Here is a 135,000-nt window from a genome sequence, read left to right as displayed (position 1 = left end):
TACGGCCGTAGGACCCGTATTCTCGCCATTAACGTTAAGGAGACTCCCTAGCACGTCTTCCTTGGCGATTTATTTTTGGATACGGCGAGTTAATAATATAATTTTTCAAGTTGTCTATGCATCTACGCAGAGTACGGCGACAGTGGAATGATTTAAGTAACAAGACGGTGTAATAAGCAAAATAAGCCGCTTACGAAGAGATGTTAGGGAGCTTCCTTTACCAGTACAAGCCTATACATCACCCCTCCAGTTGAAGAGCCTCCCATAAGCTGAGTAAAGTTGTCTGGATACAGAAAAATATATATAATGTAAATGCTGGCCTAGGGGGTTGTCTCCCCTAAAATAAATACTTAAGTTGGTTTGTAAATAGCCCTCCACTAGAACCTCATCTGGCGGTGTTTTTTGTGTTGTCGGGATGGCTCAGTATGCTGGTGTGGGCGTGGGAAATGAATAAACGATGCTGGGTGGATTGACGGGTGTGGGGGGGCGGGAGTGGGTAATGAATAAACGAGGCAGGGTGGACAGTGATACCCCTCAGCCGTTCCCGCAACACACAAACCATCGGGTGGAGTGTAGGAGGAGCGCTATATATGAACTACCCTAGCTAACACTCCCTCTTCTACTCTGCCTGGTGATTTCTCGTGTGTTGCGGGTACGGCTGTTGTGTCTACCCAGCATTTACCTCCCACCCCCACTTAGCATCATTTATTCATTTCCCAGTCCCACGCCCACACCAGCAGACTGTGCCGTTTCATAGTGGAGCGCTATTCTTGGATCACCCTAAATAATGGGGTTAATGGGGAAAAGTGGCAAAGGTTGAAGTCTAATGGTGAGATAAAATTGGATACCGTTGATGTGAGGTGGGTAGATGGGATGATGATGATGATGATGATGACGATGATGATGATGATGATGATGATGATGATGATGATGATGATGACAACTTTATACGGTAATATATGAGAGTACACGTAAATACTGTTACTTGCTTGGAACTTAATGATATAATGATAGTAATAATAATAAGAAGAAGAAGAAAAAGAAGATGAAGAAGAAGAAGAAGATGAAAAAGAAAAATAATACCATCATCATCATCATTATTATTATTATTATTATTATTATTATTATTATACATCATCATCATCACTATTATATTATTATTATTATTATCATTATTATTATCATTATTATTATCATTATTAAACTACGAATCATCATCATCACCATCATCATCATCATCATCACATCCCGGAACAAGCAGTAAAACTAATATGAGTAATTAGAGAAGCGATATTAAACTTTCAACATAAAAAAAAACCACACACAATATCACTTTAAATTTAGTCACAAATAATACAGATTAATCACCAACCACAAAGGAGAGAGAGAGAGAGAGAGAGAGAGAGAGACCTTGGCCCTGACCAGGTGAGTGAAATGAGTGCAGAACAAGGTAGACTAGCTTACCTTATGGGGCCAACAAGGAACAAACACCCCAATACCCCCCCCCTCTCTCTCTCTCTCTCTCTCACACACACACACACACACACAAAGTTGAAGTAGGCCTGCATATCACGAGAGAGAGAGAGAGAGAGAAACACCTACATCAATAAAACCTTCAATAAACAAGCGCTGGCAACCTACATCATAAACAAACAAATAAGTAAATAAACAAACTCTTTACTTTTTCTCTCCATTCTGAAAGAGACCTTATTTTAGGAGGCAAAGCAGGCTACGCAACGCCTTTTCCTTGGCGACTCATTTGCCTTACACCTTAATATTCTCAGGTATGCTTATAATCGCATTAATATCAACACAGGTTTTATCGGCAACAAGAATGACGATAGTGAGGTGCAATGTGCAGAATAAACAGCTATGGAAAAGGCGCTACGGAATCAGATGGCGATATCATCACACATTCTCCAGGTGATTTGGAGGTGATTTGCTTGTGGCCACTCCTATCGGGATTAAGATGTCCGGGTAAAGATAGATGCAGAGACAGATAGATAAACAGATAACATCGACAGATATTGGCAGATAGACAGAGGAATAGATAGACAAAGATAAGTCGGTAGATAGATAGACAGGTAGATAGATAGAGAGGTATACAGACATACACTGAGATACGTACACATAAATATACATACATACAGGTGGACATACACACACACAAGCAGACATGAAGACAGACAGGTAGACAGACAAATTAACATACACACCTTCATGTTTGTGTATATCTGCAATTCTTATCAACACAGCATAAAGATATACAAAAAATTCTGATATATTTTTGCCCTGGGGGAAAAAAATGCAACTTGGAATATAACTCACTGTGACTCTCGACTGTTTGGGTAAGAATTTTGTGACTAGGTAGGTAAAGGAATGCACACACACACACACACACACACACACACACACACACACACACTGAGAGATTGGTTTTCAGCCTGTCTAGTTCATTCTATCTACTAAGCTATCTATCTATCGACCTGCCTACTCACACACACACACACACATACACACGTCAAGGAGTAAACACACATACACACACGTCAAGAAGTAAACACACACACACACACACACACACACACACACACACACACACACACGTCAGGGAGTAAACACACACACACACGGAAAACGCATACACGCACTCAACATTAGAAAGGTTCCATCTCAAAATATTCTCTCCCTCTCTCTCTCTCATCCAAACATCACTACTCAATTCTCAAGGTCTTAACTGCCAATAAAATCAATGAGAGGATTAGATCTCTCTCTCTCTCTCTCTCTCTCTCTCTCTCTCTCTCTCTCTCATAAGGTGTTTTTTCCCAGCTGTGGTGGTGGTGATGTGGTAGTTGTGGTGGTGTTAAGTGGATGTGGTAGTGGTGTGGTAAGTGGGTGTTGCATGGTACAAGTATGAGGTACGAGAGAGAGAGAGAGAGAGAGAGAGAGAGAGAGAGAGAGAGAGAGAGAGAGAATATACATTACTGTTACATACACAAGGTCACACCCACATAAAATTCCGTTATTCTCTGTCTCTCAAATGTGGACTCTGTGTGTGTGTGTGTGTGTGTGTGTGTGTGTGTGTGTGTGTGTGTGTGTGTGTGTGTGTGTGTGTGCGTGTGTGTGCGTGTGTGTGCGCGTGTGTGTGCGCGTGTGTGCGTGTGTGCGTGCGTGTGTATGTGTGTGTGCGTGTGTGTGTGTACGTGCGTGTGTGTGTGTAATGAGCTACATTTCCTTTCAAACTTACTTCACATCCTTCCGTTTAATAACCATGTATGTATGTCTGTATATATGTGTATGTATATGTATGTATGTATGTGTGTATGTATGTACGTGTATGTATGTATGTATGCATGTATGTTCTTTAGTTGTGTAGGTTTAAGCGCCATGTAAACCGCTGTGCATGCGTCTATATTTTTGTTTACACAGCTGCGAAGTATATCTGAGAGAGAGAGAGAGAGAGAGAGAGAGAGAGAGAGAGAGAGATCCTTAGTCATTTTTGTAACATTTTCCCATCTGTCTGTCTCTCTCTCTCTTATCCAACATCTTGACATTTCAGTGACGGAGTTTTGCGGTATTTTTAGCGTGTGTGTGTGTGTGTGTGTGTGTAATTCACCGGGTCGGTCAGGATCACTTGATGGTCGTGATCGTCAGCTTTTACCCTCCCGGAAGGGAGCTGAGAGCTCATATAGTCCGATCTAAGGGCAAGGCTGTGACCTGCACACACACACACACCCGTCCCCTTGCTCAAGGGGGACAGTAACCGCCCACTTCGTCAGTGAAACTTTTCGCAGCCTGAGCGAGGCGCGAACTCCCGTCTGCCAGATGGCAAACGAGAACGTTACCACTGCGCCAGCGAGCAGTGTGTGTGTGTGTGTGTGTGTGTGTGAGACACATAGAGAGAGAGAGCGAGAGCATGGGGGGAGAGGGGACCGTGGGCGAGGGAGAAATGAATAAATTAAGCTTATAGGGGTCACTATTGTAAAAGATCCATTCTCTTCGATTATGTACCGTATGAATGTATGTATGTATGTATGTACCGTATTTATGGATGTAGGTAGGTATATGTATGAATGAATGTGTAAAGAGGGAGATAAGAAAAGCAAAGAGAAGTTATGAAATTAAGGTTGCCAGTGAATCAAAAGAAAACCCCAAGGGTTTTTATCAAATGTACCGAACGAAAAATAAAGATAGGATAGGACCACTCAGAACAGAATCAGGTGACATTACCAGTGAAGATAAAGAAATGTGCTCCATCCTAAATAATTATTTCATATCAGTATTCACCAAGGAAAATCTAAGCCTGGTCCCTCAAGCAGCAAATATTTACCATGAGAATACGGAAAATATTCTTAGTAAAATAACCATTAGTAAGGAGGACGTATTGAAAGAAATTAATAAGTTAAAACCTCAAAAATCGCCAGGTCCGGACGATATATATGCAAAAATTATAAAGGAAACCAAAGAAGAATTATGTCAGCCACTTTTAACGTTATTTAATGACTCTTTAAGTTCAGGAGAAGTTCCAGAGGCGTGGAAAACCGCAAACGTAGTGCCCATCTTTAAAAAGGGTGATAAATCAGCTGCGTCGAATTATCGTCCGATAAGTCTAACGTCAATAGTAGGAAAAATGTTAGAGTCAATTTTGGCAAATAAGATTAGAGAACACTTAGAAAAATTTAATCTTATAAACGAAAGTCAGCACGGATTCAGGCATGGACGATCCTGCCTCACAAATTTGTTGTCATTCTACTCGGAGGTCTATGAGGCAGTAGATAGCGATAAAGCTTACGATGTTATTTATCTGGACTTTAGTAAAGCTTTTGATAGAGTCCCACACGAAAGGTTAGTTAGAAAGGTTCGAGCACACGGTATAGACGGCGATATCTTAAAATGGATAGAATCCTGGCTGAAAGGACGAAAGCAGAGAGTATTAATAAACGGAACTAAGTCGGACTGGGGATTAGTAACTAGCGGTGTACCACAGGGTTCAGTACTCGGTCCCTTATTATTTATCATATATATAAATGATCTAGACTTAGGAGTCAATAGCAGCATCAGCAAATTTGCCGACGATACAAAAATAGGGCGTATCATTAACTCTACTGACGATTGCCATAACTTACAAAAAGACCTCGATACATTGTCCAAATGGTCTAAAACTTGGCAAATGGAATTTAACGTTGAAAAATGTAAAGTACTTAACGTAGGCAAGACCATTGGAGATACTAAATACAGCTTAGATAACAAAGAAATTAGCAAATCGGAATGCGAGAGAGATCTAGGAGTTATGATTAGTAACGACCTTAAACCAAGGCAACAGTGCATTAATGCGAGGAATAAAGCAAATAGGGTCCTAGGATTTATTTCGAGAAGCGTGAGCAATAGATCATCTAAAGTAATACTAAAACTTTATCTAGCATTAGTAAGGCCACACTTAGACTACGCAGTACAATTCTGGTGTCCTTACTATAGAATGGATATTAATTCGTTAGAAAATGTACAGAGAAGAATGACTAAAATGATACATGACGTCCAGAACCTGTCATATGAAGACAGACTGAAAAGACTAAGTCTGCATTCGCTAGAGAGGCGTAGAGTAAGGGGAGACTTAATTGAGGTGTTTAAGTGGATGAATGGTATAAATAAGGGAGATATTAGCAAGGTACTTAAAGTGAGCATACAGGATAGAACTAGAAATAATGGTTTCAAACTAGAAAAATTCCGTTTCAGTAAGGAAATCGGTAGAAATTGGTTTGGTAATAGAGTAGTAGACGAATGGAATAAGCTACCTAGTAAAGTAGTTGCTGCCTCTTCCATTGAGAGTTTCAAGCATAGGCTAGATAAGCATATGACAAATAAGGGATGGATATAGAATAAAGAAAATCTTATAACCAATACTAATTCAAAAATTTTTTCTTTTCAGGTTACGCTATGATAGTCTCTATTCTCCTTTCACACTTTCCTGTAAAATGTCCACGCCAGTTTTTCTATACGGCGTGGTGTTCTTTCTGACTTTTTCCTGCCGGCTTCGGCTGGAGGGTTTGGAGGGCGGGGGAGAGCCTTCTTCTTTGCTATCCTTATCTCATTCTAGTAGTTCAGTTACTCTTCTAGGAGCTGCCTAGCATGGGCCAACCGGCCTACTGCAGTTATCCTCTCTTCTTATGTTCTTATGTACTGTATTTATGGACGTAGGTAGGTATATGTATGTATGTATGAATGAATGAATGAATGAATGAATGAATGGATGGATGAATGAATGGATGTACCGTATTTATGGATGTAGGTAAGTATATATATGCATGAATGAATGCATTTAAGTATGTAGGTATGCAAGTGTATGAACGAATGAGTGAATGTATAGATGGATGGATGTAGGTAGGTTGGTGTGTGTATTATGTATGTACGAATATATGTATGTATGTAAGCGTACTCGTGGGCAAGCAGACGACAAGGCAGCAAGGCAAGGAATGTCCTCTACCCGCTTTCACTCGCCCAAAAGGAATGTCTGGCAGAGAAAGGGGATGTGGTGGGGTGCGGTAGGGTAGGGTACTGTGGGAGAGGGTAGGGTAGAGTGGGGCAGTGTACAGTGGCGTGGGGTGGGGTAAGGTAGAGTAGGGCAGGGTAGGGTACAGTGGGGTGAGGTAGGGTAGGGTAGAATGGGTGGGATGGGTACGCTGGCGCCGGGAAGTGCTTAACGTGACAAGGGAGACTAAATTAGCGTGTGAAGGTGTTTGTTTTTCTGTGTGACTCACCAGGGGGGCCAAAACACTGACTCACCAGGGGGGCCAGAAACTTTGCTAGAAAACCCCCATCATCACCAAAAGCCACACACAACACAGACGGTTTCCACTGCCTACCGCACGACTGACTCTACCACTACGCTGTTCAGTACACCCACTATAAAATCACTCAGTAGCCAAGGATGGGATGGGTTTTGGACGGGTTCCTGTTTATATGGGTGTCTGGGTGAGTTTGGAATATTTGGTTTCTGTGTCTCATACTGTACCACATCATATGAGTGAAGGGAAATAACGAGTGTACAGAGAGCCAAGGTTGCAAGAACAGTAGCAAAGACACAGACACACACACACACAAACACAATATTTCCGTCAGCCGAACAGAAGCTAGGTGTGTGTGTGTGTGTGTGTGTGTGTGTGTGTGTGTGTGTGTGTGTGTGTGTGTGTGTGTGTGTGAAGCTGAATTTTGCCTTCGTCACACCTGAAGCCTCTCAATGCAACTTTTCCTTTCATACCAGCAGTTCGTGTGCCGCAAGTGACTGCAACAATTCCACAAGGCTAGAGAGAGCAGCGAAAAGATACCACGATTGACTACAACCCTCTGACTGCACTGAACTTCCCTAAAATACATAAAATCGTCTGAAATTATAAAAAAAAAATAAATGGATACGTAAGTGGTAGTGGGGCTTTTAAAATACTGTAGTCATGTCACCTTAACATGGGGAAGATTTTCGTCCTTGTGCATGAAGCTTGTGTTTCGTAGCTTCACCACAGAATTTAAGTAAGAAAGTCAAGCTGTGTGTGTGTGTGTGTGTGTGTGTGTGTGTGTGTGTGTGTGTGTGTGTGTGTGTGTGTGTGTTCGTTTCTTTCACACTACCGGTAATATATATCGACCTAATTCTTTTTGCACCAGGTCGTGTAAGTCCAGGGAATGTTAGAAAAAAAAAAATGGCGATCGCGCACGACTCGACGGCGTGAAATTGTCCGAAATAGCGACACGTGAAAATATGCATTTTTTTTTTTTCGACTTTTTGGTCAGAACTGGTCATTGTGGGCTTAACAACGATATGGAAACAAAGATACTGATATTTGTAAACATTTTGTGATTGAAAGGCTCCCAAAAATTTTTACGGGCAAACACTAGGAAGATGATATTACGGCTCTACATTTCCGTTCCACTTCCTCGTGACTAGCGCTGTTATTGTGTTAGTCTCTCGTTACAACTCAGTATCCAAGGTGGAGGGATGTTAATTTTAGGCAAGGTAGTGACAGTATAGCACGAAAATTCTTCTCTTCAGTAACACACACACACACACACACACACACCCTGTCCTTCATTCACTACTTCAACACCCTATTTCTCTCTCTCTCTCTTTCACACACACACACACACACACACACAAAACCCTGTCCTTCATTCACATACTTCAACACCCTATTCTCTCTCTCTCTCTCTCTCTCTCTCTCTCACACACACACACACACACACACACACACACACATCCAACGAGTTTCTAATCACTCAGCACACACCACAGGCCCCTAATGACAGCAATTATAACACACACACACACACACACACACACACACACACACACACACACACAAAATCCCTTCAGAGCGAGCCTTCATGAGCTACGTAAAATAATCTACAGGTAACACATACAAAAATAACTTTACCTTTCATTCCTATCTTCCTTAACCTGACGAATAATTATCTATCTATCTATTGCCAGACGCTTTAATCCCATACGGGGTGGCCACAAACAAATCGCCTCCACGTCACCCTGTCCCCCACCATTACACTGCCCTGCTCCCAGCTCACACACCCCTTTCATATACTTCTCCACTCCATCCCTCTACCTCATCCATGGCCTCCCCCTCTCCCCCTGCACCTAATTCACATACACTCTCCTCGTCAGTCTATCACTCCCCATCCTCTCCACATGGCCAAACCACCTCAGTGTCTTTCTCCTAACGCTTCCTATCACATCCACACCATAACGCTCCTTCACAGCCTCAAACTCGCACTATACCGCAAACCTTTCCCGTCAGACCGGCCAAGATTTTCGTCCTTTCTCAGTTTATTTCGCGTTCTTCAGAGGCAGAAAAAGGCAATTCTAAGGTTCTACATCCATTCAATCGCACTTCTTCGAGACTGGCACCGTATTCTTGTGCAAATTTCTTGTTTCACCTAAGATGGTAATTTTAGGCCGTTAGGAAATTTTAGGCCAAGTTAGGAGAGAGAGAGAGAGAGAGAGGTGGCATTTCACTTTCACTTAATTTTTTTTTTTTTTTTCACCGAACTTAAAAGATGCTGTTTCTTTTACTGTAGTCATATGCAAAAGTTAGCACATAATCATCTACCAGCACTGTCCTTCCTTCCATACTTCTGTCCTTCCCGCCTTCCATATTTGTCCTGCCCACCTTCCATATTTCTGTCCTTCCCACCTTCCATACTTCTGTCCTTCTCGCCTTCCATATTTGTCCTTCCCACCTTCCATATTTCTGTCCTTCCCACCTTCCATAATTCTTACCTTCCAGCCTTCCATAATTCTTACCTTCCCGCCTTCCATATTTCTGTCCTTCCCGCCTTCCATATTTCTGTCCTTCCAGCCTTCCATATTTCTGTCCTTCCCGCCTTCCATATTTCTGTCCTTCCAGCCTTCCATATTTCTGTCCTTCCTGCCTTCCATATTTCTGTCCTTCCTGCCTTCCATACTTGTCCTTCCCGTCTTCCATACTTTTGTCCTTCCTGCCTTTCACTTTCTGTCCTTCTCGCTTTCCATACATGTACTTCCTCCCTATACAACTCAAAATTCTTCCTTTTCACACTTAAGTTGCGTGTTTCATACTACTGTCTCTTTAAAAATGTTCATGTATGGAAAGGATGTAGAGCCATAGTACTGCCTTTATTCTGCCATTGAGTTACGTAAGCCAGGAAATCATTTACAACGCTGGGTGGTATCCATATAACCAACCCATACGTGTTCCCTACGTGTCAGCAGGTGGGTTGGCAGAGGGTTAGTGCCCCTCCCCGTAAGACAACTAACTAAATACTATGGCCACCCCTTACGGGATTATGGCGTCTGGCAATAGATAGATGGATAGATTGCTACATGAAAAAAGCTGCCAAATGACGAAATTCTGGGCCAAGTTAAGGTGAAAGAAGTATAGGCTAGTTGTGAAATTGATGTCTCTCCACCTTGAATGCTGAACTATAGAAAAATAATACTTTAACATGGTGCTCGTCACGAAGAAGTGCTATGGGAAAGACGTAGACTTTTTTTTCTTAATTCTAACACTGGAAAAGGAGAAATAAGTTGCAAAAGGACAAAAACATTGGCCAAGTATAAATCAATGAATTACATAAATTTCGAGTGACTACCTCCCTTCATAAATCGTTGTATAGGTAGGTAGGTAGGAAGGTTGGTAGGTAAGTACCCTGGAAGGCAGGCAGGTAGGTAGACGAGTAGGTGGACAAGAAGGGACAGAAATAGGTAGGTAGGTAGGTTGGTAGGTAGGTAGGTAAGTAGGTAGGTAGGTTGGTAGGTAGGTAGGTTGGTAGGTTGGTAGGTAGGTAGGTAGGTTGGTAGGTAGGTAGGTTGGTAGGTAGGTAGCAAGGGACGGAAATAGACTGACGGACAGCGAGACAGGTAGGTAGGTGGGTAGGTAGGAAGGATGGAAAGGACGAACGAAAACAGACAGACAGATAGGTGGGTACGGAAGTAGAAAGGGAAGGTAGGCAGACAGGGAGAGAAACAGGTAGGTGGGTAGGCAGTAACAGAAAGAGACAGACAGGAGGGGGAGGCAGACAGACCAGAAAGAAAATACGCAGCTAGCCAGACAGGTGGAGAGATAAGGCAGATAAGAGACCAGACCGGAAGGATCTCTCTCTCTCTCTCTCTCTCCTTCAGACACAAGCAAAATATATGGCAAATCTTATTATCAGTATTACCAGTCAATCATTCAGTAATAAAAATAGTCTCTCTCTCTCTCTCTCTCTCTCTTCTTCAGACACGTGGAAATATACAGCAAATCATGTTATCAGTAGCCTATTACCAGTTAATCACTTAGCAATAAAAATAAGTCTCTTTCTCTCTCTTAAATTTAATCCAAACTTAATAAACCTTCTTTATTTGGATCCAAAAGTTTGACCTTCTCCTCTGACCCATATTTCTGACTGTTCTGAAAATCGATTTATTTCTCCCTTTGCTGACCCTCAACTCACGCACCAAGTTTGGCTTCATTCGGATAAAAACTGCAAGAGATGACCTATTCCCGACCTGTTACCTGGAATATTTTCTGGTCAATATCCCGTCATGGCAGGTGGAGAATGAAAACCCTCTGAAAAAAAAATAAATAAAAAAGAAAGATAATCGGTTGTCATTCTTGAGCTAGACCGTTCAAAGAAAAAAGAGGTGAAGGAAGAAAAACTAAAGATGTGGACGCAAGAAGAAGAAGAAGAAGAGGAAGAGGAAAACAGATGAGACGAGGGAAAGAAGGAAAAAGATGATGAAAACGGCGAAAAATATGAAGACATGGAGATATCAGTGTTTTACCAGACAAAGTTTTATCGTTTGCGTTACATTTACTCTTCTATGGCAGTAGTATTTGGCAAAGAGAAACACATGGATCAAGGCTAAAGCTTATATATAATGAAAACATCTGTATTGGGGAATTACGAAGAATTACATAGGCAGACCCGTAAACAGAGCTCCAGCAGAACCTCAAGTATAGTAGTGTGTGTGTTGCGGAAACGGCCCAGTTACTTAAGGTGAGCGTGGATGTGACAGTGGAAGCAGAAGAATGAATGCTGTATATGATGTATGACACTGATAACATTTACCGAGTCTTCACATCACACGAGAAACCAGCTGGCGGAGTAGAAGAGCAGCGTTATGTATGTACCGTACTACCCTGTATCTGGTGAGGGTTGAGAGCGCGTCGGAGTCACATGGAGTGTATATCTAATGACACACTGATTAAGGGCACGCCACCTGGTACTGTACTGCGACACCTGTGCTTGGAGTATGTTATGTCGGTATCACAAGCACACCACTGAGATGATAAGGACTGTGTATGTGTAATTCTCTCTCTCTCTCTCTCTCTCTCTCTCGTCGGGGTACTGTGGTATCGTACTGAGACACCTGTGCTTACAGTATATCATATCCAGGGCTCTTGTTTGGCGAGCCACAGCTCACAAATGCGAGTATTTTTTCCCTTCGGCGAACACATTTTACATGCAAGTCGCCTCTTGGCGGAGAAAATACATCCACTTCAAAACCCAGTAAACCACAAAATAAGTAAATCTCACGTAATTGAACAAAAAATTATTTCGTGATCGATTATGAAGTCTTTCTTGTCGCCATTGTGAATGTTTTGAACATCATTACATGATTCTAATCATTACAATGTGTAAAAGAATAAATATTTTGACTGCTCGAAAAATATTTCGGCTCGTAGTCAGTTTGACTACTGATAATTTATTTGGCTCGTAAATCTGAAACCTTAGGAGCCAAGTGGCTCGCAACCACCGGCAGTTAGCAAGAGCCCTGATATCGGTATTACACGCACACCAGTGGCATGATAAGGACTGTGTATCTGTGTAATTCTCTCTCTCTCCTGTTTTTAGACAATGTTATAACGGTATTACACGCACACCAGTGAGATGATAAGGACTGTGTATCTGTGTAATTCTCTCTCTCTCTCTCTCTCTCTCTCTCTCATGGGGGTACTGTGGTATCGTACTGAGACACCTGTGCTTGGATTATGTTATATCGATATTACAAGCACACCAGTGAGATGATAAGGACTGTGTATCTGTGTAATTCTCTCTCTCTCTATCTCTCTCTCATACACACACACACACACACACACACACACACACACACACAAACACCACTGAGTAGGAATATTAAGGACTGTGTATCTGTAATTCTCTCTCTCTCTCTCTCTCGTGGGGGCACTGTACTTAGCTAAATGGTGTTGCTACAATTGTAACGTGTAATATCCCAGACTGGTTCACTCCCTCAAAGGTAAACATAATATTTTTCTTCGTATACCGTGAAGAAGTTTGCAAATACTGAAGTGAATGTGAGGGAAAAAAAAGGGGTAACAGGGTAATCATACGTCACCACCACTACCACCATCATCATCACCATCACCACAAGCACTACTACCACCACCATCATCATCATCATCATCACCACCACCACCACCATCATCATCATCACCACCACCACCATCATCATCATCACCACCACCACAAGCACTACTACCACCCCTACCACCACCATCATCATCATCACCACCACCACCACCATTTAAAGTTAATATCAGTCTCGTTTCCAACCTCAAGGGTAACCAGCATGCTTTTCGCGGAATAAGGTAGTGGAGTAGCCTACAGATGTCTGAGTAGCTACGAAGAAATAGTTGAGATATGGTACAATAACTATCATTACCACCATTATTATTATTATTATTATCATTACCACCACCACCATCATCATCACCATCACCGCCGCCACCCTCACCATCATCACCACCACCACCACCACCACCACCACCATCATCATCACCACCACCGCCGCCATCATCACCATCATCATCATCATCACCACCTCCACCATCTCGACTCTAAATCCGGGTTAGGAGAAGAGGGAAGCTAAGATTCATAAAACATCACCATTATTACCACAACCCTCCCGAGTAAGAATTCAGAATCATCATCATCATCATCATCACTTACCATCAATGAGACGTTCACGCTTTCAATGATAACCACAATATCATTTTAGGAATGGAAATGTGGCAAAAAGTCTAATGTATGAAAAATGAAAGTATATCATCATCATCAACACCACCACCATCTCCATCATCATCAACACCACCACCATCTCCATCATCATCAACACCACCACCATCTCCATCATCATTAACATCGTCATCATCAACACTACCACCACCCCCACCACCACCATCAACCCCACCACCACCCCCACCACTACCAACCCCACCACCACCCCCACCATCATCAACCCCACAATATACTGAATATCCACCAACTTTTCGTGTCACCTCAGAAAGAAAGAAAAAAAAAATACAGGGCTTGAAACATTATAATTCTGTTTTGGTCGAGGGTCAAATATATCCGTTATCAATACATCCATGGTCATGGATTCTCTCTCTCTCTCTCTCTCTCTCTCTCTCTCTCGTTAAATCTTCACATGTATCAATAAATTCGCTACAAACGCATGCACGTGTGTGTGTGTGTGTGTGTGTGTGTGTGTGTGTGTGTGTGTGTGTGTGTGTGTGTGTGAGAGAGAGAGAGAGAGAGAGAGAGAGAGAGGTCATGGGGTACACTCCTCCCCATACTGATATCACCATCATCGTCATTAAACATAATAATAATAATAATAATAATAATAACATACCAACCATTTCCCATCCCAAAATTCCTTTCACAAATCGACAATTTCCACAATGAACGAAACAGTAAGACATGCTCCCAATACACGTCAAAACATTTCGCCCTTTCCCACATAATATCGCACTGCAGGGAGAAAAGGTGGTATTCTAGGTGAGCGCTTGAGGGTTAACTGCTTGTGGGAGGTTTGTGAGTTTTTATGAGAACCACTTGAGGGTCTGATTGGTTTACGGCACACACACACACACACCGATAAACACAGGTGTCCTCTTAGTGTGTGTGTGTGTGTGTGTGTGTGTGTGTGTGTGTGTGTGTGTGTGTGTGTGTGTGTGTGTGTGTGTGTGTGTGTACTGTATTGCTGACGTAAGAACACCAATATCTTGCTGAGTGAAGTGCTTTTAAAGGTTTTTCAATACTGACGTAATACCTGCTGAATCAGAGAGAGAGAGAGAGAGAGAGAGAGAGAGAGAGAGAGAATGTACACCTTATTCACTGCCTATACTATTTCTAACTCGGCCTAAAATTACCATCTCTCCATCTTGAGTATATACACTAGAATACGATGCTAGTCACGAAGAAGTGCTAAGAAAATTAAAGAGCCATAACACTATTATCTCTCCATCTTCACTTCCTAATTATCACTAGAATACGATGCCAGTCACGAAGAAGTGCTATGAAAATTAAAGAACCGTAGCACTATTATGCCACCTCTCCATTTTCACTTCCTAATATTCACTAGAATACGATGCTAGTCATGAAGAAGTGCTACGAAAGGATGTAGCCTAGAGCCATAGCGTAGTCTGTCACTGAACTGTACGTGAAAAAATCTCAGAAGTCAAAATAGGCAATATTATGGTAGAAATATTGTAAGAATCTATGGATCTAACGGTGAAAAAAAGGCAGGGATATGGAACGTAACTTTTGTAGAGAAACAAACTCCTACACACTATTTGACTGACCTGTGCACCTGAGATGTATATGCCAGTAGGGTGTGTTTGATTCGCGGCTGCTGATTGGCCGCAGGTGCAGGCATGTACTGGAGTGCAACATGCGGACGTGCGTGTACAACCGTGGGTGGATAATTTACTTCAAAGGTCACTCACCGTTTTATAAAACTAAAATCAACTTTAAGTACCTGTGATAAAGGTAAATTATTAAAGCTACTCGTAGTTTCAACCTCTTTCACCTCGGAAATTACTGCACATTTAAACTGACTGCTTATACCGCTAGGAAATTACAAATATATCTAAATATGTGTTAAAATAAGATGAGCTGTAAATTTACCTCATCGGCGGCCAATCAGCGGTCGAGAATCAAACACACCCTACTCGTCCCATACATCTCAGCTGCTCAGGTCAATCAAACAGGGTATAGGAGAACGTAAGTACTTGGTGAACGTAACTCTTCACGGGGGAGAGACGACAAACAGGAATAAGTTTGCCGGTGGAACGTAACTTTACTACAACGGACTAAACTAGGGGTACATTCCTAGGTGACCGTAACTAACTTTACTAGGGGGACGTAACTTTACTACGGGAACGAACTTTACTAAGGGCAACAGATTTTTCTATTCGATTGCACAGTCGGCAACATATAAACCTGGGACAGCATCAATGTGTGGCAGAGGTCTACAATTTGGTACACTTGTTATATTTGGCCTTCAAGATGGAAAGGTCATTTTGAGGAAATACTCGTATATACACATTTATTAACGAGAATGCGAGACTGACTAGGAGATGTGACTGCAGTGGAGGATGAGATGCAGGGTGAAGATAGAGATGTGTGAGGTGTGAGTTGCAGGACAGCCTGACAGCAAGGAACAGGCTGACATGGCGGCGATTTATTTGTAGCCACCCAATACAGGATTAAGGTGTCCAGCTACTGACAGACAGAGAGACTAGAAAGCATTCAGAGACAGCACAACTCCGCCAATGCCATTAAAAAGAATCCGGCTCCAGATCCGTAGATATTGTATGGAATACACAGGATCTGAACCCCCACCAAAAATAAGATTAAGTGTTCCTCGACCCATGGCCCACTCTTCCACAAAATACTGAAATTCATTGAGAACTCTTGGATATAATACATAGAATCCGGATCCGCCCGTAAATTTAATCATTTCTTTCTTGACCCATGGCCCATCCTTCCACCAAATTTCACTGAGAACTTTTGGATATCGTCCGGACAAACAGGTGAATACATAACCTCCTCCAACTTCGTTCCCGGAGGTAATTAACAGCTAGACAGGGATACCAGTGATTTAGAAGGTACAGTAGGCTGACAGATAGAGAGAGACACACTGTATACAAGGCTCGACAGATGTAAGTAGGTAAACAGGCAAACTATATCAGACAGTGGAAGCACACCTGGATCGATAGATGGACGTCAGATAGATACAAGCAAAATATATCAGAGATGAAACACACCTGCTACGCTGACGAAAATACAGGTTACATTTTAGCCTTCTCTGCTTCAATTCATTTATCTACAGTTCTACACGTATGCGGTGTACACATGTGCACCTCACACGCACACTTATCAGGATGACATGAAAACACACATCTGCCTACACACACACCTGCACACAAACCCACACACCTGCCTACACACACACACACACACACCTGCACACAAACTCACACACACACACACACACACACACCTGCACACAAACCCACACACCTGCCTACACAAACCCACATTCTTACATATATTCATACATACACAATCATTATACCACTGCATAACTCACACACACACACACACACACACACACACACACACACACACACACTCCAAATAAAGTCGAAATATATACGGCACCGTGAAGACCAATCTCTCTCTCTCTCAACGCATGCAAGGTACAGTTGAGTCCCACGTCAGCAACAGCAGGGATGGCACCACACACACACACACACACACACACACACACACACACACACACAAAGTAGGCAGCAATTCTTCCTCCTCGATTTATACTGAATAACACACCTTTTTGTAATTCATCTATATCAATATCGACAATGCATCATCATCATTACAACCACCACCCTCATCACCGTATCACCACCTACCATCATCAATAGAACCACCACTATCATCATTACAACCACCACCATCATCACTACAACAAATACCATCATCATCATTGCAACCACCACCACCATCATATCATCACCACCTACCATCATCATTACAACCACCACCATCATCACTACAACCACTACCATCATCATCAACGTTACAACCACCAACACCATCACTACAACCACTACCATCATCATCAACGTTACAACCACCACCACCATCACTACAACCACTACCATCACCATCATTGCAACCACCACCACCATCACTACAACCACCACCACCACAACCACCACCACCATCATCACTACAACCACCACCACCACATCATCATCATCACCTACCATCATCATTGCAACCACCACCACCATCACTACAACCACAACCACTACCATTATCATCATTGCAACCACCACCACCATCACTACAACCACCACCACCACCATCATATCATCATCACCACCTACCATCATCATTACAACCACCACCACATCATCATCATCATCATCACCACGTGTTTCCCGGTGAACGAAAACAAGACGCAGGATTCAGAAAAGAAAAACAAACAGAGAACAATAATATACGTAACAAAGAAAATCCATATTGTCTAGTAAGGTGCCTAGCAAAAAATAATATACAGATAAAAATAATAAATCGCTGACGAGGAATTGTTACTACAAAAACATCACAAAAAAATCCCACGGGAAATTTCGCAACTATTCTTCCTCAGCGATTTATTTTTTTATCTACAGGTTTGTTTAATATCCACATGCATCAGTTTAAAAAAAAATGGCTGCATAAAAAATAAATAAACTAAATCGCTGAGGAAGATGGGTTACGATGGCCAAAAAAAGAGAATTACACTCCACATAACACTTGAAAGTAGCATGTTACAGAAGCCGGTCTGTTATGTAACGCCTCGCCACACATTAGTCAACAGTAGTATCAAAACTCACTCGTATGACACGGTTAGGGTGTCAAGTAGCCATATGGCACCAAACACTTGTACAATGCCCAGTCTCATAGATAATGGCTGACGTTCTTTCGCGAGACACTTCGAATGACAGTACGACTCTCACACACACCCTCGCGCATCAGTGGCACATCCTACTCTGTGACCCTTTTCTCAGCTCAACGGAGGCACTGTCAAACCAATCCTCCTTCCCCAAGCTATCGTACCGTAAACACGTATTACTAAGATCTCCTCAAACTCTCCTCGTAACTCTACTTACTATCCCTACGTCAAACTGTCCACATAATAAATTACTAGTCATAATTAACACTGGCTTTATCAATTACAGATCATCATTAATTTTTTCACCAGGTACTGTCTTGGTCTTGCGTCTGGCAGGGAGGTAATCAGCTGAGCGAAGTACACCCCCAAAGTCCATCCGAATCAAAGTGTCTCTCACCCCTATTCCCGGACTAATCCCGGAAAAGACGCGTAAAAAACTAAATCCTGCATATATTTCTCGTAAATCCGGAAAACAGGCACCGAAATAGCTGGTAAATCGTAAAAATATGAAAATGAAAAATGGCAATGTCCGGCAGCTGATGGTAACAACGAATGGTGACGTAGCCAAGTTGAGGCAGGAACGGAGTGTATTTATAAACTCTCCTATACTTAAAATTTTGTAAATAACGGTGCTTAAACGATTTTTTTTTTTACTCATCCACATAACAAACATCTCACAATCACATTATCGTTATTAAGACCGATAATATATGAAACGCAAACAGATCCACGACAGCGGTACTTGTTACGGAAATTTCTCGTAAAAACTGGCTACGATTCTTTATAAACTTAGTCCTTATAGGCGGGCGGCCTTGAGTTATCTGCTACCCCCACCCCCAGCGCGGCAACTCAACCACCTCCACGTCTGCAGTTGAACTTTGGCCAGGGAGGGAGGCAAACGTGCTTCCTTGTCACTCCTCGATGCTCTAGCTTTTGAATTCAAATCTAAATCCGTTCCTTTCCAACCGCCTCTTTCAGTAACTGTTTTATTAGGAGACCAGAAGCATTTTAAGTGTCCATTTGTACTACATAAATTATATACACATTAATCCACCTACGAATCTCAACCCATACGTACGATGACGTATTATTATTAGTTATTATTATTATTATTCAGACGAACTTGAGAAACAGCCAATCATCGCATATAATTCTCCTATATAAAACAATAATAATAGTAATAATATTAATACAGACAGACAGGAACAAAAATAAACGTCCTGGAACTGGGACTAAATAATAAATAATAATCTCCCATCATAATATTTCAACGCAGCCTACCTTGTCCAACTGGTTACCATGGCAACGGGAGGTAACGGATAACAGCAACTAAAATTCAAATCCATGCTTGTCTTATTCCACCATCCCTTCCCAACAATTATTATTATCACTTACGGTATTATTATTATTATTATTATTATTATACAGCTCAAGGGATCCTATCGGGGTGAATTTTTAAAAGCGTTATATTACAGAAGATTTTACCAAAAATATTTAACCGCCTCAAGTTTGAAATATCTATTCCAGTTCTCAATAAAGGCGTCTGGTAAAAGCAGAAATAATAATAATAATAATAATAATAATCCGTCATAGACAGGTCATTACTTAGCGGTTCCTATGGCAACAGAGACCACATCATTCCCACGGGTTGCCATGGCGACGGAGGCCCACTGACTAACCTTATCTGTTTTCAAAAGCAAGACATTTTTCCTGTTAGTGTTCAGTTACCATGGGCGCACTCTCCTTAACACCAGTCTCTTTGCGATTTAGTCTACATATATATTACACCTCAATTTTGTTTTATGTACATTTATTTATTACTCACAATTATTAATCAGGAAAAGCCTGTTCTCCCTAGCACCCTTCTCTTAGCGATTTAGTCTACATATATATTACACCTCAATTTTGTTTTGTTTACATTATTATTACTTTTATTAGGCAGGAAAAGCCTATACTCTTTTTACTTTAACTTGGCTCAAAATTGCCAACTCTCCATCTTTGTCTAGTTGTAATAAGAGAAAGATGCTAGTCACGAAGAAGTGCTATGGGCGGAATGTTAAGCCGTATTATTATTATTATTATTATTATTACTACTACTAGTTATTATTATTATTATTATTATTATTATTTCTTGCCTCTGAACTCCGTGAAAACCTGCAAAAGGACGAAAATCTGGGCCAAGTTAAGGTGAAAAGAGTATAGAACTAAACCCCAGCCAAGGCCAGACGATTTTACTCAGCCGTGATAAATAAGCGCCTGATTATTAATGGAGGACGCTAGTAATCTGATGTATGGATTATTTTTTTTGTATTCATTTGTTTTTCCTTCCTCTGCTGTTATTTAAAAAAGAATACGGCTAACTGACTCTGCTAAACTTGTCTTATTGGTTTTATTTCATTTAATAGTGTGAGGTTTTATTGAGGCATTGAAGACAGGTACAGTACCGGTATATATTTATTATTATCATTATTATTATTTACTGCTATTTTACCATTATTATTATTATTATTATTATTATTATTATTATTATTATTATTATTTACTGCTATTTTTACCATTATTATTATTATTATTATTTACTGCTATTTTTACCATTATTATTATTATTATTATTATTTACTGCCCTTTTTATTATTATTATTATTATTATTATCATTATTATTTACTGCTACTTTTATCAGTTACTACTACTACTACTACTACCGGTACTACTACTACTACTACTACTACTACTACCACCACCACCATTATTATTATTTACTACTATTTTCATCATTATTGTTACAACTACTACTACTAGTACTACCACCATTATTATTATTATGATTGTCATTATTATTATAATTATTAATTATTATTATTATTTTCATTAGTTACTACAACATCTACTACCACTATTATTATTACTATTATTTACTAATACTGTTACTACTACTACCACCACTACAAATACTATTTTTTCTATTACTTACTACTACTACTACTACTACTACTTTTTTATTATTATTACTACTACTACTACTACTGTACTATTCGACTAAGCCTGAGCAATGGGGAAAGAACATTCTCCTAAAGGGGAAAACCTCTGACTTTCCTACTGCACACACAACCTTAAGATCAATGCAGAGAGAGAGAGAGAGAGAGAGAAAGGGGATTAATATTAGAATACCTTGCTCTTAATCCCGAGAGAGAGAGAGAGAGAGAGAGAGAGAGAGAGAAAGGGGATTAATATTAGAATACCTTGCTCTTAATCCCGAGAGAGAGAGAGAGAGAGAGAGAGAGAGAGAAAGGGGATTAATATTAGAATACCTTTATCTTAATCCTGAGAGAGAGAGAGAGAGAGAGAGAGAGAGAGAGAGATTCACCATACTTTGACGTCACGTGATAAGAACGGCTAGACAGTGTGTGTGTGTGTGTGTGTGTGTGTGTGTGTGTGTGTGTGTGTGTGTGTGTGTGTGTGTGTGTGTGTGTGTGTGTGTGTGTGTGTGTGTGTGTGTGTGTACCACCTCCACCACACCCACACCACACCGGCCAGACACACCACACCCATACCAGGAAGACAGACATTCCTTACTGGTGTAGCCTCGTAACACCTTTTCCTTTGCGATTTATTCTGCGCATTACACCTCACCTGTATATCGTCTTGTATGTGATTAGTAGCCTCGTAACACCTCCTCCTTAGCGATTTATTCTGCACATTATACCTCACCTGTATTGTGATTAGTAGCCTCGTAACACCTCTTCCTTAGCGATTTATTCTGCACATTACACCTCACCTGTATATCGTCTAGTATGTGATTAACAGCCTCGTAACGCTTCTTCCTTAGAGATTTATTCTGCTAATTACACCTCACCTGAATACCGTATGTGATTAGTAGCCTAGTAACACCTCTTCCGTAGCGATTTAATCTGCAAATTACCTCACCCGTATATCGTCTTGTGATTAGTAACCTCGTAACCACTCTTCCTTGGCGATTTATTCTGCAAATTACACCTCACTCGTATAGTCTTGTATGTGATTAAAGCAAACTACCGTACATCCATATTAATGTGATATAAACTAGAGAAGGGAAAGAAGTTGTATGCGGCTTTCATGGATTTGGAGAAAGCATATGACAGGGTGGATAGACAAGGATTGTGGAAAGTATTAAGAATATATGGAGTAGATGGAAAGTTGTTGATTGATTTGAAGAGTATGTACGATGGTGCTAAGGCTGCAGTGCGTGTGGATGGTGAACTAAGTGAATTTTTCTCTTTGAAAGTTGGGTTGAAACAGGGATGTGTCATGTCTCCATGGTTATTCAATCTGTACATGGATGGGGTAATAAAAGAGGTACAAGGTAGGGTAGTGGATGTTGGAGTGGCCCTGGTGAGAGAGGATAGTGTTTGGAAACTCCCTGTACTGTTGTTTGCAGATGATACTGTGTTGTTGAGTGAAGACGAAGGGGAGCTGCAAGGCTTGGTGGATGAGTCTGGGAGAGTGTGTATGAAACGGAATCTAAAGGTGAATGTAGGGAAGAGTAAAGTGATGGTCTTTGAGAGAGGTGAAGTCAGTGAATGTACAGCGAGGTTGGATGGTGAGGAATTGGAAAATGTGAGTACGTTTAAGTACTTGGGTAGTGTGATGAGTAACGATGGAGGTTTGGTGGGTGAAGTGCTTGAAAGGGTACAGCAGGGAAGAAAGGTTGCTGGTTCTTTGAAAGCAGTGATAAGAAACAGAGAAGTGAGCATGGAAGTGAAAAAGTTACTACATGACAGTATTGTGATACCAACTCTAACGTATGGAAGTGAAGCTTGGACGTTGTTGGAAGGACACAAGTCAAGAGTGAGAGCAGTGGAAATGAGTTATTTAAGAGGAGCCTGTGGAGTCACATGGAGAGAGAGGCTGACGAATGAGGATATAAAGGAGCGTTGTGGTGTGGATGTGGATGTGATAGGAAGCGTTATGAGGAACACACTGAGGTGGTTTGGCCATGTGGAGAGGATGGAGGGTGAAAGACTGACGAAGAGAGTGTATGTGAGTGAGGTGGAGGGGGGAAGAGGGAGGGGGAGGCTGAGGATGAGATGGAGGGATGGGGTGGAGAGGTATATGAGAGAGGGGTGTGTGAATTGGGAGCAGGGCAGTGAAATGGCGGGGGGCAGGGCGACTTGGAGGCGATTTGTTTGTGGCCACCCCAAACGGGACTGAGGCGTCTGGTAATAGATAGATAGATAAACTAAAGAGCACACAGAGAGCGCATACCTCCGCCAACGCCACGAAACTTTACGATTTGCTACTATAATTCCTCCCTTCCTACCCGACTAATAATTTTACGGTCTCACATACTTAATTCTACGGTCTTTGTCTGCCCCGGTTCACAATATCAGAGAGTGCATACCTCCAACAACGCCAATATAATGTAAGACTTATTCCCGCATCCGGATTCACGTAAAAATCAAGCCACCTCTTCCCTGACTCTCTGCCCACCTATGCACAAGATTTCAAAGAGTGCATACCTCCGACCTCTTCCCTGACCCACTACCCACCTATGCACAAGATTTCAAAGAGTGCATACCTCCGACCTCTTCCCTGACCCACTACCCACCTATGCACAAGATTTCAAAGAGTGCATACCTCCGACCTCTTCCCTGACCCACTACCCACCTATGCACAAGATTTCAAAGAGTGCATACCTCCGACCTCTTCCCTGACCCACTACCCACCTATCCAAAAGATTTAAGTACAGTCTGATAGCAACTTTTTGAGGAATTACGTACACGGACAGACAGACATACGTGATTACATAGCCCCTCCGACCACCTCTCTTGCACCCGGAGGTAATAACAGCCTACAAAAGAATGCTAAGGTGTAATATGGAAACTAAACCGCCAAGGGACAGATGCTATGTTGTCTTCAATGCCACTCGCAATAAGACCAATTATACCTTCACACCGATGATCTATTTCTCATTTTTTACTCTTTTTGACTTACACTTGGCTCAGGACACACACACACACACACACACACACACACACACACACACACACACACGCTATATCCACTGACACACATACACGTTATCTCCACTCACCCCCCCCCACACACACACCTTTCTTAGCTACACCGTTATCACAATTACCAGGTAGAAATCCATTACTCATCGCATTTAATACCAGGCAGATTGCATGTCTCTCGGTAATACCAGTCATTCCACACTAATTATACCAGTTTGATTTCACCTGAAGGAACTGGGTCACACAGGTTTAATATTAAGTCGTAGCTGCTAAGAATACGTCTCCTTGGTTACTAGTCAAATCAACCCCTCCAATACAACCACACCAACCAACTAAGCTGAAAGGAGTTGGTGATCTTGGTCAAGGAAAAAAAACTTCAAATATATATAATAATACCCAAAGTGTTTTACCTACACCAGATAATGCCATTCATACCACAAAGTAATACCAGACATACACGTTCGTTTCTTATGCTAAAAAAAAAAACGCAACATTACACAGCTGTCTTCATCATCATCATCATCTATAGCCATCATCATCATCATCACCGTCATCTACAGCTACCATCATTATCTGTACCTACAATCATCACCACCATCATTTATAGGTATAATTCAATCATCATCATCTAAAGCTATCATCATCATCATCATGTAGAGCTATCATCACCACCATCATCATCTAGTCGTCGTCGTCATCATCATCATCATCTGTAGCTGCAATCATCGTCACTACCATCATCATCATCATCATCTGTAGCTGCAATCATCATCACTACCATCATCACCATCATCATCTACATACCATCATCATCACCAATAGCTATCATCATCATCATCTACATACCAGCATCATCATCTACAGCCATCATCATCATCACCATCTATAACTATCATCATCATCATCATCTACAGCCATCATCATCATCATCATCAATACCCATCATCATCATCATCAACAATACCCATCATCATCATCTATATCTATAACTATCATCATCATCATCTGTAGCTAGCATCATCATCAAATAGTTATAATCATCATCATCATCAACACATCATTAGCATCTATATCACCATCAACATCTACAAACCGGTACCATCATCATCATCAACAGCCATCATCAGCATCTTTTTCTCACCTGCAGCCAAGAAAACTACTTAAAACATATTCAAATCAAAGTTCCACCGATACATAATTATTTCCGCATCAACAGCAATTTCAGGGAACACTCTCCACTTTCTTCCCTTCCTATAAAATATCCTTGTGAAAATCTTAAACCATGATGTTCCTATACTTCTTGCACCTTAACCTGGCTCAGATTTTCGTCTTTTTGCAGCTAATTTCACCCAGCTCAAGGACAAAAACAATACCGTGCCTCTACATCCATTCCGCAGCACCTCTTCGTGACCAGCATCGTATTCTCTTCCAGATGAAGAGATGGCAATTTTAGGCCAAAGTGGAGTAACAGAGGTAAATTCTTTTCTTCTCTGACTCATGGGAGGGAGAGGGAAAGAGAGAGAGAGAGAGAGAGAGAGAGAGAGAGAGAGAGAGGGAGAGAGAGAGAGAGAGAGAGAGAGAGGCACCAACCCCTTCAGTTCGATGCCTTCTCACTTTATTTCTATTCCTACCAGACAACTTTATATACTTTCGGGAAGACTACTCGTCCTGAAGGGGTTAAAACTACTCTCTCTCTCTCTCTCTCTCTCTCTCTCAAGATTAAGAGTAAGGTATTCTTCTAACACCAAGGCAGTATCTTAACCCCCCCCTCTCTCTCTCTCTTTCTCAACCTTGGATTAACCTAAACGTGCCTTAAAAGTGGCGAGCCGTGAAAAAGACACAGGGAGACTTGGCACAGGCTAGGGTACACACACACACACACACACACACACACACACACACACACACACATATATACACATACAACCATATAGACAAACACACACTCATACATAGGCTATACACACACACACACACACACTCATACAGAGGCTATATACACATCCAAACACATAAGCACACTCACACACACACTCATACATATACACATACAACCATATAGACACAAACATACATAGGCTATATAACTACTACTACTACTACTACTACTACTATTATTATCATTATTATTATTATTATTATATACTACCACATGCGCCTCAACTTTCTCTCTCTCTCTAACACAATGCAGTGTCACGTAGGCTCCCTCCACTAGTTATTTGTATGCTTGCCGCCACACACACACACACACACCAGGTTTCGAGGTGTAAGAGAGAGAGAGAGAGAGAGAGAGTGTGTAGGGGTCACTATACGCGCGCGCGCGCCTGTGTGTGTATGTGTGTGTGTGTGTGTGTGTGTGTGTGTGTGTGTGTGTGTGTGTGTGTGTGTGTGTGTAATCACGTAAGGCGGCAAGTGTGTCCGTGAGAATGAATGAGTGCTGACTGTATGTACGTGTACCGGTATGTGTGTAAATCTATGTATGCAACCATGTATGTATGTATGGATGGAAGTGTGTATATATGGATGGGTGGATGGATGGATGCAAGTATGTGTATGTATATATGTATTCTCACTTTACCCTGACCCTATACAAACATTAATACTTTTCAAAGCACACACAAAAAAAACCTTGAGAATAGTAACACAACGCAATAAGAACATAAATATACAACAACAATACTTCCAGTCACAAAGCTATGGCTATGAGAAAGATTAATACACAGCCCATCCCTCTCCTGTTTTACGTTCTCACCTCCACCTACAGGAAAAATACACACTACACAGATCTCAGCAACACCCCCTCTTCCTCCACCCAACACTTCATAAAAACATACCTACACACCTGGTCACCGCAGCCATCCAACGCCTTCAGGTAAACAACATCCTTGATCAATCACCACCAAACATCCTTTAGAAACTACCCTTCCCTAAGAGACATAGTACATCAAGCCAGACTATAATGCAGCCACCACCCATCCCCGCAACAGTCTATCCATCTATTGCCAGACGCCTTCATCCTGTAAGGGGTAGCCACAAATATACCGCCTCCATGTCACCCTGTCCCTCACCATTTCATTGCCTTGCTCCCAGCTCACACCCCCTTCTCTCATATACCTCTCCACTCCATCCCTCCATCTCATCCTGGGCCTCCCCATCCCTCCCGCCCCCTCCATCTCACTCACATACACTCTCCTCGTCAGTCTCTCGCTCTCCAACAGGGCCAACACAAAATGCAACTCTTCAACTTTCCCTACATTACAATTCAACCCCCCACACCATAACACACTTAGTCTTCTCGTGTATCCCACTACCACACACAAAACACTACGAACAATCAATCCGCTATGCCCACACAGCAAGGCAACAGTTCCTACACACACACACACACACACACACACACACACACACAAACTCTTACCTCATGCACCACACAATAAATGGAGAATACACACACACACACAGACACACACACACACAAACACAAACTCTTACCTCATGCACCACACTATCATGGAGAAACACACACACACACACACACACACACACACACACACACACACACACACACACACACACACACACACAAACTCTTACCTCACGCACCGCACTATCATGGAGAAACACACACACACACACACACACACACACACACACACACACACACACACACACACACACAAACAAACTCTTACCTCATGCACCACACTATCATGGAGAAACACACACACACACACACACACACACACACACACACACACACACAAACTCTTACCTCATGCACCACACTATCATGGAGAAACACACACACACACACACACACACACACACAAACTCTTACCTCATGCACCGCACTATCATGGAGAAACACACACACACACACACACACACACAAACTCTTACCTCATGCACCACACTATCATGGAGAAACACACACACACACACACACACACACACACACACACACACACACACACACACACACACACACACACACAAACTCTTACCTCACGCACCACACTATCATGGAGAAACACACACACACACACACACACACACACACACACACACACACACACACACACACACACACACACACACACACACACACACACGTCTTACTCATCTCAGACATCATAGTATCATTGGGAAAATTCATTACATCTTCAAATTAATTTAAAAAAAAATAAGAGATCGCCCAGTTGAAGTGTCCAGTTTCTAGCAGTCCACTAAGCTCATGTTAAACTGAGCCCAAGTTACAAAAAACAAATAATAATAATAATAATATAATACGGTAATAACAATAATAAATAATACAATAATAATAATTATAATAATAGTGACAATAACAGCAATAATAATAATAATAATAACAATAATAATAATACGGTAATAATAATAATACCTATCTTTCGCCAGACGCCTTAATCCCGCAAGGGGTGGCCACAAACAAATCGCCTCCATGTCGCTGTCCCCCATTTCACTGCCTCGCTCCCAGCTCACACTCCCTTCTCTCATATACCTCTCCACTCCATCCCTTCATCTCATCCTTGGCCTCTCCTTCCCTCTCCCCCACTTCACCTCACTCACTTATACTCTCCTCGTCAGTCTCTCACTCTCCATCCTCTCCACATGGCCAAACCAATAATAATAATAATAATAATACCAGTAGCTGCTTTATACGCTGAAATACTGCACGAAAAGTCTCAAAACAGTATAACGCTTTGCACATCCTATATAAAAGACAACATATAAACTAAACACATATACTGCCATTGCCTCTTATTACAGTTTATATCACTCACTGAAGTAAAATAGGGTACCAGCTATAACCCACAAATGAGGGGGACAGCTCTGGCATTTTATTTCAATTAACGCTATATTATTTTAGTCAGCTGAGTGAGTCATAGGGGCTTGAGAGTTAATACTATCGTCATTACCCTTTACATGAGCGAGGCAACTCTAGCTGGTTATTCTTACCAAGGTAATGCACTTGTAATAAAATAAAGATGATGATAATAATAATAGCTGGAGGTGGTGGTGGTGGTGGTCGTTGTAACAGCAGTAATAGTTGTAGTAGTAGTAATAATAGTAGTAGTACCGTCTACTTAGTATTATATTTTTTTAAATAACAGAAGAGGAAGGAAAAACAAATGAGTAACAAAATAATCCAAACACCATATTATTGGCGTCCTCCATTCAAAAAATATCTGTAACAGCTGGACTTGAACAGCTGTGGGTTGAAGTTTGGAGGGAAACAACTCTGGGGAAGCGAGTTCCAAAGAGATGCAGTTCGGGGAATAAAAGAATTCTGATAGGCAGAAGTTCTGCAATATGGCTGGGTGACATTCCAGTCATGAGCGCTGCCAGATGCCCGTGTAGCACGAGGGAAGGCATGGAGAGGTGGCACCATGGACGCAACTTCATCTGAGCATTTGCCAAAAAAAAATATCTGTAAAATAATGCAGGGGAGGCAACATTCTTTCTTACTTGTAGGGGAGGTAGTTTATTTGTAATGACAGGGTTACTAATAATTCCAACAGCTTTGTTCTGAGTTTTGTCTAGTTGTTTTAATGCAACCTCTCCACATCCATTCCACAAGGGTGAGCAATATTCAAGCTGTGACTTTAAGAACGCACATGACTTATAAATTATAGCTAACTGCTCCTCAGTGAAGAAGTTACGGACTCTGTACAATAATACAAGTTTCTTTGAGGTGGTTTTAGCAAGTGATCTGACATGAGAGGTCCAGTTGAGGGCATTATTGAGACACCGAGAATTTCAATACCTTTGCAGATAGGAATATTAATAGCACTGAAAGTAATATTCGAATCTGGCAATATCTGTCTATTAGTAAATTGTATATATTTGGTTTTACTAGCATTGAGACAAGGTTATTTCGTCCCCATTCAGTGATCCTTGATAAGTGTTGATTTATGGAGATGGTTGCAGTGAGTTGAGAGTCAGAGATATTAAACTGTGAATGAGTGTTTGAGTGTGAATGAACTGTGAAGTGCCGAGTCATCTGCATATGAATGGATAGGATTGTGGGTGACAGATAAGAGATCTTTAATATGAACTAGGAATAGCGTTGGCGCCAAAACTGACCTTTGTGGCACGCCGGCGTTGAGTGGAAAATGGAATATACATCATCTACTTTTACCGGGTACTCATTTTTCTCGCTGAGATATGAGGAAAGCTGAGGAACAAGACATTAGTCCATAGCAAGGGAGTTTGGATAGCAGGGAACGGTGCCATACACTGTCGTAAGCTTTAGAAATAGCAAGGGCTACTGCATGAGTTTCTCCATGTTGGTCAATTGATTGATGGATGGTATGAGTCAGGAGATTGAGTATGTCAATGGTGGATCTTTTGTGGCGAAAACCATATTGTTTATCACTAATTAAGTTGTTGGATTCAAGGTGTTGAACTATGTGCTTATTAATTACAAATTCAAATACCTTACCAAGAGAAGACGTGATTGCTATTGGTCTGTAATCAGAGGGGTCAGAGGAACTTCCTTTCTTTGGAATTGGGTGGATCTTGGCTTCCTTCCACGAATTAGGGAATGAAGAAAGACCTATGCATAGTTTGAATAATTTAGCTAGAACAGAGGCAAGTTCTGGGGAGTGCTTTTTCAAAACAACTGGCGCAATTCCATCTGGGCCTGGAGCTTTGTTGGTTGGTAAATTGTCTAGGATGGATAATTACGTATCTAGTCTGAATTTTAAATGGAACAATTTCGGGAGAGTCAAGTTCTAGTACAGGAACGTTCTGGCTGACTTCATTTTCTGGCAAATGTACTGGCAAGAATATTCGCTTTACCACGCGAATATACTACTATACTACTAGTGGCAGTAGTAGTAGTAGTAGTTGCAGTAGTAGCAGCAGCGGTGGTGGTGGTGGTGGCGGTAGTCGTAGTAGTAGTAATAATACCAGTGGGTAGTAGTAGTAGTAGTACCGAAGAGAGTAGTAGTAGTAGCAGTGGTTGTAGTAGTAGCAGACGTAGTAGTAGTGGTAGTAGTACCGAAGAGAGTAGTAGCAGTAGAAGTGGTTGTAGTAGTAGTAGTAGTACCAAAGAGAGTAGTAGTAGTAGCAGTGGTTGTAGTAGTAGTAGTAGTCGTAATAGTAGTAGTAGTACCGGAGAGTAGTAGTAGTAGCAGTGGTTGTAGTAGTAGTAGTCGTAGTAGTAGTAGTAGTAGTCGTAGCAGTAGTAGCAGCAGTATCAGTGGTGGTGGTAGTATTAGCTGCAGTGGTCGTAGTGGTAATATCAGTGGTCGTTGAAGTAGTGTTGTAGTAGTAGTAGTAGAATAGTAGTACTGGTAGTAGCAGCAGTGGTCATGTAGCAGTGGTCGTAGTAGTAGTAGTAGTAGTAGTATCAGTGGTCGGAGTGGTAGTATCAGTGGTCGTTGTAGTAGTAGTAGCAGTGGTCGTTGTAGTAGTAGTAGTAGTGGTGGTGGTGGTGGTGGTGGCAGTAGTTGCAGGTAATAATAATAATAATAATAATAATAATAACAAATCGATCTATTTCATCCAATGTCTTACGGTATATTCTACTTTTCTCCATATAGCTTTCTGAAAATTGCACAGCCTACTTACATACCGGGTACTTACATAACTACATATCTACTTACCTACCTACCTACCTACCAATCAACTCTTAAACCACCCACCCACCTACTTACATAAGGGAAATTTTATCTACCAGTCTATCAGTTAACATCCCTATCTACCTACCATCTCTCTCTCTCTCTCTCTTTATTATGGCGTGACAAAAATATTGATGACTAATCATATTGGAGAGAGAGAGAGAGAGAGAGAGAGACAGACAGACAGACAGACAGAGTTACATAACCTACCATTTCCCGTTTAATATATAACTGGAAACTCTACGGTACCTTCAGGCCATATTCTAAGTGCCATGGGAGGCTTCGTAACACCTCTTCCTAAGCGATTTATTTTGCATATTAAACCTTGAACATTCTACTGTATGGTGGTTGTGGTAGTAGTACTGTAGTAGCAGTAGCAGTAGTAGTTGCTAGTGGTGGCAGTAGTAGTAGTAGTAGTAAATAACAATAATAATAATAACAGTAGTACTAGTAGTAGTAGCAGTAGTAGTAGTAATAATAATAATAATAATAATAATAATAATAATAATACAGGGATTGTTTGCATCAATAACATAATGAGGTGTAAGGGGAAGAATAAATCGCTAAGGAAGAGGTGTTACGAAATACCCAAAGCCACTTAGAATACGACTTTATATGGAAAGCTTATAAGAAGTAATTTTTGATGTAATCTAATTCTCTCTCTCTCTCTCTCTCTCTCTCTCTCTCTCTCTCTCTCTCTCTCATACCTTATCTGTTTGCCCTTACTCTGCACGCACACATACATACACAATGACTGCAGTTCTTTGTGGACGTTCGTGTGTTTGTATGCATGTATGTATGTATGTATGTCGTGGTAAAAATGAATGACAACGTATGTGCAAGTATGTGCGTGACGGAACGTGATTGTGTACGCATGACTGTGTGGGTTAAATGTGTATGTAACCTCTGTGTACCTGCCTGTGTGCGTGTACGTGTGGATGCGAGTGTGTGTCTGCATGTGTGTATGTATGTGTGCGTGTCTGCATGTGTGTATGTATGTGTGCGTGTCTGCATGTATGTATGTGTGTGTGCGTGTATGTATGAATATTTATTGACTAGCTTTACTCATATAAATATAAAAACCGTATGTATGCCTCTGTGTGTGTGTGTGTGTGTGTGTGTGTGTGTGTGTGTGTGTGTGTGTGTGTGTGCGCGCAGCCGTTGTCTTTGTAGTAGAAGGACAACTTTAAACGTGTGTGTGTGTGTGTGTGTGTGTGTGTGTGTGTGTGTGTGTGTGTGTGTGTGTGTGTGTGTGTGTGTGTGTGTGTGTGTGTGTGTGTAAACTAATTCACTCTGTACCGTGGACGTTTTACATTTCATTTTTGCTTTTACCAGACGATGTTATTCAGCTTAATTAGAACCACTGCAGACTCACCTGAACACCATTGAAAAAAAATAAATAACTAAATAAATACAAACTCCAGTAAATCCCGCAACCATGAGAGGTGCTATCTTTTAACTCATTTAGGCGACAGGTTTTTCGTATCTTAACTACCTCCTAGTTTATACCGATTTTACTTAAGAATTTGTGGTAGGTGGGGGCGCTCACCATCCACTCAATGCAGTGCTGCTCTCGGGTGTCTGCCCTGTCCTCTCCTCCATCCTTCTTTCCTTCCATCTTCTTGTCTTTCTTTCCTTCATTCTTTCCTCGTCTTTCTGCCTGCGGGGGACTTTACATTCCCTCTTCTGTCTTTCATTCCTTCATTTCCTCTTCCTTCTACCCGTAGGTGACTCTACACTGAGTGACAAGCCATTTACTACGGTGGGTGGTAACCATATAACCAAATTTTGGCGCCTGGTGGTTTAGTGGGTAATTATGGTGCTCCAATCGGACTGAGCCGGTGAAGGTTTATATCCAAGGGGTGGTTGGGGTTTATTGCTCACGTAATGCCACTCAGGGATGAGTGAGGCTGGTCACACTCATCTTAAATGTCAGGACCAACTGCCTAACCCCGGGCTCCTACGCTCCTCATGGGGCAACGTAGGATTGGATGATGAATGGATGGATAATTTTGAAAGCATTTTATTCTATCCTTCGTTAACCCCCTCACTACCATACGACTTTCCTAGAGTAAATAATATCGTCGATAAACATGAACGTAAAAATAGAAGCAGGCGTCATCGTGAAGGGGGTAACTCAGGTCCACCATTATATTAAGCGTTTTGGATTAATTCACAGTGGCTCTTCCCTCTACTCTGCTTCCTTATCCCTAAATGGAGGATGGTGAGCTCCAGTAGACTAACTTGAGCATGCATTCCACAGAGTTCACGTTTCAGGTGACCAGGGGATTACAACTGCTATTACCACTCCCTCCTTTCCAAGTTCTGTGACAGGCTATACCGTACCGATAATACTAATAATACTAATAATAATAATAATAAATAATGATAATGAAAGAAAAGCATTCAGGAGCCGAATGCTAATCGCCTGCCAGAAAATGTTGGCATAGTCCAAGACTTTGGCCATACCTTGATACCCTGAAGGTTTCATGTTGATAGCTCAAGCCGTTCATGATATAATGGGAACACACACACACACACACACACACACACACACACACACACACACACACAGGCAAAAACATTATTATCGCTTCGCCTTGAAAAGGCGGGCGATAAGAACATCACCACCGCTTAGCCTATTCATTTTAACCTGAAAAAGATCCCTAAACTGTGTATCAGCTGATGGCCAGGTGTATTCAGGTTGGAGAATCTATCTGACTACCGTGGAAGTGGTCCCGTTCATAAAACAAAGCGAGTCTTAACACTTCTGTATTCTGATAATCGGTGGTCTGTTATCGCTCTTCTCGACAATTTTCCCGCCATTTTTCTTCGTCAAGGCCACATGTGCCGCCCTGATGTTAGGTAAGATACGGCAGCGACAACAACACGCCTGACGAGCCTCACTCCACTGCCAACAGTATCGATTACGGTGAGGAATGCAGTCACGCTACTGTTACCTCACTGGTCCACACCACTAATCCCTTCAACTTCACTGATCCGGAGCTGACGAAGGGGCTACAAGTGGTGCCGCTGTGCACCCGAGTGGGACAGCTGCGGCGTCCACCCGGGAACCAAATGTCCTCATACTTCCCTGCACCTCGCCCTGGGGAGTATCCTGGTTCAACCCTGGTTAGGCGCTTTCTACCACATGGGGGCGCCTGATCCCTACACGGTGCCACGATGTATATACTGCACCCCACAGAAGCACTTACCTGTGGTCGACGACTCTACTCACCCAGACAAACCGTAAAGCAACCACTCCAGAGATGTATCGCTATCCTGACGCGACTACTACTATCAACCGTAAAAATAAAACAATAAAACGAGATAAAAACCTCTGGGGCTAAGGTAAAACACATTAACCCCTCCCCCTCCATTTCAAAGCAAAGGATTCTAAGTGGTGTGATAAGCAGTACCAAATTATGCTAATTCTTCAATTGGAGTTCTTAAGCTGTTGGAATGTTGAAATCTGTTTGGAATAATAATATGCTTTCAGTACATACTAAAGTGAAAATTTACAAGTCCATGGTTAGACCCATTTTAATTTACGGGCATGAGTCATGGTACAGTACAATTGCAACAGATCAGAAAGTATTAGGATTTGAGAATAAAATACTGAGAAGGATTCTTGGGGTAAAGTGGCAAGACAGAGTTACAAATGAAAGAGTATGGGATATTACGAGAGTGGAACCAGTTAATGAATATGTGAGACTGTCTCGCTGGAAGTGGCTGGGGCACATATACAGAAAAGAAAGCAGTTTAATACAGGATGTGCCAGAGTGGACTGCTAGAGGAAGAAGAGGTAGCGGTAGGCCGAGGGAAACCTGGTTGAGGACAATGAAAAAAGAAGCAGGAGAGGAGTGTTGGTGGGACCTGAAGGAGATGGCAAGAGACAAATATTGGTGGAGAGAGTTCATTGAGGCCCTATGCATCCCGTGGGGTGCCACAGGAAGTGACAGAAGCTGAATGAAATCGTCTGAAAACAGCAAAACTTACACACACACACACACACACACACACACACACACACACACACACACAAAACGATATCACAGCGAATGGATCAATGACTATATTAAATATCGTAGCTACCGGTACTGGATCGTTAGCAGTAAAAAAAAGGTGGAGAGATGGAAGAATCGAACATCATCATTACAATCATCATCATCACAATCATCATAATCATAATTATCATCATCATCAGCATCATCCCTGCACCAAAAGCTAAAACTTCCATTATTAACCTCTTCAGTCTGAGAACGTCATTTTTACTTCTTTCAGGTCACCACCAAGAGGAACATTATCAACTTAGAAATTGTCTCCGGGTAGTCAGACAAGTAATACAGGTTATATTTCATCCATCTGGCAAAAATAAGCTGAGTAAATTCGTTAGGTGAACACACACACACACAATCACTGTCACACCCATCATCCATACTGATATGAACTGCTAACTTAACACTGGGCTACGAGGTGCCCCCCCCCCCTCACCTTTTCTAGCAGGGGGGGGGAAATCAATTACTACTACTATTGCTAACTTAACGATGACTAGTGTCCAATCTTTTTAACGTTACGCAGATTACCGTCTTTTGCAGTTTACCTGACGGAGTTTAACGACAGAAGGCACTACTACGGCTCTACTTCCTTTCCACAGCACTTCTTCGTGACTTGCATCATATTTTAGTGTTAAAATCTTGTTATAGCTAAATATTAAAGATGGAGAGAGAGCATTCTTTCACCTTAAAATGAGTAGTGCAAAAACAATTATCCAATAGTAAACAAGGCACAGCGTAACCTAACTCTTTCAAACATTTCCCGCTAATTATCGTACATGAATCTGCGCTGAGGATCGTATTTACGTGGCTTCGGCGATTCCCAACACATCTTACAGAGCGATTTATTGTGCACACTACATCTCAATATCTGCTCGCTTGTTATTCACCAAACTAGTCATAAACCTGCCGTCTCTCAATCTTCAATGTTGAGCTGTAACAGGAGACTAGAATATGGTGCTAGTCACGAAGAAGTGCTATGGGATTGGATGCAGAGCCGTAGTAGTCTTATTACTGACCTTTGGGAAATAAGCTGCAAGAAGACGAAAATACCACCTAGTTAAATTGAAAAAAAATAAAAAATAAAAAAAAAAACATAGGAACTTGATACTAAACATCTGGAAGTCACAAGAGAATATCAAGATGTAAAATATGCAAACTAAATCGCTAAGGAAAGGGTGCTACGGTACGAAGCCTCCTACGCCATCTACGGCTCTAAATGCGAAAATATTATGTTCCCTTCTGATAAAGCTGCCCTGCTATTCGTTCATCTTATGGTACTTGACACTTCGCCTGTCTTCTGTTACGTAATTTTTAAAGATAGCTCTCTCTCTCTCTCTCACACACACACACACACACACACACATTCGTATTCCTAAAATCTCTCCCATAATCTATAACAAATAATGTTCTTCATATCCAAAAGTATACTTCTCTCTCTCTCTCTCACCATTTGTATTTCAATATTTTCTCCATTAACCTATAACACACATACTGTATAAGATTCTTCCTTCATATCCAAATCTATACTTTCTCTCTCTCTCTCTCTCTCTGCGAGGCTGAGTTCATTTTGAGTTCATTTCTAATCCCAATACTTGTGGATAGGTATGATTACTGGTGAACTAAAGATCGAGAGGGTTCAATATTCTTCATCATCATCATCATCATCATCATCATCACCACCACCACACCACCACTTTTTCTTCACCTCAAGATAGTCAGGCTTGGTCCAAAAAAACAAGGAGAGAAAGCATGTCAGGAAAATAATCACCTGCCTGCCTAGTGAAATGGGCCACACATTCATTCACACACCACTCAAGCCCCTGGAATCCATCTCACAGACCTAACCACTTGCACAATCATTTTTAATCTTTTAATTTTCCTTACCTCTAGATCACCTCACATAATAACATTGCTATATACTGTACAGTGAGAAACAAGCTACAAATTATGAAAACCTGGAGAGAGAGAGAGACTTGCTTACGGTAAGGTACTTGTTCAAGGGTTAATCATTGGCTACTATCAGTGGTTATACCAAGGCTACAGTGAAGGACAAAAGTATGCTTATTAGTCCACCGAGTCTACCTTACACTTTGGGCTTCTCTCTCACTTTTTTTCCTTGTTACATCAAATTAACATGCAGAGAAACATACCTAGCCTCTCACCTCAGGAAAAACCGCCAGCTGAAGAACTCAAGAACCACATGAGGCTAAGTGTTAGATGATTTTTTTGCCTGACTGTACCATCATGAGCAAAAGTCGTCAAAACTCCTTTAACAGCGTCGTGTCCTGTCTTCCATATTTCTTATACCTACCTAAATTTTAAAGAGTCACTCCCTCTCATACTCTTTAGTTGTGTGTTTCAAACTGGCATTCCAAACTCATTCAAATAACACCCTTCATTGCTACAGACGGCAGGGAAGTGGTGGCACAAACTTTTGATTGTAACAGTGCAATAGCTAGCTAACTGTAGGCTGTAACACATAATCCAATAATCTCATTACCATCATCATCCCACCTAATGACAGGGTAAGGATGGGTTCAGAAAACAAGGAAAAGATGAAACATGAAAGACAGAGAACTACCGGGTATCAATAATATGAAGACAAATGAACCAATGCAATGAAAGGCATCACTACCCTCTAGTTAAAATATGAGACTCTTCACCACCACATCTGAAAATAACTCACACTGATAAAATGGAACAAATATACTGTATACAGGTACTCACTCTTTGCTGTCTTCCTTCCCCTCCTCCCTGCTGATCTTCTCTTTCTCCTCCTTGGTGAACTTATCCTCTTCCTTCTTCTTATCTATCAGTTCCTCTTTCTCCATGACACTTTTGGCAATTTTATCAGCCATATTTATAACAGCAGTGTCACTTTCCTTATCAGCTTGCCGTCCTTGCATAATACTATCTATATCTGACTGTTCACTGCCTAAGTCATGTTCTTTATCAATTTCATGTTCTGCCATATCTGTGACTTCCTTTGATTTCACAACACCGTCTACACCACTATGTTCCTTGGCCAAACTGTGCATTTTACCAGTTTCATCTTCTGCTGCATCACTGACTTCCTTTGACTGTTCCAACTCATCCACTTCTTTCGCTGCCTTTGTTTTGGGGGCATCATTAGCTTGACTCACATGTGTATCCACCAACCCACTAGCTTTAACTGTCTGTGTACCTTCCAACCCACCACCTCTATTCATGGTTGTATCTGCCAACTCACTAGCTTTACTCATATATTTATCAGTCAATCCCTTATCGCCATTCTTAATCAACTGCACATCTGGCATGTTCTTTGCCACCCCAAGCTGTTCTTCTGGCCCATCAACTGAAGGCTCCTCATTCTGACTGACCTCCAACCGCCTCAACACTTTGTCATGTAAGGATGGCACACGTTTCTGCTCTATGTTTCCCTCCGCTTCCTGGCTCAACATTGGCTGTGGTTCAGCTTTCTCTGTTTCCTGCAAGGGAGAAAATTCAAATCTAATCAACCGACAACATGCTTTCTCTTACACAATCCCCACAATGAGGCTGGCCATGGGACACCTGATATTTTCTGTTTTCCATGAACTGGGAGCTAAACCAAGTGCCTAAACCAATGGCTAATTTTTACTGCTAGGGAAAAAATATTCATAATTAAAGGTTTAAGAGTAGATGTTTAATTATAAATAACTAAATCTAAAAATTTTCATTTTGGGGAGGATTCAAACTCAAGCATGGAACACAACCTTCAACCTTAATGGATTGCTAGGCCATCAGACCAGACCACCAATCATCATCACAAAAGTGAAAGGCAGTACAGCACACTACCAGTAAGTCATCGTTTCTAGCTACATTTTTTCGTCATAATTTTATGTTAATAATTTCATGGTAAATTGCAGGAAACTGTCCATTAAATTTCTGCTGATATCAATAAAGCTGATTTGCCAGTTCCCCCAATACTGTACAAATAGTCTCTCAACTTCCTCCCTAACCCCTTAATAGAGGATAGTGGGCTGCAGGAGAAGGGAAACTTCACCATGCCATCCACCAGCTTCACATTCAGATGAGCATTAAATTGCACCACCACCAATGAAGGCTGTATGAGAAAATATTTTGAACATATCCCTTACAACGATGACTGACTGGGATGGAATGAAGGGCTGCAGCTGAGCCAGAACATACTTTATGAAGAGTTTTATCCTCATCCATACAATGCATCACATATACAGGACCAATGCTGTCTTTACTACCATTACACAATATTGCTCTAAGAAACTTTTCAAACTGGAGAACATCTTACTTAGCTAAAGATGATTTTCTAAGAATGAACCATCAGTGACCCCTTTAAAGTGAATCCCACACCAAATTGTAGAGTTAAACCCCATTATGCTGATGACATTAAATTCTTGTTATCACCAGCCAATTTTAAATCACTTTGGAAGGCCATTTTCTAATCAGAGTTAGATATAGCCATTATTAACACAGTCACAACTAGATCTACATCTCAACATGAAAAATCCTCTGGAGTTAGCAATACTGTACTAATATAGAAAAAAACATATAACATCAGAATGAAAAGGCTAAGCAGTAAAAAGTTTGGATTACATTTAAAGTGAGGATTACATTTAACCTACTGAATTTTATGAAATTTTTTATACTAACTACCATCACATGATTTTATTCAACTTACGTCTGTCCTCCGCAATTAAAGGGGTTGATGAATGTTAAATCTACTGTGGCACATCCAGTCTCAATAACCTCCAAGATGAGAAAAAAAATTATCCAGAGATAGCAACACTAAAATGAAAAACAGCTGTCACTGGACTGAAGAAATTATGACTGAAGAAATGAAACTGAATGGTCAACTATGGCTGAGGCACATGGGGCAAAAAGATTACAGTTAGCTACCATGGAATGAAATGAATTTAAGTGAGGAAGAACACTGTTGGAGTACCGTATACAGTATGTTAGATGGCAGACTGTGGTAAATGAAGGACTGAACAGCGAGCAGAGGATCAGCTACCTCTCTACAACATTGCCGTTGTAACATGGTGGCAATATTTATGTATGCAAACAATACAGTGGCTGGCTTACACATGAATGACATGGGCAGGTATCGTAGCCATGTCATAAACATATAAGTCATACTTTACTCATCTTGAATGACAACTGATGTACAGGGTTCGGAGATACACTTTTGTCACTGGAAAAATGACCCACCTAGTGATACAAGCATTTTATAAACAAGGAAGGATCTCTGGAGTTCAAGGTGCAAATGTATATTTTTCTCCACTGAAGCTGCAGTGCTTACATTCCAGCAGATCATCAAGGAACCTCAACTGGGTTTAAGTATGCATGTAAGGGCATAAGGTACCATGGCAACCATTTAAATGTCTACCCCCATGTGGACCAAACTCAGGTTTTAATGCACACTTGAACTAAGAAGCTAGCAAGTGAAATATTACACCTATAAAGTATGACTGCAAGTGAAAAATCTATCTATCTATCTATTATACTCACAAATTATAGTACAAAGAGAGAGAGAGAGGTTATATAACCGTACAGCGAGAAAGTTTGAGTGTTATGAGTCTGGTGTGGTGAGAACAAAAGAGTTGTGCTCAGACAATAGAGAAATTTGGTGCAATCACTTTTTGATACACATTCACTTTCCTTTTGACTTATTTTTCACTTAAAATTCTATTAGGTATTATATATATATATATATATATATATATATATATATATATATATATGTGGTAGGTGGGGGCGCTCACCATCCACTTACTCAATGTAGTGCTGCTCTCGGGTGTCTGCCCTGTTCTCTCCTTCAACCTTCTTTCCTTCCATCTTCTTTCTTTCCTTCATTCTTTCCTTGTACTTCTGCCTACGGGTGACTACATTCCCTCTTCTGTCTTTCATTCCTTCATTCTTTCCTCTTCCTTCTGCCTGTGGGTGACTCAACACTGAGTGACAAGACAAATGGTTTCCTGTACACCAAGAAACTTATTTACTACGCTGGGTGGTAACCATATAACCAAATTTTGGCGCCTGGTGGTTTAGTGGGTAATTATTGTGCTCCAATCGGGTTGTGCTGGTGAAGGTTTATATCCAAGGGATGGTTGGGGTTTATTGCTCACGTAATGTCACTCAGGGATGAGTGAGGCTGGTCACTCTCATCTTAAATGTCAGGACCAATTGCCTAGCCCTGGGCTCCTCATGGGGCAATGTAGGATTGGGTGATGGATGGATGAATTATATATATATATATATATATATATATATATATATATATATATATATATATATATATATATAGGGTAATATATAGATAGATAGATAGATATCTGCAGCCTTCATGGATTTGGAGAAAGCATATGATAGGGTGGATAGACAAGGATTGTGGAAAGTATTAAGAATATATGGAGTAAATGGGAAGTTGTTGAATGCCATGAACAGTATGTATAAGGGTGCTAAGGCTGTAGTGCGTGTGGGTAGTGAACTCAGTGAATTTTTCTATTTGAAGGTTGGACTGAAACAAGGATGTGTCATGTCTCCATGGTTGTTCAAAATATATATGCACAGAGTTATAAAAGAGATACAAGGTACGGTAGTGGATGCTGGAGTGGCTCTAGTAAGAGTGGGCAGTGTTTGGAAACTACGGTACCTGTACTGTTGTTTGTAGATGATACTGTGTTGTTAAGTGCAGACGAAGGGGAGCTGCAAGGCTCAGTGGGTGAGTTTGGGAGAATGTCTGAGAAACGGATTCTAAAGGTGAATGTAGGGAAGAGTAAAGTGATGGTCTTTGAGAGAAGTAAAGCCAATGAATGTACAGTGAGGTTGGATGAGTAGGAAATGGAAAATGTGAGTGCATTTAAGTACCTGGGTAATGTGATGAGTAAGGATGGAAGTTTTGAGGGTGAAGTGCTTGAAAGGGTACAACCGGGAAGAAAGGTTGCTGGTTCCTTGAAATCAGTGATAAGAAACAAGGAAGTGAGCATGGAAGTGAAAAAGCTATTACACGACAGTATTGTGATACCAACCCTAACATACGAGTATAGAACTGAAGCTTGGCCCTTGTTGGAGGGACAGAAGTCAAGAGTGAGAGCAGTGAAAATGAGTTATTTGAGAGGAGCTTGTGGAGTCACATGGAGAGACAGGCTGACGAATGAGGATGTGAAGGACTGTTGTGGTGTGGAAATGGATGTGATAGGAAGTATTAGGAGAAACATATTAAGGTGGTTTGGTTATGTGTGTGTGTGTGTGTGTGTGTGTTTTTTTTTTTTTTTTTTTTAAATGCGAGAAAGAAGGAACCAAAGGCCATGAGCCCGCAGTAACAGTTCCCTCCAAGAGAAAAACAAAATACAATAGAGAGCCAAATTCAAGATTCAATCATTTTGAGATGCCTGGACACACTGCGTTTGAAAGACTGGAGATCATAGGCAGCAGGAAATACAGACAGAGGGAGACAGTTCCAGAGTTGACCTGTTGCATAAATGAGGGACTGGGAGTAACGGTTAACTCTTGCATTAGAGAGTTGGACAGAAAAGGGATGAGAGTTTGCTGCCAGACGGGTCCTACGTGTCCGTCGTAGAGGTGGAGGAATGCAAGCAGACAGTTCAGAGGAGCAGTGACCATTAAAGTAGCGATAGAAAAGAGATAAAGATGCAACAGTGCGGCGAAGAGACAGAGGTTGAAGGGAGTCAGTAAGAGGAGGAGAGTTAATGAGATGAAAAGCCTTCGACTTCACCCTATTGAGAAGAGCTGCATGTGGGGAGCCTCCCCACACATGAGAGTTGTACTCCACACAGGGGCGGATAAAACCCCTGTAAAGAGTCAACAATTGTGCAGGGGTAAAGAAAGAGCGGAGTCGGCTTAGCACACCCAATCTCTTGGAAGCAGATTTTACAAGAGATGGAGAGTGAGAGACTGATCAGGAGAGTGTGAGTGAGATGGAGGGGGAGGCCAAGGATCGGATGGAGGGATGGAGTGGAGAGGTATATGAAAAAGGGGTGTGTGAGCTGGAAGCACGGCAATGAAATGGCGGGGGACACTTGAGAACCGGAAGAGGAAGGTTCTGACTCTGGAAAAGAAGCGTGAGATACTATGCAAGGTTGACTCGGGCTGGACCACAGGACACATAATGCGAGAATATGATCTAACCCATTCAACACTGTTAGATATCAAGAAGTCACAGGACAAGCTTTCGCACTGCGGACAGGACTTCAACAAAAACACACATAAGGGCGACATGAAGGTCATGGCCCAGGCCCGTCACGCCATTGACGTGGTTTCGCCAGCAATGTACTGCCTGTGTGCTAGTGCGTGGGACCGAGGTGAAGGCTGCAGCTGAGAAGTTTGCACACCTGCACAACATACACGACTTCATGGTTTCCAAAGGATGGCTCTTTTGCTTCAAGCTTTGCCATGGATTTACTGGCCGTAAGGCACATGGTGAGGCCTTGGACGCAGCAGTGGAGGAAGTAGACCCATTTCGCCAGAAAGTGCAGCGCCTGATCAAGGATAAGGGCCTTGTCCTTGGTCAAGCCTATAACCCTGACAATCTGGTCTACTCTACTGCTCAATGCCCACCAACACCCTGGCAGAGGAGAAGGAGAAGACTGTGCCTGGTCAGAAGTTATTCAAACATGTCTCAGTTTTGTGCTGTGTCAATGCTAATGGGATGCACCGCCTCAAACCCGTTGTTGTTGGGCATGCAAAACAACCACGCTATCTCTGTGGGTTGATGGATAGCCTTCCTGTTGTGTGGTACCATTCTGTGAAGGCCAGGTTTACCGCCAAGATCTTCAGAAACTGGTTCCACAAACATTTCACCAAGGAGGTTATCCATTATCAAATGGACGTCCTTAGTATCGCTCGCAACCAGGTGAAGGCTCTCCAGCTCCTGGACAATGCACCTGTGCATTCATCTGAGAAGGATGTGGTTGCTGATGATGGGCGAATTACGTGCATGTTTCTGCCACCTAATACGACTGCTCTGATTCAACCAATGGACCAGGGTGTTATCATGGCTGTCAAGAGACTGTACCAGCGGAGAGGTTCCTGAACGAGGTGCTGGTGGTGTTGGAGGATGAGGACAAGGCCGAGGACACACGTGGGGAGCAGACCTTGCAGAATCTTCGGCGTTACAACCTGAAGTCTGTAGTGTTCAACTGGGCAAACACATAGAAGGAAGTCCCCATGAAAACCTTTGAAAGCAGTTGGTCTCATCTCCTCCAGGGAATCGAAGCGAAGAACAACTTTGAGGGGCTTGATGTGGATGATTTTCAATGCTGTCTTCCAATAGCAGGAGAGCGGGTGGACGTCGAAGATGTGAGGGATTGGCAGGATGACGACGGTGGCGATCCTGGTTATCAGACCATGCCTATTGAGGAGATCGCTGCTGCTCCCTCTGTGGGCATGAAAGAGGACAGCAAGACTGACAAGGATGAGGATAAGGATCCTGACTAGCAGGCCCCTGCAACTCCTTCACTCCCTCGTCTCAGTGAAGTATGCTGAGCACCTACACTGACAAGAAGCTGGTGCTGCTCAGCCTGGCGATGAAGCTGTGGGCAGTCCAAGATGCTGTCATCCTCCAACAGAATTGGCGGTCCTATCGTCTGACAAGGATCGACTCCTTCTTCAAGCCTGCCATCCCCATGTGTGCCAGCCCACTCTCACCACCATCACCACCACCTTGTTTCCCCCCTTCACCATCGGACCCGCAACCAAGCACATCAACAGCCGTTGATTGCGGCTGTCTTCAGAGTCTCTTGAACCGGCTAGGCCACCATCACCGTGCCACAGGTCACCATTCATTGCCCAGCTCCAGCAGCTACAGGAGGAGGAGGATTTCTCCGACCTTTGCTAAGCGCAAAGGCTAGCCAGTAAACTAAATGGGACAATCATACACCTGCTGGAGGTGTGCGGGTTACGAAGCCTGTTTGCAGTGTACTGAGTGGTAAGTGCCCCAAGCAAATGTTTTTTGGCTGCGAACTTTAGTTTTTTTCATAGTTTCCTTGGTGTTAAAATTTATTTAGGATATTCCCATGTGTGCTTTGATGTCAAAATATGGCAGACTGACCTGAAAATACTGCAGTGCCAAAATTAGGAGGGGTACAATAGTGTTTAGGTAGGGTGTTTTTTTTTTTTTTTTTCTGAATGGTTTTCTTGGTGTTAAAAATTACTTTGGATATCCCTATGCATTCTCTGATGTCAAAATAACCAGAAATAACTGCCAAAATTAGTAGGGGTACTGCACATACAGTAGTGTACAGGTACGGTGTTTTTTGGTTTTCATTTTTCTTTTTTTTTTTTTGCATGGTGTTCTTGGTGTTTAGCATTACTTTGGATACCCTAATGTGTGTTTTGATGTCTAAATATGCCTGAATGACCGGAAAACACTGCCAAAGTAAGAACAGGTACTGTACGAATAGGTTAGGTACCAGTTCGAGGTTGGGTATAGGTGGGGTCTGGGTATAAGGGATTAATCCCCGAGCTAAACCTCATCAGATCATATAGCCCTGCTAGGGTTACAGGAGAATGCTATCCCTCCCAGCACGGCAGCCACCAGGCGGGTCGCGAACTCGCAACCTCACGATTACGAGCCTGACACCCTACCACCGAGCTACCGCACTCCCCGGGGTCTGGGTATAGCCTAGTTGGGGGATATTGTTCACTATTCGGACATGGCCATTACCCCAACATGCCTCTGGCTCCGTTATGTCGGATAACTGAGGGATTACTGTATATAAATAAACTGGTATATTTTTTACAATTCAGCTCCACTAAAGGTTGTTAGCATCAGTCTGAATAAATTTTTTCACTGTTTTACCTGAAATTGGCTTCATACCTGATCATGTTTTTCTTTCCCTAATGTCCAACATTCATTATGTTGTGTCCTGGAGTGCCCCCCCCCTCACTCTCTCTCCCCTTCTCTGTCTCTGTCTCACACACACACACACACACGTATTAATATCAACTTACCTTCACCTCACTCATATCATTCTCAGAAGGGAGTGTCACCACTCCATCTTCCTGCCATGACTGAAGCAGCTCCTCACTGACCATTCGAATCAACTGGTCTCTGCCTTGTCGCTTATCCTCAATGATGGCTTTCCGTTCATGGGCTGGGGATGCACGTTTAACCCCATCTTGTAGCAGACCGCCTTCCTTTGATGGTTTGTGCAGGGGAGCCACAGGTATGACTCCATCTTGTGGCAAAACACCTCTTGATGCTTTGGGTGTGGTGGCAGTGTGTCTGACTCCATCTTGTGACATAACAGTTTCTTTTGACAGTTCAGGTTTGGAGTGAACATCATCTATCTCACTTAGCTTACTTATCTTATCAGCTAAAGGACTCTTTTTATAACTCTGACTAGGATTCATCTCAATATCTAGGGGCTTTGGCACTGACAGTCTTGCAAATTTACTTTTCAAGGAGCTTAGGATCTCCTTTGTATTTGGCGCATCCTCCAGGGGTTCTGACACAACTCTCTCTTCCTGGAACGCCGCTGTGATTCCCAGGATGGCCTTGGCTCGCTCTACACTGTCCTGGGGTATGTGTGGAGGGGGCCTGCTTGGGGATGATGCACTGCCTTTGTCAGCATCCACCTGCTTGCCATCCTCACCCCAGCACATCCTGAAGACAACAGGATAACAGTATATTATTTAGTGCATTATGATAACAGTACATTATTTAGTGCTTTAGGATAACAGCACATTATTTAGTGATTTAATTCTCAATATCCATCACCAACAGTCAGTTTGTGTTCACCTGATGGAACTGGGCTGTTACTACTGCTTGAATAGTAAGTTGGGTTGCACGAAATTCAATGAGGCTTAGTCGTGCAGGAATATGTCTCTCTGGTTATGTAGTGCATCTGTTCTAACCTGACCAAGATCCCCTATCCCTTTTAGTTCAACTGATGGCCGAGTTCAGTTAGGGTGGAGAGTTTATCAGACTAGTCACCAAGAAGACTCAGTCCTACCTTATAACTAGCACTCATCAGTACAATATCTAAGTTGTGAAAGTGACTTAATTACCACATCATGCAAAAACAAGGTTCAATTCCATCACATGAAAACAAACATGCTATAGTGTCTTAAGACATAACATGCATCCCTAACATCCTAATCCAATTATCAAATGACACTGTACCTTATGACTGTTTCAAGTTTCATTATAGGCTATAGGATCATCATCATCATCATCACCCAGTTTAATTAAGGATAACAATTCATCACTACAACTGTAGTTTAAGGTTTATCAGTCCTGAGGCTGGGACAACTCTACAGTGGTGCTGATACGACCAGGAAGCTAGTGGAGCTGCCCGGTTATACAAAAATCCCTTAATTCCCTCCATACCCTTTGAAAGGAGGAGGATGAACTGCAAAATCAGGATAACTCCAGCCTGCAGTCCAGCAAGTTCACACTCAGATGCATCTGGGACCCCAAGAACGGCAACCACCAGTAAAAATTACGGTACTAAACAACACATACGGTACCTCATTAACCCCATGAATCCAATTATATACCAGTATTTTACTCCTGCTACTCACGTAAATGCTTCAAATTTAGGGAGTCCCCAAGTAGCAGTGGGGTTAATCAATTTATTTACCTACCTATAACTAGATACTTTAATCCCATGAGAGGTGGCCAAATATGAATTGCTTCCAAGTATTCCTGTCTTCTGCCATCAAGCTGCCCTTTCTTCTACTCACATCACCCTCTTCACATATACCTTTCCACCCAATCCCTCCATCTCATCCTTAGCCTCCTCTTCCCCCCCTCTACCTCACTCATATACGGGTGTTATTCAGGGCTACTACAGCATAACTTCTCCCGCTCATCTCCCTGAAGCTGAATAAAATAGTTTGGTATAGTAGGTTTGTTTTTGCCCCAGATTAAAAAGAACCCAAACTCCTCCACGGAGTGGAGGAAAAATTGGACTAATAACCAAGGACATTTATTTCTTCCTCATAACTAAGACTCACTGCAATTCATCCAACCACAACTTAGCACTCATGTTGTGGGAGTGACCCAAGTCCATATGGTGCAAACCATCTACATTACCGGGTAGCAACTGCCGACAAATAATGTCCCCAGGCAAATTTTCCATCACAATTTTCCATTGGACATTAATAACCCCTTCAGTCTGATGACACATGGTATTTAGATTACTCTTGCTATCTCCACACAATTTTATTCTGCTTTATGAGGAAGTTAATGAAGGCTGTATTAAACCCCTCATCACCACCACCTCTGAAACCTAGCTCTCTACTCGGAGACCCCGAACGTGGAATGGTCGTGACAGAAATGACTTTAGGTTATCTTATCCTCACATGTCCCTCTCTCACTCTTTCTAACACTTTTTTTCTTCGTCCTTCACCAAAATACAGCTCCTTCCTCGTCTTCTACACACAAGTTTCACATAATACAGTACGGTAAGTCCTCATTATCAGTCATTAAATTTGAGGTTATTTCCTGCTATTCACCACCTCAATCTGATGGCATCATTTTAAGTACAGTATACTCCTGCTACCTTCAGATGCTGATACTTAGCTCAGGAGGGACTTAATGAACTGGAGGGGTTTTTATATACTTATTGCCCTCATGAGAGTGGTATGAGCTGGAGAAAAGGCAGCCTGATGGCAAAGGACATGGAGATAAATCATTTCTGATCATGCTTTCTGCGATCAACGCATATGACTATAGATAGACAAATTAACACCTTTAAAGCAAGACAAGTCCTTTAGGTTGCAACATACCATAGCTATATTCAGCAGCAAAAGTAAAATGAAAAATGCATCACCAGCCTGAAGGGTTACGTCCAAAAACAGATTGTATGCAGCAGGTGTTAAGAGTGTAATGCTGTATGGCAGTGAGACTTTTTACTCTCACTGTTTAAAATTTCCGTATCTTCATCGTGAATGCTGAGTTGTAGCAACAAAACACCATCAGAATATGATGCTAGCCATGAACAAGTGCTATGGAAAAGATGCAAAACCACTTACTTTTTCTGCCAATGAACTGCGAGAAATAAGCTTCAGAAGAATGAAAATCTACGTCAAGATGGTGTAAAAAAACTACGGTACATTCCTTCACTCTTGAGCTCATCAAGCTCTGGGACACCTATTAAATTTCATTCTTGTCATACCATGATTACCAGTACTTTACTTTTGGTCAAACTCTTCAACCTAAAAGAGTTAAATATACCATTAAATAACCCTTCCAATAAGACGGCCTTTCCTATGTTGAAAAAAAGTCAGGTAGCTGCAAGAATTACAATAATAATAATAATATCATCTTAAATGTCGGGACCAACTGCCTAGCCCCGGGCTCCTACGTTCCTCATGGGGCAATGTAGGATTGGATGATGGATGGATGGAAATAATAATATCGCCTGGTGTCACCTGCATCAGGTTTGCCACGAACAAAGCATCCAATTGCCTACTATTTAACAAGTCTCTGGATATATAACATGGTACTAAACAGGTGATTATTTATATACCATATAATACAGACAGAAGGGCAATTTGATTTCTGCAAACTGTCCATCACTGGCATGCAACTAATGTACTGTATTTAGCATTACAGTGCTGTATATATACAGTACATGGAATTAAGAGGTGAGACAAGCCATGGCACAAAAGAAGAAGCATACAGTGAGTGGATGGGAAGCAGGGGCATGGAGGAAGTTGAGAGACGGAAGAGAGTTATAGGTACGTAGACAGCAAAAGAGGTGAAAAGATCAGTAAGAGGGTGAGAAGAGAGTGGATGGGGAATTTGGAAGGAATCTGAGTGTAAAGTGGAGGGAATGTAAGAAAATGTTCTGGAAAGAGGTAGCTATACTGTAGAAGTTGGTCAGGGAGTAAAAGATAAAAATGGTAGATTGCTAATGGAGAAAGGTGAAAAAGTGAGCAGATGGAGAGAACACTTTCAGGAACTGTTGAATACTGAGAATGAAAGAAATGCGAGTAGCCTGTACGTGGCTGGGGAATGGCTGAAAGAAGGAGGGATGTGGGAGGAGAGGAAGAAATCAGTAGGATGGTTGTGCAAGCAATGAATAAAGTCAAAATGGGGAAAACCTCAGGAACGGATGGAGTATGTGGTGAAATGCTGAAGCATGGGGGAGAGATGGTATTTGAATAGGTATGAAAGATGTACAGCTTGGCCTGGGAGGAAGGTAGAGTCCTGAAGGACTGGAAGTTAGGTATAATTATTCCCCTGTACAAAGGAAAAGGGGAAAAAGAAGTGTGTGGTAATCATAGGGGCATTTGTCTTCTTAGTAAAACAGGAAAAGTATATTGTAGGACACTTATTGACAGAGTTAGGGAAAGACCAGAGGAATTACTTGGAGAAGAACAGGAAGGTTTTAGGATAGAAAGAGGTTGTGTAGATCAGATATTCAGTCTTAGGTCTTTAGTGGAAAAGTTTCCAGAGAAGGGAAAGAAGTTGTATGCGGCCTTCTTGGATTTGGAGAAAGCATACGACAGGGTGGATGGAGAAGGAATGTGGAAAATATTAAGAATATAGGAAGTAAATGGGAAGTTGCAGTGTCGTAAACAGTATGTATGAGGGGGCTAAGGCGGCACTGTGCATAGATAGTGAATTGAGTGAATTTTTCTATTTGAATGTTGCATTGAAACAGGGATGTGTCATGTCTCCATAGTTGTTCAATCTGTATATGGATGAGGTTATAAAAGAAATACAAGGTAGGGCAGTGGATGCTGGAGCAGCTTTAGTGTGACACGGCAACGTTTGCAAACTCCCTGTACTGTTGTTTGCAGATGATACTGTATTGTTAAGTGAAGATGAAGGGGAGCTGCAAGGCTTGGTGAATGAGTTTGGAACTGTGTGTAAGAAACAGAATCTAAAAATCTAAAGGCGAATGTAGGGAAGAGTAAAGTTATGGTCTTTGAGAGAAATGACCTTACTGGATGTACAGTCAGGCTGGATGATAAGGAAAGGGATAATGTGAGTGCATCTAAGCACTTGGATAGTGTGATGAGTAAGAATGGAGGTTTGGAGGGTGAAGTGCTTGAAAGGGTACAGCAAGGAAGAAAGGTTGTTGGTTCCTTGAAATCAGAGATAAGAAACACAGAAATGAGAATGGAAGTAAAAAAGTTGCTGCATGACATTGATAACAACTGTAACGTATGGAAGTGAAGCTTGGATCTTGTTGGAAGGGCACAAGTCTAGTGTGAAAGCAGTGGAAATGAGTTATTTGAGAGAAGCATGTGGAGTTTCATGGAGAGACAGACTGACAAATGAGGAAATGAAGGAGAATTGTGGTGTAGATGTAGCAGAAAGTGTTAGGAGAAATACAATGAGGTGGTCTGGCCATGTGGAGAGGATGGAGAGTGACAGCCTAACAAGGAGAGTGTATGTCAGTGAGGTGGAGGGGGAGGCCAAGTATGAGATGGAGGGATGGAGGGGAGAGGTATATAAGAAAGGGGTGTGTGAGCTGAGCAGTGATATGGCAGGGGACCGGACAACATGGAGGCAATTTGTTTGTAGCCACCCCCTACAGGATTAAGGCGTCTAGCAACAGATAGATAGATAAGACTGATGTGATAATTTTCTATGACAGATACTGGTAATGGGGTAATCTGATTTCTATACACTAAGTCCATCATAGGAATACAATTTCTGTACAAAATTCAAGGATGTGGTTTTGTTTACTTTCTTCTCACACAAACCTGGTACTGGTACATGTGACCCAGTACTATAATTATAATACCCTATGCCTATACAATATCCCCAGTCTTTAAGGTATGGCTTACATAATACATGAATGAATGAATGAACTTAATGAATAAAGTAACCCTCACTTTAAATTTCTTAAAACAATGATTTCTGCAAACACATGGGATATAATACTGTATAAGGTACTTTGTGCATGCAGGATCTTGGTGCCCATCAAGAAGTCAAGAGGAAAAATGTAAAAATTGCCCTATGAACCCAAACAGACTCTGGTTTAACAATACAGTAATTCCTTCAGTGAATGGAAGTCTTTTAGCTTATACTAGAGATTGGTAGATATTACAGTTAGCTTATACAAAAACCCCTTGACAACTAGAACTAGGCTACGGTATTATTTCAAACTTACACCCCAACTAACAGACTGAAATTAATACCGTATATTCATCATTTGGCTTACAGGATTTTAAGCAATTTCTCTTCCATACATTTTCTCTGTAAATGCACTTTTTGGAGGAAGCGAGTGGAGGGGGAGGGGAGCGTAGGACTATTCAGCCCCTGGTTCTGTCTGTAACTGCATCTACCAATACATTAAAATTTGATTCAGCTGGGTTTGGTTTGGTAAGGTTAGGTTTGATTTTTATACATTAAGTTAGGTTATGTAGGTGAGGTGGAGGGAGGGAGAGGGAGGGGTAGACCGAGGATGAGGTGGAGGGATGGAGTTGAGAGGTATATGAGGGAGGGGGGGGTGAGTTGGGGGGAGGGGAGTCAAATGGTGGGTGACAGAGTGACCTGAAGGCGTTTTGTCTGCGGCCACCCTTTGCGGGATTAGGGCGTCGGGCTATAGATAGATAGATATAGAAGTTAGGTTATTCAGTTTAACGTAGATTAAACAAATGACTGAGACATGATCTGGATATTCTCCCCCACCCTCCTCATTTCCTTAGCTCATATAAAAGCATTTGTCATGGATGGTTACAGAAGAGAACGTACTTAAAAATGCTGAAATTAAGTAATGGGTATATCAATCTGTGCCCAGTTGTTGGTGTAATTCCGAAATTATAACAAAAGTGCCTTCATGAACAGATTTTTTTTTTTCTTTTTATAGATGTGGAACAGAAAGTAAAAAATTTAATTACAAAAAAATCCATGCCCATCAGATTACAGGGTATTCTTGTCACAAAATACTGGTAAACATACACTTTATTTGAGGTGCAGAAGGACCATACCAAATCAGTTCTTCCTGATACAATAGTCTGCTATATTTTTTAAACATTTCTGGGGTGGTAAGTAAACGTTTCATGTGAAATTTGCTTCCCCCTTTGTTTTTAGCTATATTGTCAACTCATTTGACTGGTCAGCTGTAATGGTGGAAGGACTGTCCTATGTATTTAACCAAGTCTAACTTAACCTAGCTTAACTGTACCTAATGATTAGTCTAACCCAACCTAGCCTAGCATCCAGTTGGGAAACAAAATGCACCTTTCAGTATGCTGAGTAAGATTTCTTCCACTAGGCCGTACACAAACAATCAAAGGTATGGCTTAAGGAATGCGATGATAAAAAGTGAGAAATTTTTCAGCAGGAAAAAGTAATGTAACTTTCTACCCTAAGAAGTCAGAAAAATATAGAAAACAAACTGGAGGAATATAAATGGAACTGGGAAGGTGTTTCTACTGCCTCAAACAAAGCATATGTTTCCCCAAAATCTTTATGTTATATGCATCATGACAGACCCCACTAAAGGTGACATAAAAAAAAATTATCAAATACATAAACATACATACCTACCAGTATGTCTATACAGTAGACATAACTTATGTATTGTTGCTATGATAATACATCCATTTCCAACTTAATCCCTCTCCCCTAAGAAAAAAATATGTATAATACAATCCATTATTTGGCATAATTTGTTAACAACTGCCGTACTTCCATTTACCAATACAAACTAAGTACCGTAACATATGCATAATGAAAAATTACATTCCATTACGAACCACAACAGGAACAACTGAAGTATCATTGCTCTTACAAAAAACGCGGGGGGAAAATTTTTAAATTCTCTCCCACACGATTTCTGCCATAACATGTTCAACGAATATTTCCGTTTCCCCGTCTAGACATTTTTAAACGTTTCCCAGCCTGACCTAGCAGCATCAGGCACGGTGTGGATGTGCTGCTACATTACCAGTGCATGTCAGAATGTATTATCAACTTACCCGTGCTGATGGAAGAGGAGGAGGGCTAAATACAGTAGCCTAACCACCATCCCTCCTGCAGAAGTCGTGCCTCTGGCTGTGATATTCATGGCTATTTTGTGCTTCTCTACGTCACTCTGCCCGACCAATTAAACTCCCGGGAAGTATAACAAATGCTGCTGCTTGGCCTCATGGTGTACGTGTAGATATAAGGGCATGAGGGAGTGTGTGGTGTGTGTAAATAGTGTATTAAGGGCGACCACGAAGCCCCTTGGCCTTCGCGAATCAACAACTGACGTGTTATTGTGTATGTGTGTTGTGGAGATTAGCAAGTCCAGCCGAATCTGCTATATTGTTAAATTGCTACCTTCGTTTATTATTCACACTGTCTATCTTTACCGTATTTCCATACCATAATTTCACAATATATTTACTCAGTACATCGTTTTAGGTATATGGACGTTGTTAGCTATGTTGTATCCTCAACATTTCCAGATTGTTATTCCGCTACAGTTCTTCATTCCAAAATAATGGCACTTTATTTTCAGTATCATGCCCATGTATCATCATCTTTGTCTCTCATTTCAGCTACTTGATATTTGCCTGAGCGATTACAGCCTCAATAATATTGCTTCATTACCGCAATGCTACAATATCCTGTACCGTTATTCAGTGAAATTGCTACATTTCCACGACATTCCTATTTGTTAATACTGTACTGTCATTACCATCTGTAGTACATACAGTATCCTACTGCTATATTCCACCGTTTATGTTATATTACACAAATACGGCAATAATACTCTAGTCTGCTTAACTCGATGCTTCAAATACTCGTTAATACTCTGAACCGTTATACGCGCTACATCCATGCTAACGACAAACTTTTATTAGCATAATGTTTATATATAAGATTTTCATACGTATTGCTGAGCATTCTACTTAGTTTTATACTTTCATTAATAATGTCAGCACCACAAAGCACTAATCACACTGCGCAATACTCCAGTGAGCAACTGAAACATGCCATACTTCGCTACTTTTAGCAACTCTGATATTTCCACTATTTAAAATCAATAACCTACGGTCTGAGTGAAAGAATGCGGATTTATTTATAAATACGTAATGGTTATTACACAAATATCTAACCAAATATGAAACTAATGCAGGCCATATTATGCTAAATTTTAGCAGCCTTCTAGCATAGTTTCGCTAGGTGTTCGTGAACTCAATAACCTCTTGGCGCCAGCCAGACGGCAAGTGTGCCGAAATTACCTGCATAAAAAAAAGCTTTACATATCCAGTATATTTTATCATTTATCTAGTTTCTTACCTTGCCTCTTTCGCTGAAGTTCGTGAAAAAGATACAAGGGTGGGTTTTACTATCTATTGCCAGACGCCTTAATCCCATAAGGGGTGGCCACAAACAAATCGCCTCCACGTCACCCTGTCCCCCGCCACTTCACTGCCCTGCTCCCAGCTCACACCCCCTTCTCTCATATACCTCTCCACTCCCTCCCTCCATATCATCCTTGGCCTCCCTCTCCCTCTCCCCCTTCCACCTTACACACATACACTCTCCTCGTCGGTCTCACTCTCCATCTTCCCCACATGACCAAACCACCTCAGTGTGTTCCTCCTAACGCTTCCTATCACATCCACACCACAACGCTCCTTCACATCCTCATTCGTCAGTCTGTCTCTCCATGTGACTCCACATGCTCCTCTCAAATAACTCATTTCCACTGCTCTCACTCTTGACTTCTGTCCCTCCAGCAAGGTCCAAGCTTCACTTCCATACGTTAGAACTGGTATCACAATACTGTCATGCAGAAACTTTTTCACTTCCATGCTCACTTCCCTGTTTCTTAACACTGATTTCAAGGAACCAGTAACCTTCCTTCCTTGTTGTACCCTTTCAAGCACTTCACCCTCCAAACTTCCATCGTTACTCATCACACTACCCAAGTATTTAAACGCACTCACATTTTCCATTTCCTCCTCATCCAGCCTCACTGTACATTCACTGACTTCGCTTCTCTCGAAGACCATAACTTTACTCTTCCCTACATTCACCTTTAGATTCCGTTTCCTACACACTCCAAAACTCATCCACCAAACCTTGCAGCTCCCCTTCGTCTTCACTCAACAACACAGTATCATCTGCAAACAACAGTATAGGGAGTTTCCAAATACTACCCTCTCTCACCAGGGCCACTCCAACATCCACTGCCCTACCTTGTATCTCTTTTATAACCTCATCCATGTACAGATTGAACAACCATGGAGACATGACACATCCCTGTTTCAATCCAACCTTCAAAGAGAAAAATTCACTCAGTTCACCATCCACACGCACTGCAGCCTTAGCACCCTCATACATATTCATGGCACTGAGTAACTTCCCATCTACTCCATATATTCTTAATACATCCACAATCCTTGTCTATCCACCCTGTCATGTGCTTTCTCCAAATCCATGAAGGCTGCATGGAACTTCTTTCCCTTCTCTAAAAACTTTTCCACTAAAGATCTAATAAAGAATATCTGATCTACACAACCTCTTCACTGTTCACCCTGTCATATGCTTTCTCCAAATCCTTGAAGGCCACACACAACTTTCCCTTCTCTAGAAACTTTTCAACTAAAGACGTATGAATATCTGATCTACATAACCCATTCCCTTCTAAAACTTCCCTGTTCTTCAACTAATTCCTCTGTTATTACCCTAACTCTGTCAATAAGTATTCTACCGAATACTTTTCCTTTTACACGAGGAAGACAAATGCCCCTACGATTACCACACACTTCTTTCTCCCTTTTCCCTTGGTACGGGGGAATAATTATACCTAACTTCCAATCCTCCGGGACTCTACCTTCCAGGTCAATCTCGTTTTACGATAACAGTAATATACTCGTACCACACTATTTTTTTCTTTTTTTACCGTACCCTTGTGCTAAATGAAGGCGATAATCATACACTCTCTTGGTGTGTTGCCGTCAGGTAGATTGGATAAAGAGGTTACGAATGGCTATAGCTTCTTTATTTCATCCCTTTTTAACACTTAATTAGCCTCCTTTGACTTACTCAGCTGAACAGGTTAAAATTGCAGGCTATGGCGTTAGCTAGAATAGATTACTAGATCTAGCATTCTGCCGACCTTGAGATGACTAATGATACCAGTAGTAACACTTGTCTGTATGATTCACTCGGGTACCGATAATAACACTCCCTCTCAGACATCTGTGACTTACTCTCAGCTGAAGTAAATCATCTGCTGTTAGATGGAATGGAATCCTAGAGTTGTGCTGACCATGAGGGGACTACACAAGAAAGTTGCTAATGTGGTCCCAGAATCATTTGAAATAATGGTATCATTGTCATTTTAGTAACTGCCGTAGAGATAAAATAGGACGGCAACAGAATCAGAGTTGACCATACTGGGTTTTACATACTCCCAGTTCAACACCAGAACAGTGTTTGCTGTATTTGCCTGACTCCCTAAAGGGCACGATTAATGTAAATAGAACTGCATACTTCATATATTTGTATGTCATTAATTAGAAGGGGTTAGGGGAAGGAGAGAGGGAGGGCAAGGTGCAGTTAAGATCTCTCCAACCAGTTAACGGGCCACACTGAGAGAGAGAGAGAGAGAGAGAGAGAGAGAGAGAGAGAGAGAGAGGACGGGCACGCTGCATGCACACTTTACACAGCCTGCTATGGGATTCAAGAGGTCTACAGGTTTAAAAATAATTCACCTTTGTTTATGTTCATTTACCTGTCTTCGGTCTGGCTGGCATACGACACATAATAAGGGGCCTAAAAGCGTTACCCCACGGAACTCTTGTTAGCTTTCGGCTGACATTGCCAATCATCCAGTCAGACAGTTAAGATTGCTGGAGCCGCCCTGGGGATGCTGGTATGGCCTAATAATTCTCTCCTGGGTGCAATGATACTCAGTGACTCAAAGATTGTTGCATTCCTAAGGCGGCTCTCTCTCTCTCTCTCTCTCTCTCTCTCTCTCTCTCTCTCTCTCTAGCACTCAAAATACTCCCTATACACCCCTTCAGTAAGCCTCATCACCCAACCGCACTCAGGTTCTTCGGACGGACCCTGCTGTCCCACTGCCCTTTTCAACTGCGTCAGAAGGAGATGACGAAGGCCGGACCGACTCCCCTCCTGCAACAGGCTCTCTAGGACCTCTGCAGGGGACTGACAGGAGCAACTATGGCTGAGCAGAATAATGGCTAAGTGATGCTGCTTTAGTGTTGCGATGTCTTCCTCCAGTTCCTCAGCATCAGCTTCGAGTTTCTCATGCGTTAGTTCTTCTTCGGCTTCCAGCTTCTCGATCTCCTTCCTCTTCACCTCACACGCGGCCAGATCCATCATCTTCAAATTATATTCCTTTTCTTGCGAGTTGTGGCTGGACATTTCGTGCCGGCATCGCTCATACTGGCACAACTTCTTTAGCTTCGCCGGGCAGACACCTTCGTTTTGGGGAGACCTAAAACCTGACTTTGCTCCATAGTACTTAGTGCCATAGTCTGGATATTTAAACCATGACTCCGCACCACAGTACTTGGAACTGTAGTTTGCCCAAGCCCCAGATAGAGTCCTGGTATTATAACATCTCTCCCTCTCAAAGTCATTGGAGAAATTAGAGAAGTATGAAGAGGTTGCTGCTCTTGCGAAAGATAAGACACCCGCCACAACAAGGGATGCAGCTGCGGCCAAAGTAGCACCAATACCACCAGCACCACCAGTTCCATCACCACCATCAGTACCACTACTTTTGTCAGAGAAAGCTGCATCCTTGCAAGGTACTGGACATATATTATCACAGATCTCACACCAGTGGTAGTGCAAGTCATCTGGCAGCTGCGACACTTCATCCTGGATAAAGTGTGCTAGTTTTAACTTCATCTCTTCCAGAAGCTCCTGGTATCTGTTGCTCTTCTTCATGTGATGGATCGTGCTCTCCACATCCTCTCGTATCTTGACTTTGGTTTCTTCAAAGCCTGTAGTTTCTGTCGATAGCTGTCGGATCCGCTTCAACCCGATCTCTGAGGACTGCTGTAGGTGTCTGAAGAACTTTGTCATTACTTCCTCCGTGTGCTCCCATCTCATCCTATTGTACTTCCCTGTGTTTGGCTCACACAGACCTGAGTTGTCAAGAAGGTATGTGTGTACTGGATGGATGTCGGAGTCTGCCAGTAATTTGGCAACCGGCACATCATCGTCCACCGCAAATGTTGCAAGTAAGTTTGTGATGCAGGCAATGTCACTCCCTATAATGGATGTGATGCACTGTAAAACCTGCTTGTAATATGATATTCTGTTTGCATTTGCCTTTGCAGCGACACAAATGCAGTTTATAGCATCAACTTTAAAATCTCTCGTCAAGAACTTTCTCATCCTGTCCTTCGCCTTCTGGTCCATTCCACAGGTGTCGCTGAAGCCTGGAGTGTCCACCAAGAGAACGTTGCAGTCCACAGTCATCCCGGGCTGGTGGTAGATCACAAACACGGTAATATGATCCGTACGACTCCCAGCGCCAGACCTCCGACCGCTGATGGTGAAGTCCTTAAGCTGGAACCTGAAGGCGTCTGTGAAGGTGACTCCATAGAGGTGGTTAATCATGGCACTTATAGCCGTGGTCTTGCCAGCACCGACCTCCCCCAGCATGAGCACTGACCGCCCCTCCACCATCGTGTTTTCCGGACCCACACCCACCACCTGGAGAGAAAATACCGAGGTGTAATGTGCAGAATGAGTCACCAACAAAGAGGTGCTCAAAATCTCCAGTCATTTATGCCTATCGATCACAGGGGGGTCATTGAGGCCTTTGATCTGATGACGTAATTTTTGTTATTTTTGCTGTTTTCAAAGTACTTTTTGTTCAAATCGGGTCGCAAAAATTCATTTTTTTCCCCTTTCATCAGCCATAATTCCTGAACGAATAGGCGTGCATGAGAGTGTGACGCACCAAAACGCTTCATAACAACCGGGGATGTTTGTTTTCACACTGAGAGCAGCAACTGGGCTACAATTCGCGAGTTACAGCCTAAAAACGTTATCTGGCACTGAGACCTTTTCTCAGAATCTATTAAACTCCATGGATGACTGTTCCCTAATTCCAAGGAATCATTTTATATACACTGCATCAGTAGTCGGGGTAGGTGGTTATCTTACAGCTAGTACTATATATATTTGGTAGTTAGCTTCCATAAACTACACAAGTTATTCTAAAATGACTGTTGAGAAGCAGGGATGGAAAAGTGCAGAAACAAGATGAACACACACACACACACACACACACACACAGAAACAAGAGAGCGTCTGGGATGGGAGGAAATTCTGAGCTCTTATCATTCCTTCATTCCACCAACTATGAACGTTATAGTGAGTACAGTGTGGAATGTTGTGTAAAAAATTCTCCTCCCATCCCATGTGTGTGTGTGTGTGTGTGTGTGTGTGTGTGTGTGTGTGTTATCTCCCGTCTCTGCACTTTTTCCAGATCTCACCAATAATTCCAGACCATTTTTGTTTTTCTACAGTACGATACCTGGATGCAATTGCTGACATCTTCCTTTATAAGCGATGTCTTGAGCTGGTATATGGCAACTCCTTTCCACTCGCCAAGACACCTGCTCCACTCATCTTCCTTCATCACCTCCTTCACCGTCTTCTCCTTCGTCGCCTCCTTCACCACGTCCTTCCTCGTCTTCTCCTTCGTCGCCTCCTTTGCCACGTCCTTCATCATCTCCTTTCCCGCCTCCTCCTTCCCCGTCTTCTCCTTCGTCGCCTCCTTCACCACCTCCTTCATCGTCTCCTTCCCCGTCTCCTCCTTCGTCGCCTCCTTCACCACGTCCTTCATCATCTCCTCCTGTATCATCTCTTTCACCACGTCCTTCATCATCTCCTCCTTCATCATCTCTTTCACCACGTCCTTCACCGTCTGCTTCATCATCTCGTCCATCATCATCTCTTTCATGGCCTCCTTCATGGCCTCCTTCATCGCTTCCTTCGTCGCCTCCTTCATCGCCTCCTTCGTCGTCGCCATTGCCACCCACCTCAATCCTTCTCACAGCGATTCTCTCTGGCTCCTATGTCTCACACTCTCCTGAAAAAAAAAAATCATCTGACATTAAATACGACAGGTAGCATATGGGAGGCTCCGTAGCACCTCTTCCTTAGCGATTTTATTTTGCATATTTCGACTTGACATTACCCTGTATGCTATTCATGTTTTTATACTGGCGTGGTGCCGGAGAGAGGCGCCTTCAGGTGGTGGCGCCGACATCACTGGGCGACTCCACTGTCTGGTTATACGAACACCCCTCAGGCCCCTTCCTATCCCCCGAAAGGGGGATGGTTGGCTGCAGGAGGAGGGCAACTTCAGCCAACAGTCCATTGGGTTCACGTTTCAGATGAATACTACTACTAATGCCAGTATTACAGCTACCACTACTACTACTACTACTGGTACAACTACTACTCTACTACTACTACTACTGCTGCTGCTACTACTACTCCCATCTCTACTATTATTACTACTACTACTACTACCACTAATATCACTACTACTGCTACTACTACTACCGGTACTACTACTACCACCACCACCACTAATATCACCACTACTACTACTACTACTATAGTCTGTCTCAGGAAACATGAGGGAGAGAATTTTACAAAGCCTTTGCCAAAATCGGAACACGAGTGACCGTGTGAAGGATTAAGAGGTCCCCTCGGGATTCTGGACCCTCCTCCTTCCCTCTTCCGTTTTCTTTACACACACGACGCTTAAATAATAAAACAATGTGTAGCCTCTGTTTATCTATCAGTGCCCAGATATCGGTCCATATGAGGAGGGATGTAGGATGGGAGTGACCCGGGTCGGAATGTGGGGAGGGTTAGGGTAAGGAAGCCAATGAAATAGCCATGAAAGATGAAGAAAAATTATTTTATTTTATTTTATTGTTATTACTATTCTTTATGAAAAAAATGTTATGAAAAAACATAAACTGATTTACAATAGTTTTATTGATCGAAGGATCAACAGTAGCATTTCCTTAATAAATATTCATTATACTCTAAAATTTACATTGAAAATACAATCTCTCTCTCTCTCTCTCTCTCTCTCTCTCTCTCTCTCGATATTCATGTCTCCCTCATCTAAACCTTCTTCTTCACTGGTGGAATCATTCGCCACGTTAATGACGAATTCTTCAACCATGTGATTGCGCATGTAATGCTGTGTTTTTAAGGCGACTTCTCGTCGTAAAAACACGAGCACTGGGACGGGGTCCTTTGGCTAGACCGGATGTAATGCACTAACAGAGGAACAGGGCATAAAAAGAGACAGTACACCGAATCACATCTATTGCTTAAATTCTATCCCTTACAGTGCTACATACACAATATTTGATACACAATAACACAGAGATACAATAATACACTTATAATTGGATCCAATCTACTTTTGCACAGGGCACAGGGCAGTCAGGGATATGGGTGACTATTATTGAGGAGAGATATCACTTCACTGCGATGGTCAATCGAGAACACTGGTCGTGTCACTGGTGGATAATAATAAACGGAGGAGTCTCACTTATATTCACTGTGATTGGGAGTCTGTGGGGGATATGATACTATAACAAAGGTAGGGTGCGTGTGGCGACATCCGACACCGTCACCTAGTCGCAGGGAAGCACTTTATTAGCCTTTCGGCTCGCTCACACACATACCTTCGACTCAACAGAAAACTCCCCGCTTCCTTTCTGAGAGGGGGAACTGAACTGTTTAATGTTCAAGCACGACTTACTCTGATATCACTGTTTAACATAACTTTTATTGGTCACTGCCACTGTGCATTGGATCACTGTCACTGTATTAGGGGTCACTGTCACTTTCACTGTTCTACCCGTGTTTCCTTGGTAGTTGGGTCACTAGTACTTACTGTCAGGGAGGCTCCCTTGTTTAGGGCCTCGACCTGAGGGGCGGCTCCTTCCTAGGGCCGCGCTGGTGGGGTGCAGGGAGGCCTCGTAGTCTGGGGGCCTCGACCTGATCGGGGGCCCTCGGGACTAGGACCGAACAGGCGGAGGATTCGGGCCTGCTTCTTCTTCTGCCGGGGCGTGAGGGAGCCTAGGTCGCCGTCGTCGGGGACCCTGGGCGTCCGGGGTCTGCAGGTGCTCAGGGGGAGAGGCGCCGTCAGGGCTGGGCTGCGGCAGCGACTCCTGCAGGGCTCCAACAGTGCTAAGGAGCGTCCGGGTGTGGGCGGTAACTCCGCAATCGGGCCTTGCCACCACTCTAACGCCTCCGCTTGGCCAAGAAGCCTGGATGGCGACGAAGGGCTCCCCGGAGGGAAAGAGGCTTGAGGGAGACTCACGCTCTCCGTGGTTCCCTGAGTGTGTTCATTGGGCTGAGGTGGGGCTCCACTTCCCCTAGTATAGACTTTGGCTGGTGCCGTGAACTTGTCCGGCGTGCGAGGGACACCAGTAGGGTGATCGGGGTCGCCCTTTCGCCGAGGCAAGCGGCCGTCAGCGTGGTGTTCCTCCCGCAGTAGGGAACAAGCCGGAGTGAGGGGCACGAGGGCCGCACTCTCTCCAATACGGACAGATCCTACCGTCAGGGAATTCTCCACCCTGGTACGTGCCCCAGTCGTAGCTGAGTGTCTGCCCGTACGGGAAACGACTAGCGGAGAAACGGGATCACCCGTCTGCTCCGGCGAGAGGCCGGCCCCGAGTCGCCGCTTCCGTAATTGGGTAGCGCTACACGTACGGTAGCAGGGTCTCTCTACCCTGGACCGTATTCTGGCCGTAGCCAAAGTACAACTGGAGAGGGATGCACACAGGCAACTCTCTCTCCTCAGCGTGTTAAGGCCGGAGCCTGGGGTCACCTTCCCCTTTACACACTTTTTCAGGCCGTAGCCTGTGTCTATCTCTCTTTTAAGGCCGTAGCCTTGGGCCTCTTCCTGCCCTAGAGGGTGTAGCAAGACCGTCAAGACGGTGTTACTTGGGACTGACCTCTTTTCAGTCCCACCCCTGGTCTGACGGTCACTACCCCGCCCGCACAGTAGTTCAGGTTGTCTGAACGCCTGGGGTTGGGGCACTTGCGAGGAATAGGGGATCAGGGCCGGGATGTCCCGATGACCCTCTTGCCCGAGGTCACTAACCTCACCTGTGTGTCCTCCTGGGGTGGTGGTGGGGTGGCGGCTCGGCGGTGGTGTGGGGGGTGGTGAGGTGGGAGGTCCTGTGGCGGTCTCGGCGGGCATTTTAGCGCACAATGTCATTTCTGATATATTCCTGTTCTAGCTTTCTCGTATGCTCCATACATTTTTGCCAGTTTTCTGGTGTCACTTTCCTCACTGCATTTCTTGTGATTTCCTCCACCACACGCATTGACTAATTATTATTGGAATTCTTTTTTCTTACTTCATCTTTCACTTGAGCTCATATAAGTTCTATTAGATTTAATTCGCAGTGGTAGGGCGGAAGTTGTAAAACCTCATGTCCTTGGTCTTTTGCGATAGTGTCTATTTCATACTCTTGCCTGTCTTTGTTTCTTTCCACCAGATCTAGCAGCTCTAGCTTGGAGTGTTGTGGGTTGTGTTGAACGTTGTTCTCCCTCAGCCATTCTATTATTTCATTTTTACGGGAAGCCTGCGTTGATGCTTTATTGAGGATCTTAGAGTGGTACGAAGCGTTGTCCAGAATGAGCAGTGAATGGGATGGGATGTTTGGGAGTAACTGGTCTTCGAACCATGCTTTGAAAGTGTGGTGATTCATTGATTGGTGGTAATCTCCTCTGTTATCATTCTGAGATTTGAACATGTTCAAACCTCCACGCACGAATCTATCCTCTCCGCCTGCGTGTATAATGATAAATCTGGATCCTCTGCCACTTTTCACCTTCGGGCCCAGTTTTCCATCTGCAGTTGTCAAGCAATTATTGACACTCTCGTTTTGATTAACCCAAGTCTCATCTATGTAAATCTCTTGCCATGGGTTGATTGATTCTCTGTTTTCTTGTATTTTTCTTAGATAAATTGCTCCTACCAAAGCAATATCACGTCGTTCCATCAGAATTTTTCGTCCTTTATCTGATTTCTTGAAAGTATATCCATTCTTTCTCAGGAGTCTGTGAAGGCTTGCTCTTAATCCCTTAAAATTAATCTCCTCCTTTACCTTCGTTAAAATTTGACAACTTTGTCTTGTCATCTCCCAGGAGTCAGTTAGGAGGTGCTGTGACCTGAGATGCCAACTTACAAATTCTTGATGACAGGCGAATCAAGCTCAAAAAAAAAAAAAAAAAAAAAAAAAGTAAAAGGAATAATATGCTATTAAATCTAAATATACAACGAATAACTAGTCCAATATTTTTCGTTTATTTTTAGCGCTTTGTAACAAAAAAAAAAAACAAAAAAGTTGCATCCAAAAACAGGAACCACAGTTCATATTGACCTGTGAGCATAGCGGGTCACTTATACCCATTCATTCATTGGCTGTGTGTGTGTGTGTGTGTGTGTGTGTGTGTGTGTGTGTGTGTGTGCCTCTTGCCCTCAGGCCTTGTCCCTGGCCAGCCTGTATTCCCACAGGTCGTTAAGTCAGGTGCGTTCGGTCTTTGACAGTAACTTTGGAGTAAAATAGACGATATTCTACCCTCAACTTTCCTGAGAAAGACTATAGTAGTAATATCACTACTACTACTACTATTCCCATCTCTACTACTACTACTCCCATCTCTACTGCTACTACTACTACTACTACTCCCATCTCTACTGCTACTACTACTCCCATCTCTACTACTACTACCACTACTACTAACGTGTGGCGTCAGCTGAAATAGGACACAACTCGTTTTCCTGGTCATGAGAGGGTGTTAACATTCCCACGAGGTGACTGCTTTGCTGCCCTTGTCATAGTCTATTAGTTTATGGCTCATTCGCCGTAGACGCAGATTGTCGTCCTTCTGTAGCCTATTTCCCGTAGCTCAGTGGCAGAATAAGACAATACCACGGCTCTACATTCTTTGTGCAGCACTCCTTCTTGACTAGCAATATATTCTACTGTTAATTTCGTGCCGGCATAAATGGACAGGTGGCAACTTTAGGCCTAGTTAAAGTGAACAGGGTGCAGTCACACTCATGTTCTTGAGAAGATAATGAGGTGCAACATGTGGAATAAATCGCGAAGCCGCAGGCGTTACATTACCTCCATAATCGATTCTGAACAATAAAGGGCTGTGTATGTGTGTGTCTGTGCGTTTGTTCGTTTCTTTCACGAGAACGATAGCAGATATTGACCTAATTCATTCTGCATCAGATCGGGGTAAGTCCAGGGGGTGTTTGAAAATTAACAAACAAAAATTTTGATCACAAGACGCGACGGCGCGAAGTTGTCGAAAACAGCGGTAGCCGAAACCAACTTTTTCCTACCTTCTCGCCTGAATTAGTCATTGCTGGCTCGGTGACGCTAGGAGGAAAAGATAGTGGTGTCTGAAAACATTTTGTGATGGGAAGGCTATAGTTAGTCCCTCAAATTTTTGCGGGCAAGCACTAGTCTGAATAAAACCCTGAAAAACATAAACTTTCGTGAAACTAATAAGACTTATTTATTATATGCTACGTTTGTTGTTTCCTTCCTCTGTTCATCGTCTGTAAAATAAATCAATAATAAATAAATCAATAACCAGACATAAATGGGGATATTGGATAACAGGGTAAATAACTGAGCCACAGGTTTACAAAAATAATATCTAAAGTCAATGAGGCAATGAGCGGACAATGCATTTTTCTTAAAAATTATCGAGGAATGGAGATTTCGTAGTACCTCTTCATACAAATTATTCATCTCACACTTGTTTCCTTCTTTTATGCTACTGATAACTCCGTCGTACTAAATATATATAAATAACAAGAAGCAATTAAAAAAAAAAGTAACTACCAAAAAGATGCTACGAAGCCTCCAATGCCACCTACAAACGGCCTTGGACAGTAAATAGAATCAGTGATGCCAGATATGGGGATTTGTCCCTAGATTTGGGGATTTCGGGGCACTGATGGGGACATGGGGACATTCATTCGATTTGGGGACTTTTGAGGCTTCTGAAAAAAATATGTATTTTATCGCTTAAAACAGTATTATTAATATGAAGGTTGAAAGAAAACATGAGGTTAAACCGACGGCTAGGAAGAAGTAAATTTATGAGGACACGGACTGAACGCGAATGAGCCAGAGCTGAAAAAAAAAAAAAAAAATAGACGGTAAAGTTGCCGACTTCGGGTTTTTTCGACGTTCAAAGGTTCAAGAAATCAATGATTACCATGAGTTTTTAGACGATTGTAGAACCTGCATGTATGATACTGTTATTCGTGCTTTATATTCATTACTATCAACACCAAATCTCCGTCAAAATCGCAACAAGCGATTAGTAATTTAACACATAAAGCGGCATCACCGCTGCTGACAACACTCTCCCCTCAGTCCTCAGAGTGACTCAGACTTGCCAGATGCCACGCCGGCTGCACCACGCATGTGACGTGACACCATTGTAAATTTCCAGCCTCCAGCTGGAATAGCTATGTAGCATATATTTCAGCATTTTTATAACAAGTATGGAAATATATGAAATGGGGATTTTGGGGGATTTTTCAACCGAATATTAAGGGATTTTGAGACCAAACTGTCTGGCAACACTGAATAGAATGCATGCCAGGCACTGCTTGCAGATGCTTATTGCCTAGTGCGGTAGAGTACACATTTTCCTTTTTATTACAAACTGGCAATCTCTCCATCTTCAGTGCTGGGTTCTAGTAGCATATTATCACTAGAATATGATACTCGTCACGAAGAAGTGCCATGGAAACGATGCAGAGTCGTAGTTTAGTCTTGTTGTGCCACTCATCTCCGTGAAATAGCTGCAAAAGAACGTCAAATCTGGGCCAAGTTAAGGTGAAAGAATTATAGCCACCGTCGCCTCACTTCCGCTCTTACCTTTCTCTCGGAGAGCAGCAGGAGTCAAGATAAACATTCTCTGGTGTCTGGCCGTTATAAAAGATGACCATAAAATCCTCTGAAACTGGCTAGAAGGTTAGGAGCGACTTAATGCCCGATATCGCTTATCAAGGAAAAACTGCCAACCTTCACCAGACTAATTTTCATCAAAGGCGGTCAACTAAACCCCGTTCATTTTATGTGCCCTCTTTGTCACTAAAAGGAAGGGAGAAATTATAACAACATTATTTTACTCAGTGCTACAAGGAAGACAGGCTGTAATATAGTCAAATAGAATAAAAAATTGGTGGGCTGAGTCTACCATCTCTGTATTGGGACGGCTATTCTCCTTTCCTTCCTTGACTATCGGTAAGCTTTATTTTACATCTATTTCATGTATTTGTCAAACAAAAATAAACTGGGTTACGAGAAACATGTAACTATTCCTCGTTAAGAAATAGTAGCACGACACGACTGAAGATAGTACGTTACGATTATAAAAAATAACAAACTCACGCGTGTCTACTGCCTCGCTGGACCTACGGTAAAAAGATCATGGAAAACCGTTGCATAGAAAAATGGACAGTGCCTAGCCTGAAGTTTTTCCTGAAGTCTAGAGGAATATCCTGTTCAGGGTACACAAAACCCCGGAGGTGCAGCTAGAGACTTGTAAATATGTGACGAATGCAGTCATTCCCAGTGTGCTTTCACGGCTTCTATAGTAACGTTTTCCTGCATTTATCGCACTAAGCATATCTAGGAAACTAGTATAGCTACTAAATAATAATATCATGAAGAGCTTAAGTACGGTACGGTATATCCATAACTATCATGGTTGCGTGGTGTGTCGCCTGGTGACCATTTTCGTTCACTCATACATTGAGCATGGACGCATGGTGCATTTCATTAGTGTGTGTGTGTGTGTGTGTGTGTGTGTGTGCAAATATTTCTAACATACGCTTACATAAGAACTTGTGTTATGTATGCTTTTCTTGTGTATTTGTTTATTTTTATGTAGCACTGGTTCCTTACTGTGTTTGCAATTTTACTCAATATGATAATTTTTATCCATGTATGTGTCATTATATCCCTCTAATGCAAGGAAGAAGTTACCAGGGGTTAGAAACCCACAGGACTACTCTCTCTCCGAGGGGGGGGGGAGAATAACAGCCAATTCAAGATCCGTTAAATTCGAGATACCTGGACACATTACGTTTGAAAGCCTGGAGGTCATAGACAGCACAAAATACATACAGGAAGACAGTTGCAGAGCTGAACAGTTGCATACATGAAGGAGTGGGAGATCCGGACAGAAAAGGAATGAGAGTTTGTTGCAAGATGGGTGCTACGCGCCTGCCGTAGTAGTGGATGGATGCAAGCAGACAGTTCAGAGGAGCAAAGGACAATAATGCAGCAGATGAATAGGTACAAACATGGAACACTGTGGAGAAAAGGCAGAGGAAGCCAGTAAGAGGAGGAGAGTTAATGAGGCGAAAAGCCTTTGACTACTTTGTTGAGAAGAGCTGTATATGGGGAGCCTCCCCACACATGAGAGTTGTACTATACACAGGGGCGAATAAAACTCGTGTATAAAGTCAACAATTGTGCAGGGGTAAAGAAGGTACAGAGTCGGTTTAGCACACCTAATCTCTTGGAAACAGATTTTAGGAGAGGTAATATGATCTTCCGTAGATAATTCCCAAGACAATGAAACTATAAATTAGTTATAATATGATGCAGAATTGAGTTGGATATTGTTAGGAATTAGACGATACTCCTGCGGAAGATTTTGACGGGTTGAAAGATGTAAGAAGTGAGTTTTTGATGCATGAAAAAACAAGGTTACCTTTACCCCAAGCAGAGATTTGATCCATGTCAGACATTAGGTGTGCCATAACCTCATCCCTTATTTATTGAAGTAACTTCTGGGATGGACGCCGCAGAAAGCGGATGGAAAGGCGTAGGGTGGAGTCATCAGCATGAGTGGTTAGGGTTAGACGCACAGCGTAAAAGGTCACTGATGAACAGAGGGATGGGAGTTGGTGTTAGGACAGAGCCCTAAGGAACACCACTTCCAGAAGATCGGTGGGTGCCTACAACAGCAGCTACAGAACGACCAGAAAAGAAGTGAAGTCTGAAATGAAGGCTCATATATCTCCATCCTACATGGATAACGTTCCCAAAAGTGTTAGGGTTTGTACTGAATGGTAAGTAAAGATATACAGTATACGGTACATAAAGTAAAAAGAAGAAAAATCTCAGCAGCCCACTATTGCTCCTGGCCCATTCTCACCATCTTTTCCCGATTCCCTGGCAAATGGACATTGTTTCTTTTTATTTTTCTCTAATAAATTCTTGAACAAATTTTTATGTAAAATAGATGTTTCTGTGCTGTATTTTCTTTCACTTTTAAATTTTCTCATGTGGTGTTACGTCTACTTTACTGTAAGTTCGTTGCTGAAACCAGTACGATAACTTGAGCCTTATATGGGAGCCAAGGGTATTCGGCTTTGTACAGTACCTCGGCTTTGATTGATAACGTGTCCATTCCTCTTTGTACACTAGCTAGGCCCACATTCACGTGTGTATTTCTCTTTGTACACTACCTCAGCCATCACTGACGTCCTACAGAGTGTTTGGGCTTGTACTGAGGTAAAAAATAAATTAAAAAATAAATAAATTGTAAAAACCAGGTGCCGTAAAAAATGGTAACTTAATCGTACCTTGAGAGTCAGTCTGTTTTCGCCTTACTGAACTGGACCACTCCCACAACTTTAGTACTAAGTCGTGATTTCATGGAATTAGATGAGAATTATGAGTCTCCTTGGTTTCTAGTCAAGTCAGGCCTCCAATCTGACTACACTTACCTTCAACCGGTGATCTGAAAGAGTTGGGACCCTCGCCAGGTGAAGGCAGACTACACGCAAGCGCAAGGTGAAAGCACAGAAACTACACGCAAGCGCCAGGTGAAAGCACGCAGACTACACGCAAGCTCCAGGTGAAAGCACGCAGACTACACGCAAGCGCCAGGTGAAAGCACGCAGACTACACGCAAGCACCAGGTGAAAGCAGACTACACGCAAGCACCAGGTGAAAGCATGCAGACTACACGCAAGCGCCAGGTGAAAGCACGCAGACTACACGCAAGCGCCAGGTGAAAGCAGACTACACGCAAGCGCCAGGTGAAAGCACACAAACTACACGCAAGCGCCAGGTGAAGGCACGCAGACTACACGCAAGCGCAGAGAGTAATTTCGGTGGTGGAGAGGGACGCCTTCATGTGGTGGCATTGATATACCCAGGCGGCTTCACTGCCCCATAATATAAACGTTTCTTGTCTGCTTCCCTATCGCCAAAGAGGAGGATGGTGGACTGCAAGAGAAAGGCATTTTAGGTCTGCAGTGCACCGGGTGCACGTTTCAACTGATCCCAGTGCCACAGCAACAACTGAGGGTCGTATTCAAGGTGGCGTAGGAGCCCGTAACACTTTTCCCTTAGCGATTTATTCTCCGTATTACATCTTAACATTTTTTTTTTTGTTATTTATACATTTCTATTGTGAATTTGGGGAAAGCATATGACAGAGTAGGTAGACATAAAAAGTGGAAAAAATTAAGAATATATGGGGTAAATGGGAAGCTGCTGAATGCCGTGAAGGGTATGTATGATGGTGCTAAGGCTGCAGTGCGTGTGGATAGTGAACTGAATGGATTGAAACAGGGTTGTGTCATGTCTCCATGGTTGTTCAATCTGTATATGGATGGGGTTATAAAAGAGATACAAGGTAGGGCTGTGGATGTTGGAGCGACCCTTGTGAGAGAGGGCAGTGTTTGGAAACTCCCTGTATTGTTGTTTGCAGATGATACTGTTAAGTGAAGACGAAGGGGAACTGCAAGGCTTGGTGGATGAGTTTGGGAAAGTGTGTAAGAAACAAAATCTAAAGGTGAATGTAGGGAATAAAGTTATGGCCTTCGAGACAAATGAAGTCACTGAATGTACAGTAAGGTTGGATGAGGAGGAAACGGAAAATGTGGGTACGTTTAAATGAGCAACGATGGAAGTTTAGAGGGTGAAGTGCTTCAAAGGGTACAACATGCAGTTGGTGGTCCTTTGAAATGAGCGATAAGAAACAGGGAAGTGAGCATGGAAGTGAAAAAGTTGCTGCATAACAGTATTGTGATACCAACTCTAACGTATGGAAGTGAAGCTTGGACCTTGTTGGAGGGACACAAGTCAAGAGTGAAAGCAGTGGAAATGAGTTATTTGAGAGAAGCATGTGGAGTCACATGGGGAGACAGACTGAAAAATGAGGAAGTGAAGGAGCGTTGTGGTGTGGATGTGGATGTGACAGGAAGCATTAGGAGAAACACCGTGAGGTGGTCTGGCCATGTAGAGTGAATGGAAAGTGAAAGTCTGACGAAGAGAGTGTATGTGGGTGAGGTGGTGGGGAGAAGAGGGAGGGGGAGGCCAAAGATGAGATGGATCGAGGGATGGAGCGGAGAGGTATATGAGGTAGGGGTATATGAGCTGGGAGCAGAGCAGTAAAATGGCGGAGGACTGGGCGACATGGAGATGATTTGTTTGTGGCCATCCCTTACGGGATTAAGGCGTCTGACAACAGACAAATAGTATAGGTATATATATATATATATATATATATATATATATATATATATATATATATCGGTACATTTTTAGAAGTATCCAACGGTTTTTTTTAATGAAAATTTGTTCCAATGCAAAATAGTTTTAATTAATTCTGACCTTCATTTTTTGGGGAAAATCCCCTCTTTGGAAATTTGAGTAAGAATTCCGAAAGTGGGTTTATCCGCCCAAATCAAGATCAAGATTAATTAAATACACACTATTTTGCATTATACTAACCTAACCCAACACAACCTAACAACCTGACCTACCTTTAAGGGTGTAGAATTGTTCCTTTATAATCGGAAACGGTGAATTTGCACTGGATCTTCCCCTTACTTTTCGACTTTCCTCCACCGGCCGCAGTACCACTGATGTCTACCTTCTCGATCTTTGCAGGGCAAATCACACTCTTTACACTGTACTTCACTTGGCAATTTTTTCTTAGTAGTTCAATTGATGCTTCGTTATTACAGTGGTAGTCCTTGATAATCTGCCAAACTTGGAAATCAACAACACACTCTTCACCACCGGAGGCCATGACCAGACTGACTTTCAAATCTTGGGCGTCCCTGCGTCACCCACAAATACTTTAAGGTGATTGGCTGGTTTTACTTACGACTGTTGTGACCAAAAGTGGCTAACATGCGAGCCAGTTTTGCGAGCCAAAACGGCTAGCAGAGTCGAGTGTCCGTCACACTCGTGTGTTTTTGCGAGCCGAAATGGCCAACAGTGTCGTCTGCCTTGGCGCCTCGTGGTCATTTGTAAACAAACCACCAAGGAGTACACACTCCCTTTTCATCAGTTTCTGTAACCCCCTCGCGTACTTTAGCAACTCCAGAGCCACAGAGCAGTCTTCTAGAGTTTTCTTTGGCGCAGGATCCATATCGAAATCTGATTTTTACTTGTTGTTTGGAGACAAAACAGGCAGCCTCCGTGGCTGGTCACCCGAGTGTCTGAATATTTATTTCGTGTTACAAGAAAAAAAAATAGAATCGAATGAAAACCACAAGAATTAAATTGTATTTACTACAAAAATTTAGTTAAAGTTTCCTTCTGTGCATAACAATATTTTCTCACCAATTACAAAATTAATATAGGCTCATTTGAGTTCTAATCCGACCAACATGCTGCAGCGAGAATTGTTATCCATTTCGTCTCGCAAGCGAAATCTCGTTCACCGTGAGTCAGTTTGGCTAGCGGGTCGCAAAACTGGCTTGCATGTTAGCCACTTTTGTCCCAGTGTGACGGCAGCTTTAACACATAGCGGGGTTCTCTTTCGAGACCGGGGCTTAGTACAAAATTAAGAGAGACAAGACACAAAAACTCCAGGCAATAACCTTACACGTGTATTAGTCAGACAAGGGACAACAGCAGATGTTACAAACACAATATTTCGTTAATCACAAACCCTTATACCTAGATAATTAGTATCTCACAGGATACTAGGGGAGAATACGCTAAAATAACACTCGAGGCGGAGTATGCAGAGTTAGTACAGTCCAAGGTCTCTGAGCGCGTGGAGAAGTTAGAGATGAGGCTCACTAGGGTAGAGTGTAAGGCAGTAGGGTCTAATTGTGATTATGGTAGTATGAGGCGGAGTTTACTGGTAGCGTGTTCACTTTACTATTTTCGGGGAGCAAGGGACTTTTGGTTAATTATTAATACAAACTCCAGGTCTTGCGTGTTTCTGTTACTGTGATATGATGGGTATTAGGCATTGGTCTTATTCACTATCACTTTGATTCTATCTGGACTGTTCACTGTTCCGCCTTGTCACTGTTAGACCATTATCATTCCATTTTCACTTAAAACACTTCGTCTGGTACTATGAATGCACTTTATCGCCTCGCCACTGTATACTACACTAGGGGCGCAGTCACCGTCTCATGGGTCACTGGGCGGTGGGGGCAGCGGGGAGACAAACCAGCTCTCTACTTCTGCCGGGGCAGGGGCACCGCCAGGGGAGGCCGTGCCGAAAGGGCACGGGATCACTCGCAGGGGCGTCTTCTCTCGTCCGGGACTGCAGGTGGCGAAGGGGCCCGTACTTTCCGGGCTGGGGACAGGAGTGTGGCCCTCAGGACTGGGGCCGAACAATTGCCTGAACCTCTCGTTCAGGTTCCTGCCGAAGGTAGAGGTCCTCCGCCGTCGAGGCATAGGGAGTTCCCGCCCTGGCGTTCTGGGGAGGGCCTGGGGTTCCCGAGGGCTGTGGCGCCGACAGGGAGGGGCTGCGGCGCCGGTCTGCGTCAGGCTCCGTTAGGTGGGTTTTCTTCAGGGCCAGTCATAGGGAGCAGAGGCCAGGGGAAGCTATAGGGTCTCTCCAGTACTCCTCTACTTCCTCTGCGTCGGGGGTCAGGGAACTCGTCTCGCGGTGGGGCTACTCTCTGCCGCTTCTGGCCGTAGGGCCTGGCTACTGGCCGTGGCTTCCCAGGGGCGCGACCACAAGGCGCCGAGGCCTGGCTACTGGCCATGGCGTGGGAGGGTGAATAACTGCCAGCAAACCCAGGGACACCTTCAGAGCGGCTACCAGCCGTCTGACGAAGGCAGGAGTGGCTGCAGGCCGACTCCTGCAGGAGGGGTGGAGAGCAGCTACAGGCCAACTCGGAGACAACACCTTCGGAGCGGCTACCGGCCGTCTGACGAAGGCGGGAGTGGCTGCAGGCCGACTCCTTCAGCAGGAATGAGGAGCCGCTACAGGCTGACTCGGGCAACTCCTTTGGAGTGGCTGTCGGCCGTCTGACGGAGGCGGGAGCAGCTACAGGCCGACTCCTGCAGGAGGGGTGTGGAGCAGCTACAGGCCGACTCAAGGGCATCTTCGGAGTGGCTACTGGCCGTCTGATGAAGGTGGGAGCGGCTACAGGCCGACTCCTTCAGGAGGGGGTGTGGAGCGACTACCAGCCGTCTCCAGTAGGACACCTTCTGACGAAGGCGGGAGCAGCTACCGGCCGTCTCCTTGTTACCCTCAGGTCGGCTACTGGCCGATTCCTTAGCGAGGGGCGGGCGGCTACTGGTCGTCCCAAGAGGAAAGACACTTTCAGAGAGACTACTGGCCATCTCTTGTGGAAGGCGGGAGTGGCTACAGGCCGACTCCTTAGGGGCGCTGGCAGGAGCTGGACAGACAGCTCCACCCCGAGGTTGGTTGGTGGAAACTCGCCCGGAAGGTAGTGCAGGATTCCTGCTATAGCGACGGCAGGCTGGTTCCGAGTCATAGGGGCGTACGGCCCGGAGTGACTTCGGCCGTTGTCGCACCGAATCTCGGTGTGCTGCTGTTGCTCCTCCGTGGGGTCTTTGTGGGTGTGTCTGGGAGTTCACGGGGGCACTATGCTGAATTCCTGGTGGAGGTGGTTGGGCGTTCCAAGGGACACTATGCTGTATTTCATATATATATATATATATATATATATATATATATATATATAAAAGGTTGTGTACAACGCTGTTTTTTTTTTTTTTTTTTTTGGACAACTTTGGCACAATATTATAATGCATTGATCAGCGAAGTTAAGCAACGTTGGGTCTGGTTAGTACTTGGATGGGTGACCGCCTGGGAACACCAGATGCTGTTGGCATAACGTTCTCCCTACGTGTCAAGTGGGGTTGGTGGAGGATTAGTGCCCCTCCCTGTAAAACAATTAACTCTAAGCCCTTGACCACCCTGTTTGGGATACATGGCGTCTGGCAATGAATGAACGAATGAATTTTTTAAGTAAAGCTGAAGTATTCAGTCCCACTGCATGATTTACAGTATACTGTAGGGCTGTTTTTTTTCCTTCTATCCATCATACTTGTCTTCTTCAGTCTTTCAATTCCCTCCTACTTAATTGCCCTTTATTTCATCCTAGTTTTCCGTCATTCAATCCTACTTGTCTTTCATTCCATCCTAGTTTTCCAGCATTCCATCCTCACTCTGCAGCAATCTTTCATTCCATCCTTATCACTTCACACTGAAATAGAACAAATAAGTGCAATGGACTTATATTAGGCCATTTTTAATCTAACTGGGCCTAAAATTGCTGTCTCTCCAACTTGACTGCTGGGCTGCAGCAACAGATTTATATTACAAAATGCCAGTCACGAAGAAGTGACATAATATAGTGCTTGAGTATTATCTTCTCATGCCACTGAGCCACCTAAAATAAGCTTCATAAGGATGAAAATCAGGGCCAAGTTAAGGTGAAATAAGGTTAGTGACAAGTACATAAAAGGCAAGGTTAAAAAGTTCATGGAACTGTGATGTGTTACTAAAACCATTTTATGATGTGGGAGCATCTCTGAGAGCCTCTTAGTCCATCTGTCTTTAATCTAATATATAAATGACACCATGTTTCCTCTCGAGGAATCCCCGTATTGAGGTTGGCCGTGGTACTGCCGATGTTTTCTTATGATCTGGAAGCTAAATCAAGTGCCAAAACCAGCTGATTACTTCCCAACAGTTGCTGGAAGCTGTTGGGAAAAGTGAAATTTGAGATGTGTTTTAATATTTGCAACAATGTGTGAGTCACAGCTTGGACTTTGACTCATATACAGTCATTCAGAAGGATCACTGAGTGACTGTAGCTGTGGCTGAATGTTTCTTGCCTAAGAGTGATGCTTGTGTGGCCAGCTACCAAGCTTGCAGCCACATTTCTTTTTCATGGTAGTGCCTCCCAGGGTCAGTGGTAGCCACCCATCTCCTATCTTCTACAGAGGACAACAGAGTCTAATATACGAGAAATTTCCCAAACCTATCCTGATTTAGTTTATAGTTACTTACATCTAAATATCAAATGCCTTACCCTCAGCCTTAAAGGATGCCAACAGTGTGTTTACTTTAAATACCTGTGGAGTGATCTATTAATTATGATTTATATGCTTAACCACAGTATTTTGCTAGACTGTGTACAGTACTGATTATTTTATATGTTGTACCAACGAGATTACCTCTCAACTATATACTTACTTTACGTTAATATATGTATTTCAGCATTAATTTTAAAGTCAACTTGAATTATGCTGTACATGTATACATTGTTGTAGTTTGTATGAGAATAAACACTGTTAATAATGGAAATAAATTCAGATTCTGATTCATGCTACTAATGTAAGACAATAATAGATTCTTATAGCCCAGGATTATGATAAATTCCTCAACCATTCCCTAACTCAGCTATTGTTTTCCCTTCCATCCCATTCAGTCAATCAGTTCAGCTGGTGCCAAGTTTCATCTACAGGAATATCCGCACTGAGGCTGACTATGGTACAGCAGATGTTTTCTGTGGACCAAGAACCAAACCTAGAGCCAAAAACCAGCTATACTGCTGAAAAAAAAAAAAAAAAAGAGGGTATGTAAAATAATTCATCACAACAGTCTCAGCTTGACTTTACTTATCAGAGATTCCTGCATGAGTGATGACTGTGCTAGACTCTTTTCACCTTAACTTGGCCCAAATTTGTCCTTTTTCCAGTTTATGTTTCTGTGGCAGACTATGAAACATTATGGCTCTACATTCCTTCCATAGCACTTTTTCATGACTAGCATCATTCTATTGCTTCATCTCTTGTTACAACCGAGTATTCCTGATGGTGAGTTGACAATTTTAGACCAGGCCAGGCCAGAGAAAAAGGGGTATGGTTACCAAGCTTATAGCCAAACTTCACTCAAGGTAGTAAAGTAACTCCCATGAATAATAGCCAATCATCTACTACCATCCCAATTCCTTATGCTACTAACACATGAAGGATATTAACAGAACTAATATATATGATAAAATTTAATTCCTGGGTGTGTGACCCAGGCAACACACTCACACACACAAGCAGCAAAACAGTGATGGTCAGTCTTTTTTGAGACAAGATTGGGAATGTATAAAAATCTGCCGTTGATGTGATGCAAGTGATGAGGACCCCTGAAAGACATTAAAATACTATGGCGGCTCAACACTCCTCGCTCAATGTACAGTAAGTGAAAGTGAGGGAAGTAAGACTCCCAGTTCCCCCCAGTTTAAAGTACCAGTTACATGGAAGAAGTTGTGATATTTTAAAACTTATCTTTGACATGTAATGCAGACTGCCTGTATGAGAAACCTCAGGAAGAGAAGGGATTAATGGCCAGTGTTTCTAATCCCTTTTGCTCCTCAGTTTCTACATAATGTGGATAAATTATTCTGGGGTTAGTCACAGAATATGGTAAAACACCAGTGTAGTGAGGGGGATAATAAAAGATTTTCTGGCACAATTTACAGTACAGGACAAAAGATGGCCTACTATTCCACTGCAACCATTTTTTACACTTCGGGCATATCCGTCACTTATCTCCCTCATGGATCATATCAGATACTCACCTACGAACTGAGAAACAAACCAAGCATCTCAGCTTAGGAACATACCGGTAAATCAGGAGGAAAAGTTGACATATAAAAAAAATTAAATATTAATCACAGATGCATACCAAGCCTCTCAAAACTTTGGAATACTAGCCAGCAGAGGGAAGTCACAAACAGAAAATGTGATATATATGATCATCTTTTGAGTCTACACATACCAACCCTCTCTAAGGTTTGGAATATCAGCCAGCAATGCAGAGTGACAAGCAGAAAAGGTGAAATATACAACAAACATTTGTATCAATGGGAAGAGAAACATACCAAGCCTCTCTCAGTTCTGGAATATCAGCCAGCAGAAAAGCATGACAAGAGGTGAAATATTAGGCAAACTTCTATCCCCTACTGTGCATTCAGCCCTTTCACATCATCAGGCTGTTTGGTATCCTCTCACACTTATAAATTAATTTACGCCTAATTTAATCACAAAATATAATGCACTGTACACCCAGCCATGAATGTACTGTACTAGAAAACAAAACTTATAATACTGTTACCACGACTGGGTGAACAGGCGATGTGATGGATGGACGTGAATCTGTGCAATGTTGAAATAACCGGGATATGTTGAGTGCAGACAAACACGACTCCGAGCCGGCCAACCCACCCATAGATTAACACCTCTTAAAATTCATATACTGTACCTGTATACTGATTCATTCATAAATTTTACACTGACCCTCCTTGAGTCTCAGCCACTGACTACGAGGGTGTGGTTCTATGGAAAAGTTGGCTGACGATGAAAATATCAACAACCTATAATCCATTCCAAATTACAGTTACTCTTGGCCATGACTCACACCCATCCACACCTGCCAAAACTCCCTCGTTCTACCTCTACCTCCATCACCTGTAACTATCATCATCATCTCCAACCCCTTGCTATCTCCTGGGAAACCCTGAATAGGTGATGTCCATGTCAGAAATAGGTTACCTTACCCTCACACACCACTTTTACTCTCTCAAACACTCCTCTTCTTCTTCCTACTCTTTCACCATTGTTCATTCCAAAACAGACAGACAGTAACAGGTTATGGAGTATCTAGAAAAAATAAGAATCACTGCATCAGGAAGTATGGGCAGGTGTGGAGGGGTGTGTGTTTTGGCCGAGTGCAATCTGGAATGGACTACCACATAGACATTACCCTCATCTACATCTTTATAAATGGCACTTATTTTACCCTACTAGTTCCTGTTTATGCCAGACTCACACAGAGAAAACAATGGAACAATACACAGACATATTGTAGGAGGTATAAGAGGCTTCAAAGCACCTGTTCCTCAGTGATTCATTTTGCATATTACCCCTTAACATTCTCTTGTATGTTATTTGTATTAATCTCCATGAAGTTTGCATCAATCACATATAAGACGATATTACGGTGTAACACGCAGAATGAATCATTAAGGATGTTACAAAATCTTCAAACCCACCTAGATCCACAGAATCAAGGTTGCTCACACCCTATAATACTTTGGACTTGGGCAATATGGACATCAATAATAATAAGCAGCCCTGAAATAAGTTAGCAATTTGAAACACTTTGGAATGACACTGATACAAAAAAAGTTCTGCAAACCTAACATTCATCAAAACAGTATACGGTACACAGCTAGCCTAACACGCTAATACTCGTAATACTGAACACAACAGAAAACTCAGTACATAAATTATGGGAAAATGTATGATTAAAGCAACCAACACAGACAGCACCTCTGTATGCCACTGGGGGAAAAAATAAGCCACTTCACATGCATAACCAAAAATGACTGGGAGAAAAACATAGAAAATTGACCCTCTTATGTAACAAATAATACAAATTGTTACAATAAACACTTCTAGCTTCTCCGTGTGCACACGCACACACACATACACACACACACCACTGAAAAGACACATGTTTACATGTTTGCTTCCACAACTGAAAGCGGTTTATCGATGTTATATGTATAACTTTCTTGCATACAGGTAATACCACAAACATGGCAGACAATCAACCAATCAGTCCATAAAACAGAAAATGCAAAGACAATATATCATCCAGCATCATGACACATCAGTAAATAAATGTGTTATAAATGTGTTGTTATTATCTGAATTGGTAGGTGCAACTGGTCTGTCATTTGGCATGTCCTTCCAACCAACACAGTACAATGTAAAGAAAAACACGCCCAACTTCCCTCCCTCACATAAGCACAATCATCACTGTTATCATCATCATTACTAAAACCTCTTTTCCCACTAAAGGATGGGCGGAGGTTGAGTCCAGAGAGCAAGAAAAACCCTCACAATTCTCACACGCATAAACATCCACACTTAAGCACTTCCTACATAACATGTCCCCCTCCCACCCCTAAAATAAAGGTTACTGTTCATCTTCGTAACAAAGACTTGATTGGCAAGGCTTTCCTATCAACTACCACAAATAACATGGCAGAAAATATAAACATGGCCAGCTTCCCACTCACCCGACACACATACCACTCTTGAGAAAAGCATCCTTAATGTTCTCACTCATAACTGACTCTTTGTTTGGCTATATTATAAGGTGTAACTTTCCTGTTAACTACCACACACAGCACAAACTGAACCCTAAGCCAGTAGTAACAGTAGCTGCAACTCCAGGCTTATCTGAACATGAACCCAGTGGACTGCAGGATGAAGTTACCCTCCTGCAGTTTATCATCTTTCTTCTGAGGGATGTTTGTATAGCCAGACAGTGAAGCAGCTCAGTTATATTGGTGCCACCTCATGACAGCATCCCTCATCAGCACCAATCCACTGTAAATAAGACAATAACATCCAACTTTTCCACACAACACTGTAAAGAAATATGAGGTTGTTATCTGAATCCCTAACTGGAAGTGAATTGGCCGTTTTATGGCATCGTGGTCCTGCAAACTACCACAAACAACAAAGCAGAAGCTAAACCTATCAATCCATACACAATATAGCAAATGTAAGGACAATAATATCTTCTCCTCATACCCCGTATAATGTGTGGTTATTGTTAACATTTGTAACTGAGACTAGTTTTGTTTGGCACGGCTCTGCTATGAGCTGCCTGACAATTACTCCATCTGATACAATATCTGGATGTTCAGTGTTATGCACCTTATTAACCAGATGCTCTACTATCCAGTCCACTGATTATCTTATCCATCTACTTATTGCCAGATGCCTTAATCCCACATGGGGTCGCCACAAACAAATCATCTTCAAGTTGCTTTGTCCTCTGATTATCCACATTTAATTATTTACTCAAAAAGTACCTACACCTTCTCTGATGCAGTTAAGCTGCTGGGGAATACTTCACATTCTGGTTTTATCCATTCACTCTGTTGTCTTTAAAGCCCAAGACTCATCTGGATATGAATCAATTAGGGTTGTATGATTTTAACCAAGCTGATTTATAGCAGTGACTTAAATACACATTTTCAGCAGAAAATTATTAATTTAGTTTCATTTTTACACAAAAATATAAGGGAAAGGAAGACAAAACTAAATGGAATTGCTTACACAGCCTTTGATTTTGTTTCTCAACCATATAAATCAAATAAGTGCTTAAAGGTATTTTATCAGATACAGTACAGTGACCTTCCACTTTTCTGATTTTTAATTTTCAGGGCTCCCACAACAAAACTACAATATTTGCTTTAAAAAAAAAAAAAAAAAAAAAAAAAAAAAAATCATACGAATATCATGGCTCCTTTTACCATACTCTATTCCCTGTATTATACTTAGCCTAAGCCTCGGACAAGTAAGAACTGTAGGTACTGGTAGTAATCTGAAGCTGGGCCTGCTGTTTTTTTTTTCTCTGTCACTTCTTATACAAGCCACTGTAATTCCAGTTGATACTGCTTGCACTTGGCTCTACATCCTTTGCCAGAATCTGAAGGTATTTTACAACAACACTGCCACATTGGGTTACTTTCCCATCAGAACATGTTAATTTTGTACTCCACAACATCCTTCCTGTGTTAGCTGCTGTGCTGTTGCAACCTCATAGATATTACCACAACTGAAAAGGTTGACAGTGGATGATGAAGTACTCATTCTAGAGTGGGACAGCGCTATATTTTTAATGGCTTTTGGTCAATGAAAAACTGAAAGAAATTTTAAAATCACGTAAAAAAGGTCAACAACTCTGCTTGTGCATAATACTATCCAGTGGCCTGCAAGCTGAAGTTGCCCCTTCTCTGGCAGTGCACCATCTTCCTTTCAAGGAATATGGAGGGAGATGAGGGATATTTTTTTGACCAGGCAATGGAGGCACCTGATTATATCAGTGCTACCACATGAAGGCATCCCTCTCCAGCACCCCAATCTCTTTTAACTCACTGAGGTCAGGGACTTCTTTTGCATATTATTCTTGCCATCTCCTACAAATTATATTCAGCTTATGAAAGACTTTTTGACCCACATGTGTTAGCTATTGCCTAAAAATGAAAATAAAAATGAAAATAAATGAAAAATTCTGGCAGCAGCAGCAACAAGAATAAACTTAAAAGGACACTACATGAACTCCACAGGTTACACTGTAGTGGTGGTGAAGGTAACTCCCACATCCTCACAAACCACCACAATCTGTCATGGGCTGATGATCTGAGGCATCATAGTTCTTTTACCTTAACTTGGTGGAGAGTTTCTTCCTTCCCAAGCTTATTTACCATAGCTCAAAGGCAGATTAAGACAACATGCTGTATTACGGCACTTCATCCTTCCCATAACACTGCTTTGTGACTAAGTGTTATGTTCCAGAATTAAATCTCTTTCTACAGCTCAGCATTCAAGGTGGAAACAAGATAATATTAGGCCAAGACAGAAGGGGTGAGGGGCAAGCACAGTGTGTACAAGTTCACTAGAGTTGGTGGGAGGTTTTTCAATCACATCATAGATCATACCCTCCGGGAGTGTAGTCTGGTTACCTGCCCTTAAAGAGTCTGAAGTATAGTTCTCAGCCAAGGGTCGCTACAGTCTGCAAGTGGGAATAGGGAGGTGGCCAATACTACTGCAAAATTAAGACCTGGATTGTTGGTGTCATGGAGATTCACACCTTGTTAAACTGTGTGACACTGATGGAGGAATTATCACTAAGTCAGAAGAATGAGGGGATGCTTTTTTTTTTCTTTTTTTTTTCTACAAATCATATACACTGCAGAATATGATGGGATGCTGCATTTTCATCACATATCACACATACTGTAAAGACTATAGTGTGATGCTGCTTTCATCTCCAAAGGTTATAAACACAATGCAGTATGATGATATGCTATTTTTTTTCTCACCCACAGGGTAAAGAGTATACTGAGATGTTGTTTTTTCCCCTACACATCACATACACTGCAGAGTAACAGGAGATGCTGTCCTTCTCAAATCACTAATACCGTCCATAATGTTTCTTTATCTTTCACATGTCACAAGCAAGAGCTAATGCCCTTGTATTCCCCACACATCACTGCCAGCATGAGGAGATACAGTATGTTCTTTCTCCATATAGCATCACAGGCACTGCTTAAGCTATCCCTTTCTTTACCATACAGCAAGAGCACCAAAGAGGTTATCAGTGTGGCATTACAAGCTTCAGGGTATGCCATTCCCTTCCTTATGGTATTTCAAGCATTCAATACATACTCTTCTAAGACATTTTGAGCATTTGCACTTGAAGAGGTTGCCCAGCAATTTCCAAGCATTTTCCATATCACACAAGCAAATACGGAGACTATCAAAACAGCAGCATAAGCTTAGGGATACATAATTCTCTCCAGTATATCTTTATAAGCACTGTATAGACACCCTCCAATGACAGTTTAAGCACACGATAGATCCCTCAAACCTCCACACATCTATCATTTACCATCACAACATATGGAGATTCCTAACACAACAGCACAAGCTCAGAGATATCCCACTGTTCCATACGGCATTATAAACGCCCTCTAACTATACTTATAAGCACTTGAAAATTACCCTCCAATCTCAACAAAGTACAAGCATATTATTATCAACACTTCATCACAAGCTTCAACATATGCCATTCTCTCCTATATGGCATTATAAGCACTGTAGACACACACACCAATCTCCTCACTCCACAAGCAATTTTAACCAACTTGTAACAGACTTCTGGTTGTGATGAGGCTGAAAATAACCCCATGTTTAACTCACTCAGCATAATGACGTATTAGCTCCTTGCCGCAAAACATCACAGAGAGCTGACTGGTTGTGCAAGGGTTACTGTGCTCTTGCATCTGTGGTTGTATGCGTGATGCTGAATACGATGGTGGTAGTACTCACTGACGTGCTTTTACTCAGACCTGATGAAGATCCCTTACCCCTTTCAGCTCAGTTGATGGCCAAGTATAGGCCGATTGGGTCAGTTTGTCTACTATCCATGGAGACTCATTCCTGCCTCGTAACTAGGGCTCACTGAATACCATGCAACCACACCTTAGAATTCAAGTTGTGGTAGTGGCCCAGTTCCATGAGGCGAAAATAAATTGATATGGTAACAAAGTCTAGGCAAATAATTCAGAATGTCACTGTAGGGGGGCACCCATGCTCTTGCGTTTGTGGTGGTAAGTGAGGCGCTGGTTGAGGCGGTGGTCGCGCCGATGGTAGTACTCGTTGAAGTCCAGGCGGGTGCTCAGTAGATGTAGCTTCTGGTCGTCCTGTTGTGCCAGCATCAGCAGGAATGACTGTACCATGTCCTGTACAAAATGAACGAAAAAATAAATAAAAGTTATCACTATCATCATTATCATCACAGTTTGACCACCACCATCCTCATCATCACAGCAACAGCAGGAATGACTGCACCATGTCCTTTTAAAACAAGAACAGAAGTATTAAAGCTATCATCAACACCATCACCATCATCATCACAGCATCAGCAGGATTGATTAGGCTATGTCCTGTTTTAATGACAACAATAATAATATAAAAACTTCCACCAGCATCATCCTGATCTTCATTGTCACATAATACTGTAACAACAATACAAACCGATATTCATCATCATCATTCAACTCTTTAAATAAAAAATCATTAAGAATGATGCCTTGTTTCCTCTTGATGGAATCACCAAGCTGAGGTTGGCCATAGTACAGCTTATGTTTTCAATGATCTGTAAACTACAATCAAGTGCCAAAACCAGCTAATTACTTCCCAACAGCTCCTGGAAATTGTTTGGAGAAAAGAAACCTGAGATGCCTGACACAATTTGTAACTATGAGTCTTTGCTTGGACTTTGACCGTGTACTTGTGGATGAATATCCCATCTACCAGTGATAATTATATGGTCTGTACCCAAGCCTGTGGCAATGTTTCACTCTTATGGTGGTGCCTCCCAGGGTAGTTGGTAACCACTTATCTACTACCTACTCTGTCACAACAGTAACAATACAGGAAGCGGTGCCAAGGCACAGCAAACCCGTCCTTGGGCAGTCATTTTAGTGCTGATGTATAAATGCACCAGGATATCTAGTCAAAGATGTCACATATCAAACTTGGAGTAAACTGACAATTTTTTGCCCATCTCAAATTTTAGGCCCGACCCACCTAACACTGACCCCCCTACCGCTAGCTGGGGGATGACCCCCCTGATGTAATGAGGCATGTTATTGGATGCAGGTTTGAAAGATGCACCTTCAGACTTTGGTTTCATGTCGATATAACGAACTTTAAAGGAATTATGGCTTTTTTTTTTTTTTTTTTTGGGGGGGGGGGGGGGGCTACAGCCTGGGCCTTAGCCCAATTTACGTGATCAGAAGGTCATAGCCCATCATCACTGTAATTTTAGTCAAAACTGCACCAGTAGTTTTCGCATAAAGTTGTTAACAGACAGACAGACAGACAAACAAACAAACCGCTTGAAAACTATTCCCATCCCCAAGTCCCTCTGGGGCACGAACAAGCAGTAAAATCTATAATCACCACCATCATCCTGACCTACTCTCCAAAAATCAAGGAAAGAGAAAACACAACAGAGGCAGAACTATTAACAGCAAGCCCACTGGAATGGGTCAGACTCATTCATTCACCATTTAAGTCCCTGAATTCCTGACTCAGAGGCTTTTACTTAACTAGAAAAATATGAATTTTCATTTTTTTTTTTACTTCACATGAGTTATCACCAAAGTAAAAACTGAGGTATCTTTAACTGGAAAGGGTATGTACAAAATAATTTATCTATCTACCTATTGCCAGATGCCATAATCCCGTAAAGGGTGGCCATTTGACTCTGAGTTAATAAAAAAAAAAATTTAAAGTGAAATACCATTAATTCCCTGAGCCTGAGGATCTTGTTTATTATATTTTTTACTATTTCCTCATTTTATTCAACTTAAGATACAGTGAATGGAGAGTGACTGGAATTGGTGAGAAAGTTTGAATACCTGGGTACAGTTATGGAAGAGAGGAAACTGTGCAAAAGAAGTGGAAAGTAGAGTGATACAATGAAGGAAAGTTGCTGGTGCTATGAAGGCCTTGATAACAGACAGGGGCTTGAGTGTTGCAGCTGTACAAGGCTTACATGAAGGAGTGTTAGTGCCAACTTTAACATATGGATGTGAGACTATGGTGTGGCATGAAAATGAAAAGTCAAGAGTGACAGCAGTGGAGATGGGGCTGCTGAGGAATGTATGTGGAGTACAGAGAGTGGATAGGATGTGAAATAATGTGATTTGTGAAAGATGCGGAGGAAGTCTGCGGACACCAGAATTGAAGATAGTGTACTGAGATGGTGTGGTCATGTGGAGAAAATGGATAACAGTACAGTGGTGAAAAAGGTATATCTGAATGAATTTGAAGGAGGGAGGAAGCGAGATGGGCCAAGAAGAAGGTGGAGGGATATGGTGAATCGGAAAGGCTAGGGGACTGACAAGAGAACGAGCTGGCTGGATGAATATTGTGAGAAGTGCACGATCAGGGATTTGGCACTCCTTTTCAGTGTGACAGCAATCAGACTTCAGATATATTTGTGATGCTACAGAATGTGGTTAAAGTTTTAGGCGTATCAGATAGAGCTAGGATTCCGGGGGCTTGAATGATGAGTGAATGGAAATGTGGACCATTGAATTGGGCAAACATGGGCTGCCTGGACATTGCTACTCCTCACCCTGCCCTAGAGTGGGAATGGAGGTCCAGATGATGATGATGATGATAAGATACATTTTTGAACTGGAGGGGTCGGCCTTGGCTTAATTAACTCTTCCTTCCGAGGCCTTTCCGAGGCTGAAGAAAATGTAGTAATCTCCAGATCTCCTTTTCAGAAGAATAAACTAAAAAAGGACACTACCATAATATTGCTAATCTACACAGCAAGTATACCTGATAAGTCTGATCATTTATCCTGAGGTCAGACTTTAACTTTGGAAGGACAGTGGATGTGAACTCTTTCCGCCTCTTCCTCTCAATCTCCTGTTGTTCTGCTGACGTACCAAAGTCACCGGCTTCAGTTCTGGCCTGAAATCACAAACACAGGATAAGTTCAAAGTAAAGAGACAGGAGAAAAGTAAAATGATCTCTTAATCAATTCAAATGATGCCATGTTTTGTGTTAAGCAATCCCCATACTGAGACTGGCTATGGTACAGCTGCCTCCTATGGACTGGGAACTAAACCAAGAGCCCAAACCAGCTAATTACCTCCCAACAGTTGCTGGAAACTGTCGGGAAACAAGAAATCTCAGAGGTGTAATAAGATCTGTTGCATGGTGAGATTTTCAGCTTGGACTTTTATTACGTTTACCTGTGGCAGAGTTTTCTGCCTAAGAGAGAACCAAGAGGCTAATTACCAAGTTTGTAGCCACACTTCATTGTCCTGGAAATATCTCACAAGGAAAATGGCAGCCAAGCATCTATACCCCATTCACCATTCACCCTAACCTACCTTAATCTCAGCCTGTGCGTTCTTGCGGGCATTGACTTCGGCAGACACAGCCAAGGACAGCTGTTCTTGGAGGCCTCGTAGATTCTGGATCAAGTTGTAGAAGGTACGGAGGTGGGTGCGCACATCCTGAAGGCCAAATATACAACATTATCATCATTTATGCCTAGAGTTGAAGTCAGAATTCTAGGGGATTAAATGGCAAGTAAAACTGAGAGTGGCCCATTCAACGGGGCTGACTTTTGTTTAGGTCCTCCTTCCATCAAACTTTTTTCTTTCTTTCTCTCTGGACCCTACCTCATACCCATCATTAGGTGAGAAAAGGGGTCTGGATGAAGATGAATACTATGACAAGGTAAATAGAAAGCTTACATGGTGTTTTGCATATACTGTACCGTATTTAGCGTGGACGGAAAGCCACTGGAGTACCTGTACAACAAACATTGTGTGACATCCCCATGACTTTTCAATATACACATGAAGGGATTTATGAGAGGTAAAAATTCAACTTAAGGAGAGAGGAATGAGGGCAGCAATGCATGGTGTAGTGTACAATAATTCAAATCAGTTGAAAGCTGATGATACTGACCTACTTGCTAATAGTAAACAAGAGCTTTGCAAACTGCTGCAGGGTTTTGTTAACATCTGTGAGTGTCGTGCTATGAAGGTAAATGTTAACAGTACAGTAAAGTGGTTGCTGTTGAGAAAGAGGGTGACTCAATATAGCTAATGTGTCAGTGAATGGAGAGAGGAATTGGTAAGGAAGTAGTAGTAGTTGTTCCCTGGGCAGTCTGGCCGAACAGCCCCGAGTCCCTTAGGAAGGCCATGGCCGAGACCGGGCTTTCCCACAGAGCTCTCAAAGAGTGTATGTTGTGTTGTTGGCGTAGGTGATTGTGTGCAATGCAGTCTTCCATAACGTGCTTAATAGTATGGGGTGCTGTGTTGCATCCTGGACAGGCATCAGCGACGGAGTCATCCAGCCTCTTCTGGTAGCTTAAGAGGGCTGGATGGTGCCCACATCTCAGCCTGGCCAGGTGGACCCTGTCCTCGCGAGGGAGATAGGATTCAGAAGGGTGGATGTCAGGAGGCTGTGCATGCAGCTGTGTGTTGTCTTTAAGTGACTGAATGGAGCGGCGAGTGATCTGAGTGTGGATATGCTTCTGGAAGCTGGTCTGAGGGGGTAGAGATGACAGTATTTGTGTATGGTATCGTGTGCTGGGTGTTGTTTTGATGTTCCTTGGTGTGGGTGGATGTGCTGCCATGTACTGTAGTGGATGTCGTGGGTTTGTGGAGGCTGCAGCAAGAAACTGGGTGCCTCTCATGTCTAGGTGATCCTTGACTTTGAGGACTTTGGTTTCTTGATGTAGGTGGTCTGTGGGTGTAGTAGCTGTGCAGCCTGTGATTATTTTTAGGGCCTTGTTCTGTATGGTCTGTAGAGTGTTGTAGTGTGTTTTGGTCAGGTTAGAAGCCCAGGCAGGACTTGCATAATTCATCACTGAAAATATGTATTGTTTGTATACTGTGGTGGTGGTTTCTTTGTTGTGTCCGAATGTTGTATGGACAAGTGACCTCAAAGCAATGAGTCTTGGTGTTATTTTATTTTTAATGTTTGTGATGTGTTGTTTAAATGACACTGATGTATTGTATGTTACACCAAGGATTTTGTGTGTGTGTGTGTGTGTGTGGTAGGGGAGTGTTGTTTGCGGTGAGGTGTGGGATGTGACTGTGTTCTGCTGTCCAGTTTGTGAGAAGAGTCACTGTAGATTTGGCTGGGGCTATTTAGAGCCTGTTTGTGGTGAACCATTTGTGTAGTGTGTTGAGGTAAGGTTGAATGATGTGTGCAGCTATGTTTGCGTTTTGGTGCGTACATGTGTTATATCATCTGCATAGGAAGCTATGTGTATCTGTGGTGTGTGGGTACGTCGTGCATGTATAGATTAAAGAGTGTAGGCGACAAAACAGATCCTTGGGGGACGCCGTTTGTAAAGTTTCTGATGTTAGAAGACTGACCGGCAAATGTTACGTGTGCACATTTGCCTGCTAAGTTGTTTGCCAGCCATCTTTTTGTGTTATTGTGCATGTTTGTGTTGAGTATTTTGTTTGTGAGGTTGTGGCGGGGGATGGCATCAAAAGCTTTGCTAATGTCTAGTGTGATTAGGAGTGTTCTGTGTGGTGGCCTAGCTGTATTCATGCCATCGAAAACTCTCTGGGTAAGGTCTGTAAGAAGGGTGTTTGTGGAGTGTAGTGGCCTAAAGCCATGTTGTGACTGAGCTAGGGGAATGTGAGGTGTGACTAGTTATAGTATCAGTCATTCAGTGACTTTAGAGGGAGTGCAGAGGAGTGTGATGGTAAGGAATTTAAACTACCTGGATGCAGTAACAGAAAAGCAAAGGTCATGTGCAAAGGCAGTGGAAAATAAAAAGCAGTGGATGTGGGGTTATTGAGTGATGTGTGTGAACTGCATAGAGAGGATGGCATAAGAACAAAATAGAAGTCATTGACAACATGACTGAAGAGAGTGTACAGTACTTGGATAGTATGGTCATACGAAGAGAATGGATATAAATAGGGTGATGAAAAGGGTTTATGAGAGTCAATGGGAAAGTGGAAAGAGAGTGGTAAGCCCCCTCCACCTCAGTGACATACCGGTACATGAAAACTGAATGCAATAGCAAGTACGCACCTTGGACTGAGCATCAAGCAATGCGCCGGCCACTATCCTGCGCAGGAAGTTGTTGTGCGCTGCAATGACATGGTCAAGACTCTGGGCTTCCTGCAAGGTAGTGGTAAGGTCATGCCAGGAACACTCCAGCACCTCAAATGTCATGTAGTACTCCATCTGATGCACCAGGTGGACCATGTCTTGGGTTAACAGCTGTACACGGTGCAACACCCCTCGTAGCTCTGGTGGCAGAATGAGATTATTACAAGTAGTCCTTATTAAGTTGTGGCCCTGAGCTAATCTGGATGCGAAGCCAATGGATGTCAGGCTGAGGCTGCCATTTCCCTTTAGTTTACCAACCTCCTTTATGGGGATAAGATGGAAGCCACGGAAAGAAAATGCCTCTCTCCAACACCAAATCATGGCTTAGAAAAAAAAAACTGTTTTCCCCACAGGTACTTTATAGTAAATTACAAGCAACTTGTCATAAAAATTGGGAATAATTAAGTATTAACTTAATGACAAGACAATATCAAGACGCACCTGTTACACTGAAGGTTTATTAATTTCTGAAGGAGCAAACTGACCTGGCAGATCTCGACAGAGCTTTGAAGTGGCAGCCTGTTCCTTCCAGATGTCAGCCAGGATCATCTCCATCCTCTTGTCTTTCCAGAGGGCATTGAAAAGCATCAGGTACTGCCGCATACACTCTGCCGTGAACACCTGTGCATATGGAGGCAGTTCATGTTATGTCATAACTTTACTGTAAATATCTGTGCTAAAATATCTACTGTATCTCCATCTATCTATATACAAAGGACAATCTCCATCCTCTTGGCCTTCAACACTTGAAACACATCAGGTACAACCATATGCACTCCTCCATGGACACCTGCGCATGTACACTGGGTCACAATAGTATCGGTGCACAACATGCGTGAAACATTTGGGACCACAGAACGAAGGTCACTAAAATATTAGTATCCGACCTACCACACGTTGGTAGCCCAGATGTTGGGAGGTGTTACATATCGCCAACTAGCAATATCCTCTTGCAAACATATAGCAAATGTAGTGTTTATATAGACAGACACTGATGATACACAAAGAGACGCTGGTAATGTCAGCAGTTGTCTGAACCTTTTCGGTAGGCATCGCACCTCCTGTGCACCGATACTTTTGAGATCCAGTGTACAGTAATTCCTTCATTAACTAACCATAAATAGGGAGAAAGGTGGATAAAATAATCCACAAAGTTAGATAAACTGAGTCTAACAAAAATATGCACACATATATTTATGCATGTTTGCATGCATGTGCACGCATATACAAAATTTCCCTCTCTCATGCATGAGTATACATATATATGCATCTGTTCAGTCTCTTTTGGCTTGTCTGATCCAAAGTCCAAAAATGGTATACTTCAAACACGTTTTCTTTGTCTGTTTGTTTACGGGTAAATTTAGAAGAGTACATTCGTGTATGAGTATGAGTATCCTGATGTATGTCTGCATTTACAAAAACCTCAACTAACCGTGCCAATGGGCCCATCAACATGATAGTCCAAACTGAAGACGTCCCATCCCAGATCACCGGGGGACACCTCCAGAAGCCGGACATCAAGGCGCCTCAGCACATCAGGGTCTTCATACTGTGCACTGGTGGCCGACACTGCAGTTTCCAGCAAAGAGGATAGGTTGTGGGGGTACAGGTTGCTGCCAGGCTTGTCCAGTTCAGGACTGTAACACAAAAAAGTAAGTTAATAATATGTTAATTCACCATCATCACCTTGATCTTCTTCTCCCACCTAAGGATGGGGTGAGGTTGGATCCAGAAAGCAAGAAAAAACACACTAGAGCGAGGACAGGTTGTGCAAGTACAGAATGTTGCCAAATTTATCTAGTGGTGAGTTGAGTCATGGATGATGATGGGGTGTAGTTCAAAAGATCAGGAAGGAAAGTACCTAGTTTAAATTCACTTCAATTATACAGGCTCCAACATACTTGCATGCATCAGCCTTGGCCACCTAATGGCAGCTCTCCAATCTCTAGCAGCTTCTCTATTCAGTCCCTTATCCCTGAGGCCACACTGTATTACCTCATCCTATGGCAGCTCTTCATGCTGCTCAATCTCTTACAGTCCCTCAATTCAGTCCCTGACGTAAGACTGTGACCTTGTCCCAGTTCCCCCCCCCAGTCTGCCTCTAGCAACTTTACCCCTCTCACCCTCTGCACCCAGTTGTCATCCTCCGTCCTCTCAACATGCCCAAATCGCCCCATCACAACACCAAAACATTCAAGTCCCATCCTTCCTCTCACCTCTTCATTTACCTCCTAGGCCTCTTATTCAAGGATGCAATACACATACATCCGATTATTGTCGCCTCTGTACATTTGATCCTACAAATATTCTCCTCCTTTACACACCAAGTCTTACTACAATGCAGTATTACACTCTAAACACATGTTGCATACAAAGACCCCTTAGTACAGAGGGAGAACCCACTCAACGTCAGGAGAGGCAACAACTCCCTAAACTTCTTCCAATCACTCCTTAACTTTGCTACCATGCTAGTTCCAGCCCCATCTCCAGCACATGTCATATCCCCAAATAAGGACTCCTCTACATACTCTTGAAATTCTCCAGCCAGATTAATCCAATCCGGTCTCTCTGCTTCTGTATGCATTCCTTTACACACAATACACACAAAATCAACACTATTTTGCAGCCTACCCTAATACTACTACATCTCTTATGCTCCCACTTATCACAAACACTGAACAAAATGGAGTAATTTCCCATACCCTTAGAGCAAACTGTACATGGCCTCACTCCCGTTATGAATAATATATAAATAATACAAGAGCGTACAACATACATACGGCAGTATAGGCTGCAAGAGACTGGTGTGTGTGGGAAGAAAAAAAAAAAAAAAAAGTATTATCATGAAGTAGTGTACATTATGATGCAGCCCTGATGATGATGATGATGTGCTATTTGATGGGTTGGGAGGGTTAGCACATGGCAGAAGGATATGGGAGAGTACATAATGCTAGTGTGGGATGGAATGATTAAGGAATAATACCTATCCTTCCATCCATTATTATGGATGTTGCCCCCTGAGGAGCATAAGAACCCAGGGCTAAGCTAATTGGTCCTGACATTTAAGATTAGAGTGACCAGCTCACTCATCTCTGAGTGGCATTACGTGAGCAAAAAAAAAAAACAATCACCCCTTGGATATAAACCTGCACCGGCTCAATCCGATTGGAGCACAATAATTACCCACTAAACCGCCAGGTACCATAATTTGATTATGTGGTTACTGCCAAGTGTAGTAATTGGTTTCCTGGTGTACAGGAAACCACATGGCTTGTCACTCAGTGTAGAGTCACCCACAGGCAGAAGGAAGAGGAAAGAATGAAGGAAAGATTGAAGAGGGAGTGTAATGTCAAACCTGAATATCTTAATGATGCACTGTATGAAAAGACCTGCTGAGGATGATGACATGAAAGACAGGCTGTATCTAAAGTAGCATGGGGTACTTTGAAGCTCTACATCATTAGCAACTTATTCACTACCTATATATCACAACTAGGCAGTCTGTTATTTACATGCAATATTCTTAATACTGACAGTTTCATTACTGTATGGTACAAGAGGATAAATATGCGAAATATGCAAATTAAATAACAATGAATAAAATACCATAAAAAGGACCAAGCCAATGAGAATATCATACAAGGCAAAAAAATGCAGAACCAGTGTATGGTATAAGGCAGACAAGGGAGCGTACAGCCACTAGCAAAAGTTCAACAACAATCCATTGCCATAATTGTGACCTGCCTTCCATGTTTCTCATTTCTTCCCAAATGACAAAGAATCCCTCCTTTACAGACTCCTTTGTTCTGTGCTTCAGTGTGTCATCACATAAAAACAGTTCAAATAACATCTTCCATTGCCACAGCCAGCAGAGATGTGTTAGCAAACTTCAGCTTATGGCTTTACAATTACAGAGAGGTCCAATAATGAAGCCATCTTATACACACATTACCTTGAGCTGTAAAACAACTGCAATGAGCATCTTCATAAGGCAGTGAGTGATATAGCCCTGCTCCTGCAAGACGCATTGACAGAATGCCCTGAGGTGTGTCACAAGCTGGTGCCATGAACAATCTGAACATGAACGTGGTGGACTGCAGACTGATGTTGCCCTTCTGTAGCCAACCATTCTCACTTTCACAGGACATGCAGGGAACTTAGTGATCCCTGTACAACCTGGGAGTGGTTAACTAGTGCCACCACATAAAGCCTTCCAACATGAACAGTACCGGTACTACGAAGAGGAATGTTAAAGGAGAGTACGTATGCTAGATTTGGCTGGGGAAGAACTACAGTGGTTACACACCTAAGTATCTTCATAAGGTAGTGTATGAAATGTCCCTGCTCCAGTAAGAGGTATCGACGGAGTGCTCTGAGGTGAGTCATGAGCTGGTGTCGTGTCATGATCTCCTCCAGCACATGGCGGGAGGTCTCGCGGAAGGTCAGACTCAGTAGGCTGTCCAGCTGACTGCTCTCATCCTGGTTGAACAGAGATTCCACTGCAAACAAGGGTGAACTGCTATTAGCTCACATTCATGAAACTCTTTACTGACCAGTCTATCAATCGTTTCATTTTGTTTTGTTTTTAAAGGCTCCAACATGCTTGCATGTGTCGGCCTTGGTCACCTAATGGCGGCTCTCCACGCTGCACGATCCATTGCAGCCTCCCTGTTCAGTCCCTTAACCCTGAGGTCACACTTAATGACCTCGTCCCATGTCTTTCTCGGTCTACCCCTCATAACCCCACCCCCAATATTAACACTTCTTACCTTCCTCACCCAATTATCATCCCCCATCCTCTCCACATGTCCAAACCATCTCAATCTACCTCTCCTCATCACAACACCAACACACCAATATTCAATATACACTGAAAGCACGCAAGTACAAAAGTCAGGATTAGCCCACTCCCTGAGGCTTGGCACTCCTTGTACACACACATTACCAGTTCAGAATTAATATGCATCATCCGTAATGAATACATGCTAGGACTGTCTATTTCAGGACTGGTGTGACTGTGTAACAGGGGTGTTTATATCACATGCTGGTAGGTCTTGTAGAAAATCAATACAGTCTGTTCCATGTAAACCTCAAAATGTTCACGCCTCAGTCTAGGATCATTTCACTATCTATCTGATTTGAATAAACAACTACAGCTCAATCATGACTAACTTCTAGACAACATATTGGTGGGTGATTTGCAACAGAATGAGAGAATTTAGCTGTGTCATTAAGTGTGCATCTATCTCTCACCCAGTCCTTTTCTGCCCAATCTGGAGTGTAAGGTGTGGGGCTGCCAAGCTATTCAAAAGGACAATGAAGATGAGGGTGACCAGTTGTTTGCCAAAGAGTGACATTATGTGAACAATAAATCCTAAGTATCTCTCAAATGTAAACCCTTATTGGGCATATCTATTGGAACATCCTAACTACAACACTACCTACAAAAAAGGAAAACGTGTCTGCAGTTGATTATAAAAGCGTTTTCACCAATATGATTAATGGTTTTAATATAAGCACTGTTGTTGCATTCTTTTTCTTAAGCTAAGTATTTCTGAACAGACAGTGCATTTCATATGCTGGATTAAGCTTCTTATTCATACTGAATGAACAAAAATGGCTAGAATACATCTATGTGAGAAGCTACTGGAGAACATTATATTTTCAAAACATTTCAGTGTTTCAAATTGAAAAAATGGTAAAGATTCTTTTGACTGACTTGATGTGTACACATACATACACCCAGAAACAACCCACCTGTGGTTTGTTGCAGAGCGGCCTTGATGGCTTCACGACCAGATATGGGGGCGCGGAACTGACACACATTTCTCAGGAAGTTGAGGGACTTGCCTGTTGCCAGAACACGCTGAGCCTGTGTCCGGCTGATGAAGCTTGGCAACATACTCCATCTGGTGAAAAAATATTGTAGTAACACCCAGCACTTCATTCTAAGTTGCAATGGAGATTTCTTAACACCTCCTTCCTAGTAATTTATTCTACAAAAACATCACCATACCTTCTTGTATGTTACTGATCCTGCAACTATGTTGATTTTAAAGTAAGGCAAGGATACCACAGTCCAGTACTTCCTTTAGCTCTATGATTTTTCCCCTCTGATTTTTTACAAGGACTTATTGTATTATAAATAAAAACAAAATAAGTGCCATCCCACCTGATGGAATACTTGTCCTGCCAGAGCCTGTCATCAGAAACAGTTGGGTCTGCAGCAATAAAAAACTCATGGTGAGGGTCGTGCAGGGTGCCATCCAGCAGCCACTGGGTTAGGGTCAGGTACAGGGGCTGGCACGCCTGGGTCAACACATGTACCACCACACCACGCTGACTTGAATGCCCGTGATGGAGGTGCTGGGGTACATGAGAGATGTACTCTAAGTTACACAGTCCAATGCCCTTCAAGGAGTGGGCAGAGCCAGTGGTCATACAGCTGACCAAGTAACCTGCTGGATTTCATTGTCCTAACAATTGGCTCTGTCTTATTAATGGCACTACTTCGACACTGAAACTAGGTCTTGTGGTAATTTTTATCATGTCATTTATACGCAGGCTTATCATGACCCTGAACTTGAAACCTTTGCCCTTTAGAGACAAAAAGCTTCTTACCATAAGGTACTTCTGTAACAATTTTCAGGTTTTTGTCCATAGTTGTGGCAATCTGGCCAAACTTTCCCTTGACTACACCAGCTGTACAGAAAAAGTTGTGGTATTCTAGAACTTACCCATATTTTACAATGAGACCTATCTATATCTATTCATATTTGTGTACTGTAGCAGCTGACTTGCACACATCTGACATGGAGAGGCAACTCTTCTGTTTATGTTTCAGCCTTACTCTAAGGGTCCTTTATGGTTACTGATTTGTAGGGTTAAGGGACAGCTGTAAAGGTGATCCTTGTTATATATCAGGGTCATACTCCAAAATATCACAACTTTTCCATTCATTTCATGCCATAAACTGGAAGATATGGCAAACCCACTTTGTAGATATTTACATAGCTTTAAATGGCAACAATTGTATACTCTGTAACAAAAAGGAATACAGAAAAGGTGACATATAGGAAGGACCTGCCACATATACAGTACTCAAGCCGTGTTTTAAGGGTCCTGATGGGTAAGTAATCTACTGGGCTGAGGAAAACCACCTGTACCTACTAAATTGTATACCTGGATACAGCAACACAATCCCATATTACCCCTCTCCTGGGCTACTGCAGTCAAGTATATTTTTGGGTGGATGAATAGTGTACTTCTTCTGATGGCACTGCATGATCGAAAAACCTCCAGCCACCTCTTGGGGGATCAAATCTATGCATATGTCAAGGCCATCAGTTTAAATGGGGAGTTTTCACTACTACAGTGTGTCTGACCTGACATAAGATAACTAACCCATCTCACCTCAGCTGATGGTAAAATGTAATCATACTGGAGAGTTATTTTGACTAGTAACCAAAAAGACTTATTCCTACCTCATAACTCAGGTTCACTGGATTCCATGCAATCACAGCTTATTAAAGTTGTGGGAGTATCCCAGGTCCATGAGATACAAATAATGAACAGACCAGTGGGACATATCAGCCTGGTTTATAAAGGAGGCACAAGCATCCCCAGTCAGGGAGTATGGTGTTCTGTCTACTAAACTTGGGCCAGATTCAGAAGCACACCTATGATCAATTTCCCACTGTAACTGTGACTTGCTTTTCCAGGAGGCACAAGGAAAGAGGAGTGCAGTTTTCTCAGGTCTTTTTTCCCTACAAAAACATAGTTATCCTGGTCACAAAAGGAAAATTATAACAGATTTATCATATTTGTTTTAACAGGAATGACAACAAAACTAGAAAACAGACTTTTTCCCATTTCATTCTATAAAATCATATCTAAGTTACTAAAGAGAACTAACTGTAAATAAAATGTTTGAGGAATCCATCACAAGACAGACAATCCTGGTACAGTATATAAATCACAGACATATGCTCTCCCCCAGTGAGGATGCTGGTAGGGGTGAGGAGTGCCAGGGCGTGGAGATGGGTGCATAAAAACCTCCAGCTGCCTCTTAATGATCAAACTCAAGTATGTGTCAAGGCTGTCACTCTTGGATGGGGCATTCTAACCACTGGACCAGCATGACACACTAACCTCATATATGGCCGAGACACATGCGCCGCCGGTGAGGGTGCGTGAGGCGTGGGTGAGCATCGCCAGGGTGCATAGGCGGGTGCGTGGCTCCAGCGTCCACAGCAACAGCCTTCGCAGGGTCAGTCCACTACCACCCTCGCCCACCGGTGTGTCTCCCCCGTCCTGGTTCTGCCATAAATGCAACATATCGACCACATGAATCCAGGTTACGTCCCTTTTATGGATCATCTAACCTAACAATGATCCGTGACCCCATTTAGCTCAGCTGATAGCCAAGTGTAGTCTGACTAGAGAACTGATCTGACTAGTAACCCAGGAGATTCATTCCTACTTCATAACTTAGGCTCACCAAATTTCATAAATCCATGACTTAGTATTCAAGCTATACACCTGGGTCACTTCTATCACACAATAAACTGACTATAATTACTGATACATGTATCCTGCTTAGGTAAGGGTTATGTTTATACTACCAGGTGTGTAAAATGGATCTTAATGCAAAATAACTAGGCAAAGCTCATAAAAATTATACTAGTACAGTATGTCTAAAAACACTCCAAAATGTCTTGCCCATGGAAATATTAAACTTTAGAACACACATCATTTTTCATCATAATGATGCCATTCTTCCTCGTAACGAATCCCCCTACTGGGGTCAGCCATGGTAAAGTTGATGTTCCTATGGACTGGAAGCAAAACCAAGTGTCAAAACCAGGTGATAACTTCCCAATAGTTACTGAAAGCTGATTGGAAAAAAAAATTTGAGATGTGTAATAAGATCTCTAACATGTCTCAGGTTGTACTTTGTATACAGTCACTCGGAAAAAAAGATCACTGAGTGACTGTGCTTGTGGCTGAATGTCTCCTGCTTAGCTAAGAGTGATGTCTGTGTGGCTGGTTGCCAAGCTTGTAGCCACACTTCACTCTCATGATACTGTAGTGACTCCCTCGGTCAACAATAGTCATCCATCTACTACCTAAAACACTGGATAAAAACCCAGAGTTAAAGATGTTTCAGACAGAAACAAAGAAAAGTATGTATCTATGTGTGTATTTGTGTAAGTGTGCCTGTCTGTCAGTACATATGCCACCCACCTGAGCCTCCAGTACAGCAATAAGTCTGCAGTACTCGCTGAGCTCCTCACGCAGGGCCAGGACAAGGGACTGATTGACCAGACCTGCAGCCGTGGCATCACACCCACGCCCTCCACCCCACTCACAGAACCCCTTGACCTCACTGTACAGCCAACCCATCTCACACAGCTTCACCACCATCTCTCGCTGGCTTACTGACAATCGCACCTGCAAACAAGGGCATAATCGATATTCCAAAAGCACTAAAATATTACTAATTATTAGTTTTATAGACTCATGACTTACAAAGGTCAGTTATGGCTATATATACAGTAGCAACTTCATGATTATAATTCTTCTTAAAAGTTAAGGGAAAAATATTTTAGTACATCATCTATGAGTGCCTATAATGAAAGATGTGTGAGATAAAACAAACTGTTGGAAAATAAAGACAAATCTTAAAACTGGAATTAACTGATAATTCACAAACTTGAAGATGATGTATGACAAACAATTAAAAAATCCAAACTACCCTGAATAATGCAATTTTCTGATAGGTTAAAGCATCCTGAATGTTACAGGAATGACACATACAATAATTCTCCGCCATGAAAAATTTAGTGACATGGAAACACTCGTGCAGTAGTAAGCAGTAGTTAAATATACTCTCTCTCACTCTCTCAACACAATTTCTCTCTAACCAGGAGCCACTCATTGTCATGCTCACCTTAGGGTCTATCTTATATCCATCCTTGTTGGCATCCATCTTGATAATTTTGCCCTCTATACCCTGGAACACAAACAACAGCTCCCGGATCAGCACCTTCTCCGTCACCTCCACCAGCGCTGCACAGCGAGAGGGGGACAGTGTTTACATCCTCTCTATCTGTCTGCATCTACCGCACAGTACTGTACGTCTTTACTCTATGTTGTCATTTATGATGTTCTTTTAATCCTTTTATACTTTTGATTGCCCAATAATTACAGAAAAGTGACCAATTCAATTTCCATCACTAGCTACTGAGCTGATATGCCAGCTTATCCCAATTTAACATTACTAGCTGCATGGCAAAAACAATGATATTTTGGATACAAAGTAAACTCTCAATTACCCAGTGTAATTCAGCCAAGCCCTACACCGAGTAACACGAAACACCAGATATTGCATAATACCCTTCACTGGCTCAATATTTGGGGTCAAGCTGGATACTGCATTACTATCCATCTCAACCCTCTATCCTAAAAAACTTTCCCATGAGTAAACGATTAAAATTATGCATAAAATGCAATAAAGTAATACACCCATAACCCCGTTATCCGGCAGTGCTACCGGAAATCGGTCAGCGAGTTTGGTCAGCGAGTATGTTGGATATTGAAGCAATTTTCTCCATAAGATACTAAAGAAAAGCCAGAGATGCAATCCAGGCCCAAACCCAAACTCTCATCTACCTTACTAAATCAACAGAGACTGGCACAGAAATATCATAGGTAATGTTATTACCCTCATAAACAATACTATTGCTAAAAAATGAGACATCAAACATCACATGGCCTGCTGTCCTACGGGACCCAGGTTCTAATCCCAGCTGGGGCAGGGAACAGCTTAAGGATTTGAAATTCATATTATCAGACTCTACTGATCTACCAGAAGACCTGCCGACGTGTCGTTAAAATACCCCCACTAATACCAATACACCAGTCCTGTATGAGGCAGCCCTAGCATGTGTTCATTGTGGATGGTGGGTGTTAACGCTGAAGTGGTGACACGTGGAGGTGTATGGAATGTAGGATTACTGGGTCTTGGGAGCAGGCTGTGAAGCCAATGCCCAGTCACACACACACGCATGCATGCACGCACACACACACACACACACACAAATGCAGGAAGGTATGGTGGTGGGGCATGTGATGCTGAAAGATGCTTCAGGGCAACTGACAGCCAGAGCCTGGTAGGCAGCTGGCAGAGCACCAAGCAGGGGTGGGGATGGGCAGGGGGACAGGGAGGAAGACAAGCAGAGGTGGGGGAGGGTGGGGGGGACTGGAGGGAGACAAGCTGAGGTGGGGGAGGATGGGGAATGGGGAAAGAGACAAGCAGGGGTGGAGGAGAGTAGGAGGACAGGGAGGGAGACATGCCTGGCAGGGCTGAGTGTGGTGGGGGATGGAGGAGGGACGGGGGGGTGGGGTGAGAAGTGAGGGGATGGAGGGAGGACTGCGAGAGCTTCCTGCACCACCACATCCACGTTGGGGTGTGCTCATTTCAAACCCAGAGAGCGGAGGGGTGTCACACTAGCGAGATGACAGCCGTTCAGATTGTTCGGATTGTGAGAATGTTCCCTTATTTCTTTGGTTTGGTCTAGTGAATCGTTGGTTATCAGTGTGTCAGAAATCAGAGTATGGGTGTACTGTAAAACAGCGCCAGTTGGCTATAATTTACGAGCTGGTTGATACAGCTCAAGCTGGATATTGTACATAACCGCCGGTTATGTCCCATTTCGGCACCAGATGTTGCAGAATATCGCTGGATATTGCTTTAATCAAGCACAGCCAGCAATGCCAGATACTGCAACGACCGATAATTGAGAGTTTACTGTATCATCAACTGGCAATGAAAACCTACTCAACAAATGACTCTTGGTAATACTCTGGTTTCAGCCTATACTGCTTTTCCCCCTCCCCCACCATTTTACTGTCTGAATGAGTTATGGGGTCTTCACAATGACCTTTCCACCCCAAATGTTTCATTTAGTTTAAAGTAAATATGAAAGGGGATGGGGTAAAGGACTCTCCACCTCCATCTACTACAATAATCTTACCTAATACAACAATCTAATCTAACCCAACCTAAGATAACTCATCCTACACTAGCCTAATTTTAACATAAAGAAAACAATTAAAGAACACCCTTCCTTATTTACTATATACTAAGCACAGCACTTGTGAAGGAATAAGTCATACAGACAGTATAAAAATCACGCCTGATTAAGGACTCAAACTAGAGTAATACCCAGGTCTTTATATAAAAATGGAACGCATTCTATGGTACCAAAGCCTTGCAAATTCAATCAGTACTGTAAACCTGGAAAAATTAGAAGAGCAGAATTAAAAGTAACAATGGATCTGTAGCAACAGGATCTCAACTGATGGTTTTGTAATTTTGTCAACTTAAAGAAATGTGTGTGTGTGTGTGTGTGTGCAAATTGTAATAAAGTCTTGCTGTGTTATAACTGTACTATTATTATTATTATTATTATTACTATTAATACTATCATCGTTATCACTATCACCACCACCTTTCGCAGGCTAGTCAATCTCCTGGACAATGGTAGATCCCCCTTGTCCCTTTCACCCAGCAGAATAAGGTAAGGACTTAGACGTAAACCATCTACTACAGGTTGTATTTTATGGGAAGACTGTGACTTCCCTCTAATCTGTTGTCTGTCTTTATGACTTCCATGCTCTCCTCCCATATATTCCACTGTTAAACTACACATCCATTGATCTCTTCACTGTAATGCCATCTTTACTAATGTATCTATCTGTTACCCGATGCCCTCATCCTATAAGGGATGTCCACATATGAACTGCCTCCATATCACCATCATCTACTATCTGACTGTCCTGCCTCCAGCTCACACCCCTTCTCTCATATATCTCTCCAACTCTTTTAAAATGCTGATATTCATTCTTGCTATTTTCAAATGATCTGAAGTAGATTGGGAGACATTTTTAAACTGGAGAGGTTATATACAACTTTCATCGACTCTAACCACAGAAGTAGATCCTCAATGGTGAAGAGCTTAGTCTGTTTATACATAAAACAAAATGAAAAAAAAAAAGACATTCTTGGGGTGCAGTAACCTACACTCAATCCTCGTAAATCGCGTGTTTATAAATCATGGATTCGTAAATCACAGCTAGGTGGCTGTCAGACTGCTGGCAACCTTAAATCACTGTTAAGTCACGAAAATCGCGGATCTTGGCATCCAAGTGGGCCTTTTCCGAGGAGAACCGTAAACCGCGGCATTCAAACTGAAAATAGCGACCCAACAATCAATCACCGTGTGTCCCTGGTGGCATATGTGCATACTAATGCCGCCATGTTGTTGTTGTTGTTCTTGTCCCGCCAGTCTGCACACTACAGTACAGACCATCGCTGTGGAGTACGAGAGTTACCTGCCTTTTTTGTGCAACTTCCCCCGCCTCCTATCTGCCATGGCCCCTCCCGACCCCCCAATGAAGCGCTTTAAGCAGTATGGCGTCGAGAAGCTGCCACAGTTGTCGAACAGTCAACGTTTGGAGCTCATTTGTCGTGTTGAGAGGGGAGAGAAGTTTTCAAAGCTGGTGAAAGAGTTTGGGAAGAACAATTGCTGAGAGGTTCTAAGTTCTTCCCAACACCACCCCACTCCATTCACTTGAGCAATTTCGTCATAGGATTAAGGTGAGATCCCTTAATACATGCACTGAATATTCCTAAATTTGTATGTTTGTGTTTGATGGTGCCTAGATAGGTGTAGGTAGGGTGCTGTGGAGGCGAGTTGGCCAAAGTCCAGACCCAAATTAATTTTTCACATAAGAGTTATTATTCATAAATCACGGCAGTGGTCCAGACCCAAATTGCCGCAATTTACAAGGATTGACTGTATTATGTTTTGCTCTAATTTGGCCCAGAACTTCCTCGCATAGCTTATTTCACATAGCTCAGTGGCAGAAAAAGATACAGTAACACCACAGCCCTACATCCTTTTTGTGACACTTCTTTGTGATGAACACCATATTACAGAGTTACTCTATTGCTACACATCAGCATGTAACGTGGCTAGATGTCAATTTCAGACCGAGCTAAACTAAAGAGAATACTGTTTATCTATATGCAGTAGCTACCACCAAACATGTACACTGCAATCCCAAAATTCATCCAGGTTGGAGAGTAAATGCTTGTAAACTCCAACATTAGCTACCATCTCTGTTCTGGTTCAAACATGGTCCCGTATTTCATTTCCCTATCAAGTCCACTTCAAATAACATTCTCTTGGGGGGGGGGGGAATCCAATCTCCAAACATTCATGTCCAAAATCACCTCATTATATTCTTTGTATCTACACTTATTTGCTTATACATATACTTCTGACCTATCAGCTATTCATACCTCTTAAATCAATAAAAATATTCACATATAGCAAATTCACCTTCATTCACACAATACTTCCCACTATTTCACTAGGGTAGGTAGGAATTCACAAACAGGAAATTGCTAAAGCAAGCGAAGCTATCAATGTTAGCCCCACATTCCCCTATTTATGTTATTATTTTTATTGTTATTATTACTATTATATTATTATTATTATTATGATTATTACTATTATGGATGGTAGGTGGGGGTGCTCACCATCCACTCACTCGATGTAGCGCTGCTCCCGGGTGCCTTGCCTTTCCTCTCTCCTTCCTTCTTCTTCTGTCTTTCTTTCCTTCATTCTTTCTTCTAACTTCTGTCTACAGGTGGCTCTATAATGAGTGACAAGCCAAATGGCTTCCTGTACACCAGGAAACCATTTACTATGCTGTGTGGTAACCATATAACCAAATTGTGGCACCAGGTGGTTTAGTGGGTAAATAAGGCACTCCGATTGGATTGAGCTGGTGCAGGTTTATATCCAAGGGATGGTTGGGGTTTATTGCTCATGTACTGCCACTCAGGGATGAGTTAGGCTGGTCATTCTCATCTTAAACGTCAGGACCAACTTGCCTAGCCCCGGGCTCCTACGCTCCTCACGAGGCAACACTGGATTAGATGATGAACAAATGAATGAATTACTGTCATTATTAATTTTTACTCCATACCTTCCTTTGTTGGGGTGTGCTTGATGGGAGGCTGAATAAATGGTCGGCGCTCTGTTGTTGGTGAGTGTACCTGACTCTCGGGTGGCCTTCTCTCTGCAGTCATTCCTCCACCTGTACAAAACACTGATATAAGCTCTCTCTACCTCTGGTTCTTTCTTCTTGTGTGTGCGCACTTGCATGTATGTGTTCAATTCTGGACATAAGCTATGGAGTCTGTTTCCTTGAACCTAGCAGTTCCATTATATGTCACACACCATATGTCACCACTCTGGCACTAATACCAACCATTCACTTTGATTACATGCCAGGACTGTCTCATTCAGCATTGCAGCATTGATCTTAGTGGGAGTGCTTTTATGTCTGTGGGTCTTGTATAAAAAAACCATTCAGGCTATTTCTTTTTCACCATGGCACACACTTTGGTACAGTACTTTCTCCTTTACGGGACAGGTCTGGCACTTGAAGGGAGACCAGGGTAAGCCTTCGTGCTGTGTACTGATGTGGTGCATTAGTTCCGCTGCTCTCATACAATTTTTGGATACTGTACATGTTGGTCCAGCGAGTCAAGGCATTCCAATCCAATTTGGCCCAAAGGGTCAAATTCCAAGAGATGGTTGGACTTTGTTGCTCATGTAATGCTGCTGAATGGTATGCAACTATTCCCTCTTGCTTTAAGTGTCTGGACTGGGTGGCCTAGCCTTGATCCCCAATGTTTCTGATAGGGCAATACTGAACTGGATGATGGATGGATAATTATTTATGTGAGAAACAACTTACAGTACACTTTACACTGCCATTTCTGACATTCTTCTTTACTGTAAAATCCACAATAAATTAAAGAAACATATGAATCAAACTACATGTGGCCTATGCAGGCTTAAACCCGATGGATTTATTGCTTACACAATGCCATTCAGAAATGAGTTACTGGTCACTCTTGCCTAATTGTCTGGACAAAACAGAGTAGTTCCAGGTTCAAATGCTCCTGATAGGGCAATAGAGGAAAAAGTAACAAATAAGGCACTTGAGAGGGATGCCTTCATGTGGTGATACCAATATATCTGGCCCTGGTTTAAAAAAAATCCCTCAACTCCCTCCCTATCCCCCAAAAGGAGGGTAGATTGCAAAAGGAGGGCAGCAGCATCCGGCAGTCCACTGGAAACACATTCAAATGAGTCTGGGACCATAACAACAATCCTTTCCATAGCACTTCTTTGTGACTAGCACCATATTCTTGTGCTTATTTCTTGTTAAAATTCAGCACTGAAAATAAAGAGAACAATTTTAGGCCAAGTTAGAGTGAAAAAAAACAAAAAACAAAAAAAACAATGCCCTTTATTACAGTGTCTCATTTTAATCTAACACGGATTCCAAAACCCACTCAACTCAGATAACAGCCAAGTGTAATAAGACTGAAGAGTTGAATTGACTAGCAACCATGGAGACTCATTCCTTCCTCATTCATAACTAAAGCTCATTGAATTTCATGCAACCATGACTTAGTACTAAGTAGTGGAAGTGACCCAATTCTATCTCTCTATTGCCAAACGCCTCAATCCCGTAAAGGGTGGCCACAAACAAATCGCCTCCATGTCGCCCTGTCCTCAGCCATTTCACTGCCCTGCTCCCAGCTTACACCCCCCTCCCTCATATACTTCTCCACCCCATCTCTCCATCTCATCCTTGGCCACCCCCTCCCTCCATCAGGCAAAACCAAGCTTTTGGAGTGCTGTGGGAAGGCTTCACTCTATCCCAGTTCCCATCTTTTCCCCCACAGATATCACTCTAATTCTCTTTACAGCAGTTTATTTGGTTTCATCTGATGGAACTGGATCACTCCTATAATTTGAATACTAATACATGGCTTCATGAAAACATATGAGTATTGGTTATGAGGTAAGAATGAGTCTTCTTGGTTACTAAACAAATCAACCCTTCAGTCTAAATCTGGCCATCAACTGAGCCAAAAAGGGTTAAAGATCTTTGTCAAATTACAGTATACATACTACAACAAGGATGAGATGGAGGGATGGAGTGGAGAGGTATATGAGAGAGGGGGGTGTGAGCTGGGAGCGGGGCAGTGAAATGGCGGGGGACAGGGTGACATGGAGGCGACTTGTTTGCGGCCACCCCTTACTGGATTAAGGTGTCTGGCAATAGATAGATAGAACAAGCAAACACCAACACAACAGACACCGACCTGTGTACCGTGCAGCCAGACGAGATACTTTGCTACTGACGGAGTGCTGTGGAGACCTAACATCAGGGGTGACACTCTCCTGGGGGTGTGAGGTGGTAGTGTCTTGGGATGGGGCGTGGTGGTGGGGGCGCTGCTTGGCGTGTAGGCGGGGTAGGGGCAACACATCCCCCAAACCACCTTGCCCAATACACACTCCATTCTCAAGCTGGAGGAAAGCATCACAGAAAATTAAAAACAACTCTAGGCAATATTATTACTGGATTCTTTTCTAGGTGACTTTGATGAATTTGTAACTTTTCTTTCGTGATGTATTTTCCTTATTACACCTCAATAGCCACGTGTATGTTATTGATACACTATACACTTTCGTAAAAACTTCTCTTTAGTGATATATTTAGCACGTTATATCTCAATATCCTCTCATACGTTATTAACGTCTTTTAAGTGGATATAAAACAAGTACTGTATTAGTAACATACTGTATATGAGATTGCTAAAGCTCAATATGTGAAATAAACCCCTGAAAAAGAGGTGGTATGAAGTCTCCTAAGTCTACCAAAAAGTATGGCTTTATAAATTGGAGTTGTGTTCAAAATAACATCTTTTCCCGTAAACCTCCCCTAATCCACTCCGTTCTCAGGGGCACCCAATATGACACATGACTGAGGAAAACTTCAGGCTGTCCTCCCTAACAGTCAGTGATGTGATAAAACATCACAAACTTTTTCCATACAATTAATACTGTAGATTGGGGGAAACTAGCAAATGAGTTTTAAATGTAGCAATGGAACTTAAATAGAAAGTTTTCTATGCACTCTACTGATGATATAGTCATAAAAAAAAATAATAATAATAAAAAAATAAAAAAAAAGGCAATTATAACAACAGGTTCCATTTACCTATCTAACCTAGACATTTTAATTCTCTAGGAGGGGGGAAAGAGCAACTCAGTTTACAGGTCACCTTGTTCTCCTGCCATCAAGTTGTCCCTCCTCCACCTCACTTATTAATATACCTCTTCATCCCATCCCTCCGCTCTTTCTTTACCCCTGCACAATTGTTGACTCTATACAGGGGTTTTATCCGCCCCTGTGTGAAGTACAACTCTCATGTGTGGGGAGGCTCCCCACATACAGCTCTTCTCAATAGGGTGGAGTCAAAGGCTTCTCGTCTCATTAACTCTTCCCCTCTTACTGACTCCCTTCAACCTCTGTCTCTTCGCCGCACTGTTGCATCTTTATCTCTTTTCTATCACTGCTTTAATGGTCACTGCTCCTCTGAACTGTCTGCTTGCGTTCCTCCACCTCTACTAGATTTGGTTTTAGCTAATAAAGAAAATATCATTAGCGATATAGAGGTTGGTGGACGACTTGGTAATAGCGATCATGAAGAAATTAAGTTCAAATTTATTTGGGATGTCTGTTCCACTGAAAATACCTCCACCGTTCCTAATTTTCGTCTAGGAGATTTCGATGGCTTAAGAGCTTATTTTCGAACGGTATTCCACAGGGAGATTAGCTATTTGAGGGAATGTCAGGTCAGTGGGGATCCCTAGGTCATAGGTCAGGCACAGGAAGCACGTGGGGATGTCCGTCAGGTGTCTGTGAGGGGGGAGGTGGTAGATAGGAATGTAGTCCAGGTGACGGAAATTAACTCAGCTCCAGTACCAAACAGACGTTCGACCAGTGAGAAGTATAACGAGTTAATAAATATAATATACGGAGGCCAAGATAGATATATTCCTTCAAAACCGTTTAGAACTAACAATTCAGAACCAAGATGGTTAACCCGTGCCGTCCCGAGGACGTACTTCCACGTCCTCACGTTTTGTCACAGCTAATCCCGAGGACGTACTTCAACGTCCTGCAATTGCAAGGTTCATAATTTCCACAATTTTCAATTTTCGCGAGTCATTTTTGGTACGTATACACGGGACACCTTCCTCAACAAGATGCCAAGCAGAGACAATGCCTTACCCAGCATGACCTCTTCCCCCCCCCTGCAGGCCCTTTTCTCAGCAATTCACCTGTTATCAGTGACCTGGCCAGTATAGCCATGTCATGCCACGGTACGAAATTCAGGGCCAGAGTGATTCCCCAATCAATGACAATGTGGAGGACAAACTTTACATAGCATTAGAGGAAGAAACAGTTAGAAATGATGATCAGGTAATGTGGCAAAAAAAGGTCAGGTATTAGTGAGTGAAACAATGCTTATAATGCCTATATTACTGCTTGAAAAAAAATATACTCTTGTACTACATATAAATTCGTAACAGTAAATAAATAAATACCGTTTATGAGTGGTGTGAAATAGTTATCCTCCCATAGAACTCGTTTTCTTTGGTGCCAGCCTGATAGAAAACCCAGTAAGGTAAGGAGGCTCTCCTGCCTGTAATGAGTATTTTAAACCTCAGGTGAGCGATTTCTCTATGAATTTTCAATGTTTCTCACCAAAAGCGAAAGTTTAAGCAAAAAAAAAAAAGGTCAAAAAATGCCCGGGATTGGGGGGTACCAGTGGTCGAAAAGTGGCCGGGACGGGGCGGGTTAAACAACAGATTAAAATCTCTCATAGGCCAAAGGAAAGGAATATATAGAAAAATAAAACGTGGAGAGGAACACTTACGTAACCGGTACACAATTTTAAATAGAGAAGTAAAGAGGGAGATAAGAAAAGCAAAGAGAAGTTATGAAATTAAGGTTGCAAGTGAATCAAAAGTAAACCCCAAGGGTTTTTATCAAATGTACCGAACGAAAAATAAAGATAGGATAGGACCACTCAGAACAGAATCAGGTGACATTACCAGTGAAGATAAAGAAATGTGCTCCATCCTAAATAATTATTTCATATCAGTATTCACCAAGGAAAATCTAAGCCTGGTCCCTCAAGCAGCAAATATTTACCATGAGAATACGGAAAATATTCTTAGTAAAATAACCATTAGTAAGGAGGACGTATTGAAAGAAATTAATAAGTTAAAACCTCAAAAATCGCCAGGTCCGGACGATATATATGCAAAAATTATAAAAGAAACCAAAGAAGAATTATGTCAGCCACTTTTAACGTTATTTAATGACTCGTTAAGTTCAGGAGAAGTTCCAGAGGCGTGGAAAACCGCAAACGTAGTGCCCATCTTTAAAAAGGGTGATAAATCAGCTGCGTCGAATTATCGTCCGATAAGTCTAACGTCAATAGTAGGAAAAATGTTAGAGTCAATTTTGGCAAATAGGATTAGAGAACACTTAGAAAGATTTAATCTTATAAACGAAAGTCAGCACGGATTCAGGCAAGGACGATCCTGCCTCACAAATTTGTTGTCATTCTACTCGGAGGTCTATGAGGCAGTAGATAGCGATAAAGCTTACGATGTTATTTATCTGGACTTTAGTAAAGCTTTTGATAGAGTCCCACACGAAAGGTTAGTTAGAAAGGTTCGAGCACACGGTATAGACGGCGATATCTTAAAATGGATAGAATCCTGGCTGAAAGGACGAAAGCAGAGAGTATTAATAAATGGAACTAAGTCGGACTGGGGATTAGTAACTAGCGGTGTACCACAGGGTTCAGTACTCGGTCTCTTATTATTTATCATATATATAAATGATCTAGACTTAGGAGTCAATAGCAGAATCAGCAAATTTGCCGACGATACAAAAATAGGGCGTATCATTAACTCGACTGACGATTGCCATTACTTACAAAAAGACCTCGATACATTGTCCAAATGGTCTAAAACTTGGCAAATGGAATTTAACGTTGAAAAATGTAAAGTACTTAACGTAGGCAAGACCATTGGAGATACTATATACAGCTTAGATAACAAAGAAATTAGCAAATCGGAATGCGAGAAAGATCTAGGAGTTATGATTAGTAACGATCTTAAACCTAGGCAACAGTGCATTAATGCGAGAAATAAAGCAAATAGGGTCCTAGGATTTATTTCGAGAAGCGTGAGCAATAGATCATCTAAAGTAATACTGAAACTTTATCTAGCATTAGTAAGGCCACATTTAGACTACGCAGTACAATTTTGGTGTCCTTACTATAGAATGGATATTAATTCGTTAGAAAATGTACAGAGAAGAATGACTAAAATGATACATGACGTCCGGAACCTGTCATATGAAGACAGACTGAAAAGACTAAGTCTGCATTCGCTAGAGAGGCGTAGAGTAAGGGGAGACTTAATTGAGGTGTTTAAGTGGATGAATGGTATAAATAAGGGAGATATTAGCAAGGTACTTAAAGTGAGCATACAGGATAGAACTAGAAATAATGGTTTCAAACTAGAAAAATTCCGTTTCAGAAAGGAAATCGGTAGAAATTGGTTCGGTAATACAGTAGTAGACGAATGGAATAAGCTACCTAGTAAAGTAGTTGCTGCCTCTTCCATTGAGAGTTTCAAGCATAGGCTAGATAAGCATATGACAAATAAGGGGTGGATATAGAATAAAGAAAATCTTATAACCAATACTAATTCAAAAAAAAATTCTCTTTTCAGGTTATACTATGATAGTCTCTATTCTCCTTTCACACTTTCCTGTAAAATGTCCACGCCAGTTTTTCTATACGGCGTGGTGTTCTTTCTGACTTTTTCCTGCCGGCTTCGGCTGGAGGGTTTGGAGGGCGGGGGAGAGCCTTCTTCTTTGCTATCCTTATCTCATTCTAGTAGTTCAGTTACTCTTCGAGGAGCTGCCTAGCATGGGCCAACAGGCCTACTGCAGTTATCCTCTCTTCTTATGTTCTTATGTTCTACGACGGGCACGTAGCACCCGTCTGGCAGCAAACTCTCATCCCTTTTCTCTCCAACTCTCTAATGCAAGAGTTAACCGTTACTACCAGTCTTTCATTTATGCAACAGGTCAACTCTGGAACTGTCTCCCTCTGTATGTATTTCCTGCTGCCTATGATCTCCAGTCTTTCAAACGCAGTGTGTCCAGGCATCTCAAAATGATCGGATCTTGAATTTGGCTCTCTATTGTATTTTGTTTTTCTCTTGGAGGGAACTGTACTGCGGGCTCATGGCCTTTGGTTCCTTCTTCCTTGCAAAAAAAAAAAAAAAAAAATCAATCAATCTCTGTCTGCTCAAACCCTTCTTCCTTTCCACTTCACTCACACTCTCCTCTCCACACAGTCAAATCTTCAAGCATAACTTCTTCCCTTTAATTTACCTTAACTGAAATTAATGCTTAATCAACCCTCCAACACATGCTCCTCTTCTTTACCCTGGCTCAAGGTGCTGGAGAAGGATGCCCTTATGTGGCACTGATATAATTAAAGCAACATTCCTCAACTCCCTTCCTATCCTCCAAAAAGAGGAGGATGAACTAGAGAAGGGCAATATCAACCTGCAGTCCACTGGGTGCACATTTCAGATGAACTTGGGTCGACAACTACAACTAACCTGACTTAACTGCAAGTCTTCATTTCACCCCGATCAATCTTCTAAAATAAACTCCTTCACTTTACCTTGATTATTCTGAGTTTTTTATTTGATCGTTACCAAACATTCCAGTGCATTACACTTCTTCATTCAATCCCAACCAACCTTCTAGCTTAAACTCTCACTTAATCCAACCTCAGCTACAGTATATTTCTTCAGGTTATCTAAACAACCTTCCAACATGTTTCTAATTTAAAGTTCTTAGTTCAATCCAAAGCAACATTCTCGTTTTCCAGCAGTTGTTTCTTCCATCTCTACCAACTCTCTAAGGTGTGAAGGTACAGCTGCAGACACAACTACTGATCCAATCCATACCAATAATTTGCAAGAGTGAGTATTGATTTTTTAAACCTAGTGACAAGATCTTTGGCACCCAACACTCTTCAAATGCAGTATCGAGTAAGAGGCAGAGTCGGGATTTGGGGGCTTGAATAGTGGGTGAAGATGGGTGATGTCCATTCAATTACGAATATTTTGGTCAGCTTCTCTATCATTTTTTTTTTTTTTTTTCCCCTGGCTCTCAGGACCTTAACTCACCTCATCCTACAGTGGGAGGTATGGATGATGATGATGATGGTTTCATAAATGTCTGACTAAAGGTGGACTGACATTCTCGTCCACACTTGTACTTCTCTTCACCCAGGCTAAACAGCACTTCATCTTGCAATCCCAATCAAATGTCAATATGCTTTTTTTTCCCCTATAGACTGTCTAAACTGAAGCAAAACTCAGTTAACACACAACAGCAACTGCTGTACACAAAAGGGGAGGAGTATCATTAATGGAAGACAATACAATAGCAGTGATGGAGAGGGATGCCTTCATGTGGTGGCACAAATATAATCAGGCAGCTCCACTGCCCAGCTATACAAACATTCCTCAACTTTCTCCCTATCATGCAAAAGATGGTGGACTACAGAAAAAGGGTAGTCTGAGCCTGCAGTCCAACAGGTTCATGTTCAGATAAGCCTCACACAACAAGAACAGTACAAGTACTAACCTGGGTGGCATTGTCTTGACTAAGGGCCAGGAAGAATGTAAGGATGCTGGTCTTGTTTCGTAGAACCGCCTGATACACAAAATAAATATTGGTACAGGTATTTGGAGTTTTATGCATGTCATTATCCAATAATCTATACTGTAATAGTTTATCACGCTGCTCAGGAAATGTCTGGCAGTTCTGAGGGTCACACACTGATGAAAACCACCAATATTTTTTAATGCTGCTAATGAACAAAATTTTATTACATTATGGATAACCAGAAATTATCAATATGTGATAATCTTATTATACCAAGAATGTCCGTAATGGAGGTGTGCATTTAATTAAAGCTCTCCAGTCATATACTGTACAGTAGTGTGCTTTTGGCCTGTCAACAGTAGGTATAATAAAGTTGGGAACAGAGGGCATTAGGCACTAAGCTGCTATAGTTATCTCTGTAATTTAGTTATCGTACAGTACTTCAGGCCTAAGCCTGTGGTGGGTCATTCAACAACTATCATGGGATACAAGGCCACTGCATCATACACGTCACCACAATAACCTCCTCAATGTGTTACCGAAGTCACTCATTATACCTACCAACCCACAAAGGGTGGATGGATACCTAAGCTGGGTGTTGCCAGCTGCCCACATCCAGGATCCACACCCTGGTACTGTCATGCTACCAGTTTCATAGCTTGCAAAGCTAACAACTGACTACCACAGTTGTTACAGTCTTCATAAATCTATCAAGAAGTAATTACTAATTTGAATAATACTATTTAAAGGTATTAAGAATAAAATAAAATAAGTGAGAAGAAAGGAAGCAGTGAAAGTAAAATGGATGAAAGGAAAGAAGGCAGAGGAAGGAAAATGAGTGAGAGAAAAGAAAGTAAAGGAAGGAAATGGGGCAAAAGGAAGAGAAGCCTGGGAAGGAAAATGGTTGAAAGGAAGAGAAGCAGGGGAAGGAAAATGGTTGAAAAGACAGCTATGGAGGAGAAACGCGTGAAAGGAAAGGAAGCAATGGAAGAAAAATATAGGTACCGTATGTGAAAGGACGAGAAGATGAAAAATAGGTGAAAGGAAGAGAAGGGGATGGGAAAAGAGTGACAGGAAGAGAAGTGGAAGGAAAATAGGTGAAAGGAGAAGGGGAAGGATAATAGGTGAAAAGATGGGGAAGGAAAAAAGGTGAAAGGAAGAGAAGGGGAAGGAAAATAGGTGAAAAGAAGAGAAGGGGAAGGAAAACAGGTGACAGGAAGAGAAGGGGAAGGAAAATAAGTGAAAGGAAGAGGAGGGGAAGGAAAACAGGTGACAGGAAGAGAAGGGGAAGGAAAATAAGTGAAAGGAAGAGGAGGGGAAGGAAAACAGGTGACAGGAAGAGAAGGGGAAGGAAGATTGGTGAAAGGGAGAGAAAGAGAAGGAAAATAGGTGAAAGGAAAAGAAAGGGAAGGAAAATGGATGAAAGGATGTGAAGAAGGAAAAGAAAAACATGTGAAAGAAGCCAATGGAAACGAAATGAGAGAAAGGAAGCGAAGCAGTAGAGGGAAAATGGGTGACAGGAAGAGAAGCAGGGCATGGAATACAAGCAAAAAATTCTTGAGGATGAACCAAAGGTGAGCACACAAGACTCACTGATTTCTGTAGCCTGTTCATGAGGGTGGCAAATCGTGCGGCATCCTCGAGCCTCTTGTTGGCCACCAGGCGACGTTTAATCTTATCACCCACCGCATTATGGTCCTCCAGCCGCCCGCCACTCGGAGCCTCATTCAGCAGACTCAGTGCCAGTTGGAAGTGCTTCGAAACACCCTCTGCAGTGGAAAGAAAGATCATTAGTCAGAAAACTTCATCACGCTCTGGGGCCTCACAGTTAAGGGTTGTGGGAAGAAATTTCTAAAACTACCATGGACTGATCAATGATTATCAAGTACAGTATTGGGGAAAGAAGACGACAGGTGCACAGTCACTAAGTGGTACCTGCTTTCCCCAAAGTGACATTTATGGTTAGTTGGCTTTGACAAAAATATGTGAGGGCTGCTATGCACATAAATTACAACTATGTTTTTTCTAAATTAACTGTAATTAATCAATGTGGTACATTTAAGAAATTACAGAAACAGGTAATATCAACTACTGGTACACCAATTATGCTACCCTATAACTTTTACACACTAACCACAGCCAAATGACAGCCAGCCATGTGGGGCCCCCAGGTCAATCCATTCCCAGTTGTTTTGTCTCTACTAACCTAACTTACTGATAGTTTAACCTAACCTAACAGGAATGAACTGGGAATGAATGGGTTTGATATTTTCTTATTTACACTAAACTCATGCTAGGAAAAACAAATATGCCTAAATTATACTGTTTATTTTTCTAACCAACTTCTCTTCTTATATCCACTACAACTGAACTTTAGAGTAATTCCCTTAGAATATTCAAAGGCTATTTGCTTACACTCAAAACAGCAATTCATACAAGTTGCCATACCAGTTCACTGTAGAGATGCTGGGTTCAATAGATTAATATTTTTAAATTACTCCAGCAGAAATGAATGCATCACACTTTAACCTTAGAAGAATGATAAGTGTAACTTTCTGGGGGAACTTAGAGTAAAGGTAAAACCTTACCATGGGTTTTGAATACAAATCAACTTCTTGTGCCCAGTAGGACACCACCACTGATGTAAACAATGTTAGTAACCTCAGTATCATATTACAGTACTTATTTCTACAGAATATCTATCTATCTATCTATAGCCCGACGCCCTAATCCCGCAAAGGGTGGCCGCAGACAAAACGCCTCCAAGTCGCTGTCACCCACCATTTGACTACCCTCCCCCCAACTCACCCCCCCCTCCCTCATATACCTCTCAACTCCATCCCTCCACCTCATCCTCGGTCTACCCCTCCCTCTCCCTCCCTCCATCTCACCTACATACACCCTCTTGGTCAGTCTTTCATTCTCCATTCTCTTCACATGTCCAAACCACCTCAGTGTATTTCTCCTAATCTTCTCAACTACAGAATATGGTTGTTATAAATGAACTGCACAGTTATGAAACATAATCCCTATCATAAAATTTTTGTTATTTGGAACATCACACAACCTCCCTATGTCTACCTTGTCTATACAGTACTACTACAGTAGAAGTCCTATTTTTCAGCATCTATGGGACCAGGCAAGTGCCGCAATATCAAAATTGCCGAATTATCAAAAACCCTACCCACTCAGTACCTTATATGTTTCGGTGAACATTATCATCACTACTCATATCATTACAAATGTGTTTGGAGAGAGTACTGTATACTGTTTGATACTGTACAATACTGTAATGAATACAGTACTAAACATGAATATGAAAAATAAAGAAATTAGTGAACATCTATCTATCTATAGCCCGACGCCCTAATCCCGCAAAGGGTGGCCGCAGACAAAACGCCTCCAAGTCACTCTGTCACCCACCATTTGACTCCCCTCCCCCCAACTCACCCCCCCCTCCCTCATATACCTCTCAACTCCATCCCTCCACCTCATCCTCGGTCTACCCCTCCCTCTCCCTCCCTCCACCTCACCTACATACACCCTCTTAGTCAGTCCTTCATTCTCCAATCTCTCCACATGTCCAAACCACCTCAGTGTATTTCTCCTAATCTTTTCAACCACATCCACATCTACCCCACAACGTTCCTTCACTTCTTCATTCGTCAACCTGTCCCTCCACGTCACTCCACATGCTCCTCTCAAGTAACTCATTTCCACTGCTCTCACTCTTGACTTGTTCCCCTCTTGCAAGGTCCACGCCTCGCTTCCATATGTCAGGGTAGGGATCACAATACTGTACTATCATGCAGTGACTTCTTAACTTCCATACTCACCTCCCTATTTCTCATCACTGCTTTCAGTGTACCAACAACCTTTCTTCCCTGCTGTACCCTTTCACGTACTTCATAGTGAACATACTGTATATAAATGTAATGATACAGTAGGCCTACAAGTTCACATGCACTTACCTAAACTTATAGTAGGTTCCTTATTTACATATGTACAATAGAAGGGGTTGATTGGAGTCTGCTACTGCTGGAAGGAGTCCCCAGCAGTAGAGGGGACGAAAAAAATCGGAAAATCTGCCGAACGATCAGAGATTTTCGTAAATGAGACTATTTCTCAAAAATGCCGAAATGTCAGATCTGCCAGGGAATTGGATGCCGAAGAATTGGACTTTTACTGTAATTGGAACACACAGAAGCTACGTGAATTTTTTGCCTCCAACCCTTTACTTACTTTAAACATTTTACGATAAAGCTGATGTTTTGGGACTTCACCGGAAGAAGTTTACCATTCACTCCCATTTCCTTACAGATACTGGAATCCTCTAGTATCACGCTAAGCATTTTGTAGCTGTGACGATGTTTTTGCTTATGAGACAATTACCGCATTTTAATAATATTCATATCTAATCACTCCTACCACATTATTATTGCATCTGCCACAAATAGTATACACAAATGAAACTTATAGCATAACGTGTTTATAAAACAAAATAGCAAATATTCATTTAACCTCAACTCATCTTCTAACTTATCACTTTCAGATATTCTCGATATCCATTCAGAAAACCTACCTAACCTAACCTAATCTCAAACCTAAACTAAATACCGGTAAAAATTATTTAATCGAACCATCTAAACCATCCTATCTTATTCTAGACAATGAAATCTAACCTAACCTAGCTATCATGAATGGAAAGAATACAAATACAATACAAGGATTCAATAACATGGTGGCTCAATTGGTAGAGAGTTGGCCTGCAGTCCTGACGGACATGGGTTCAAATCCCACTGAGGCAGGGAACAGTTTAAGGATTTGAATTTCACAAAAATCAGACTTTACTGGTCTACCAGAAGGCCCACCGACATGTCGTAAATATATCCCCACTAATACAAATACACCAGTCCTGTATGAGACAGCCCTAGTATGTATTCAGTATGGACAGTGGGTGTTAGCGCCGAAGTGGTGACATGTAGAGGTGTGCGGTACGTAGGAGGACTACTGGGCCTTGAAAGCAGGCTGTGAAGCCTATGCCCAGAGTCGGTCACATAAAAAATAAATAAATAAATAAAAATACCATGATGCTCTTTTGCTTATAAACACAGAATGGCAACAAAGATTCATTTGTCTATAATACCTGTCACAAAGGATATGGGAAATGTGGGGCAAGATAGGAGCAGTCAAATATGAATATCATAAATACAGTATAACTTTCTCATACACAAAACTGTAGTCACAACTATAGAGTTCTCAGCATAGCACTAATGTTCTTCTAACTTTAACATGGTCCTGATATTTGTCCTTTTACAACGTATTTCTCATAGCTCAGTGTCAAAATAAAACACTGATATGGCTTTGCATCCTTCTCATAACACCTGTTTGTGACAAGCACCACATTCTAGTATTCATCTACTGTAACAACTCAGCACTCAAGAGCAGTTACAGTAAAATGAGTATAGAAGAAATCTGTATTTAAAAAAAAATGGAAATGATTAGACCTAGTGAGCTGTGTCTGGTGATCCATTTAAACAATTTAACTTTACCTATTCTTAAAAGAAAAAAAAAAAAAGTTTCCCTTCAGAGCATGGTGGCCCAAGGCTAGGATACCATTACTCCAGATCATTTATGGGAAGAAGGCCATCCCATGCCCCTGGCTGTGGTTACAGTCACAGAAAAACCTCTGGTCATCCCCTGGACTTAAACCATAGTGTGGAGGTAACAGCACATTTTTACATGAGAACTCTAACAACTATTGGCTAAGTACGGTAGTTAACTGTGTTACACAATCCACCAACTTGCCTAGATACCTATATCATTATTCTAATCAGCCTGAACACAAACAGCCAACCAAAAGGTACCGTAGGGGTCCATAGTACAAGTATCAAAAAGGGACTACTGTATTGTCACCTACTACCTATGTTGCTATACCTAACAGCACCGAATTATTACAGTGAATAAGTAACGGTACAGAGTTATAAGGAAGACATATTGTAAATCCAATTCCAGGACCCAGATCCACAAACACAGTTATGACAAACACCCTGTCATAACTGTAACCTGTCAACCCATGCAGGTCACAATATACAGGATGTCTTTGCACTCACCTTTCCCTGTCCATCCTACAAAACAAACCTGGGTTGTGAGAGGGAAATTAATGTGAAACTGAATTTTGTTCCTGCAGGAAGATTATGGAAAGAAGACTGCAGATACTTCCCCAGTCTCTATAAACAGTTTGCCTTCATCTGGTGGAATAGATCTAGATAACTCCCACAAGTTAAGTGCCATACAATGTCTTTGTTACATTTTGAAGGACTCATAAATTAAGAAGGAGTCTCCTTGGTTGCTTGTGACACCTTCCTTCCAATCAGTCAACTTACAGAGAAAAGCCTCCTCAACAAAAGTCAGCACTGCTTTCAAAAAGACAGATTTTGCCTAACGACAACAACCTCCTGAAGAGATCAGCATGGATTTTGAAAAGGTAGATCTGTCTATCAAAACTCTGTATCACTGACAGACTGGGGATGTGACTCCATAACTTCCTCACAACAAGAACTCAGTGAGCTGAGTGCCCTAATAATCAGTCCTAGATCCCCCTCCTCTTCCTAGCACACATGAGTGAAAATGATGAAATAGTAGGAGACTCTTCCCTCTCCTCCTTTACCAGAGACATCAATATTAGGTCTAGTTGCATCACTGCCAGTGGAGACGTGCACAATCTACAGGATGACGCCAACTCAATACAGTACAGTATATGGATTGGCTGAGGAAAATAATATGCAGTTCAACAGACAAAACTGAGATGTTAAAGTATGGCCCAGACCATAATATCAAGACATCAATCACCCTGGGCACAGAAGAAGGACAGAACAACAACCCACAGCCACATACGAAATGCCTGGGAGTACACTTTCCATCACCATATCCCAGACACTGAAGAAAGCAAGGAGTATGGCTGGCTAGGTCCTAAAAACATTCACCTCCAGAGGGCAAGAAATGATGCTATCCCTCTGAAATGCCTTGGTGCACCAGACACTGGACCACTGTAGTCAACGGTGGTCACCGCACAAGAGAGGTGACATCCAGAGACTTGAGACCATATAGAGGTCTTTCACCAAGAAAATCAGAGGTACCGGTATGCAGGGTCTCAGCCACTGCGAAAAGCTCAAAGACTAGGGATTATACTTGCAATAAAGAAGGAGACAGTTACCTAGCCAACTATATGTGCAAGACACAAGAAAACCCAGTGGCTGATACCACTCCCTCTACACTACAATCCAGCATTAATGAACACACTGGACACAAATGTGAGAGCCCCCCTAACAAGAGAATCAGAAGGAATAAGAACCTTGCTTGCATCCAGCCTATGTCACAAAGGACCCAGAATATTCAGTTACCTTAACACATCAATCACAGACTGCCCATCAGCCAGCAGGTTCAAGGAGGTATTGGAAAAGTTCCAGTTGGCTATCTCAGATGAGCCTGCAGTACACATAACTGGCTAACTCCACTCCATTCTGGAGCACGTGGATCTCTATCTATCTACTGCCAGACGCCTTAATCCCATAAGGAGTGGCCACAAACCAATCGCCTCCATGTCGCCCTGTCCCCCGCCATTTCTTTGCCCTGTTCCCAGCTCACACCACCCTCTTTTATATACCTTTCCACTCCATCCCTCCACCTCATCCTCGGCCTCCCCCCCTCCACCTCACTCACATACACTCTCCTCCTCCATCTCTCACTCTCCATCCTCTCCACATGGCCATCTCATGAGAAGGAATAGTGTACCAGGAATGTATAAAACAGGAAACCATCACAACCGTGACACACTGACCTCTACTGGTAGACACTGTCAAGTAAGTGAACTTTCCTCAGCTGGGCTGAAAAGGGTTAGGGATTTTTGTCATATAAGAGTACATGCTCTCTATGATAGCTCTTCCTGTAAAATAAAATTAAGTTATGATAGAGGACCAACTATGCTTAAGATGCCTGGAATAGTCTCCCAGTTTCTGCAGTCAGTGACCACAGAGTATGTGCCTTTGAGCATCATTTGAACACCTGGAAACACCATGACCATAAGTTCAGCTTTGACATCATACTCACAACATCCAGAAGGAATACAACTGGCTATGATCTGGAAATAGAGATCTAAAGACCTGTGTCAAAAGAAACGTAATATCATCAGTGTAAGTGAATCACCGCACACCAGACCAATACCCTTCAGGATAATTAAGAGGGCAAAACATAGGAACCCAAGCTGTTACAGATACCCAGAAATTGACAGGTACGAGGATTTCGTTTGCCAAAGCACATGCTACCAGCCCTACCGGTAAAAACACAGAATTATTAATAAGTACGGAGCCACCCAGACCTGTAAATACGAAGGCAAGACATAGGTGCGTATACTGACCGTTTGTGACTCCCGTGACGTGGCCGCATAGCCTCTTCAGAAGGGTATTGGAGGCATCCATCATGTCTGCCAAATACACCGTTCTCGCACACGTACTTCACATATAACGCTGCTAAATACCGAGTATCGACCACTTCCTTGGTACTCATGGCGCCATTTATTTTACCTTTTGTTTTCAAATGAGCACAAGGCAGGGATTGGTGGAGTGGGGGACGAGTGGCCAATCACGGCGCGGCTTTATGCGGTCTTGTTGTTGTCAGTTGCATCTGCTATATATAACAATATAGTACATCTGCTGTATATTACTTAGGTGTACAAAAAAAAAATATTGTATGTAGATTTTCCCCAATATGCTCTTCAGTTGGCATTCATTTACCTATACAACTTTCCGTGACCATTTCATTATTTTTTTTTTTTTTTTTACGTTTGCGTTCGGCGCACTGAGCTGAGCTCTAGTAGGGCTGAGCTCTATGATAAGAAGAGGCTGTCTCCTCAGCGCGCTCGTAACTTTGGCCGCCGCATCGAAACGCCTGCACTCGTCGCCTCCGCAATCACTGTTCTTAGCTTGCTGTTTCTAACTCACCAGAATGTAGACAAAATACATGCCATGAAAGGGAACATAACACTTCTCCATCATTTGGGAACATATTGACACAATTATACTCCAGCTAGATAACATTAGAGTTCGTTACAGGGCACTTATGCAAGGAAATGCAAATGCTGATGATGGTAGAATCACAATTGACCTACTTCCAGTTCATGAGCTACGTCAGATAATAGTCAAGGCATACATGTTATGCTGAATGTTTTAAGTCCGACTTCTCGTCCTAAAGACACAGCGACTGAGCGGGGTCCTCTTTCTAGACCGGAAATAGAACACTTACCAAGGAACAGGGCATAAAAACTCGGCAAGACACCTTAACACATATATTGCCTTAATCCAACTTCCTTACAATATACATACAGTGGGGCACTGAATGTGGAATGGGTATAGTGACAGGTTAGTTAATATTGGTACACAAAGTTACACTGACACTGTGGTTACAGTTACTGCACAAGAGAATATCACATAGGGGTGGTGACACTGTTCATACACTCGGTCCCTTGGACTCTGCGTAGTACACTGGTCTATTTGCACTTGGATATCGCCACACACTTGTATATTGCTCTAGTCTTGGGAACTTAGGTACTAACGCAGCGCTCCGAGTAGATTGGGGCAGAGACACTTTACGGGTGGTGTTCGGGTCTCACTGTTTCTGTACCACACACAGTCACTGTCACGATTGAGTCTCTAATACGACACTGCGGTCTCACTGCGTCGTCACTGGGCTGCCGAGGTCAGGGCACATTCGGGGTGGCGCCCGGGAGTCGGAGGGAGCCCTACTGGTAAGCCCTCCTGCAGGAGACAGGGGACAGCTCTCGGGAAAGCCACGGCCCGGGTGCGTTTCTGGTCGGGTGCAGGGAGGCCCTTTCCTGTCAGGGCCTCGACTTGGTGAGGGGCCCATGGGGCTGGAGCCAAACAGTGTCAGGAGTCCGGCCTGCCGCTTCTTACTTCGGCCGGAGGGCCGATGGTGAGTGGGGCCAGGGCAGTCCCACCCTGGGGTCCGAGGGCTGGCCCTGGGAGGTCTGGGACTGCGGTTGCCTCTAGGTTGGGGCGCCGTCAGGGGTTGACTGTGGCACCTCTCCCGCGGGGCGTCCATCAGGACCCAGTGTCGTCCAGGGGCAGGATGGAGGGCGTGGATCCCGCCTTCAGCGACAGGGCCTTGCCACCACTTCTGGAATGGCAGCACCTCCGGGGAACCACACCTGGAGGGAGAGACAGGGGGGCATCCCACGCGGCCTCAGGGTGGAGAGTGAGCCGCGCAAGGGACCTTCTCCTCAGGGAGAACCCTCAGGACTGTGGATGAAAGGCGTACGGTGGCTGTCCCTTCCCTGATGCGTACAATGGCCATTGTCGCGATTCCACAGGCCTTTGGGCTAGCAGCAGAAGAATGTACAGTGGCCATTCCTTCCCCGGCGCATACAGTGGCCGTCGCTGCGGTGCTGCTTCTGAAGGAGGAAGAGGCAGATGAGGGACATACAGTGGCCGTTCCCTCCCCGGTACGTCCTGTGGCCGTTACCGCGGTGCTACTCCCGTAGGAGGAGGAGGAGGAGGTGGATGAGGGACGTACAGTGACTGTTCCCTCCCTGACGCGTACAGTGGCTGTCGTCGCGGTTCCACTCCTCCTGCCTTTGCCTGTCGGTGTGCGTACAGTGGCCGTCACACCGAGGCGGGCTGCAGCAGAAGGGCGTACAGTGGCCGTCCCTTCCGCGATACGTACAGTGGCCATTACCACGGGGCTGCAGGGGGAAACAGCAGAAAGGTGTACAGTGGCCGTCTTTTCCCCCAGTACGTACAGTGGCCGTTACCGCAGTGCTGCCTGGGACTGTATCTGGAGCAGTCCCACCCCGATCCTGATGAGGGCTGGTCCGGCCGAGAAGTAGTCACACATCCCTGCGACGTCGTGGTTGGGCAGGTTGAGGAGAAGAGGGACACAAGGTCGGGGCGCACCTGAGCCCGTCTCGCGATGAGCTGGCGTCACACTCGCCTGGCCCAATGTGGTGTCCTCCTGGGGTGGGGGTGGGGCTTCGGCTCCATAGTTGGGTGGGGGGGTCTGGCAGCGGGAGCGCGCATTTCAATACATATGTATGGTTTGAAGCCTTCGTTCTGCGGTAGAGATTTCATGTTATATTATCCATATTTAGAAGCAACACTAACACCAACATCAGTAGTAGTTCATGTACCATTTATAACTTACGACCTGTTCACTGTGAAGCAAGTATACCCCTTCCCTTTTAAAAATAATAACACCTTGGTCATCATCAACATCGACACGGACACCGAACTCATCATGGTCTCCAAGAGATGGAACACTGTCACTTTTGCCAGTGAATCAACGATTGAACGAAAGTGCCGCACATCCTTACATGCTGTTTACCTTTGTCCTGCGTACATCTTCACGTTTCAGCCTACTGGAAGAGTCCCTTGTGAAAAGGCTATCATAAGAAATCAAAGACATTCATCACCACTGCAACTTCACTTTTGCTGTAGATAAACTTATACACCATCAGGGCATCGGACACTCACAGTTTTTTTTATTTTGCTTATAACACATTAGTTTGCATAATCTGTCCAGATATACCACCATCTCATACTTCAGCTTCAGGATTATACATAGCACCAGATTACTGCGCGGTATTTACACCATCCATGTCCACTTTATCCACCATCAATCACTACGCCATTCTCAATCATACACACAAATATTTCCACCCACTACCTAATATGGACTTAAACATGAGCACAAATATTACGTTGACTTCACCCAAGTCTGAAACTATGTAACTAATCAATGAAACAATGAAGGCCCGGGAAGATTTGAGTTTGAGTGTGTTCAACCCATATTATGCATATAGCCCAGCACCTACCGGTACTGTCTTTATAATCTTCTCTATTGTATTTGCAGTAGTGTTCGCAGTGCACAGAATGCATGCAAGAATTGCAAACTTGGAGTCAGTATTTACTGGAGGAAGGGTACACATTCAAGTCGAACCCCCTGAATGAAATGTAAATATTTTGTATTGTTAATTTTATTATATAAAAAAAGGGGGGGGACAACAATTGAATTAATATTATTATTATATCTATATAAAATATAAATTTATTAGTAACTCTCACTATAATCTAAACGTTCAACTATTTTTTTTGCATATATGTGCCTATTATACATACACATTTTACAATATGTTATACAATATTCCATACTCATTTTAACTATAGTGCATTTGCTCCATTATGTATACAATACATTTACAATGTAACATGTTTCTCGAATATTATTAGGTCATTACAATATTATAATAAATATTGTCTATTCAGTATTATGATCAGTATTATGTGTAAATAGATCAGAGTATGTCAATGATGAATGCTGTCGGAGGATCACCAGCTGGCGTGACCGAGCAATGTCAGGACTCCATATTATAATAATACAACTCATAGCATGATAGATAGATAGACAGTGTAACAGATAGGAACATCAGCCAAGATGTGGGAATAGGAATTGTGTCAGTGAGAGTCAACCAAAGGAAATGTGTTTGCGATTTCAGTGGGAAAGAAAATGTGTCTGTATTTCTGTAAGGAACGCCACGCGTGCACTATGTCACCGGAAACGCTACATACACACAGACACACGGGCTTCTCGAACATTCACATGTGTCGTGCACACGTGACACTAGCCCTCCTAGGGAAGGATGAAAGAGTTAGAGAGCAGAAAGGGGCTAGCCATAGAACCAAAAGGTTGTCAAGAGAGGAAGAGAGAAGAGGGGTCTGACGAGACTTAGCTAGTAAAGTACGTTCCTGTGTAGTACATACACTGCTCAACTTAAACTTTTCCTTGAAGATAATAAACTATGATCAACTCTCTGTATCCATCTTTAACTTCTGTTTTCGACTACACGACAACTAGAACCAAATCTCAAGATTTACATATTATATGGTCAAGATACCACATCATTCCTGCAGGGATACTGGGGAAGAATCTTCCCGCCCCTCCACAGGGGTCAGTAATGTTATAGAATTAGCAACAAGATATATTTCTAACTTGTGAAATGTAACGCCATCTCTCTTCAGTGAATTTCTGTGCCCATTTTTTTTATCCATAAGCTGCACAGTGGACCATGGCACTATATTTTCCAGGATCATCAGCTGGTTTCAAAAGCCCACAGAACAGCTCAGTAAAAAAAAAAAAATGCGGGCATCAGGCGTGGTGTAACATGGCTGCCGCTACACCAGCACCAGCCTGGCAGCGGCTACATAAATTACACAGTGTTACCCAAAAGAAAGCTTCTTCATACTATAGAGTTCAGTGAGATAGATAGATATAAATAAATACATATATAGATAGACACACACACACACACACACACACACACACACTACACCGCTCGCTGGCTTAGTGGTAGCATTCTCGTTTGCTATCTTCTAGACGGGAGTTCACACCTCGCTTAGGTTGCGATAACTTTCACTGACAAAGTGGGTGGTTACTGTCCCCCTTAAGCAAGGGGACGGGTGTGTGCGTGTGTGAAGATCACAGCCTTGCCCTTAGATCAGACTATATGAGGTCTCAGCTCCCTTTCGGAAGGGTAAAAGCTGACGATCACGACCATCAGGTGATCCTGACCGACCCGGTGAGTTACACACACACACACACACACACACACACACACAGCATTTACTCGTTCCCTGCTCAACACTGGTCTGCTCTTTTCCTCCCTTTGTTCTATTCTTTTTCCCATTTCCTTTCAGACTGACATTCTATCTTCATCTAACTCTTCCCTCAGATCTCTTCTCCATAACACTCACACCCCACTATCCAGTGATCATCTGTTTCTTCGACAGTATTCTCCATGCAGACATTTTTCACACCGCGTGGTGAAGGATGAAGTGACGTAAGTTGTTTCATCCTGCATCCTCCAGCTTCCCAACAATGTTACGACAATCCTCAACAAGACAACCTTATAAACTACTGTGCATCAATATTCTCTTATCCTCTGACTAATGCAAGAAAGTCTTGGTTTAATCACGCTTGTTCTAATGCTGTCCGCAACAAGGAGAGGGCCTATAAAAGGTACCAGAGCCAACCCACCCCTGAATCACATCTTGTTTATGTTTCTGCCCGGAATCGTGCTACGTCTGTTCTTCGCTCTGCTAAAAATATCTTCATCCGTACTAAATGCTTTCAGCTCTCCAACTCGAATTCTTCCCGCTCCTTCCGGCACCCTGCCAAAATCCTTTCCAACAACTTTACCTCATCATCCTTCCCTCTTCTTTTCTACTCTGATGGTTCTGTAGCTGTTTCTTCTACTGATAAAGCAGATCTCTTCGCTCAGACTTTCTCCTCCAATTCCACCTTAGACGATTCCGGTGCTGTTCCTCTATCACTTCCCCCCTCTAACTCCCTGTCATGGCTGACATTAAAATGTCTTCAGCTGATGTATTTTCTGCCATCACTGGCCTCAATACTAACTAGGCATATGTGCCTGATGGAGTCCCTCTTGTTATTCTCAAGAACTGTGCTTCTGTGCTTACACCCTGCCTAGGTAAACTTTCGCCTTTGTCTGTCAACTTGTACCTTTCCTTCTTGCTGGAAGTTTGCTCTCATTCAGCCAGTCCCAAAGAAGAGTGACCATTCCCAACCCTCTAACTGTCGTCCAGTTAATTTAACATGCTGTGTCTCAAAAGTTTTCGAGTTAATTCTGAACAGAAAAATATTAAAACATCTTTCCTATCACAACCTACTTTCTGATCGTCAGTATGGGTTCCGTCAGGGACGCTCCACTGGCGATCTTCTCACCTACCGTTCAGACTCGTGGTCATCCTCCTTTCGGGACTTTGGCGAAAGCTTTGCCATTGCACTTGACATCTCAAAGGCTTTCGATCGAGTCTGGCATAAATCTTTAATTTCCAAACTGCCCTCTTACGGTTTCTATCCTTCTATCTGTGCCTTCATCTCTAGCTTCCTTTCTGGTCGTTCTATAGCTGCTGTTGTAGACGGCCATCGTTCTTCTCCTAGATCTATCAACGGTTGTGTTCCTCAGCGCTCTGTCCTATCACCAACTCTCTTCCTTTTATTCATCAATGACCTTATAAGCTGTACATCTAACCCTATCCACTCGTACGCTGATGATTCCACCCTTCATCTTTCCAATCGGTTCCCGCAACGTCCATCTCAGCAGTTACTTCAGCAAACAGAGGATGAGGCTATGACACACCTGATGTCTGACTTGGCTCGTATCTCTGACTGGGGTAAAAAAAAATCTGGTTGTTTTCAATGCATCAAAGACTCAGAGTTTACATCTGTCAACCAGACAGAATCTTCCACAGGAGTACCCACTAATGTTTAATAATATCCAGCTCAATCCTGCACCATCCTTGAACATGCTTGGGGTTTCAGTCACTCGGGATTTATCTTTGGAAGATCATATTAAATCTCTTGTAAAATCTGATTCCAAGAGATTAGGTGTTCGAGGCCGACTCCGCACAGTTTTTACCCCTGCACAGTTGTTGACTTTATACACGGGTTTTATTCGCCCCTGTGTAGAGTAGAGCGTCAGGTCAGCTCAGGTGTGTGAGGACAGGCAATGTCAGGAATGAGTTGAGGCAGAGGGCTGGGGCGAGGGGTGGTCCCATGTGTTGTGATGGCGCGTAAGGCAGAAATTGTTGTCGTAGACTACTTTACTAATATATATATATATATATATATATATATATATATATATATATATATATATATATATATATATATATATATATATATATATATATATGTCAGTATTCTAGTCAAGACCAGGCACCTCGAGAGCAAGACCAAGACCTGACCCTCCGAGACCAAGATCAAGACCAAGACCAAGAATTTATGTGTCTGCTGAATGAATGAAAAGTAGCTGCAGCCTGCAGGTGCTGCACTGCTGGTCGTTTTTCACGGGCTTCTCGGCCCCTCGAATGAGTGCACTAGTACCCCAATCACCCAGTTGCAGATTATGTATCGATGCGATACTCAACACCTTATAAACGAATTTAAGTTGATTATCGCACATGAGTTGAATGAAAGAGAGGAGAGGGCAATGGAAATAATTCCCGAGACCACAACTCAAGAGTATGCAGCTAGGTACCTGGGCCCACACCAGGACTGTGACAATTTTGCTTCTTTTTCTGGCCTGTGTCAAACGCTTTCCATGCACCCCAGGGCGCGATCATAACTCTCTACGGCCCTGCACACCGATGTTACGGCTTTTGAAAGTTTTTAAGTTGTTAAACTTTTGAAAGTACGGTTTTGAAGTTATAATGTATGGTGTTGCATACTTTGTCAGTGTCATCGTACTCATGGATAGCTGTATCTTCCTCATGCGAAAGCTGGTTTTCGGAAGACTGATTTTCGCACTTCTCATTGAGTTTTACCCGTGCCCAAACGTTCCATACACAACATATTCATCTGTCGTTTCTCGTGAACAGTCGAGGAGGACTGTCTATTTTTCAGGATAATTACACAAGAGACCGAAGGGATTTCGAGATACAGAGGTGGGAAGCAAAAAATATTCATAAATATAAAATATACATTTTACTTCCCTAAGTGCTCCAAATACATCTTACGGTCGTACCCACTATTTGTTTAAGAGAACAGTTTTCACTAACTTTCCTTCCTGAAAGGGGCCATCATTCGAATCTGTTCACTGCCCTTCTTGCTACTATGGTTGATTTATCGGCTCCCAGGTGTCCCCCCACTTTAGTGGGACTAGAAACACCACTGGGCCACATGGCCATGGCCCCCCGCTCATAGGTGAATAAGTTGTATGAAATACGAGGGTGGCTGTGAAACACTGGGAAATATTCTGATTTCTTCTAAAAAGGTCACAGAAGTCACTGTAGGCCTCCGTGATAGCCATTTGGAAGCTCTGAAGGGTCATAACTCGGAAGGTTGGAAGCGACTGATGTCTGACTTGGCCCCCATGGCTCAAAAATCCTGGCTACGCCCCTGTAAGGGAGGAAATATATTTACAAAATTTAATATATGTGAACAACTGAACATCTAGGTAAAATATTTCTGCTTTCATTGCTTCACTGGCATGAAGAAACAAACATAGGAAAATAGACATTTTTGTGGTTATGTTTTCCGAGCGAACTAGCTAAACCTGTGGTGTATGTGTACGAAGGGTGCAGGGATTCCATACACCAAATTACACCATACACGTATATGAAGTACACGGAGGTGAAAAAAGCTGCAAACATGCGTGCGTAATACGGAGATTGTCATTGCGAGAATGGCCTCGTCATGCATGCACTCCGACTCGCACGCACTCTATCGGCGCTCGCAGGGCTCAGCTCATGCACCAACACCGTAGCGCTGGCCAGGCAGTATCTATAGCCAGTACAACGCTGTATGGCGCGCCGTGAATCGAATAAGCCATGATTTTTCTCCGTGTATGATCATAAATTCCGACCTTCCCCTCGCCGCGATTCACTTTGTAATGCTGGTCTCGACCTGGTCTCGAGCTAAAACTCCGAGACCAGAAGCTTCGAGACCAAGATCAAGACCACATCAAACTGGTCTCGAGACCGGTCTTGAGACCTACAACTCTGATCTATCTATCTATCTATCTATCTATCTATCTATCTATATATATATATATATATATATATATATATATATATATATATATATATATATATATATATATATATATATATATATATCCCTGAACCACACCCACTGGAAATACCCCCTAATTTAAACACACATGTGACCTTTTCTCAGCACACGTGTAATATCTCGTGAACTCAATGACTTGAAGACACTCACAGGCACTACTTGCTGACAATACAAGAATCCTTGAAAACTCGCAAACACCTCATCAAATAACCATAAATTATTGCTAGCCCCGACTGGGCCCTAACCTCAACCAACACAAACAATGATAAGTTTCAAAACACACAAAATTAAGCCTTAAGAATAACAGGATGCACCAAGACCAGACATAGGGATCAAGCAACAAGACTACTTCCAGCCACAGATCACACGAGCATGAAAATGAGAGGCGGCAGTTCATTGCTTCAGCCCCAGAACCATTCTACTCTTGTAACATCATGCTGCATCACCCCTGTAGATAATGAAACATGAAACTAACAACTGCCCAACACTACGCAGGATATCTCAGCAATATCCCCCTCTTCGACCCAGCACTGCAACTCACAAACACATACATAAACACCCCGCCAACACAGCCACCCCAATGCCAACACACAAACAGCATCCTTCATGAACCACCACCAACACACCCCTCAGAAACTACCCTACCCAGAGAGACACGAGAACTCCTAGCCAGATTACGATGCGGCCACCATTCTTCCACGATACAACACCAACACAAAATATAACTCTCAATCAGCATAACGCTCCTTCTCATCTTTTTGAAATTCACTTTTGTAGGTTATACATCAGGAACTCGACTGACTCTCATGTATTGTTTACTTCTGACATGATAACGGAAATTTTCTCGAAGACAATGATTAGATGGATGTGTAGTGCGCCCTTGAATGCGAGGCCGGGGTGGGGGTGGGGGGCTGGAATTGCTATTTGAAGAATTGAGAGGAAGAATGGGATTTTAATATTGCTGTTGTGATGAGGAGGGGTAGACTGAGATTGTTGGGCATGTGGATAGGATGGAGGATGACAAGTGGGTGTGCAAGGTGAGAAGTGTGAACGTTGAGGTTAGGGTTGCGAGAGGCAGACCAAAAAAGACAAGAGA

At 42.5% G+C, this 135,000-nt stretch overlaps 1 protein-coding gene across 1 annotated transcript; it reads right to left on the bottom strand.

Moving 5' to 3' along the window:
* Nucleotides 1–72,134: 72,134 nt before the first annotated feature.
* On the bottom strand, nucleotides 72,135–124,720 carry LOC145402045 (gamma-tubulin complex component 3 homolog). Its single transcript, XM_080274142.1, has 19 exons — nucleotides 124,657–124,720; nucleotides 117,834–118,009; nucleotides 116,220–116,288; nucleotides 109,777–109,981; nucleotides 102,466–102,584; nucleotides 101,760–101,966; nucleotides 100,665–100,832; nucleotides 98,686–98,879; nucleotides 98,271–98,422; nucleotides 96,820–97,012; nucleotides 93,946–94,150; nucleotides 92,999–93,134; nucleotides 92,433–92,653; nucleotides 89,753–89,878; nucleotides 89,193–89,327; nucleotides 86,406–86,572; nucleotides 76,722–76,802; nucleotides 75,830–75,992; nucleotides 72,135–72,230 (listed from the first exon to the last, which is right to left on the bottom strand). Exons 1-19 carry the CDS (start codon nucleotides 124,718–124,720, stop codon nucleotides 72,135–72,137), a joined length of 2,877 nt encoding a protein of 958 aa, XP_080130268.1.
* Between the last annotated feature and the right edge of the window lie 10,280 nt (nucleotides 124,721–135,000).

This window comes from Coenobita brevimanus, chromosome 57 (genome assembly GCF_032717465.1).
Source record: "Coenobita brevimanus isolate Jiangsu-jjx chromosome 57, ASM3271746v2, whole genome shotgun sequence".
Classification (NCBI taxonomy): Eukaryota; Metazoa; Arthropoda; class Malacostraca; order Decapoda; family Coenobitidae; genus Coenobita; species Coenobita brevimanus.
This window is presented reverse-complemented; position numbering and strand designations above follow the sequence as displayed.

Bases quoted from the DNA above. Each gene is read 5' to 3' on its own strand.
- LOC145402045 (XM_080274142.1), bottom strand. From the start codon at position 124,720: ATGATGGATGCCTCCAATACCCTTCTGAAGAGGCTATGCGGCCACGTC. The intron at 109,982-116,219 runs GTTAGTACTTGT...GCTTTCCTCCAG, and splicing joins GTCAAGACAATGCCACCCAG to CTTGAGAATGGAGTGTGTAT. The intron at 98,423-98,685 runs GTGGGATGGCAC...TTTTTTCACCAG, and splicing joins CAGGACAAGTATTCCATCAG to ATGGAGTATGTTGCCAAGCT.